The 144,179-nt window shown below is 32.6% G+C and overlaps 13 protein-coding genes and 1 long non-coding RNA gene across 18 annotated transcripts in view; 4 read left to right on the forward strand and 10 right to left on the reverse strand.

Moving 5' to 3' along the window:
• The window catches only part of LOC132739347 (uncharacterized), an 8,765-nt gene extending 2,519 nt beyond the window's left edge, over positions 1 to 6,246 (reverse strand). Inside the window, exons 1-4 of the mRNA XM_060727045.1 lie at positions 5,683 to 6,246; positions 3,626 to 3,835; positions 2,217 to 2,417; positions 1 to 1,270 (exon numbers count right to left, since the gene is read on the reverse strand). The exon at positions 1 to 1,270 is cut by the window's left edge and continues 2,519 nt beyond it. Coding sequence (XP_060583028.1) covers positions 957 to 1,270; positions 2,217 to 2,417; positions 3,626 to 3,835; positions 5,683 to 6,034 — 1,077 coding nt within the window. The 5' untranslated portion in view covers positions 6,035 to 6,246 and the 3' untranslated portion in view covers positions 1 to 956. The remainder of the gene's footprint in view (positions 1,271 to 2,216; positions 2,418 to 3,625; positions 3,836 to 5,682) is intronic.
• A 1,866-nt stretch (positions 6,247 to 8,112) lies between these two features.
• Positions 8,113 to 19,461, reverse strand: LOC132739349 (adenosine 5'-monophosphoramidase HINT1-like). Of its 3 annotated transcripts, none has more exons than XM_060727048.1 (3): positions 19,292 to 19,461; positions 9,483 to 9,587; positions 8,113 to 8,412 (listed from the first exon to the last, which is right to left on the reverse strand). In XM_060727048.1, exons 1-3 carry the CDS (start codon positions 19,376 to 19,378, stop codon positions 8,248 to 8,250), a joined length of 357 nt encoding a protein of 118 aa, XP_060583031.1. In that variant the 5' UTR covers positions 19,379 to 19,461; the 3' UTR covers positions 8,113 to 8,247. The 3 variants fall into 3 exon arrangements, with proteins under 3 accessions (XP_060583031.1, XP_060583030.1, XP_060583029.1); XM_060727047.1 differs by lacking the exon at positions 19,292 to 19,461 and adding an exon at positions 12,167 to 12,327; XM_060727046.1 differs by lacking the exons at positions 8,113 to 8,412; positions 9,483 to 9,587 and adding exons at positions 16,864 to 17,381; positions 18,371 to 18,475 and having other exon boundaries at positions 19,292 to 19,452.
• A 1,964-nt stretch (positions 19,462 to 21,425) lies between these two features.
• On the forward strand, positions 21,426 to 34,682 carry LOC132739350 (alpha-tocopherol transfer protein-like). Its single transcript, XM_060727050.1, has 8 exons — positions 21,426 to 21,577; positions 28,716 to 28,870; positions 29,439 to 29,678; positions 30,366 to 30,442; positions 32,341 to 32,457; positions 32,957 to 33,067; positions 33,632 to 33,733; positions 33,994 to 34,682. Exons 2-8 carry the CDS (start codon positions 28,726 to 28,728, stop codon positions 34,120 to 34,122), a joined length of 921 nt encoding a protein of 306 aa, XP_060583033.1. The 5' UTR covers positions 21,426 to 21,577; positions 28,716 to 28,725; the 3' UTR covers positions 34,123 to 34,682.
• A 1,448-nt stretch (positions 34,683 to 36,130) lies between these two features.
• On the reverse strand, positions 36,131 to 37,975 carry LOC132739351 (uncharacterized). Of its 3 annotated transcripts, none has more exons than XR_009626985.1 (2): positions 37,049 to 37,975; positions 36,131 to 36,933 (listed from the first exon to the last, which is right to left on the reverse strand). It is a non-coding gene; the product is annotated as an uncharacterized LOC132739351 (long non-coding RNA). The 3 variants fall into 3 exon arrangements; XR_009626984.1 differs by having other exon boundaries at positions 37,027 to 37,975; XR_009626983.1 differs by having other exon boundaries at positions 36,131 to 36,956; positions 37,027 to 37,975.
• Positions 37,976 to 38,974: 999 nt separating this feature from the next.
• On the reverse strand, positions 38,975 to 62,976 carry LOC132739352 (alpha-tocopherol transfer protein-like). Its single transcript, XM_060727051.1, has 8 exons — positions 62,942 to 62,976; positions 61,757 to 61,951; positions 60,367 to 60,606; positions 53,176 to 53,252; positions 51,832 to 51,948; positions 41,898 to 42,008; positions 39,674 to 39,775; positions 38,975 to 39,210 (listed from the first exon to the last, which is right to left on the reverse strand). The coding sequence occupies exons 2-8, from the start codon at positions 61,899 to 61,901 to the stop codon at positions 39,079 to 39,081; spliced, it is 924 nt and encodes a 307-aa protein (XP_060583034.1). The 5' UTR covers positions 61,902 to 61,951; positions 62,942 to 62,976; the 3' UTR covers positions 38,975 to 39,078.
• A 2,068-nt stretch (positions 62,977 to 65,044) lies between these two features.
• Positions 65,045 to 69,531, reverse strand: LOC132739354 (uncharacterized). The gene is made up of 2 exons (XM_060727053.1): positions 66,742 to 69,531; positions 65,045 to 65,952 (listed from the first exon to the last, which is right to left on the reverse strand). The coding sequence occupies exon 2, from the start codon at positions 65,948 to 65,950 to the stop codon at positions 65,144 to 65,146; it is 807 nt and encodes a 268-aa protein (XP_060583036.1). The 5' UTR covers positions 65,951 to 65,952; positions 66,742 to 69,531; the 3' UTR covers positions 65,045 to 65,143.
• A 261-nt stretch (positions 69,532 to 69,792) lies between these two features.
• LOC132739353 (uncharacterized) lies at positions 69,793 to 72,639 on the reverse strand. Its single transcript, XM_060727052.1, has 3 exons — positions 72,322 to 72,639; positions 71,073 to 71,191; positions 69,793 to 70,606 (listed from the first exon to the last, which is right to left on the reverse strand). Exons 1-3 carry the CDS (start codon positions 72,570 to 72,572, stop codon positions 70,104 to 70,106), a joined length of 873 nt encoding a protein of 290 aa, XP_060583035.1. The 5' UTR covers positions 72,573 to 72,639; the 3' UTR covers positions 69,793 to 70,103.
• A 4,319-nt stretch (positions 72,640 to 76,958) lies between these two features.
• On the reverse strand, positions 76,959 to 81,833 carry LOC132739355 (uncharacterized). Its single transcript, XM_060727054.1, has 3 exons — positions 81,533 to 81,833; positions 80,320 to 80,438; positions 76,959 to 78,286 (listed from the first exon to the last, which is right to left on the reverse strand). The coding sequence occupies exons 1-3, from the start codon at positions 81,739 to 81,741 to the stop codon at positions 77,781 to 77,783; spliced, it is 834 nt and encodes a 277-aa protein (XP_060583037.1). The 5' UTR covers positions 81,742 to 81,833; the 3' UTR covers positions 76,959 to 77,780.
• Positions 81,834 to 84,650: 2,817 nt separating this feature from the next.
• On the reverse strand, positions 84,651 to 90,108 carry LOC132739356 (uncharacterized). The gene is made up of 3 exons (XM_060727055.1): positions 89,860 to 90,108; positions 86,218 to 86,336; positions 84,651 to 85,458 (listed from the first exon to the last, which is right to left on the reverse strand). Exons 1-3 carry the CDS (start codon positions 90,066 to 90,068, stop codon positions 84,956 to 84,958), a joined length of 831 nt encoding a protein of 276 aa, XP_060583038.1. The 5' UTR covers positions 90,069 to 90,108; the 3' UTR covers positions 84,651 to 84,955.
• A 4,426-nt stretch (positions 90,109 to 94,534) lies between these two features.
• Positions 94,535 to 97,271, forward strand: LOC132739336 (uncharacterized). Its single transcript, XM_060727030.1, has 3 exons — positions 94,535 to 94,814; positions 95,041 to 95,159; positions 96,491 to 97,271. Exons 1-3 carry the CDS (start codon positions 94,603 to 94,605, stop codon positions 96,991 to 96,993), a joined length of 834 nt encoding a protein of 277 aa, XP_060583013.1. The 5' UTR covers positions 94,535 to 94,602; the 3' UTR covers positions 96,994 to 97,271.
• A 3,341-nt stretch (positions 97,272 to 100,612) lies between these two features.
• LOC132739360 (protein UXT-like) lies at positions 100,613 to 101,068 on the forward strand. The gene has a single exon (XM_060727058.1). The coding sequence runs from the start codon at positions 100,613 to 100,615 to the stop codon at positions 101,066 to 101,068; it is 456 nt and encodes a 151-aa protein (XP_060583041.1).
• A 12,127-nt stretch (positions 101,069 to 113,195) lies between these two features.
• Positions 113,196 to 115,619, reverse strand: LOC132739337 (uncharacterized). The gene is made up of 2 exons (XM_060727031.1): positions 115,575 to 115,619; positions 113,196 to 115,466 (listed from the first exon to the last, which is right to left on the reverse strand). Exons 1-2 carry the CDS (start codon positions 115,582 to 115,584, stop codon positions 113,818 to 113,820), a joined length of 1,659 nt encoding a protein of 552 aa, XP_060583014.1. The 5' UTR covers positions 115,585 to 115,619; the 3' UTR covers positions 113,196 to 113,817.
• A 6,511-nt stretch (positions 115,620 to 122,130) lies between these two features.
• Positions 122,131 to 127,754, forward strand: LOC132739358 (uncharacterized). The gene is made up of 3 exons (XM_060727056.1): positions 122,131 to 122,376; positions 123,585 to 123,703; positions 125,285 to 127,754. Exons 1-3 carry the CDS (start codon positions 122,180 to 122,182, stop codon positions 125,788 to 125,790), a joined length of 822 nt encoding a protein of 273 aa, XP_060583039.1. The 5' UTR covers positions 122,131 to 122,179; the 3' UTR covers positions 125,791 to 127,754.
• A 9,034-nt stretch (positions 127,755 to 136,788) lies between these two features.
• Positions 136,789 to 138,059, reverse strand: LOC132739338 (gamma-aminobutyric acid type B receptor subunit 1-like). Its single transcript, XM_060727032.1, has 2 exons — positions 137,987 to 138,059; positions 136,789 to 137,103 (listed from the first exon to the last, which is right to left on the reverse strand). The coding sequence occupies exons 1-2, from the start codon at positions 138,050 to 138,052 to the stop codon at positions 136,801 to 136,803; spliced, it is 369 nt and encodes a 122-aa protein (XP_060583015.1). The 5' UTR covers positions 138,053 to 138,059; the 3' UTR covers positions 136,789 to 136,800.
• Positions 138,060 to 144,179: the final 6,120 nt, after the last annotated feature.

A 144,179-nucleotide genomic window follows, 5' to 3' on the forward strand; every position in this document is an offset into this window, starting at 1 on the left:
ATAAATGTTTCTTATTATCACTCATCATGTGAGTGTTCAATACTCTAGCAAGATTATATCCAGAAGTATGCCCCTTTTCAACTTGGACTTTTTTTGAGAAATTGGTAATTTTTACTCCAACTTCTTCAATCATGATAGGATTTTAAAAATGTTATATTTTGATAACAGTGATGATTAAAAAATAACTTTAGAGTGTCCTTCAGTCCGTCTGTCTGTCTGTACATAAAAACTGTTTCCTGTGATCACTTTTAAAGAACTTTTTCAACAAATTTATTTAAATAGGAACATAAGTGAATGGCCAATGGCCCTTCAGAATGTTGCTTGGGCTCTTACCGGTAGGGGACTTATGGATTGCTTGCAATACTATGATAATTGCTTGTTTATCTCATTTTACTACTGGTCTTTAATATCTTCCTTGCACTTTTATCTCATAAATCTTTCGCACTTTTCTGGTTAATGGTGTGTACGAGATACTTCACTTGATTTAAATTGAAATGAAATACTCCTAAGCTGATGAAATTAGAACTATATAAATAAATTAGATAAAGTCACTTTGTTAAACCGTATTGCTATGTTAATGCTTACAAATCAACAAACTAGTAATCTTCATCAGTGTTATGTACCAACAGAATTAAACTTAACATAATTCGCAGTTTTTTTTAAATCAATCACTTAACATTCAGTTTCACTAACATACACTATATATATTGAACTTATTCTAAATTGTTTGTATGGGATAGGGCATAAAATGGGCGCATGCATCAATGAAATACAAGTAGTATATTACATAGATGGAAAACTAATTCTATTTTTTTTAATCAAAGAAATGCATAACAACATTCAATAATGTTTCTTAGAATGAAAGCTATACCCCTATAATGCTCGTATCAGTATACCTGAGAAAGAAGATAAGTCGTTATCTACTCGATCTAATTCAGAGAATTTCATTCCACCAACTAACACACTTTCACCTTTTCGAACCAAGGCAACTGCACTAAATGATGTACTTTTGTATCTGAAGCTCTCTCTGGCAGCACAAACTCTCCGGAAACAATCGCTTTACTGCCAACCTTTATGTAGTACTCTATCTCTCCTGCATCTTTTTTGCCGCAAATATGTGCATTAAACTGATAAATTCCGTCAGTTGGCGCTGTGAACATTCCAGTATCTTTGTTGTAGGCATCGCCTTCGTTAAATATAACATTTGAGAATTTAACTGGTTCCCTATCCGTGAAGCTTATTGCATCCATGACATTAAATGCAACTGTCTCTGAAATATGTCAACATATATCTTTGAACTAAGATAATTTGCAGCCACAAAGATTTGGCGATTAAAAAGTGACGAGTCATGCATTTCAGAAATATCAAACACCCTACAAAAACTTCAACAAAACAAAAAATAAACTGATGAGTGTGTCAAAAAAATAAATGATTAATAATGCAGGGACCGCAATGGAAATAAGGTTAAATCTTCATTGTATTATTCCTGGCGTAGGTTTGCATGTCATGGTTTTGTGTCCATGTTTGATTTATGTTATGTCTCAAAACATGTGTTTTATTACCATATGTGTTTATGATAATTAAATTTTATTTTTTATAAATCTGATCTTATCTTAATGATTTAGTTAAAACAATATCTTATCATTTACTGTCAAAATACATAACAAATATTGTTACAGATATATGTTCAAAATCAAATATCTCTTGAAAGTATGTAAATGAACAGATAATTGTTTAGAATTAGGGGATAAATCATATAGCCAAATCATGGCCGCACTTTTGATTATTGTACTGATTAACCAGAAGACTTTATGCTTGTACTGTTATGACCATGTTTTGTGTTTGCTTCTTATTGCGACTGGCATCTTAAGAAAAGATAGCAACACAAATCGCAAGAAGTATCTTTAAAAGATACTTCGCCAAGATTAATCTACCAAATCTGCTTTTACATGCAAAATATCAAAAGAAACTTAAGAAGAAAATCAGTTTTCGGAACTCCTTTAGATATTTTAACCTAAAACGCATAAACCATTTCAAAAAGATCCTTTATATAATTTTATTTTTTTAGAATGACCAATGACATACCCATATTTCAGTTTGTAATTTTTAAATGACAAATGTTATTCTATTTGCATTTGTACCTCCCTGTAAATTTTACAGGAAATTAAAATTGATTTTAGACGGCATTTGGCCCAAAAGTTGAAAATTAGACTAACGTGTTTTTTTCTCCGTTGCCTGATCCAACTCTTTTATTTGTTTTTCCAAAGCCGCAAACTTGTTCGACAAGTCTAAAAGACCATCCTTGCAAGTGGCTTTTACCTCACCTGTAACTGTCTTTAAGTCATCTAAACCGGAAGTACTCTTCTCCAGATCTTTTTTGATATTTTCCACATTAAGTGCCATGCTTTTAATGCTCTCTAAAACAAGAAAATAATTTAAGAAAGAAAATAATGCAATGCATGTAATATAACATTCATACTGAGCAAAAATAAATAACTGCAAATTTTTTAAGTATAGGAAACACTTTAACCTGTGTTCTTATATAATCGATGTGCATTAAATGGAAAGCCACTGTGTTCAATATATTTCCGAACATATCATTTCATTTATGAAAAAAGAAACGTTATTTTACAATGATTTTAGTATTTACCTTACATGTATTTTGGGCTGTAAATAGCTCTTAATATTTTGTACACTGGAGAAGAATTATTGTTCGACAAAGATGCCAAACACAAGCTGTCTTATTTATATCTTTGATGTAAAATTGGTTTTCTTTTTAAGAAGCTTATTCTGATATGCATTTATCTGCGCATTGTGATAAATGAAGGAAATGAAGGGCATTTATGATTATTGAAAAATAATAATTTCCCTACATCACACCTACATATACATATTGATTTAACGTCCTAGAACTGCTCACACTGGAATAAGTAACAAGAAAGAGCATAAAACCGTACGCTCTGTGTCAATATAATATGTACAACTTACTAGATGAGTTTCTACACAACACAGGAGAGATTAGCAGATAAGTATTCAGTGAGTGCTAAGTGTAAAATTTTACACAATTATTAAAGTAAGGTTTAATAAAAACTTGCACTGAAATCTATGATCGAAATAAAACAACCTGTTCGTAACATATAAGCTAACATTCTGTAATTTGACCAATTACGAGTATTTAGCAGCAACCACCAAAACCTAGTAGCCATTCTTCCCCGCAACACTTTTCCAAGCTTATCAATTTCGCAAAACTATTTTGATTTACTGGATTTAAACGGTTATAGTAATTTCATTTTTATGATTTTTATGTTGAATTGGTCAATATTTAACATGACTTTGATTGTTATCAATACAATTATTTATGTGAAGGTGGTATTTATAACTTAGGCAAATAAAAAGATTAATTTGATTGAAAATATAGCATTGAATGTACGTTTAGGTGTTTATTTTCCAGCTGACTATTCTTCTTGACGTTTATCAGTTTTACACCAGATTCACAGTAATATTCTTATTTTATGTCACCTTTTAAAGTCTTATTTTTTATTAACTTATCAGCAACCTGTTCTGTCCGCAACCGTTTAACGGGGATTCTAATGATTCTGTACAACTTAAGAAAATATAAACATACTCATATTCTCAGAAACGACGCTTTTGTTTGCCATGGTGACGCTTAGGACACTCATTTGTCTTTCCAAATTTGTATTCATGTCTGAAAGTCCGTCCTCACACTTTTTGTTGATCTCATCTGTAATCACCTTCAAGTTATCTAAACCGGAAGTACTCTCCTCAAGGTCTTTAATGATGTTTCCTACAACTACTGTCATATTTCTCGTGCTCTCTGTGGCAATAAAAAGTGAATCGTAAATACTATGCAAGAATAAAAACAATGAAGATTTATGAATAAATTAGCTTTGATTGAGTGAAAATTAAGGAAACGATTGTTACAAGTTTTTTTTAAACTAGTTCTGAGATGTTGCCTTGACAAATATTTTATTTTCTTTACGAAAATAGGTAAAGTTTAAAGTTTGCCCTTCTATATAGGAATGATTACAAGATAATGAAATATTGGGCCTTTTCATTTGAATTAGCTTTTATTAGTCATTTTGTCAACTAAGGCCCAGTTTGTGCAGTTTGTCAAAGTAAAATTTGTAAATTCTTATTTTCTATACAAAGGGAAAACATTTTTTCAAATAAATGGTTTTTATAAATGATTATCGACAAATGAAATGTATAATATTAAATCATATTTTCAATTCGTAATAATCTCAATAATTCAAATCAGTATAATAATTAAAACATACTATAAACGTATTCACGTATTTTGGCTGCGTGTTATTTTATTATTTTCTCCCATTTAAACTACGCACGCAGTTATACATTAATGGAGGAGAATGCAATCATTAAAAGATAAAATAACGAAACCAAGCGCTGTTGCTGTACATTTTATATGTGTGAGTCAGGGCGCCATGTAATGCAGGTTAAACAGCTTCAATAACAGACCTGGACCCGTCCGTGTTCACCAAGTAAAAACCTGGATCAGGATCAAATGATCCTGGTTATATTTTCGTTGACTTCAATTGATTGTATAAGGCTAATATAACCAGTAAATGGTACATAAGAAATGTAAAAATGCTGACTTGCAAACTTACTACGATATTTTGGGATAAAACTTAGGAGTGTTAATCATGTAGATAGTCGGATCAAATTCTCAGATCAAAATCAATATTTGGATAAACTGTGAAATGTTCATATCTTCATTTATTTTGTAAATTAATATCAAATGTGATCTAAAACATAAATGCTATATCAAGTCCACTTTAATGAAGTCGATATTGAATATTAAATCTATGATTATACTTTTTAAGTTTTAATGGAAAAGGAGCATGGTAATTTCTTTATTTATATGTAACCATAACATGACATCGCACCAGCACGAAAAGATGACGAAATCTATTTGTTTAATAGAAAAAAGAAATTACGAAACGCGAAATACAGAATCAGACGCATGTTGATGCAAGAATAGCGCTAATTCACCCCTTAAATTCATGCATTAACATCTGAAGAAGCTCTAGGACTCGCAGATTCGAGCTTTAAATGCGTCCTCGTGCTTCCTCTGATGCTTAAGTACAAAAAGCGGATTTAACCATTCATTTTGATATAATCTATGTACAATTAAATGCATGGGTATTCTTTCTAGATATGACCATAGAAATATGATATCAACGTGATCATTTTTTATTTAACCCGACAGTCATAGCTTTTTCATACCACACTGCTGTATGTATACATGTATAGTTATTTGTAACTGTTTAGTTCTAGCTAATACTTCAAGGGTTGTTCGCACAGTCAAACTTGGTCCAAAACCATACAAGCCTGAAATTTGTAATTCTTTCAAAGATCAAACAAACAGGCAAACTTTGCAAATTACAATTTGAGTGAAATACATTTAAACGTGTGTTTTTGTGTCATTTTGCATAATTACAAACTGGAATTTATTAGTTTTGACATATATGGTAAGCAGATGTTCTTCAACTTTGCACACAGGTTATCGTTCAGGTCCTATAAATAAAAACTTGCGAAAAAAAAATTGCTTGTCCCATCATTTAAAAAATTTAGATGAGTCCCTTTAAATACATGTTATAATACTTAAACGAAAACTGTTTTCTTCATAAAATGTATACATACGCATGTTTTCAGAAACTATGCTTTTGTTTGCCATGGTTTCACTCAAAACGTCCGTCTGTCTTTCCAAATTGTCTATCTTGTCTTGCTGCTCCGAGAATCTGTCCGATAATTCGCTATTATTTCCCTTAATGCCAATCATTAAATCCATAACATTAGAAACACTCTTTTCTACTTCTTTTTGCATGTTTTCCACAAAAAATTCCATGCGAACCATTTTTTCTAGTAACTGTTCGTCATATGAAAACTTTGAACAAACAGGCTCCACGGGAACTGCTCTAATTAACATAAACTTACATATGAATAACACTGCAAATATGTAACATTTTGAAAACATATTTCCAAAACTTGCCATTTTGATTGCAGTGTAAAGAAAGTACACAACTTATGTTAGCGCTCTGTTAAAAAGATATGGGGTTTGTTATCCGGATGTAACTTTTATAAGAAGGCGGTCTTAGAAATCTATGGCACTCATGTGATTTGAAATTTGAATATCCTTGACATATCCTTACAATATGTTAGGTAATGGTGTTTATTTCATGCGATGGACATGTATACAAAATAAAGTAAAGATTGTGAATGTGGTGGAACAACGTTTAACTAAAAACAAAGACACATTCTGAATCTAGATTGCCAAGTATGTGCAGCATTTTCCCACGGTAACAAGATGTTGGTGATACATTTTCTTGAAATAAAACTTTAACGAAACAACTACAACAAAACTGACAAAACATGCAAAATGAAACAAATTTATGGCACCCCCACTAAAAAAGAAACGAAAGAAAAAAAAAGCAAAAAACAACAACAACATTGCCTTGTGAAATTCATGCTTATTTTCCAAGTGGTTAGAACAAATAATAACATAATCATAATTATTCTAAATGAAGTAACACATGAATATGAAACAACAATAATTTAGGGTAGGTCCTGGAGACCAAACCAATATACATATATGTCAACTATATATAAGATATAGCTGTCGAATACGGACGAAGGACATGCTACCAGTCATGCAAATGAAGGGCTAATGTTGAAGCACAAAAGTGGTGGTAATTTACCTCCATGCAATTATCACTGCCATCAGCTTTAGTCAGAATATATCCCAGCTGAGTCGTAGGTTGCTGTAGAAGCTCAACTCTCCAGCGGCAAAGGGAATAGTTTGGTCTCCAAGACCTACCCTATATGTACAACAACAACGCTTTGGTCTGAACCAGTCAACGTGCCCTCTGTGATGAATCAACCTAGATCCAAATCTTCTGCTATGTCCGAGGCATTCTCTGTGACATGCATGTACCGAGGGGAAGAGATAAGCAACCAATTTCTCCGCAAGTAATCGACTACCGCAAGTAACCGACTACTTACTCTTTCTGAATCAGCGGTGAAAGATAAATGACCAACAGACTCAGACGATTAATTGTCACGGAAATATTTCGGCTCGCCCGAGGATCGAACTAACGACCCCCGGGATTACAAATCCAAGTTCCCTTATTGAGTAAAACGGGCGGACCTAATTTGGTAGGATAGAATACATAAAAGGTCGACCTTGATATGACTGCTATTGATTTAATACTGCTATAATTCCAAAGAACAAAAGGAAACGTACACACCAGCAAACATTTAATTTTACAAGTCATATTTCATATAATCAAATTATTTTACTAACAGTAATTATCATGAATACTCGCTTTTCAAATTCAAATATGACATACTAGTACTCAAAAATTAATATTGTTTTATGTTGTTGTTGTTGTTTTTTTTTTTAGGTTCAGGTTCTGGTGCTACCTGTTTCATTGTTTTGTCTGTTTTTACTGTGATTTTAATACATTTCTAGTGTTTCTCTGGTGATTAAGGCGGTGTAAATTGACATATGATAATAATCTGAACTTACTCAAATATCCGAGAAACATATTTTACTGCGTTAATGGCACACAAATATTATAAAGCCAACAATTTCGCCGATTAATAGAGGGGACTTCAATGAAAGAAAACGAAAGCGAGTATAAGATGTTTAAATTATACTTCTGTATATCCTGTTGAAATTATTACAACCAGATGTTTAACTGAATTACAAGTTCTCGGAAATACTAAACAAGTACGTTCTATATTAATAATAATTCCAGGATTTTTTGAGATGCATAGGCCTACTGTAAATTCTCGTAAATACTCGTTCAAGAAGTCATGAAATATAACGCATGCCTTACATTTCAATTTTTTTTGTCTTGAATGAAGAAGAGGTAAAAAGAAAAAAAAAGCCAATACAATTAGAATGTTCTATGCGACTGTTGTGCAATCTATTAGGTAGTCGGAAGATTATAAATGTAGCATTTCACTTAAACAGCTTATAATTCATCTAACTACAATAGTTTACGTGTGAGCTTTTACATGAAAAAAATATATTGGCACTCAACAAAACACACATAACAAGAACAGATGTTCATGATTTTATTATTTATTGATCACTAAATGACAGGGTAAATAGAAATTTAAACAAAAATATCAGCTCGTTTCCAAGTAGTCTATGATGGTTTGTATTAATGACTATTTGAATAAAAAAGTGTTTGCTATCTATTATCCCGGTGGCCATGACATTTTTCTTCCAGCAAGCACGTGAAAATGAAGATGAAAAACATGTTGTCCACCGTCGCTCCCGTCGTTCACGACAATTCTGTAACCGTTAGTAGCACCTTGGTCCTTTGCAACCTTTGTCGCTACCCACATCATGTGTCCAAGTAACTGTAAATATAGATACTTTATACAGCAATCACATACATCAAACGGCAAATTTTGCTCTGGACATATTGACCTTACTTTTTTCGCTATAATATGGCTAGTGGCGAACTAAATATATTCACATTTCTCGTGTCATATAACACCAATTAAACAATCTTGTCAAGTAACCGCTTTCAAAATTATTACATGTACAAATAAACTATGGAAAGTGGCAAATACCATCCGAATTCAAACACGCTATTGATGTGCTTTAGTTACCTCCACTTCGTTTTCTTTCACAAATGATTAACAAAATAAAAAGCATTCCATAAGAGACGACGCCGCTCACGTGCACCGGCGTCGCCAATAAGTACGGTAGCATAAAGGATGCATGGGAAATTTATTTTATTTACTACGTGGTTGAGCGATAGCTATTACGGTACTTGCGTACACGGTGTGAAATAGGTGGCCACGCGAAAGCTACTGCGTGATCACGCGACATGTATAACGTGCTCTAGCGACAGTATTACGTGGCAACCCGATAGGTATATTGTTATCACGTAAATGTTATACATATCGCGTTGTCGGACTTTCGTCCTGTCGCTAACTATGCGCGCCAAACGGCGCGTTGTCTTGCCTCGTGTTATCGCGATGTCAAATTGTCGCTCGGCTCAAATAGAAGAATTTGCTATTTGTATATATATAAGCCAAGCGACAGGGCGACAACGCGCAGCACAACGCACCGTTTGGTGTGCTTCGCTTGCGACAGGACGACAAGACGACAGTGCGACAACGTGCAATTTGACGCGTTTCGCTAGCGACAAGACGAAAAGACGATAACGATATAGGTTGTGTTGTCGCTATCGACAACGCAACGCGCAAAGTTTTCCAGATTAGCCACCATACAAATCAGCCACCATAGTAATGCAAATAAAGTCCCTTATATTAAAATTATACCAACAGCATTTTTTTCAGTTCTGACAGCTAAAAACGGGCATTTATATCAACTCCTTAACAATGCTTGACAAGATCTTTGAAACATTTTTTCATGGTACATGTATATTACCTAGTTTATAAGTACAATACAAACATACCTCTTTCTGTGTTTCGTTTATGCTATCAATCGTCTTTATTTCTTGCTTGGATATGACGAGGAAATGTATAGGGGCTTGAGGGTGTATATCCTTCAGGGCTATACACTGAAATTATAAAACACATATAGGATCTGACGTGAGTTGTCACCTGAGATACACTGTTATCTTTTTTTTCTTAAGAAAAATGATTAAAGGCGAGCCTCTGGCGAGCTTACAAATATTTTTCCTAGCAAGGTTCATATCAAACAACAACACATATTAGACATGACTAAATGACTACATCTTTAAAAAAAAAACTTCATTTTCATGAAAACATTTTTCTTTTGGACTCGAAATATAAATTGCAATACTAATTTGATATGTATTCTTTTTACCCGCCTAAGAAATGAAAACGAGACTGAACCGGTATATGTAATTGGATCCATGAATGATTTCTATTTGCAAACGCTTGCAATTTATTGGTTACATTAAATTAGGTGTGAAATATTCAAGTCATATTTTGCATTTATTTACTTTGTTGTAAATTACGTATCTACGTCAACCACATATCAATACGCTTAAAATGATGAAATAAAATAAAACTTGGCGATAATTATTAGCTTTTTGGCATAACACGTGACAAGAGCTTGGTATATATAACAGTGACTATTTCAAATAACAAATTAGATAATAATAGTTCTTTGTACATTGGGGGTATACACGCCAATAATATGACATGTTTATTAGTTTATTTAAGTCTCATCCATTACATGTACATATAATACAAATATACATTCAATAAAACTTAAAATACATGTAAATGGTCATTCTTATAAAGAATTAAAAGAGACTATATATATGTTGTTACAAACATGTTACAAGTATCATAATATACAATCCACATTTAAAGGTTAGATCAGATTAAACCTAACACAGAAAGGTATTTTACACAGTCTTATATATAAGCAGTCCAGTAAGATCAAAGAAAATACACATCTAAGTAGTTGTTTGATTGATAATATTACTTAACTATTAGATAAGGACTTTGATTTGTTACAATACTTTAAAACAGCAAAGATGTTTGATTCTTTACACTCTAATATATCTTAAAAAACAGCTTGAATCTTAAATTCTTTTAAAAAAAAGTGATATCACTAAAAGGCCGTTTTTAGAAACAATTTTCATTGATAAAAAAGTGTTAAAACCATATATATATATATATATATATATATATATATATATATATATATATATATATATATATATATATATATATATATATATATATATATATATATATATATATATATATATATATATATATATATATATATATATATATATATATTACAAGCATTTTGCACGTTTTTCTGAAATAAGGTAGCAGGATTTTGCAACTTCTCTAACAATACTACCATTGTAAAGTATAAATTTTGCTTGGTTACATCATTTAAAATAAGAAAGCCATTATTAATATACATTGTTTTGTCGAACAAATTTTGTCTGATATCTACATATTGTGGAAATTTCAAAAGAACATGAATTTCATTTTCTATTTCTGTATTACACAATGGACAAATTCTATCATTGACTGCTAGTCTTTCAAAGCGACCAGTTTCTGGTCTAATTGGAGCGACTCCACATCGAAATTTTGCAAGTGCTGATCTACGCTTATATGGAAGTAGTGCTTTGATATAGTTCTCAGTTTCAAAATCAAATTTGAAATTGCTGTATGTTCTCAATTTATTATTTCCAGACCCAGGCGAACTGTATAACCCATGTAAAGATTCAATCCAATTATCTAGATACTGGTTAAAAAATTTTACTTGCAATAACACTTATAGCGTCTGCTTATATAAATGTACATTTTCTACATCAATATATTCACTACAGTGATATTTCTTGAACAACTCATTTATTGTAAAGTGCCAGTCTTTTACAATGCATACCAGAAAAATGATTACAATTATTGTACATCATTTTTATTCATTCTTCTTTCTAACATTTTTGAAAATCTAAAACACATGTTCGCTACACATTTCAGTTGTCTATAAAAAGTTGGCGTCCAGCCCATGTCAACTGCAACAGCAAGGTTAAGTTCCCATGAAAAAAAGCGCATGGCCCTGTTTTGTATGCATCTATACAACTGATTTGTCTAGTGTCGACATGTCTCAACATATGCAATGACTGGCCAAACAAGGCAGTCGAATAATTTAGTGTAAACATGAAATGGCATACCACCTATTGCCTTGAATTTTGCAATAAGTAATCCAAAGGCCCATCCTGCTGCTTGTGACACAAACTTAGCAGTCACTTTTTAATCTAAAAATTCATTTAGCATCAGACCAAGATAGGTATACTTTTGAGTGTATTGAAGAACCTCATCATTGCATTTAAATACAAACTGAGATTTCTGCATAGACATTGTCATAAAGTGAACAACATTACTTTTGGTCATATTGATCAACATGTGGTTATTTTGACAGCTGTTTAAAAATAGAATAGTTTTCTCCTCTTTCCTTTGCAGTAAGAATATTCTAACATACAATAATAAGCTTATTTGTACATGTTTAATTCTGCGCCTGCTAGAATTACAATGTACTTAACTATTAAGTCATTATGTTGTTTATTACATTAATAAATGAGATATAAAGCTAGCATAGATAAATGCAAACCGCAAACAAAACAACAAAAAACAGCATTACCTTGTCATCTTCATGTAAAAATGAAGGGCCTTTAATATCTCCTCGAATAATTTTACCAAAAATAGTATCACCATCTTCGTCCGCCATTTTGGTAAAATAATACCTGATTTACTTGAACTACCGGGTACGCGTCACCTTTCCCAATATGACTCATCCGGTAGTGAAGTTAACCAATCACTGCAGACGTAATAATTCATACGGGTACTTATCATGTAATACGCTGTATCATTCACCGAACACGTTTAAACACATCATACGGGTTTACAGTGGTATTTTGAAGGTCTTATACATGTATTGCTGTACCAGGGGAAAAACACTTATATAAGCTTATATCAGATTTGAATATAATTGTGTTTTTCTTAAATGTCTTACCTAAATCGATTCCCCAACTCCCAACTAAATCGATTCCCTCCGTATGTTCCAAAGAAAATAATTTAATATTCTAATCTCTAGCAAACCTACCAAAGTTAATGATGAACAATGTCTTTTGTCCTCATATTCAGACATTTATCTATGATGTACAATTCTGGTAAATTCCAATTAACCATTGAAAACTTTATAAGTATATATAGTCATCAGATGTCTACTAGTTCATCGTCATTTGCTGCATTCCTTGCTTGGACGCCCTTTGATGCATTGCATCAATTTTTTTCTTATAATATCATGATATACCATTTGACGCGATACATGCAAAGGACATTTTGAAAAGTAAAGTCCATGAGAGTGTTTGTTTTGGCTCATTTACATATCGATACCTGATTAGTTGTTGATATTTGTAGAAAAATGAGTTGCGTTATAGGTGAAAAACAAATGTACATGCTTTCATATTTTTTATCATCTTATATTACTGACTACAGTAGAGACAATGTTTCACTACTGTCATGTCACATTACACTTACAAGTCTTGTAAGTCTTGTTTACTTTCCTTACCTGCAGGTAGGCATCAGTGAAAGCATATTTTTTTAAATCTTATATATGGCCCCTCTCTCATGGATAGTGCATACGATAAGTATAATTATGCAAAAAAAATGATTAACAAAGCATCCGGAATAATTTACAATAGTACTTAGTGTGAATAGAATAAAAACAGTGCGCAGGAATGATTTGGTAAGGTGTCTTTTATGAGCGCATTTTTTGCGCGGAGCTTCTCAATTGCTGCATTGCAGCAACATTTGTACTTGTATATAGTAATGGAAAGATAAGAAAGTTTGATATTGTATTTATTTATTGATCACATATCGTAGTTAAAGGCCTGTAATAAATAAAGTTGGCGGGAACATGCAGTTTTATCTATTAAAAACTCTTAGGAAAAAGGCACAATATTTTCATCGCCTAACGAACATCTTTATTAGTTTGTTTAACCCGCTGTTTTAAATAGTTTAAAGACAATGTTAGTGACCTAATACTTGAATATCAATGTCTTGGAAATTTAAAACAACTGCAACTGTGTTGTTTCCATGAAATTCTCTATAAATTGTGTTGTAAAATCATTGGAACTTATTTCATTCTCACGACTATTTCATCTCTTGTATTTCAAAGTACAGATGTATATCAAAACAATCTGGTGAAAAAAGAACATATGAGCCGCGCCATGACAAAACCAACATAGTGCATAGTGCATCCATGCAGTTTCTCTACTTGTTATAGACTTTGGTAAGCGAACAGCATGGATCCTGATCAGACTGCGCGGATGTGCAGGCTGGCCTGGATCCATGCTGGTCGCAAACCCACTATGTTGGTTATGTTGTGACGCGGCTCATATATTTATCTTAGGGTAACCCCTTTTCCACGAAATGTAAATGAATGAATGAATGAATGAATGAATGAATGAATGAATGAATTTTTGAACGAACGAACGAACGAACGTACGAACAAACGAACGAATGAATGAATAAAGAGACAATATTTATTATAAAAAAAAAATTATCAAAAGAAAAGGATCAAAATACAAAACAAATGTATGTTTAAAATCAAACAAAATCCACGAGTTTATAAGGTCATAAGATAACAACATAGTTATGCCCTTATGGATTATCAAGTTTGTCAAAATGTATGCTAACCTACAGAAGCGGATGCTGACATACATAAGCAAATGCTGACATACTGTAGCGGATGATGACATACAGAAGCAAATACTGAAATACAGAAGCGAATGCTTACATTAAGAAGTGGATGCTGGCATACAAAAGCGCATGCTGACATACAGAAGCAAGTGCTGACACACATAAGTAAATGCTAACATACAGTAGCAAATGCTTAAATAAGAAGAGAATGCTGACATTAAGTAGCGGATAATTGCATACATACAAATGAGAATGCTGACATGCAGTAGCGAATGCTGACATACAGTAGCAAGTGCTGACAAACAGAAGCAAATGCTGACATACAGTAGCAAGTGCTGACATACAGTAGCGGATGCTGACATACAATAGCAAGTGCTGACATACAGAAGCAAATGCTGGCATACCGTAGCGGATGCTGACATACAGAAGCGGATGCTGACATACAGTAGCGGATGCTGACATACAGAAGCAAATGCTGACATACGAAGCGGATGCAGACATACTGTAGCAGTATTACAGTTTCACTGAATTATATGTTTAATGACGGTCCATTAGCCCGTTAATGTGTCACCGGCATCTCAGTTTATGATAACATTAAGATTAATAACACCCTACGACAAAGGCACAAAAAGCTGTCTTCAATTTTCAATTTCAATTTTAAACTGCATTTTCAATTTATTTATTCTCAGATCATGCAAACATGACAACATGTCGTAATAATACAATTACATGAACATAATAAATGAGGCTTCAGAATCAGACAGTATCCAAATAACATGATAAATTATATAAATTGTTAACATAAATATTGCGGGAGAGTCAGTATTACAACAAATACTTTAATAGTTTATATATTCCCCTCGTTTCATGCATGTCGCAGAGAAGAGACCAGACATCGCAGAAGATTTGGAGCTTGGTTGATTCATTACAAAGGGCACATTGACTGGTTAAGACCAGAGCGTTGTTGTTGTTCATATAGGGTAGGCCCTGGAGACTAAACCACTTAACAAATATGTCAACTATATATAAGATATAGCTGTCGAGTACGGACCCAGGACATGCTACCAGTCATTTGAATGAAGGGCTAATGTTGAAGCACATAGTGCCCAATGTACGGCCGCCAATGAGAATGTACAGTCACCCGAGACAAAATGAAAAGGAGGTAGCTCTAAAATGGGCTTTTAACCTGTCACTCTCTATGCTAGGGGTTCACGCACACTACACACTTTCCCCGTCGTCCCTGCCTCCTTTGTAGGGCCACTTCCATCAGCTTTAGTCAGAATATCGCAACTGAGTCGTAGGTTGCTGTAGAAGCTCGACTCTCCAGCGACGAAGAGGATAGTTTGGTCTCAAGGACCTACTCTATATGTATAACAACAACGCTCTAGTCTGAACCAGTCAACGTGCCCTCTGTGATGAATCAACCTAGGTCCAAATCTTCTGCAATGTCCGAGGCATTCTCTGCGACGTGCATGTATCGAGGGGAAGAGATAAGCAACCAATTTCTCCGCAAGTAACCGACGACTTACTCTTTCTGAATCAGCGGTGAAAGATAATTGACCAACAGACTTCGACGATTAATTGTCACGGGAAAGTTCGGCTCGCCCGAGGATCGAACTAGCGAACCTCGGAATTACGAATCATTGTGCCCTTATTGAGTTAAACGGGCGGACCTAATTTGGTAGGATAGAATACATAAAAGGTCGACCTTGATATGACTGCTATTGATTTAATACTGCGATATTTCCAAAGAACAAAAGTAAACGTACACACTAGCAAACATTTAATTTTACAAATCATATTTCATATTTTGTAGAATCAAACCATTTTACTAACAGTAATTATCATGAATACACGCTTTTCAAATTCAAACATGACATACTAGTACTCAAAAATTAATATTGTTTTATGTTGTTGTTTTTTTAGGTTCTGCTTCTGTTCTGGTGTTACCTGTTTCATTGTTTTGTCTGTTTTAACTCTGATTTTAATACATTTCTAGTGTAACTCTGGTACATGATGATTAAGGGAGTGTAAAATTGACATATTTTTATAATCTAAACTTATCTAAAATCCGAGGAAACATATTTTACTGCGTTAACGACACAAAATTATTATAAAGTCAACACTTTCGCCGGTTAATAGAGGGGATTTCAATGAAAGAGAACGAGAGCGAATATAAGATGTTTAAATTATAGTACTGCATATCCTGTTGAAATTTTCACAATCTTATCTACATACAAGATGTTTAACTGAATTACAAGTTCTCGGAAATACTAAACAATTACGTTCTATTTATAATAATTCCAGGAACTTTTTAGATACATAGGCCTACTGTAAATTCTCGTAAATACTCGTTCAAGGAGTCATGAAATGTCACGTATGCCTTACATGTTTCACATTTATAATTGTCTTGAAAGAAGGAGAGAAAAAAAAAGAAAGAGAAAAATCCCACACAATTAAATTGTTCTTTATGACTGTTGTGCAATCTATTAGGTAGTCGGAAGATTATAAATGTAACTTTTCACTAAAACAGCTAGTAATTCACCCAACTACAATAGTTAGTTAACGCGTGAGCTTTTACATGAAAAAAAAATATATTGGCATTTAACAAAATACATATATCAAGAACAGATGTTCATAATTTCATTATTTATTGATCACATAATGATAGGGTATATAGAAGTTGTACATTTTTACTAGTATTTATTTATTCAGTTTATTATTCTTTTTATAAATTAAGGTATTCGCCAACATTTTTTTTTCCGAGTCAAATACTTCCGAAATACGGAAAGTACCGATATTGACCAAGTTTTCATGCGCTCACTGTGAATTTGATACAATAAATGGAATAAATGCGTTCATTTTTTTATCAAAATTAATAAATTATGAATGAAAAATGAAATTAAACAAAAATATCAGCTCGTATCCAAGTAGTCTATGATGACTTGTATTAATGACTACTTTAACAAAAAATTGTTTGTTATCTATTATCCCGGTGGCCATGACATTTTTCTCCCAGCAAGCACGTGTAAATGAAGATGAAAAACATGTTGTCCACCGTCGCTCCCGTCGTTCACGACAATTCTGTAACCGTTAGTAGCACCTTGGTCCTTAGCAACCTTTGTCGCTACCCACATCATGTGTCCAAGTAACTGCAAATATAGATACTTTATACAAGCAATCACATACATCAAACGGCAAACCTCGTCATTTTCCGTAAAATGCATTTTGCTCTGAACATATTGAACTTACTTTTTCTGCTATAAGATATGGCTAGTGGCGAACTACATATATTCACATTTCTCGTGTCATATAACACCAATAAGACAATCTTGTCAAGTAACCGCTTTCAAAATTATAACATGTACTAATAAACTATGGAAAGTTGAAAATACCACCCGAATTCAAACACGCTATTGATGAATGTTCTAGTTACCTCCCCTTCGTTTTTCTTTCACAAATGATTAATTAGTCTGGTAGCATAAAGGAGGCATGGGCATGGGTAAATCTTTTTTATTTACAACGTGGCTGCGCGATGGCTATTACTTGCGTACACGGTGTGAAATAGGTGGCCACGCGATAGTTACTGCGTGATCACGCGACATGCATTACGTGGCCACCCGATAGGTATATTGTTAGCGCGTAAATGTAATACATATCGCGTCAAACGGCAGCGCGTTGTCGGACTTTCGTCTCGTCGTCCTGTCTCTAACGATGCGCGCCAAACGGCGCGTTGTCTTGCCACGTGTCATGGCGATGTCAAATTGTCGCTCGGCTCAAATGTATGGATTTGCTATTGGTATATATATAAGCTAAGCGACAGGGCGACAACGTGCCGTTTGACGCGTTTCGCTAGCGACAAGACGAAAAGACGATAACGATATAGGTTGTGTTGTCGCTATCGACAACGCGCAAAGTCTTCCAAATTAGCCACCATACAAATCAGCCACCATAGTAATGCAAATAAAGTCCCTTATACTAAAATTACACCAATTAAAGAAAAGCAACAGTTTTTCAGTTTTGACAGCTAAAAACGGACATTTATATCAACTCGATAACAATGCTTCCTTGGCAAGATCTTTGAAACATTTTTTCATGGTACATGCATAACACCTTGTTTAGAAGTACAAAACAAACATACCTCTTTCTGTGTTTCGTTTATGCTATCAATCGTCTTGATTTCTTGCTTGGATATGACGAGGAAATGTATTGGGGCTTGAGGGTGTATATCCTTCAGGGCTATACACTGAAATTATAAAACACATATAGGATCTGACGTGAGTTGTCACCTGAGATACACTGTTATCTTTTTTTTCTTAAGAAAAATGTTTAAAGGCGAGCCTCTGGCGAGTTTACAAATATTTTTTCTAGCAAGGTTCATATCAAATGACAACACATATTAGACATGACTAAATGACTACATCTTTTAAAAAAAACTTCATTTTCATGAAAGCATTATTCTTTTGGACTCGAAAAAATAAATACAATACTGATTTGATATGGATTCTTTTTACCCGCCTAAGAAATGAAAACGAGACTGAACCGGTATAATTTGATCCATGAATGATTTCTATTTGCAAACGCTTGCAACTTATTGGTTACATTCTATTAGGTGTGAAATATTTAAGGTATATTTTGCATTTATTAACTTTGTTGTAAATTCGCTTAAAATGATGAAATACAATAAAACTTGGCGATAATTATTAGCTATTTGGCATAACACGTGACAAGAGTTTGGTATATATAACAGTGACTGTTTCAAATAATATATTAAATAACAATAGTTCTTGGTACATTGGGTAAACAACGCCAATAATATGACATGACAGCTGTTTAATTATGCAAAATGATTAGTATTGTTTTGTTGTCTCTTTTTTGCAGTATGAATACTCGAACATACAACAATAAGCTTATTTGTACATGTTTAGTTCTGCGCCTGCTCTAATTACAACGTACTTAACTATTAAGTCGTTATGTTGTTTATTACATTTATAAATGAGATTTAAAGCTAACATAAATTATAAATGCAAAACGCAAACAAAACAACAATAATCAGAACTACCTTGTCATCTTCATGTAAAAATGGAGGGCCTTTAATATCTCCTCGAATTATTTTACCAAAAATCGTATCACCATCTTCGTCCGCCATTTTGATAAAAAAATACCTGATTTACTTGAACTACCGGGTACGCGTCACCTTTCCCAAAATGACTCATCCGGTAGTGAAGTTAACCAATCACTGCAGACGTAATAATTCATCCGGGTATTTATCATGTAATATGCTGTATCATTCACCGAACACGTTTAAACACAACATACGGGTTTACAGTGGTATTTTGAAGGTCTTATACATGTTTTGTTGTACCAGGAAAACACTTATATAAACCTATATCAGGTTCGAATACAATTATTTTCTCCTTCAATGTTTTACTGAAATCGATTCCCCCGACTTCCAACTGTTCGGGTGCAACCGGTGGCTTGACAATCATTTACAATTGCCCACTTACTCTATCCTACTATAATATTTGTAAACGTCAAGTTGTTGCGACATTACATCGAGATAAAGGCGGGGAGGGGAGGGGTCAAACAAATAATTATTCCATCATTAAAACGACGATCCCAAATTAATCAAATTGATTTGTCACTGTTAATGAGAGACATTTAATAAAAATATGGTACTTAATTCCCTTACTGATACCGAATATTAAAAAAGATTTATACATATAAATTGTATGACTCGGTACACGTGACTGTCAAGGATCGCTTGAATAAAAAAATAGTTGATAAGAGTGGGGAAAAGTCTAGAAGTCTGTTCTCTGATGATGTTTGAGTAATTTATGTCTGACATTTGCACTAAACGAAATATATTTAATACTCTCATAAACAAACTGAAACCGGAACTTGAGAGAAAAAGTACCAAAAAAAAAATAAATAAGCACTCGATGGTTGATAGATTTATATAGTTCCATTTACCTACTTCTTTTACCAGGAAATGTATATTTGTATATACAACATCCCATAGCTGAGATATATGAATAACTCAACTATGGGATACGTGGATGTTTAATGAAATATTCATGTATAGTGTAAAATGTTTCTGTTTTAATTTACGAATCATTCGTGTTTTACCATGTGCAAACAGCTAAATTAAATGAAACTATACAAACGAAAATAAAATAATTGTCACCGTTTCACGAATGGTTTACAACATGACAATCATGTTACAATTTTGATATTTTAGTCTGGATATAACAATCATGCTTTAACGCCCATAAAGCCTGCATTATGCTTCTTTAGCTATGTTCAAAATCTTTTCATTCATTTTATTTGTTTATTCATTTATTTATTATGCTGTTGCGATTTTCAAAATTGATTAATTGACCATATAGCAGAGCCGAGCCATTTTTTTTTGCTTCTTTGCGTTTTATTAATAAGTACAGTTATAGTGATTTATTACTTTTGTATGGAAGTCAAAATACTACTTTGTTGGCATTTTGCTATAAATTATTTCATATTCAGCGCTATTTTCCTCAGATGACTAGCACCTCACATGTTATAAATCCACTATTACAAAAGCAAAACACATGTTTGCCCTACTCACGGGACAGCGTAAGGTAAAGTAGGGGAAAATAGCTGAGTCTGCTGCCACACTGCCGGTTTTATTTTGCGCCAAAATACCGACTTGTAGTGCGGAGACAATTATTCGGTGCTATCTGAATTTCTTCTCAGAAAGGGCCTCCTCCAAATGTTTTGACAACCAAAATAAGTTAATGTACACGCTATTCCCCGTGGATAGGAAAGAGGTTACAATCGAATGATGCCTTATCGTGTCCTAGACAGATCACATTATCCATCAAACAATAAAACTCATAAAGGTTATAATCTTATTTAAAATTATCACTTTATGACACCACATGCAAGGACATTCTAAAACAACTAATGAATAGTTTTCTGAAAACATTCATATACAAGGTGAAACAAAAAGTTAAATAAAGAAAAACATCAAAACCAAAAAAAAAGTCAATTAAAAAAATGACTGTAATAGAGAAGAAAAAAATGTCAACATAACATGGGTCTTTCTATATATCTTTAATACAAATGCTTGGTAATGCATGATAGTCACAATTAGAAATGCTGTCTCATAATGTGAATTTGGTGGTTTTTATTTCAATGTCAACGTCTTTCATCACTGGACTGTTTAAACATGTTTATATAAATCCAGGTAGATACAAAAGTATGTCAAATCAATGTCGCTCACGCGCAATGCATGAACAAGTTTCTCTTCCTGTTTTGGAAAGTACATATACATAATAGATAGGTGATATTGAGTCAGGACTTAAAATACTATGTAAGCATTGCATTTAATTATATTAATCCATCGATATTTCATATTTTAGTCTGAAATTTAATAAAGATATTGCGAAAGCATTTCATAATTATATTGCTCCATGACAATTTCTTTTTTGTCATTTTTTTTTAAATCAAATTTTGCTATTTGATGCATAATTGTTTACATTATTTTTTTCTGTGCCAATTTTTTGCGTCAAAGGGATTCTGTTGATTTGCTATAGATTTGCTATTCTTGCATCTCAGACAGGATTATCTACCGTTTACACCTGTGCTAGAAAACTCTGTCACCCCCATGTAAGACAAGTCGCGTGCTTTAACTGACGTCATTGACGCGCGCCTTTTATGAATGAATCGCGTTCTTAGGATGACGTCATTTTTCCGTTATAAATGAAGTTGTATGTTCATACGCTACTATAAGAAAAAAGTGCGTAATGAGAATATGAGTTTTCATAATTTCTGTTCCGAAAATAATTGACATGTAATATGCAAGAAAAAGAATCAAACACCGGCAGTTGGTACAGGCGGGAATATCTAGCTCTCGGGTAACTGTTTAGCGGAAACTCGGCAGAGCCTCGTTACCGCTGTAAACAGTTACCCTCGAGCTAGATATTCCGGTCTGTACCGGCAGCCGGTGTAAGATTCTTATAACATCACTCGTCAGTGAGGTGTGGTGCATTGGTATATATGTAGTTGTCGGACAACGGATCTGGAGGTCTCTGGTTCGATTCCTTACCAACACCATGTTGTGACTTTTTAATTAACTTGCAAGGATTAATTTGAAATCGTTTTACTACACATGGTTTTAGAAAACCTTTTAATGAAGTGGTTTTCATACATATTTATATTTTAATTCGTTACAGTATCTTTCCACGGTTCTCTTTGCGACATTATGCAATCGTATTATGCATAAGCGCATACACGCTATAAAGGCAGTGTTATTAAATATTACACTGATAGTATACACAACAAAAAGGTTTGCAATAATTTTAAGAAAATAGTAATTTTAGAATTAGAATAAAAAAAGAAAAAAAAACATGCTGACATAGGTTTCGAACCTACCAATTTACGTGTTCCACGTGTACTGTACTGCAAGTGATACCACTTTAGCAACTGCGCTAATATGGATCTTTAATTTACATTATTTTGACATAATTTGTATATTTATATTCATAACGATTTACAAGTAGATCGTAAGTTTACGGAATATACCGACTACAGGGTCAGTTGAAAAATTGCAAGGCCAATGTTGTTGGACAATATCTTTTTTGCTTATTATTTTAATTATTATTTATAATTAATATGAACATTTGATAAACTATAAATTATCCTACCGCGCTTTTTTATGTAACAAGAAATACAAGGTAGCTCACTGCTTTCCGACCGAAATTTGACAACATCTTAGATCTTGATGATTATTAATATGCAAACATGTAGATATGTAACCTTTGCAGCATTATTTTGCAAAGAAAGAGGTTAGTACGACGCCAAAGCGTCACTTTCGGCGACGGGAGAATTTTCATTGTTTAGTAGACGTATGCCTTTTTATTAATGTCTTTCTTACTTTAAATCCCTCCCCCATATTGACGTACAAATCGGTGTAATTTGCTATACTTCTTTAAGCACACAGTGAAATCGTGAAGGACATATTTCTGCAATTAAATATAGGGTTTTAGAAACATTACATTATGGCGACTTTGTCTCCAACTAAGACCGGTTGCACTTGATTTATGTCCAAGTGAATGGGTGGATGGGTGCGATATATCAAATTTTGATAGAATGTCTTTGCCGCCCCTGGATTTAGGTTTCAACTTTGTCAAAGATATAGAAGATATTTATAAACTGGTGATGTCAATATATCAAGTTTTCTACTAATTTATTTAAACCTTCATACGTGATGTTCATTTCACAATACAACATATATTTGAATCAATATTATGCGTTTTAATTTGCATTTATTTGAATGAATTTCAATGCACAAAATATACCTTGTTCAAACACAGTTTGTTGCAAACTTTGTACTTCAAACATTTCTTGATATGTCATTCATATAACCCAACTCTACTTTTTTCATCATTTCATATGAACTTCTGTAAATTAATTATCGTAGCAAGTGACCGCTATTTTGTAGTAGACTACTGAGTGCAACTGATAATCATTATTAAACAAAAATAACTGTTTTGACTTTATTCAAATTTGATTTAGCCACAATCCTTTTTTATAGGTAATGTTGAGGTATATTTTTGCCATAATAACATATTCTACCTATTCTTTATACGATTTCATGATTTATAGACTGTACAAATGATGGATTTCGTGAATTTCGGGAAATGATATGAGATACCTTCGTTCAACATAAAAAATTGAAACCCACGCTGCATTCCATTAAGAAATTGTATCATAGTTTGGCGAAAATGTGTCCGAGTTAAGCAGTATACCCATAAATGCATATAGTATGTTTAACTTGGCTGTAAGTATTAATTATCTGCACTCAATAGTTACCGCACTGTCGGTCGGCGAGAAAATAGAGCGCTGTACTTGTTTTGTAGGGTTTACTTATTGTGACGACATGGTAAAGGATAACGATAGATGCTCGTACATTGAATCGTTTATTCTGGGATTTAATATTTTGTCGACAGGGAAAGTGTTTTAATTTTTGCCTATGATACAAAAGAGAAAGAACATCACACAAATTAGATAGAATTAGCCCCGTGTGTCGATCCTGTCGCGTCGAGTATTCTGCTTATTTTGATTTCATTAATGTTTAGTGTATCATATCGATTCCGTCCTCCCTCCCTTCCTTCCTTCCTCTCTCCCTCCCTCCCTGCCTCCCTTCCTTCCTTCTTTCCTTCAATCCTTCCTTCCTTCTTTCTTCCTTCCTTCCTTCCTTCCTTCTTTCTTTCCTTCCTTCCTTCCTTCTTTCCTTTCTTCTTCTTTCCTTCCTTCCTTTCTTCCTTCCTTCTTTCCTTCAATCCTTCCGTCCTTCCTTCCTTAATAAATAGCTTGACACATAGCTAAATAATGCCACACAACTAAATCATACCATATAGCTAAATCATACTTGAACAAGGTATGTATATACGTTCAGGAAATCGTTATAAAGCTAGCCTCCTAGTTTGAATAAGTTTAAACTCGAGCTTAAGAATTTAAGACATGTCAGGTACACAGCTTCCGAGTTTGTGAAAATGTTATAATATGACCCAAAGAGTTCATGAACATGTTACCCTGTGAGTTTACAAGTTAACTAAATGTCATAGAGTGTGCTTCTGAAGTATCATTATGCAAGCCTCGGAGTTTGAATAATGCAATACACCTGAGTCCTGGAAAATGTTTTAATGGGAGCTTACGATATAAGAAATATACTTTTAAGTAAGCATCCGAGGTCAAGAAAAAATATACATGTAATTCGAGCATTTATGTTGGTTTAAGTCGCCACTTAGGCCCCTAATATCAGAACGAGTAAGCAGCAGAATGAAATTGAAAACAAAAATCGACAAAATACACATTTTTTAAAAGAATGCGTTAATTAGTACCAATTTATGTTGAATTGTTATTTCAAGTTTTATAGCATTTCCCACCTTTCTGTTTTTAAGGTGCTTGAGAACTACCATATGTGAAATTTCAAATACGTTCAGGTCCAGGCAGTATAAATGATGCACCAGATAACCCTGTCACCTGTATTGAACAGTCCGGCCAGGCTCTATAACTTCAATATTTATCCCCCCCACCCCCCCACCCCCCCCCCCGAAAAAAAACTGATAAAGGACAGGTCCAAAAATTGAAAATTTGACAGGTCATTTAAGTCTGATTAGAATTCTACATTCATTATATCTCAATATTTTAGTCATAAATAACCAAAATATACAAAATTCACATAAAATAAACACAGTGTTATTTTGTAATGCAAAAAGAAAGAGAGAGATCAGACGAAGTAAACTTTGCACCACGAAAATGCAGTTTATAATTATGCTTTATCATATCGTACACGGAAGTTTACACTTTAAATTTGCTCGTTTGCTTTCATTTTCATTTAAAAAAAATAAAAAAGAGGTTTTGTTACAGTTATGTATGCGATATTGTCCGCAAACTTTCACCTTGATTTAACTTTTCTTGGTGTTTTCTCTTAATACTTGGACACAACAATCATTGGAACAATACCTTCACATCGACTTGTCTAACCTTGATCTTAATTCATAAATGACCTCGCATTCAAGGTTAAATTTGCATGTTTTTTTTTTTGCTGATTTTGGTTATTATATCTTGTTATTTTTAAATCAACTGTCTTTAAACTTGAACATAAAACACATTTTAGGAAAGACCTTCAAGTTAACAATACAGACAATGACCTTCAGTCATAAATGACCACCTTCTAAAAATGTTGAACTGTCCTTGACCTTGAGCTATAAATGACCTTGACCATCAAGGCTAAAAGATTGAATTTTGGTTAAGTTGTCATAATTTTGTTATTTATGTATACGGATTTAATTCATACTCGGACAAAACAACACTTGTGACCAAACAGACATGTGGAATAATTTAGATATGACCTTATGAATTTTGATTATATTTTCTTAACTGTGTCATTTATTTATGAAAAGGATGCATACGTGGACAAAACAAGTGCGACTTAAAACAGACCTACTAAAGTTAAAAAAAAACTTAATTTTTTTCTTTAATTTTCTTTTCTAGGATATGTTTAAACTGCTTTACTGTTTGATTCAAGAAAAGGGAAAAAAGTCGAGCGTTGTCCCTGCCCTGTGGTGGCTCTTGTTATAGAACAAAATTTTCTTTAAACACAAAAGATATCACCCATTAAACAGAAATTTATCACTTGTTTTGTGCCAGACGAGACATAACAAAAAAGGATAACTAAAAATGTCTAAAGATGAATGTGCAAACTACCGGTAAAACGTGACTTCCAAGGACACCGTGTCATTTTACAGAACATGCTTTGATGTGTTAGTATTTATTTACTAGTGTCTTATTTTAAATCTACATTTACAGTTACACAAACAAAAACACTCATTGTCAGTTTTTATTTGCAATCTATACTCGTATGAGAAAATTATGTCGCTGTTACAATTTTGCACAAAATAATGCATTTTTACATATCAGGTCACAGTGACCTCGTCGGCTATAAATTGATAGTGAAGACGAAAGAATGAAGTCGATGAGAGATACCTGAATATAATCATTTAGCTGAAGAAGAATTAAGCATGGATATAGATATGAAATCAGTATTAAATGGCTGAAATGAATGTGTGACAATGACAAGGTCAGATCTATTCAAAGGACAGAGAAGTTATATGAGAGATAAAGACGTTTTCGGCACGTAGAGCAATTTATAAACAAATACAAAGAAAGGAAATTTAAACTAAAGAAGAGAATTTTCTTAAACTGTCCTTATTTAAGGCATCTATGATTAAAAACAAATTGATTATAACAAATTGGGGTCACTATCATATTTTCTGTGTTACCTGTGTTATACACTTTTAGGTCTCATTTAGGAGTAGATAAAAATCAAAAGCAATCATGTCGATACATTATTTTTATATTTTCAGTTATTATGCAACGTTTAAACACATTATGCTTCAATGAGTAAACATATAAACATACTGATTTTTATTCTTGGGTGTTGCTTGTCGCAGTTTTAAGTTACCTGCTCCTGCAAAATGACAACAACAAAAAAAACAACAACAAAAAAATCCCCCCCCCCAAAAAAAAAAAAAACAACAACAACAACAACAACACACGCACGCACACACACGCACGCACACAGAGCACAAAACACACAAAAAACACGGTAATTTAACGTTTTGTAAACATTTTGCTTTAAATGAAATAAAAATATAAAAAATAACAATATTGCTGAAAGAATTTGCAAACATTGCATTGTAAGAATCTTCAACAAGTAAAATATAATAAATTATTTCTCGAACACTCATAATTATGGCTATTTGTTTCAGTTACACAGGTGTGGGAAGACATCATATGTTCCCCCTGGCTATTTGAGGCACAAACTGGCAAGTGAATAGTAAACTTTCGCCAGCTAGCTGGATAGCTTTCTCATTTGAAGAAGTTCAAATACCCGGGGGTGGGGGATTGTCATCAAGAAAGTATCGGGGCCAGTATGTATACCCACCCGGCCATATACGCTTTATCATAAATTAAACTACAAACTGTAATAAAGTTCTGATAATGGTTATTATGGCAGTTTATAACTATTACAGACCTGCTTTCAAGTGCATAACTGATAACTTTCCTTCACAAATCATGATTTAAAAGCCTTTTTAAAAATGCATACGTCTGCATTTCACACAAAAGGGTATAAATCTAAGGGGATTTTCAAAATTGAATAAATGTATTTGTTGTACTTTCAAATAAATGAACACTTGACATTGAGCAGTTTTTACAATGTTTGATTTTTCCTGATTTATTAGAGATAGCTTGCACTCGAATGTAGCTGTCTATGTACACAAGTAATAAACAGAGATTATATATTGCACTAGAGTTGAATATTACACGCATACACATAACACATGTAAATAGTGTGCGTAAACACCAGTTAAATAGTACTATCAATAATTCACGATAATGCACACAAGTTAGATTTTGCACGCACACACAAGAATATTTTACGAATTAATCACACACACATTGTTGAGGTGCCTCTCGCCACTTATTGTTTCGATTTCCACCAGGAACTTTCAATTCGTTCATGTTCGAAAGTTATCCAGGTACATGTAGCCTACTCAGGCCCTAATGCATGAAATAATGCACGAAAGACCATAACAATGTGTATGACGCAATAAAAAAATGAAATCAACAACAAAAATATTCGACCAAAAACAAATTCAATTAAACATCGCCTCGACCAAATCAATTTCGTTTAAACATCGTGTCTATCCGGATAAACATCATAATCATAGTATTCATACGAATAACAAGGTCTAAGACTCACAGTCAGTAAGATATTTAAGGAAAAGAAATAAAAGCACTTTTAAGCAGCAACAGTACGTCGTTTCTCTCCCAGTCTAAGCTGTTTTATTCATTTTTCCTTTTTAGTCTCTAATCATTAATCATTATAAAGAAAATTAACTAAAAATTCGATTTTTACTCATTGTAAATATTTATTTCAGACCTCTGAAAATGGTTGACAAAGCAAAGAATGCTCCCTACGTGTGTACTTTAAGTGAAGATCTTATAAAAGCAGCTAGAGAAGAGTTGAACGAAATTCCAGAAAGACGAGCTGAAGATATAGACACGCTGAGGAAAAAGATACAAAAACTTCCAAGTATGTTTGTCTTATCCGAAATGAAAGATGAGAAAGATCGATAATTTTCTGTTTAAGGGGCTGCCTTGAGGGTTTTTGTCTTTAATGAACAGATTGTGTACTATTTCATGTTGGTCTTGGTAAAAAAAAACTGCATAATTTAAGATCATTTGCTGAATCCGTTTTTCCAGAATTATCATTCTAATTGTGCAAATTGTCCAAAAATTGAATGCAATCAAACTTGCACAAGAAAAATAAGTTGTTTTTTAGATTTAATTCCGAGTATATTTCTTAATAATCTTTGCATTTTACCCCGTTTTAAGAGCTTTAGATGATCTATGTTAGAATTTTAAATTTTGTATAATAACAATGTACGATCTTGGACCTCATTGGAGCGGATTCAATAATACCGGTGTTTTTCTGACCTCTTTATTTTCACATCGTATAGCTTCAGGCAAGGCTGTACATCTTGATTTCTCTAAAATTGATACTGGACTGAGCTGGATATGTGCATTTAAGGATTTCATCAGGTAAATAGTGTTAAAATCAAACATGAGAACTTCATGCACAATACATTAATAAATTACAGGTCTTAACATTTGCACGGATGATGCGTATTTGCTTAAATTTCTGCGAGCAACGGCATTTGACCAGGACACAGCCTATACTTTGATACTGAAGTACTTTGAAATGAAAGCTGACGCGAAAAACAAGCAAATGTTTACCGATTTAAGGTCGGCAGCAGTGAAACATGTCGTAGAATCTGGTATAATCGGAGTACTTCCGCACAGAGACAAATACGGGAGAAAAGTGGTCGTCATCAGACCAGGTTTGAATAAGTTTTTTTACTTATTTTTTTTTTATTTAAAAATTTACAAAAAAATGTTTAACTCATAAATGTGCTTAATTCTGGCGAACTTAAATATTAAGTCTTCTTTTTTACCACGGCTTTAAGGCGGAATTAAAGCCGTGCTTTACATTAGTGTAAATGTTGCTCAAGGACAGATTTCAATTATGTTTTTTTTCTCAGTTTTTTTATTAATTATTTTGTACAGTATTCTACAAATAGTGTTATCATTAAGGTTGTCTGTGAGCTAGTTCGTTTTGGCTTGGGTCTCCAACGATGTTTAAAAAAATACTTTATGTTAATCAAGTTTGTTGTTATTTTTAGATGAGCGGAGGGAAGGGCGAGGACTGTCTGAAAGCAAACTCACGGTTCAATCAAATCAATATAATGATCGTCTCCCTTATTTATTAAATAATTGTTGAATTTTGCTGAACATCTACTTACAAAAACAACAACAACAAAATCTTTAACATTGTTATCAATTAATTGACAATGATGTGGCTTCAAAAGAATAACGTCAGTTTTACTAATTATTTTTTTCAAAAATTCATATTATAAAATTGTAAAATCATTATCAATAAAACAGGTTTATTCCATTTAAATAAAAATACACATTCCTTGCTTAGTGATCATGTCACAAAAATTGATATATTTGTCTTGCTGTAACAGGTACATGGGACACAAGTACAATTACTTTGGCAGACATCTTTAAAACATCCTTCATGTTGCTGATAAAAATTGCCGAGGTAAACATCTACAATAAAAATAAATGAATGAATTAATAAATAAATAAGATTCTGTATAGTATTTTACAATGATTATGGTATTTTGTTTTGTATATGAAAATCTCTGTAGTGCTAGAATTCTGTTTTGTATACTAAAAATTCTGTAGTATTCTGTTTTGTATACTAATATTTCTGTAGTATTCTGTTTTGTATACTAACATATCTATAGTATTCTCTTTTGTATACTAACATTTCTGTAGTGTTTTGTTTTGTATACTTACATTTCTGTAGTATTCTGTTTTGTATACTAACATTTCTGTAGTGTTCTTTTTTGTATACTTACATTTCTGTAGGGTTCTGTTTTGTATACTAATATTTCTGTAATATTCTTTTTGTATACTTACATTTCTGTAGTGTTCTGTTTTGTATACTAACATTTCTGTAGTATTCTATTTTGTATACTAACATTTCTGTAGCATTCTGTTTTGTATACTTACATTTCTGTAGTATTCTGTTTTGTATACTAACATATCTGCAGTCTTCTCTTTTGTATCCTAACATTTCTATAGTGTTATGTTTCGTATACTTACATTGCTGTAGTGTTCTTTTTTGTATACTAATATTTCTGTAGTGGTCTGTTTTGTATACTAACATTTCTGTAGTGTTTTGTTTTGTATACTAACAATTATGTAGTGTTCTATTTTTTCTACTTACATTTCAGTTGTGTTCTGTTTTTTCTACTTAGATTTCAGTAGTGTTCTGTTTAGTATACTAACATTTATGTAGTGTTCTGATTTTTCTACTTACATTTCTGTAGTGTTGTTTTGTATACTAACATTTCTGTAGTATTCTGTTTTGTATACTTACATTTCTGTAGCATCTTGTTTTGTATACTTACATTTCTGCATTGTGTTCTGTTTTGTATTCTAATATTTCTGTATAGTAGTGTTCTGTTTTGTATACCTACATTTATGTAGTGTTCTGTTTTGTAAACTTACATTTCTGTAAGGTTCTATTTTGTATACAAACATTTCAGTGGTATTCTTTTCTTTGTATACTAACATTTCTGTAGACTTCTGTTTTTATACTTTCATTTTTGTAGGTAGTGTTTTATTTTGTAAACTAACATTTCTGTAAGGTTCTGTTTTGTATACAAAAAAATGTACTGATATTTCTGTTGTGTTTATTTCAAGTACTAATATTTCAATAGTATTTTGTTTTGTATACTAACATTCCTGTAGTGATTTGTTTTGTATACTTACATTTCTGTAGTGTTCTGTTCTGCATACTAACATTTCAGTAGTGTTTTGTTTTCTATACCAACATTTCTGTAGTATTTTGTTTTGTATACTTAAATTTCTGTAGTATTCTGTTTTGTATACTTACATTTCTGTACTATTTTGTTTTGTATACTTACATTTCTTTAGTATTTTATTTTGTATACTAACATTTCTGTAGTGCTTTGTTTTGTATACTTACATTTCTGTAGTGTTTGGTTTTGTATACTAGCATTTCTGTAGTGTTTGGTTTTGTATACTAGCATTTCTGTAGTATTTTGTTTTGTATACTTACATTTCTGTAGTGTTTTATTTTGTATACTAGCATTTCTGTAGTGTTTGGTTTTGTATACTAGCATTTCTGTAGTATTTTGTTTTGTATACTTACATTTCTGTAGTGTTTTATTTTGTATACTAACATTTCTGTAGTGCTTTGTTTTGTATACTAGCATTTCTGTAGTATTCTGCTTTGTGTTATATTCTGCCATGTGCATCTGAACATTTCTGTAGATTTTTTTCTTATTCATGTTTGTTGAAGTACAGGTATTTTGTTTTGTATTTGATAATTTCAGTAGAATTTTGTTTTGTATTTAACCATTTTTGTATTACAAGTTGGTATTCAGTTTTATATTTTCTACACAGGATGAGCAGACACAGATAAAAGGTTGTGTAGTCTTGTACGATATGAACGGCATGGGGTTTGGACATCTGACCCATGTTTCACCATTCTACGCCAAGCGAAGTGCTATGCTATTTCAGGTAACAATTTATATATGTTTAATTTCATTTGTTTTATTAGAAATATAAGAAGCGTTGCAGGAAGTTTGACACTATTTTGACCTTTATATATCGTTTGAATAATTGGTCGTACAAAAACCAATATGCGGAATAAAATGTACCACCATTTTTTAACTTCAAGGAAAAGTTAAAATTCTTTTAAGATCGGACAAAACTAAAATCTTATCAAATATTTAATTAAACAAAATGAGCATGTTATCAAATACTCGTATTAAATAAGATAAATCCAAAATATTTATTCCATGCTTGATAACTTTCATATTTTTAACGCTAAAATGGCACGAAATAAGTACATTTTGAAACTTAATATAAAATCGGTCACGGGTCTATTTCTTTGACTTAGCAATCTATAGATTCTCATGTATGTATAGCTAAAATGCTACTCGTATATTGTTACGTTTAAGTTGAAGCTATTCAGTAATTTCAATATTTTTATTATAACATGTTTATATTTACGTAGGACTGTTTACCAATAAGGTTCAAGTTTATTCATGTTGTAAATGAACCAGCTGTGTTTGACTATCTATTTGCAATGGGGCGACCTTTCATGAGTCAAGAAAGTGTGGAAAAGGTGGGTAGAGGAACGTTTCATTCTAAATTTAACATAATACGAGCCTTTAGCTGGAAAAACAAGTATGTGTATTTCAAACTACAGTAAGCATTTCAGTAATTTTATCTTGGAAAAATGCATCATATCTTCAACAAAGCGTCTCGAGAGCTATTTACAAAGGTTTACGTTTCTAAAAAAAAAGAACATCGGGGGAAACAAATCGTCCGCTTTGCTAATAGAGGAAGAGGTATCGATGGGTTTCTTTTTATCGACAGAAAAGTCTATTTTCCACCTTAATCATCTTTATTTGACAATAACAAGAAACGATGTATCACAAATTCAACAGTAAGAAAAGTTGAAGGCCGCTTTAAAATTGATATCGCCAGCTATTTATTGTATGGGCTTTATATTAATAGTTACATGAATGGATACAAGAATGTTTTGATTTAGAACTGCACCAGCGGTATCTACATTACTTTTAAAATTTTCTGCTAAATGCCATTTTGAGTAGGCTCTATTACGTGTTAAGTAGATTTTCATTTCATGTCAATTCTATGTAAGCTAAATGTTGCTTCTCTATTTCAGGTGTTAATACATGGTCATAAATTTGAAGAATTGGAAGAGTATTTTGATTTAGAGTATTTGCCGATCGAATATGGCGGGAAAGCTCCGCCGTTCTCCTTACAGGTAAATAAAGGGAGACAGCCGTTAAATATTATGATACACCTAATTCCCTCTATTCCGTCTAGAGTTATCCCAAGTGAATGTAGTAAATAATTGTAATTCAAATAAATTACTCTTAGTATTGACTCGTGCTGTACTTATTTTTTTAATTGTAATGTATTTTTCCTTGACTATGTTTGACTTACAAAAGAAACACCCTTCACTCTGTGTATCTACCTATAACTGTCATATTTATTGTAATTACATGTATATCCCTTGAACAGGCAACGAAAGATGCCATATTATACTGCGATCCGGACTTTGATGCTGAAGCAAAGAATGGAATGGTGACGACTAAGGGCGAAAGTTCTGTTCACGGATTGGCCGGATCGTACCGGAAATTGGAAATTTAGACTAATTAGGTGTTTTATGCTCATGACATCACAGTACTTGTTAAAGTTTTAAAACTTGCAGAAGAAACTCACCAATAATTGGAACAGTTATTCACATTTGTATATATATTATATAATACCAGTTATATGGTTGAAATTATGTTCAGTGAGATATCGTTCTATATATTTGGAATAACCAACTTACCATAAAGTACAAAATGCAGTCAGTGAATCATACTCGCACCGATTAAAACATTACTTGTTTAGTGTTTGTCAACTCAGCTTTAACTTTTCTAAATATGTCTCGCGGTTATGCCGTGCCTAAAATCTAATTTCATTTAATAAATGCATATATATAGTGTAAATTTATAAACCATTCGCATTGACAAAGCAACAAAATGTGTGTGTGCGTGCATGCTTGTGTGTGCGTGCGTGCGTGTGTTTGTTTGTTTTACCATCTGGATAATTTATCTTACAATTAGAATAGTTGCCACTTTATAGATTAAATATCAAAAGCACGCATGAAAAAAAAGCATGTTCGACTAATTTTATTTTGTAAATAAAATTAGAACACTAACAAATTTAGCGTTTGATTTGTTTATCATAATAAACAGTCAATGCACAAGGCTGATTTATTGCCTGAGAGCGAATACATGTATGTATTTACCTTTAAGTTTATTGCTCGTACCCTTGGGGTTTTATTTTCAAATGACAGAGCAAAATTAAGGTCTTTCACAGTTGGTGTGCACTTTTATGCTCGTGTCAACTGTCATGTTCTATTTCGTGATTGTTTCGTGATGACCTTTTTTCAAATCTCAAAACGGCAATCACTGAAACATCTATGCTTTGACTGAACAGCATTGCATATCTATAGAAGGCTAACGTGATCGCGATAGTGGTCTATTGAAGTGTTGGTAAATTTAACTAGAACTGCGTGAGTCGGTTGTGTCGCCTTGTCAACAGTACAGCTGTCAGTTAGACATTTTCTTCTTTATATAAATATATGTGATTTATTAACACTTCTCTTGCAGTGTAAATGCACTTTTAACTTTAGTGGAATTTGAAATGATTGTAACAATGTTACGTCAGGATTAATGAAACTGTTATATTATCAAAAGTAAAAATACCATGGAAAAGTTTTACACTAACAGATCAAATTGAGGACTCTGTGATGGAATCTTGTGCACTGCACTTCAGGTTACATATCGAAGTTGGAGTAAATCACACATATAGTGACCAAGTCATGTTCTGGACAAGCCTAATTAGTATGAAAATTAACAAAGGACAATAACTTAAAAGTCATGAGGTGCAAGTTCTTATGCACAGCACTTTTTCTCATCCATCCATGGCATCTTCATGCTTCTGTTCAATGATGGTAAACAAATATGTTAATGTTTAAGAAACGTTTTGTGTGGGAGATTAGCGCCAACAATGAAGCATTAAACATTTGTTTCAATATCAAAGTAATGCTACTCTGCAGTCAACAGTACAGTCTGATCAGATTGCACGAAGACTGCCAACCTCGATTTCCCAGTGTTATGGTATCAAGAAAGATAACTTATTAAATAACACTTCAAACTAGTAATTGTGTTACTTCCCTTTAATTGTTATCCAGTATATTATACATGTGCCTCTCTGATACCAGCATTCTCACTCGAGCCCTGGTCTTAACAACTACTGTTTAAGTATTCACAAAAAAATAAATATAAAACCTAGAATCTTGTTATCATCCATATAACATAACACACACATTACACATACAGGTCAGTAATCTCCAAGCAATAATCTCCCCTACATTCGTTAGCATAAAACTGTGCTGATCAAGGAAAGTAACTGCTGACAGGAGTTAAAATATAAGTGTCACAAATACATGTAATTCAATGGATAAGATAGCACTCTCAGCTAAGCAGTATGGTATCATGCATACGGACACTTCCCTTCCTCTTAGCTATCCAAGCCCTGACAGTGTATGTCAACCGTATTTACATATGCATGTATTTTAAATCTACAAAGAAAAACAAATCAAATATAACAGTTAAAATTTAATACTTCACCAGAATGAATTGCTGTACAATGATCGTATGGTAACATTTGATATTTCATTCCATAATATCACGGATTTATATATAAATCCGTGATATTATCGTCTAATAATTAATATGGTGCTATACAGGAAATAACTGTGAAAATGGATGCAACAGCTTCGTTACTTGCCTATATTATATCTATAAATACCCCTTGTAATTGTAAATAAGGGTGCCCAGCATGAAGCCATGGAGGCATATACATGTATACCTTAAAATAGATCACCTAAATATGTTCATCGATTTCTAAATTTCTAAAACGGGAAATAACGAAGGAAAGATGGATCCCAGTATTGTTTTACTCGCTAACATAATAGACTTTACAGTAGTAAGTATTTGTGTACATAATACATCCAATCATACAGGTAGTTTTGGCTTGCTAAAAAACCTAGTATTGGCTTGCTAAAAAAACCTAGTATTAGCTTGCTAAAAAACCTAGTATTGGCTTGCTAAAAACCAAGTATTGACTTGCTAAAAAATCCAAGTATTGGCTTGCTAAAAAACCTAGTATTGGCTTGCTAAAAAACCTAGTATTGGCTTGTTAAAAACCTAGTATTGGCTTGCTAAAAACCTAGTATTTGCTTGCTAAAACCTAGTATTAGCTTGCTAAATACCTAGTATTGGCTTGCTAAAAACCTAGTATTGGCTTGCTAAAAAAGCTAGTATTGGCTTGCTAAAAACCTAGTATTGGCTTGCTAAAAACCTATTATTGGCTTGCTAAAAAACCTAGTATTGGCTTGCTAAAAACCTATTATTGGCTTGCTAAAAAACCTAGTACTGGCTTGCTAAAAACCAAGTATCGACTTGCTAAAAAAAAACAAGTATTGGCTTGCTAAAAAACCTAGTATTGGCTTGCTTAAAACCTAGTATTGGCTTGCTAAAAACCTAGTATTGACTTGCTAAAAACCCTAGTATTGGCTTGCTAAAAACCTTTCAACAGAAACAAGCAAACAAACAGATGAAAAAAAACAAACAAACAAAAAATAACAAATATACAGATAAGGCCCCAACGGTTGCAAGTTTAAACGGATTCGTTTTGATTTTCATTCGTAAACGTTTACGTTATTTTTTACCGTTTAATCGAAATGACCATATTGTATAACAAGATATCTTAATCATTGCCTGTAATCATGGATTTTACCAATTCTAATTTGTTTATTCCAAAGTAAAACACAGAAAATGAGTGTTTACAAACAAACAGCATTTACGTGCAATAATAGCTCATGACATAATACATTTTTTGTAAAGTAGATTTTCGTTTGATTTTTCAAAAGAGAGAAATGGGGATACAATGCAGAAAATGTGTGCCGACTCAATCGTGATGAGCTCTGAACATTATTTATTTAAACAATGTACATGTATTTGTACATGTATTAACTAGAAATGTGTCCATAGGACACGGGTGCCCCCACCGCGCCACTGTTCTGTCAATCTTTTTACTAAGTCAAGGGAAATAACTCTACAAATACTGGATAAATCCACAAGCGAAACCCCAGGTGCAAATCTAAATATGCTGAGCAACCTGCCCATAAGGTTTAATGACTATGTCAAATCCTTTTGAGTAACTTGCGACACAAGTTGAAAATTGCAAAAATTTTCTAAGTGAAGGGCAATAACTCTAAAAATACTAAATAAATCCAGACAAAAATACCTGGTGCACAACTGCACATGCTGATCAATATTCCTGTAAAGTTACATGACTCTAGGTCAAATACTTTTTGAGTTACATGCGACACATGTTGAAAATTGCAAAATTTTACTAAGTCAAGGGCAATAACTCTTGAAAAACAAAAAATATCCAGACGAAAATACCCACTGCACAAAAAATATCCAGACGAAAAATACCCAGGTGCGCACAAGTTGAAATTGCAAAACTACACATGCTGATCAACATTCCTGAAAAGTTTCATGACTCTAGGTCAAATACTTTTTGAGTTTCATGCGACACAAGTTGAAAATTGCAAAAGTTTACTAAGTCAAGGGCAATAACTCTAAAAATACTAATAATATCCAGACGAAAATACCCAGGTGCACAACAACACATGCTGATCAACATTCCTGTAAAGTTTCATGACTCTAGGTCAAATACTTTTTGAGTTACATGCGACACAAGTTGAAAATTGCAAAATTTTACTAAATCAAGGGCAATAACTCTGAAAATACTAAAAATATCCAGACGAAAATACCCAGGTGCACAACTTCACATGCTGATTAACATTCCTGTAAAGTTTCATGACTCTAGGTCAAATACTTTTTGAGTTACGTGCGACATAAAAGTGAACGGACGGACGGACGGAAGGACGGACGGACCGACAAGGGTAAATCTAAATGCCCGCCACTAACGTGGGGGCACAAAAATAGAAAGTAAGTCATCATTTGGCGACTCAAATACATTGTGTAGTATAGTACATAGAAGTACCAATGTTTAAACGGAAACGTTTCGGTTCCTGACAATCGTGTAAACGTTTACAAAAGATTGTAAACATGGGAGCCTTACATACAGATCAGCTACTATGAACCACAAGGGCATAAAACATATATCAATAATTTCTATAAATATTTGGTGTGTAAGCCAAATTTTACTAAAAAAATGCATTTGAATATCCATATTGAAATTTTATTTTACTTAAATATGCACTTAAATACACATATTTTACTTAGAAATGCATTTGAATACAAATATTTTACTAAAAAAAAAATTTACTTGAATACCCATATTTTACATTCAGAAATGCATTTGAATACAAATATTTGTTAAGAAATGCATTTGAATACCCATATTTTTCTAAAAAAAAAAGCATTTGAATACAAATATTTTACTAAAAAATGCATTTGGATACCAAAATTTAAATACACTGACTAGACTCAAGCTTTGTATATAAAAATAAATATTCTAGAATATCAAAACATTATCTGTGTCTTGTTTGGGTGGACTTTCCTCTTTCATGGAGGTCGATTTCACAACACCATATTTTTCTTCCTCAATGAATTCTTCTTCACATGCCAACAGAGTATTTGTCCAGTCCTACAAAACAGAAGGAGACACACATGATTACTGCTGACAAAGAAACAAACTCTCCCAAAACTCTGAATGATAGTAAACTAGAGTAAACATTTTTTAAAAGATGTTTATATGTAATAGGATGTTGTTAGTACTGTTGACATTTCTATAAAGTACATAAGAGGGAACTTTCTGGGGCAGATAAACAACTGCAGAGGAATTGTCTGTTCTGTAAAATATAACAGAAAGGGGGAATCCCTTCACACTCCTATTCTATAACAACATCAAATTGAAATACATTTCTCAGACAGAAACAATAAAGGGACTGCAAACAAAGTCATATTCACCATTTTATCATAAACTATCAAATTAGTACATTTGAAAAGAAACAAACTTTCAAAGTTTTCCTTACTGGATCAAAAGTACAAAAAGTGTAAAAAAAATGAAGCGTATGAAACAGCTATGCCTTTTTATACAAAGCACCTACCTCATTTGAAAATGGAGGAGCTTTTCCGCCATACTCTTCTGGTAGATTATCTATATCTACAAAGTCTGCAAGTTTACTCATGTTTTTCCCATGCACATGAATCTGGAAGGAAAAAGATCACATACTTTTTACCTTTACCATAGCAAATTTATACTAGGAGCTTATCTTTAAAGGTTAATTGTTTAAGAGATCAAATGAGGTCAGAAAGCCCCCCACAAAAAATTGTACATAGATCAGCTGGTGCATTTGAAATGGAAAACAAGATTGCATTTGTGAAAAAAATCCTATGCCACCACATAAATATAACAGAAGTAGATTTCTTTTTTGTTTCTATACAATTGAACTCTGCCATAATGCAGTAGTGTCTAGTGAATTTGGGGGTCAAGGTCATATTTCAACATGTCAAATGAATGACAATGTGCAGATGAATTGTGTCTAATGTTAAACAAAGGCCATAGTGCAATAATTGTGAATTTTTACATGTATTGTATGAACCCCGGGGCAGGACCACTTTTGATTTCAGGGCTATAATTTGAACAATCTTGGGAGATGAATCCGGGGGCAGGACCAATTTTGATCCCAGGGCTTTAATTTGAACAATCTTTGTAGATGAACCCGGGGCAGGACCAATTTTGATCCCAGGGCTATAATTTGAACAATCTTGGTAGATGAACGACGGGACAGGACCAATTTTGATCCCAGGGCTATAATTTGAACAATCTTGGTAGATGAACCCGGGGGCAGGACCAATTTTGATCCCAGGGCTATAATTTGAACAATCTTGGTAGAGGTCCAATAGACAATAAATAGACAATGCCTTGTGCGAAATATCTAAGCTCAAGGCCTTGTGGGTCTTTAGAAGAAGATCTTCTTATTTTTTTTCTTATAACTTCTCTTGGCTACCATGACAACCAGATTTCTGCATTGAATCAAATTCTTTGCACAAATTCGGAAGCCCTTTACCCAAGAAACATTCCTTCCAAGTTTGGTTGAAATTTGACAAGTGGTTTTTAACAAGACAATTTTTAAGTTCACTATATAATCTTTATAACAGACAAAGACACACACACAGGTGAATCACTATAATTATGCCAGATACTGCAGTGGCATAAAAAGCACATGCAAAACATGATTAAGAAATACAAACAGAATTACATGCACATTGAAAACTGAAATTTTGTCTGATAATTAGCTTAACTTGAATTTTTTTTTTTCTGTACATTAAAATTATTATTCTTAAGAAAACACAAGAACAAAAAACTCCTTAAAAAACACAGAAGAGCTGTTGATAGGACAACATGCTAGACTATTCTCAGTCCTTGATAGAAAAACAACAGCCTAGATAATGTAAGAATTAACAAAGTAGAAGATTTCATTCACAAAAATACTAATAATGTACATGTCTTAGACATCACTAAGCGCCTAAATTTATTCAGAATCCATTGGTCTTGATAATTGACCAAGAATTTTAATTAGAATAGTATGAATCAAATTTCAAGTGAATACAATCAGCAGTTTTCTGAACGATAAATGTTGCAAGCAAAACTTAAACAAAGAATTTTAAAAGTTCAAAAAGTGTCATTATTCAGTTGAAATCAATGTCAGAGTAATGGCCCTTGATTATGATCTGTATATGTATTACGGTTCCATTGAATATCTTCATATAGTTTTAAAGATTGATGTTGCATTCAAACCTTTAACCAAGAATTCTCTAAATTCAAAAATGGCTAAAATTCAGTCAAAATCTATGATAACAGTTATGGACCATGGATAATGATATATGATCCTGAAGTGACACATTAAGTTTAAATTGAATACCTTCAGTAGTTTTGAATGTTGATGTTGCATGCAAAACTGAACATGTTCAAAAAGGGCGATAATTCTGTCAAAATCCATGCTATTATGGGCCTTATATAGTGACCTTTTGAACTCTCTGTGTGAATTTTCAAGCATATATAATAAGTGATGTTGCATACAAATCTTTAACCAAAGTGTTACACCAATGCCTGTGTGAGCAGAATAGCCCTAATATTCTGCGAAAAAGCAAGCTAAATACCATCTGAAATTTTCCACAAAAAAGTTGTTGGCACTAAATAACTGTAGAGGCAGGTAAGACTGCACAGAGTTGTTGACTGGCCTGACTCTACACTCGTGGCACAGAAAAAGTTATTAGCGCTTCAAGTATTCTAAAAAGTCAAAGTTTAAAATGTAAATTTTACCCTACCCTTTCGAGAAATTTCCTCCTCAAAAATTGTTGTACAATTGCAAATATGACATCAAACAGGGCCGGTTCATTTACATAATGCACTCCTTTTAGTCTCATTGGAAAGCAGTCCTGTAAATAAATAAATAATAATGATTTAATTAATTCTCATTGTAAGACACAGGGATGGTTCTAAATTGAATGGAAAAAATAGATATCCAGAAACCCCTACCAAAATATCCAAAACAACAACACTGGCGGTGGTTTCTTCCAAACTATCTATAATACTAGAACTATCACTAAATGTGATTAATACCCCCACAAGTCTGCTTCGGAAATGAGGATGTTACTAGTAACAGAATACCTTGTAAAAGAATTGAAACATAGAGTTATGGTTGTGGGCAATTAAAGATAATTGTGGTTCATGTATGTTGCATTTCCTTTCAATGTGGTTGGCCATTGATGAAGTTTAATTGAATTACTCTGTAATAAGTCCAGAAAGACAAAGAAAAAGAACAAAGGGCAATAACTCTATAAATACTGAAGATAGAGTTATAGTTCTTGTGCACTGCACTCCCTCTTATTGTGCTTGACCATTGTATGAAGTTGTTTTGAATTCCAACCAGTATGTTTTAAGTTATGCTTCGGACAAGGAAAAGTATCAAAGGGCAGTAACTCTGTATTTTGTCAAAATGGAGTTATGGCTCTTGTGCACTGCACTTCCTTTGAATGTCCTTGACAACTGTATGAAGTTGTACTGAATTCCAAACAGTAGTTTTCAAGTTATGCTCTGGACAAGGAAAAGTAACAAAGGGCAATAACTCTGTAATTAGTCAAGATGGAGTTATGGTTCTTTTGCACTGCACTTCCCCTTATTGTGCTTGACCATTGTATGAAGTTGTTTTGAATTCCAACCAGTAGTTTTCAAGTCATGCTCTGGACAAGGAAAAGTAACAAAGGGCAGTAACTCTGTAATTAGTCAAGATGGAGTTATGGTTCTTATGCACTGCACTTCCTCTCAATGTGCTTGACCATTGTATGAAGTTATAATGAATTCCAACAATAAGTCTTCAAGTTATGGTCCGGACAAAAGAAAGCAATGGAAAAGTAACAAAGGGCAATAACTCTGTAATTAGTCAAGATGGAGTTATGGTTCTTGTGCACTGCACTTCCCCTTATTGTGCTTGACCATTGTATGAAGTTGTTTTGAATTCCAACCAGTAGTTTTAAAGTCATGCTCTGGACAAGGAAAAGAAACAAAGGGCAGTAACTCTGTAATAAGTCAAAATGGAGTTATGGTTCTTGTGCACTGCACTTCCTCTCAATGTGCTGGACCATTGTATGAAGTTATAATGAATTCCAACAATTAGTCTTCAAGTTATGGTCCAGACAAAAGAAAGCAATGGAAAAGTAATAAAGGGCAATAACTCTGTAATTACTTTAGATAGAGTTATGGTTCTTATGCACTGCACTTCCTCTCAATGCGCTTGACCATTGTATGTAGTTATATTGAATTCCAACCATTAGTCTTCAAGTTATGCTCCGGACAAAAAAAGAAGGCAATTGAAAAGCAACAAAGGGCAATAACTCTGTAATTAATTTAGATAGAGTTATGGTTCTTGTGCACTGCACTTCCCCTTATTGTGTTTGACAATTGTATGAAGTTGTTTTGAATTCCAACCAGTAGTTTTCAAGTTATGCCACGGACAAGGAAAAGTAACAAAGGGCAATAACTCTGTAATTAGTCAAGATAGAGATATGTTTCTTACGCACTGCACTTCCTCTCAATGTGCTTGACCATTGTATGTAGTTATATTGAATTCCAACCATTAGTCTTCAAGTTATGCTGCGGACAAGGAAAATGCAACGGACAAAAAAAAAAGCAATGGAAAAGCAACAAAGGGCAATAACTCTGTAATTACTTTAGATAAAGTTATGGTTCTTGTGCACTGCACTTCCCCTTATTGTGTTTGACAATTGTATGAAGTTGTTTTGAATTCCGACCAGTAGTTTTCAAGTTATGCCCCGGACAAGGAAAAGTAACAAAGGGCAATAACTCTGTAATAAGTCAAGATAGAGTTATGGTTCTTGTGCACTGCAATTCCTCTCAATGTGCTTGACCATTGTATGTAGTTATATTGAATTCCAACCATTAGTTTTCAAGTTATGCTCCGGACAAGGAAAATGCAACGGACGTCTGGACCGACCGACCGACCGCCCGACCGACCAACCGACCGACCGACCGACCACCGGGTGACTCCTATATACCCCCCCAAACTTCGTTTTTGGGGGTATAATAATCACAAAGTAATAAATCTTCAATCTAGCTTAATATGCTTAATATTTGAGGACAAGAGGTTTAGGGTTATTTATACATGAGTTAACTACATGTCATTGATTTCTTTGATTATATCTGGGACACAGTATAATAAGACAAGAAACTACTGACTAGAAAGACAACGTGGAAGTGTAATTGCAAACTGTTCATCATTTTACATTGTCAGCTTTGTCCTTCTTTCACTTTGGACACATTTAGTGAAAATCAAACAAATGCAAAATTACCTTTAGACAATAAATGTATGTTATTAAGAAGCATAACACATCAATAAACTTATAGCTTTCAGGATAATGCCCAATTGTTTTATACAGCTGTACCTTGCCATTAAGCTTTCTTGCCATGAAAAACTATAAGGAAATATTCCAAATTTTGTGTTTGGGTTACATAAAGTTTTTGTACAAAGTTGTCTACACCAGCAACATTATAGCTGTCCGAAATTCCATGAACATTTTCATACAAGATAATATACACTGTGTTTGTTTGTTTGTTTGTTTTGGGTTTTTATGTCACATCGACACAGTATAGGTCATATCACGACGTTCCAGCTTTACTGGTGGAGGAAGACCCCCAGGTGCCCTTCCGTGCATTATTCCAGGCACGAACGGGCACCTGAGTAGAACCACCGACGTTCCGTAAGCTAGCTGGATAGCTTCCTCACATGAGAGAATCCAAAGTCCCTGTCGGGATTCGAACCCACAGCGGTGAGGGGTAAGTGGTTTGAAGTCAACGACCTTAACCACTCGGCCACGGACGCCCCACATATACACTGTGACTTAAATGCAAATTTCAATGAAAATAACAAAAAAATAAGATCAGACAAGCATAAAAGTTGGCAAAAACTGCATAAGAGGATAGCTATGCGTCAAAAAAAATTGCCGATGTCAAAAAGTGGACTTTTTGCATACAGAAATATTTGTGAAAATATGATTTCTTGAATTTAATACTGTTTTTTAGATTTCATCAATTAAGCAGGTACATGTAAAGAATACACAATGTATGTGGTTATTGTAATTGTTCTATTCAGTTGTTTAATACCTTTATTATTTATATAATTTACAGCATTTTCTACCTAGAAAATCTTTTATTAAATTATAGATTGGAGTAGGATTTTCCTTATCTATTATTAATGTTGTTGACGTCATTTGTATTTACCTGGGTTAACTGTTTTGGTTCATTGACTTTGTGTAATCTTAAGCTCTCTATAAATATTCAACATTGTGCGTAAACTGCACAGGTTTTGTCAGACACGTTTAGTTACATGTCGTTTCATTAGTTGTTCTTCAATTTCTTGACTTAAGTCTGGGTTTAACAGAATGACGTTATTATTTATATAATTGTTTGAAATATACATTGTTAGTTTAATAAAGGACCTGATCACACATTTTTTTTGTCATATTTTGAAACATTCTTTTATTACATTAATAATCTTTTGTGTTATTAACATATCGTTTCATTAAACAAGAGCTGTCAGTAGGACAGCAACGCTCGACTATTCTTAGTGCTTGATAGTAAAAAAAATGCTTGATACAGTTACCTCCTCCTGTTTACAGGTTGGGGTCATGATGTTGAACAAGTGTGCAAAGTTTCAAAGCCATATGTCAATGGACTTTGAAAATATTTGAACTATTACAAAAACTTTAACATAAATTCTAAGTCAAACAAGAGGGCCATGATGGCCCTGAGGTCGCTCACCTGTATATAGGCCCCCCCCAACCCCCACTCCCCCAACATTGCAGAGCAAATTTAACCCAAGGGCTTTTATTTGCACAAACTTGGTAGACACCCATAAGAAGATGTTTCATGCTAAACATTTAAGTTCTAGCTCATTGGGCTTTTTTAAAAGAATATTTTTTTTTAGTTTTTACTATACACATATAGTTAAAAACAATGACACCCTGGGGCCGGGCCAGTTTTGACCCCAGGGCTTTTATTTGAACAAACTTTGTAGACACTTACTAGAAGATGTTTCATGCTTAATATCTAAACTCTAGCTATTTGGGTTTTTTCAAAGAAGATTTAAAGTTTTTGCTAAACACATATAAAGAAAATCAATGACCCCCGGGGCGGGGCCAATTTTCACCCCTGGGCTTGTATTTGAACAAACTTGGTAGACCACCTATTAGAACATGTTTGATGCTCAATATCTTAGCCATAGCTCTTTGAGTTCTTTAAAAGAAGATTTTTTAAGTTTTTACATATATGCATATAGGGAAAATCAATGACCCCCCGGGCGGGGCCAATTTTCACCCCAGGGCTTTTATTTGAACAAACTTGGTAGACACCCATTAGAACATGTTTCATGCTAAATATCTTAGCTCTAGCTCTTTGGGTTCTTTAAAAGAAGATTTTTCAAGTTTTTACTATATGCATATAGGGAAAATCAATGACCCCCCGGGGCGGGGCCAATTTTGACCCCAGGGCTTTTATTTGAACAAACTTGGTAGACACACACTAGAAGATGTTTCATGCCAAATATCTAAGCTCTAGCTGTTTGAGTCCTTTAAAAGAAGATTTTTAAGTTTTTACTACTGTATGTGTAGAAATATTCGCGGGCTTCAAATTTTCGCGATCTTCGCGGTGACATTCGATCCGCTAATTCATGTTCAGCGCGAATATTTCTACACCAATAATTTCTTAATAGTCATATTTTCGCGCATCTATAGAACAATGTATATTAGTGTGTTCACGGCTGCCATAAGTCTGGTATCCGTGGCGCTTTCAAAGAGTGATTTTACTTTTGTATAAACTGTACATGTAACATTGAGCTCCGTATATAAATCAATTTGCTAGTGTAATATTGTTTGACTTCGATTTGATAATCGGATTCTTGTATAAGTAAATACATGTTTGAACAATACTATTGCATCACGCTATTTATTTCATAGTCTAAGTCATAAACGTCTTGACATCTGATCAGATTATATTTTGTATTTCTAAACAAACAATCCAGATAACACAAAAATTAACGATTCCAACAGATGAAAACATGGAAAACAAAACACAGTTACTCAGTCAACATTTTAACACAATTGGTGAAAATATTATGGTCTCATTCAGTGCTGTTTAGAACTGTGAAAAATCTTTTGTTTGCCATAATCTGTCCGATAAACAAATTGAATGTCTTTGTTCTGAACAATAGCGTATTGTTTGACACCAGGTATTGAAAATAACTGTGAAGTCCCACAATGATTACAGTAAAAAGTACGTAAAATAAAAGAAGGCTGCTTGCGAAAACCATAAACCATAACCTTATCGTGTAAGAGTAATTTCCATTATTTTTAACCTGATAGGTGTGCGCGAATTTATGATTTACGGCAGTTACCTCCGCGAATTCAAAATAGCGCGAATATTTGTATATACCCCAAAAATGGACCTTTCCGCGAAAATTTGCTTCCGCAAATTTAAATACACATACAGTATATGCATATAGGGAAAATCAATGACCCCCGGGGCGGGGCCAATTTTCACCCCAAGGCTTTTATTTGAACAAATTTGGTAGACACCCATTAGAACATGTTTCATGCTAAATATCTTAGCTCTAGCTCTTTGGGTTCTTTAAAAGAAGATTTTTTAAGTTTTTACTATATGCATATAGGGAAAATCAATGACCCCCGGGCGGGGCCAATTTTGAACCAAAGGGGCTTTTATTTGAACAAACTTGGTAAAGACACTCACTAAAGGATGTTTCATGCCAAAATATCTAAGCTCTAGCTCTTTGAGTTCTTTAAAAAAGGTTTTTTAAGTTTTTACTATATGCATATAGGGAAAATCAATGACCCCCGGGGCGGGGCCAATTTTGACCCCAGGGCTTTTATTTGAACAAACTTGGTAGACACCAATTAGAACATGTTTCATGCTAAATATCTTAGCTCTAGCTCTTTGTGTTCTTTAAAAGAAGATTTTTTAAGTTTTTACTATATGCATATAGGGAAAATCAATGACCCCCCGGGGCGGGGCCAATTTTGACCCCAGGGCTTTTATTTGAACAAACTTGGTAGACACTCACTAGATGATGTTTCATGCCAAATTTCTGAGCTCTAGCTCTTATGGTTTTTTAAAAGAAGATATTTAAAGTTTTTTCTTTCGGTTGCCATGGCAACCAGAGTTTTGCATGGAATTAAATTCTTTGAACAATTTTTAAAGGTGACCACCAAAGGAACATTCCTGTGAAGTTTGGATGAAATTGGCTTAGTGGTTTATGAGGAGATGTCATTTAAAGTAAAAGTTTACGGACGGACGGACGACGGATGGACGACGGACGGACGCCGGACGAAAAGCGATCACAAAAGCTCACCCTGTCACTTTGTGACAGGTGAGCTAAAAAGGGGCATAATTCTGTCAAAATGCTTGATAGAGTTACCTCCTCCTGTTTACAGGTTGGGGTCATGATGTTGAACAAGTGTGCAAAGTTTCAAAGCCATATGTCAATGGACTTTGAAAATATTTGAACTATTACAAAAACTTTAACATAAATTCTAAGTCGAAAAAGGGGCATAATTCTGTCAAAATGCTTGATAGAGTTACCTCCTCCTGTTTACAGGTTGGGGTTATGATGTTGAACAAGTGTGCAAAGTTTCAAAGCCATATGTCAATGGACTTTGAAAATATTTGAACTATTACAAAAACTTTAACGTAAATTCTAAGTCGAAAAAGGGGCATAATTCTGTCAAAATGCTTGATAGAGTTACCTCCTCCTGTTTACAGGTTGGGGTCATGATGGTGAACAAGTGTGCAAAGTTTCAAAGCCATATGTCTATGGACTTTGAAAATATTTGAACTATTACAAAAACTTTAACATAAATTCTAAGTCGAAAAAGGGGCATATAATTCTGTCAAAATGCTTGATAGAGTTACCTCCTCCTGTTTACAGGTTGGGGTTATGATGTTGAACAAGTGTGCAAAGTTTCAAAAGCCATATGTCAATGGACTTTTTGAAAATATTTGAACTATTACAAAACTTTAACGTAAAATTCTAAGTCGAAAAAGGGGCATAATTCTGTCAAAATGCTTGATAGAGTTACCTCCTCCTGTCTACAGGTTGGGGTCATGATGGTGAACAAGTGTGCAAAGTTTCAAAGCCATATGTCATGGACTTTGAAAATATTTGAACTATTACAAAAACTTTAACGTAAATTCTAAGTCGAAAAAAGGGCATAATTCTGTCAAAATGCTTGATAGAGTTACCTTCTCCTGTCTACAGGTTGGGGTCATGATGGTGAACAAGTGTGCAAAGTTTCAAAGCCATATGTCCATGGACTTTGAAAATATTTGAACTATTACAAAAACTTTAACATAAGTGGTTACGCCGACGCTCGGGTGACTGCAATAGCTCTACTTATTCTTATCGAATAGTCGAGCTAAAAATTTGTAATTTGTTAAAGAACAAACTTCAACAAACAAGCAATGAGAACATTAAATCTCAGTACTCGAACAGTCAAACTTATTCATGTAAGATGCCGTTAAAAACGTGTTTTCAAAGGACAGAAGAAATTAGCCTAAATAGAAAATCTTTTGTGCGATCAAATATTTGCAAATGATTTTAATTTGCAAAAAGTAACAAATATTTCCACATAAAAAAATTAACCACATATACAGTTTCGTTTGTTAACTGAGAAAAAGAACAGTATTGCTTGCATTGCAAACAAGAGCTGTCAGTAGGACAGCAACGCTCGACTATTCTTAGTGCTTGATAGTAAAGAAAATGCTTGATACAGTAACCTCCTCCTGTTTACAGGTTGGGGTCATGATGGTGAACAAGTATGCAAAGTTTCAAAGCCATATGTCAATGGACTTTGAAAATATTTGAACTATTACAATAACTTTAACATAAATTCTAAGTCGAAAAAGGGGGGTAATTCTGTCAAAATGCTTGATAGAGTTACCTCCTCCTGTTTACAGGTTGGGGTCATGATGTTGAACAAGTGTGCAAAGTTTCAAAGCCATATGTCAATGGACTTTGAAAATATTTGAACTATTACAAAAACTTTAACGTAAATTCTAAGTCAAAAAAAGGGGCATAATTCTGTCAAAATGCTTGATAGAGTTACCTCCTCCTGTCTACAGGTTGGGGTCATGATGGTGAACAAGTGTGCAAAGTTTCAAAGCCATATGTCTATGGACTTTGAAAATATTTGAACTATTACAAAAACTTTAATGTAAATTCTAAGTCGAAAAAGGGGCATAATTCTGTCAAAATGCTTGATAGAGTTACCTTCTCCTGTCTACAGGTTGGGGTCATGATGGTGAACAAGTGTGCAAAGTTTCAAAGCCATATGTCAATGGACTTTGAAAATATTTGAACTATTACAAAAACTTTAATGTAAATTCTAAGTCAAAAAAGGGGCATAATTCTGTCAAAATGCTTGATAGAGCTACCTCCTCCTGTCTACAGGTTGGGGTCATGATGGTGAACAAGTGTGCAAAGTTTCAAAGCCATATGTGTATGGACTTTGAAAATATTTGAACTATTACAAAAACTTTAACATAAATTCTAAGTCGAAAAAGGGGCATAATTCTGTCAAAATGCTTGATAGAGTTACCTTCTCCTGTCTACAGGTTGGGGTCATGATGTTGAACAAGTGTGCAAAGTTTCAAAGCCATATGTCAATGGACTTTGAAAATATTTGAACTATTACAAAAACTTTAACATAAATTCTAAGTTGAAAAAGGGGCGTAATTCTGTCAAAATGCTTGATAGAGTTACCTCCTCCTGTTTACAGGTTGGGGTCATGATGTTAAACAAGTGTGCAAAGTTTCAAAGCCATATGTCAATGGACTTTGAAAATATTTGAACTATTACAAAAACTTTAATGTAAATTCTAAGTCAAAAAAGGGGCATAATTCTGTCAAAATGCTTGATAGAGTTACCTCCTCCTGTCTACAGGTTGGGGTCATGATGGTGAACAAGTGTGCAAAGTTTCAAAGCCATATGTCTATGGACTTTGAAAAAATTTGAACTATTACAAAAACTTTAACATAAATTCTAAGTCGAAAAAGGGGCATAATTCTGTCAAAATGCTTGATAGAGTTACCTTCTCCTGTCTACAGGTTGGGGTCATGATGGTGAACAAGTGTGCAAAGTTTCAAAGCCATATGTCAATGGACTTTGAAAATATTTGAACTATTACAAAAACTTTAATGTAAATTCTAAGTCAAAAAAGGGGCATAATTCTGTCAAAATGCTTGATAGAGTTACCTCCTCCTGTCTACAGGTTTGGGTCATGATGGTGAAGAGGTGTGCAAAGTTTCAAAGCCATATGTCTATGGACTTTGAAAATATTTGAACTATTACAAAAACTTTAACGTAAATTCTAAGTCGAAAAAGGGGCATAATTCTGTCAAAATGCTTGATAGAGTTACCTTCTCCTGTCTACAGGTTGGGGTCATGATGGTGAACAAGTGTGCAAAGTTTCAAAGCCATATGTCAATGGACTTTGAAAATATTTTAACTATTACAAAAACTTTAACATAAGTGGTTACGCCGACGCCGACGCTCGGGTGACTGCAATAGCTCTACTTATTCTTATCGAATAGTCGAGCTAAAAAGCACAAATAAAATGTTTGATATCTTTAAGCCAGGAAAATTTATAATTCAAAGGAAAAGGTGGCTTCTTGTACCTGTAAAAGACTTGCTATACGTTTTGCATAGAAGGGTGTCATCTGAGTCACATGTCCTATCCCTATTCCTTTTAAATCTGCAATCACAACAACGCCTGCAACCTGTGTTTCTTCTTCCTAAAATAAGAAACATTTGTTTGATTATTATTTCACTTGGTTCAGGGTAAGTACTATTTCAGGTCTAGGGTAATTATTTGATAGCACTTTATAATAGAGACACACTACAACTCTCCTTATGCCTCACTCCCCTTGAATACAAAATGCAATTATCTGGCTACTAAACGTTAAAATAAGGGAATTGAGGGTTATACTTGCAAAATTTTTAAAAATGGCAAAGTAAATTAGGCTGACCTAGTTTTATGCCGTGCATTGGCATATCATATTCTCAGCAGAGGGAAATAATTATCTCTGTAGAGAGAAATCATTACCTCTGCTGTGGGAAATCATTACCTTTTCTAGAGGGAAATCATTACCTCTGCTGTGGGAAATCATTACCTTTTCTAGAGGGAAATCATTACCTCTGCTGTGGGAAATCATTACCTTTTCTAGAGGGAAATCATTACCTCTGCTGTGGAAAGCATTACCCTTTTTTAGAGGGAAATCATTATCTCTGCAGAGGGAAATCATTACCTTTTTTACAAGGAAACCGTTATCTCAGAAATAATTATCTCAGCAGAGGGAAATCATTATCTCAGCAGAGGAAAATGATTATCTCAGGCGAGGGAAATCATTATCTCAGGCGAGGGAGATCATTATCTCAGCAGAGGGAAATCATTATCTCAGCAGAGGGAAATCAATATCTCAGCAGAGGGAAATCATTATCTCAGGCGAGGGAAATCATTATCTCAGCAGAGGGAAATCATTATCTCAGCAGAGGGAAATCATTATCTCAGCAGAGGGAACTCATTATCCTGGCAGCTGGAAATTATTATCTCTGCTTGCATTCAAAGGTTTGATTACCCATTCTTTAAATTAAAACCTTTATTTACATTATTTTATATTAACATTATTTTAATTTATATAGTTGATATTTGAATTTCCTATACATATCAATTAAGGCACTTAAAAAGATATGTGAAAGATAATTATGAAATACCCTTAGAATAAAACTGAAAATTGCATATTTGTGCAATTTTTAACCAGATTCTAGCTTAAAAAGTTTAAATGCTTTTCATTTTTGGTCACTTTTCACAATGAAAATAATTATTCTTTAAATAATGGAGTGGGTGAATGTTCTGAACTTCTGCACACAAGTTATTAGTCAAGACCTTCATCAGTTAACACAAAAATCTTGGGGGGAAAATTGGAGTCTCTTTAATGAATAGGATATAAATAATAATTTACCTGAATAACCTTTGACAGTGTCATGAAATTTGTTTTGAATATGTCAGGTAGTGGATATTTAGAGGGATTCCATTTTCCTAAAAAATAAGACAGATTAGATAGAGGATATTTGTTTGTTTCAGTGTAAGATCGAAAAATATTTCACCGAGTGAACACCAGATGCAATATTTTCCACGAGTGGCGTAGCCACGAGTGAAAATATAATAGCTGGGGTTCACGAGTGAAATATTATTTGATCTTACATGTAAAACAAACAAATTTTCTGTTTATTTCATGATTTTTTAACGATTTTTACACCATTTTACTGATTTTTGCCACGTAACGTCATGCTCTTATCTTCATGACGTCATCAAATAATGACGTCACAATGTTGAAGCAAAATATAATTCCATGATTATTTTTAGATTTTAGATGTTTTTCAGCACAACGTTCGTAAATATTTACGAACTACAGTTATCACGTACATTTTTTATTATGATTGACTACATTTCCGCTGAAAAAAACATTCATTAATGATAAATATTTTATTTTTACGCCAAATATAGTTCGGCTACTGTGAAATTATATTTGGTAATCATTACTGTGAAATTATCAGAATATAATTAACCGTTATAATTCAGTAATCTACTGCAAAACATGTAATAATTACTAATAATATATTCTTCTAATACACTTCACTCTCTTTCAATATAAAACAGATTAGACAATCAAATGCATTAACATATAACATATGCACTGAACATAGAATGGAAATGTTTACATGCCTATGTACATCTAAAGAGGTGAGATCAATAAAGTAAACACAAAGAATTTCTAGCCACAAGAGTTCAAACCCCTTCAGGAGCAAGCTGTTATTTTGTTGAGCAAGAATTCTTTTTTAATCATTGCATAGTACTGGTCGGCAGCAGGAACATATTTTGACTGTCTCTATAAGGTTATAGCTTCCTTCATGATCCATACATGTAAACTCTTGCACTTTAAGCAGGATACTCCCACTTTCTAAAGCCATATTTTCAAAGATTTTTCTTCAAAAAGGGGTATTTTCACAAATTAAAGAAATCGCCCTATTTTTGATGTCAGAACTTCCTTTTTGTTTATTGCAAATTCTAAAATCTCCCTCTTTTTGAAGAAAAAATCTCCCACTTGATCATCGTCATTGCCGCCCGCATTAGATGAACTAATTGCGTTCTTAGGATGACGTCACTTAACCGTTATAAATGAAAGTTCATACGCTACTATATGAAAAAATGCATAATGAGAATATCAGTTTTCTTAGTTTCTGTTCTGAAAATAATTGATATGTAATATGCAAGAAAAAGAATCAAACACCAGCTGTCAGTACAGACGGGAATATCTAGCTCTCGGTAACTGTTTAAGTGGAAACTCGGCAGAGCCTCGTTACGGCTGTAAACAGTTACCCTCGAGTTAGATATTTCGGTTTGTACCGGCAGCCAGTGTAAGATTCTTATAAGATGACATCCCTAGTAATTATCAATTTCATGTCCATTAGAATGTTAGATTGGAAATAGTCAGATATCATTTTTTCTTATGCTGTATAAAAATAGGTGTCAATTCAACTGTTTGTAATTAATTAATCACTGAGGCCTACCCTCCTTTCTAATTACATTGCTGTGCATCTGAATTCAAACCCAGCATTATCCTACTGTAACACACTCAAAATTTATATGAGCCGTTCTCCAGAAAAACCTGCAATTATGACCAAAATATCGAATTTGAGGTTTTGAGCAATTATTCAAGTATCATCATTTTCCTGTAGAATACAAAAGAAATTTTGAAATTCTCTCAAAAGGTACCCGAGATACAGCCTTTCGCGATTAGGCACTGTCATGTACATAACCATGTAGAAATAAATCTTTCAATATACCTCAATATAAAACTAATAAGCAATTGAAAACAAGTACAACTAGTATACTTTAGTTTGTAGTTTGTAATTATTCATTATATTTTTGTAACAGAAACCATTAAATAATAACATAAAAAATCACAGGAGTTAGATAATGTCTTTTTCTATCCGTTACCATGGTAACATGAGTAATTCTTAATTAAAACTTGTCTAAGGCTCTTCCTGGACATGTTTCATCTTGAAATATATGGTCGCACATAGGGCCCGAACTGTGTTGTAAAGATATCTGCGTCGTGCAGCAGACAATTCCACCTGGTTGCAGTACTTGTGGCAAGTGTCCCCGTTCAAACTGAAAGTCGTTTGATTTTCATGATGGAGAATGTCTCCTCGGCTTTTTCGCAGCTCTCTTTAACAACCACCATTCCAGGATGATCTCGGCTCATACGAAAATATTGATACTTTTCCTGAAAGGGGTAAAAATATACATGTTAATGTCAGTTATGAAAATTTGTATTATAATGATAACTATAGAAGGCACTTTTATGGAAATTAAATTTGTTAAATCAAAGATGATAAAATGTTACACTTAACATGTATAGATACTATCCTCTGAATAGAATCTGAATAGAACCACATGACCCTAAGACCGCATGTTTTGTTTCAAATTTATCACATTCAAAGTATGTGTATTTAAACCTGTAAATAAAGACACCCGTCAATAAAGACCACACAGACCCTACCCGAGTGATCTTTATATATAAGTTTGACCTGTAATGTATGCACTTTATAGTTATGTTCAAGTATATTTTACCAATATGTCTTTACTTAAGCTGAAAAAAACGCAAAAACTGTACTTTTTACTCTTAAATTAATTGATGCCTTGGAGCGGCTTTTGAAGTACGTTTTCAGAAATCCTTTCCAGTCTCGCCATGGTCCTTTAGGGCCGGATACACGGGCTTGTGTTTGTTTGATTTGATTTAAAAAATTCCGTAATTTACCAAAGCACCCTTTGTTTTGTCCTCGGTAAAGTTTTTTTATGGGGGAAAAGCCAGATCAACAGGCAGCGAGCGTGACCGGGTATCCATCAATACTTTTAACTTTTTCCTGCGTCCAGTCAGAACCCCCCACATCGGGATATCCGCTTTAATATATTTTTTATTCTGTCCTGAAAAAAGAAAAAAATACAGAAAAAAAAATTTAAAAAATAGTTGCTGACTATGTTAAATTTTAATTAGTTTTTTTGGAAAAATTAAAACCCCGGGGCCCAAAATTCCCCAAAAAAATCATCAAAAATTTTTTTTAAATTATAAATAATATTCTAAATATGCATGTTGAAAATTACGTTGATAAGGGCTGACTTTTATTATTTTTAAACCCATGCGAATCTCCCCCGGGAAAAATGTTTAACACCCCTTTAAAAAAACATTTTTTTGGAATAGATGATGGGCCCTTTTTCATCAGGTTAAAAAAGACGCTTGCATTTGAAAAGGGCTTTTTTTAAAAATTTTGGAAAGAAAAGGGGAACCCAAACTTAGCGGGACAAACCTTTTTCACAGACAAAAAAATTTTTTTTCATTTTTCAAGATTTTTTTCAGAATTTTTTATCCAAATTTAAATTTTAAAAAAAACAAATTTTGAAATAATACCCGGTTTTGACGTTTAGTTTTTTATAACGGGACTATAACCCAGCATTGATACTTTAAAATTTAAAAAATTATTTTACAATTTCGATTGGGAAAGGGGTGCTATTAAAATTTTTTCATATAAACCCCAAAGTCTTTTTTAATATTGAACTAATTTTTTTGGCAAAAACAGTTTTTTTTTAAAATTTTTAATTTCCCACACGGGGCATGCATGCACTTTAAAACGTTTTAACGCAATGGTATAAAATTTTTAAAAAACGTTATTTTGCTATAAAAAATTTAAGTAAAAATTTTAAATTTAAACTTAAAAGGGCCACTTTAAAACGAACATACCGGGCCCAATTTAAATGGGCATGTAGTAAAAATTTGTTGGCCCCTTCCCAGGGCCCCTTTTCTTTTCACCCAGCCCACCAACTGAAAAACAGCGTTGGGGCCCGTGAGTTGAGTACCTTTAAAGGGCCCAAATTTTAGCTCATTCTCGTCTACAAAAAAGTTTTATTGCGTTGATGTTTCCGTCATTGCGTACACCAAAAAAATTTCCCACTTTGGAAAATTTGCCCTAAAATTTTTTTAAATTTGGGCCCCTTTCTGTTTTGGGAAGGGTTTGGGGGTTAGCGATAAATTTTTGGTTTGAAATCAAAGGTGAAATGGGGAAGTCGCCTGTCCCCTTCTAAAAACAGACCTTTAGCATTACAAGCATTTGTTGTAGACTTCTTTTTCTTTTTGGGGCATTGAAAAATTTTCCCTTCTCAAAAAGTTTTCCCGGTGCCCTGAAATTTTTTTCATCCTGGGTCGGAAATCCATCACAACTTTTTTAATTTTTTTCACAAGTTGACAAACATGGGTCCCCTTGGAATGCAATTTTGATGTTGGTAAACTTTGTTTCCAGATTTTGGGGCAAAAAAGGGTTTTAAATAAACAGCCGCTTTTTTTTTTGGTTTTAAAAATTAAAGGGCACGATGTTTCGTATTTCTTGTGAATATCAAAGTTTTTGTAGTAGCACTTGGGTAAGGGTAACTGGTGGGATGTTGTCCTGATCCACGTGGTGCAGCCAGTTGGTGGTAATACCTATGTCTTCAGCAGTTTGGGAAATATATGTCACCGCATGTTTTAATATCTTCAAACTTTAAAGATTTGACAGGTTTTTTTTTCCTTTGTTGCCGTGAATTCTTTGAACCACACCATGCTGATCGAACATGTGTTAGAATATTATGAATGAGCGCTCCGCTTGATATCATGGAAAGGCTAACATGAACACAGTCCTACACACTGGTTTCCCCACTAATGAAAAAGTCATGGTGACTTTTCTGACGTTTCTTCCCGCACCCTTTTGTCAATTCATTCTGAGGGCTGTTTACTACACTTTGTCATTATATACAGTTCTTTATCTTGCTTTTCCATTTCCCTAATATTCAATATGTGCTCAAAAATGTCAGAAATAGTAAACTGTTTAATGCAGTTTTTCTTGCACCCACAACCATTCTTATGATACAGGGTAATTCTGTTTCACGTCTTCATCATTTTTTGGGCAGATCACAATCAACTTCTGCTTCACCCTCGCTGTCACTAGTATCAGGAGCCCCTGTTGCGTCATCTGGAAAAGCGTGTCTATGTAATCTTGGACCCGCTGATCAACATCTAACTCAGGATCATTTCGTCCGAGTCTAAACACAGGGTAGATACATCAACCTCCTCCTGCGATCCCCAGGGTGTCGAAACGGGCGTCACACCAAAATGCTCCGGAAAGCAAAACTCTCCAAATCCTGTAAGATAAATAAGTCCGGTGGAGTACTGACAATTATGACAAAACATACAGCTTCTGCGCTAATTAATAGGCTAATATAAAATAAAAAACATTATAATTCACTGCAGAATACAAATTTTCCTTTAATATAACAACTGCTTGTCCACAAAAAATCATACACAGACTGCATTTCATTTCAATTAAAGGTTTTTTTTTTAATAAAAACAATTTAATTTTGACACAGAATTCTACATAGCATTTTATAAAATATGATTGTTAAAAAAAAAAAAAGAAAAAAAAAGTCCGCGCGTCAGGATCGAACCAGCAAAACACTGACTCTAAGTTATTGACTCTAACCGCTCGGCCATGACAGACTTTCGTACTAAGACAATATAAATTTAAGTTAAACTTAATCGTTCAGATTTTGATCAATAGCATACCCATTCCGAAAACAAAACCAACTAAATTTTCTGAAATTTTAATAAAAACTTATCGTCGTTGAAATATATTGACATTATTAAAAAAATAATAGAGATCTAGATCTACTGAGTCCTAAATAATTTTTAACGATTGATTCGATGTCATTCTGGTAGTGGTGGGGTACACAGAAATGTCTTCCAAATTTACGCGAATAACATTTAATTTTATCTGAAAAACAATCTTAACGAGTATGTCAAGAAATGTATGAGAGCGAAATCAACTTACTCTTTGCATGTTTATTAATGTGTTGCTCGATATAAGTTCATCCTACCCAGTTACAAACAATCACGCTACATTATTGTTTACGCGCCATATTTTCCTGATTCACTCTTGCGTAAAATACATCAATATAGGAACAATTGAACAATATAATGTGCAACATACCTAGTTTAGAGTTGATAAAATATATGAATACTACATACCTCTATATCGTTATCCATTTTAAATATCCAGAAAATGTCAAAATTTATCATGTAAACACTGATACATGAAGGTCACTGAACTCACATGTGCTTTCAAGTATGACGTCATATTTATCGGGAAATTCCCAACGTCATAATCAATGTCATTTTGGCAGGTTTTCCTGGAGAACTTATTTCCTAAGTCATACCCAACCAGATCAACTTCAATATTAATTATCATTTTGATCATTAGAAGTACAAATTTCCAACTTTTTATGAATGATTATTGTTACAATCATCTAAGCACATGCAATTGGTATTTTTATATCAATCATCTGGGTTGTATGTGACACTGACATTGTAAAGGTCACAGCTTTATAAGTTGGGTAAGATCTCTGATGTGCCTCTGTGTGTTATTTCTGGCATTAGTGGGCACTCAAGACAAACCATCAACCATCCATTAGCTGGTTGGATAGTTTCCTCTCATGAATGAATAAAAAGTCTCTGTCTGGATTTTACCCCACAGTGGTTAGTGGCAAGTGATTCCAATTCTGTGATATTAACAATTAGGCAATGAAGGCCACTGCGAAAAATACAACATCTACACACAAATTCATATTACAAATATAAATACATGAAGAGAATAGCAATTTTTTTATTATCTAATGAAGAATTTGGAACTTCACAAGAAATAAATAAGACCTAAATGAGGTTTTTTTTGCTCTAGTTTTAAGCCCCTGATATAAAACAGCATACAGTTATGATACCTAACAGTTAGTTATGTACATAATAATCATGGATGTTAATAATAAGTTCACATTTGTGTGTGAGAAGGCATGTAGAGATTTGGAAACTTTTCTCTATAAACATATAGAATAACTCCACCAACTAAGTGCCTAGTTTTTTTAATTTTCTTATTCAGTCTGATGGACAGACATCGAAGAATCGTTTCCATGAAATCAATATCACAATCTGGTTTTAATAATGGCATGTCAGCATTTCAGTTTAAACCAGGAGAACAGAGAATACCCAAGAGTCTATATATAAAACAGACAGTACCTGCTCTGAAAATTAGAACCCTTCTTCCAAATTTATCTCTGTGTGGCAAAACACCTGTGACACCATCTTCTAGTACATGTTTTACTGTAGACGGACGCATATTTCTAAAAAGATCCTTATTCTTCACCTCGCACTTCACTTCAAAATGTTTCAATATAAGCTGAAAGGCTCGTTCACAGTCAAACTTCTTAGCACGTAAAAATCGTATGAGATATGCATCATCTGTCCGAACATGTAGTTCTGCAATGAAAAGCAAAAAGAAAATAAAGGGTTTCTTGGACTTAATGGTTTAGTATTTGTTGAGGTATATAGACATAAATTTGTAGCAACTAGATCCTTGATAATACAGACTGTGTTTTTTGATGATTTACTGGAAGAACGCCTTAGCCTCTTGATTTTGGGAAGAATCACTAAAATTGCTAATTTGGGAAGTGAAAAAGCTGGTGTAAGTTCAGATAAAATTTTCAATGGGAAGAGACTTTTTTATAGGCCTCCCGTTATATATGGAGAAAATCACTGTAATATAATAATAATGCTTGTCTGGCATTTTAACTGATTTTTGGTCATATCTTGGCACTAAGTCAACCTAACTGGATTTCCTGGATAGCTAACCTGAGTAATTACCAACGTCTTCAACTTACCTCTAATGGCTTCTAAATTAGCAATAAGAAACAAAGATACAAAACTTTCAATGTCTGAGATTGACCGTCACTGGGAAATTATGCCTTGCTTATGGGTCAAACCATTGACCAATAAAAAAAACTGTGTTAGAAATTAAAATAATAGCATTTTTTGGCTTTCTTGGGCCTCTAAAATTAACACTTTAAAATTTGATAATTAACAATAATTAAACCAAACTAAGTTCTGCATCAAAGAAAAAATAAAAAAGCTGATTCAAATTCATGGTTCTTTACATATAAGATCAGTTGAAATATTCTTTTTATACTGATATTGTAATCGTGACATTACATTTAAACATAACAATAAACATTTGATAAATCTTATCTTTCAATATATCCAAATTTTTCAAGGTACAAAGCTAGCCTAGTCTGTAATGATTTAACATATGAAAAGGAAACAAACTAAAAAACTTTACAACTAAAACATTGGAAAGTTCTTAAAATTGTCTTAAAAATTACCAAAATTATGAAAATTTCAACCAACTAGACTGACTAGGCATAACAGCTTTTTAAGAAAAATTCCATTGGTAGTGAGTCCTGTTATATTTTATGTCCCAAGTTCTTGCAAAAAGAAAACTAATGAAAGAAGTCACCCTTAAATGAGAGTAAATTGCTGATAAAACCCATTTATACATCTATATACAACAGTAAATAATATAAGAGGAATTAACACACAACAATGCCGGAAATATATACAAAGAAGTTCATACCTTGACAATTCTCTATCTTTTCCCTGAGTATCTTGATATTTTTTGTTCTTGATTCATCAGTCTCAAATAACTCTTCCTCAGCCTGTTTGATGAACTTTTCACTTAAAGTGCAAATATACTCATTGTCTTTCTCCTTTGTTGCCATAGATACAGTTTGTTGCTAGGAAGTATTTAATGCCAGTTCATTTGTATTTGCTTTAAAAAGATAAAAATAAAATAAAAACATGTTGGATCTTACATAAGTTGTCATAATATTTAAGCTTCAAGCTGTCATTGATTCAGTGCAAAGCATATCAATGGTATAACAGATGATGTAACATATATATAATATCGACAATAAGTCATAATTACTTGTCTACAATTGGCTTTCATACCTGTTTAAATGATTAATGAAAATGCTGATTCCATGTTCTGTTCATAATATTAAGATGTGTGTTGTCTATAAATGCCTATTGTGATTCTTTGTCATCACTGCTATTAAGTATGTACAATTGTACATTATATAACAACAACATAGTGTCAGATATGGACACCTGCTTCTGTTTTAAATAATATTTTGTGTAGATTGTCATAATTTGAAGATATCTAATTAATTAGTTAAAAATTTTGATTTTTCTATTTTCAAATGCATATCGATTATTGACATGTGCTATTTAAAAAAGAACACAGTTAACATGGTTACGATTCTTTAAAGTATATTGTACTAAAACTGGTTTGCTAAATATAAGTAAACATTGTTTATAATTAAATCATTGACCAGATCAAGCAGCACTATAAAAAGTTACTTGTCAAGATCTTTACATACATATTGTATATACATGTATATACTATAATGACCTTGAGTTAATGATTATAAGATGATTCATAGGAATCACCTCTATTCAACATTTACTCGCAGAAGTTTGTATTAGAAAATTAAAATAAAAATATAGAATAAAATGCACCTGTATTTAATTAGAATAAAGTGGTTTAAACTTAAGCATATCTAGTCCTAGATCCATTTAAAAACATTTAACAAGATCGAGATTCTACTGTGATCTACACAAAAACGCGAGCATTGTTTCACCTGTTGGTCGTCTTAATCTACCGATATTCTATATTCTGTTTTGAAAATCTACAAACAGTAAAATAAATATATTTATTTATCATCTTACATACTAAAAGTCAATATTATTATTTCTTTACCTCACCTCTTCAGCAAATGGTGGCTTCGGTAATAAAGGGAGGCAAGCGTGTACAGAAATGAGTACAATTGGAAATATTTATTACGAGGTTAAAGCTGCATGCTCTAGATGAGCCAAATATTTCAAGAAAAACAAACTTGAGAAAAATGTATAAAGATTTAAACAAAAGTTAAAAAAGATTCAAGATTCAAGTGATAATAACATCTTATGATTTAGTATTAAATTTATTTCCCCTTAGGCTGAGTGGGTGGCTGCGTGACCGTAAGATACGACTACATAAATGTGTTCTAATAACTGGAGTCTATGACTCTCTTAGCTCCAGCAGGTGAGGTCGTTTTGACCCCTGGTGCTGCTTAAAAATTGTAATACCAGAGGTTACAAAAAACCACCTTTCCTGTTTTGTCGCTATATGACTTGATTGTGTTGGGGCGCCGTAAAACAAAACAAAAAAGTCCGTATTTATCACCGTATTTCTACAGCCGCATGCCATAATTCATAACTTTCAATGTGATTTACTATACGGGTTACAGCCGCATGCCATAATTCATAACTTTCAATGTGATTTACTATACGGGCTACTGATAAGATAAATTTTATCTGGATTACTGATTATTACGTATCAGTTATCAGTATATATATATATATATATATATATATATATATATATATATATATATATATATATATATATATATATATATATATATATATATATATATATATATATATATATATATATATATATATATATATATATATATATACTGTAACCCAGATTTTATGCAAAAAAGACAGAGAAAAATCAGCATCAATTATTTATTTTTAGATATATTCGTTTTTTAAACAATTAAAAAATGTCTTTATTCTACCTAATTGTTAGTAGTTTTATCTTTTATAAATCAGTTTAAATTTTAAATACCGTTATTCATTGTTATTTGAACTTCTTATGACAACACATAGTATGTGGATCACTGAACAATAAAAGCCATTAAAACGGATTGATCGTCCAGTTTCATATGTATCAAAATGATCATCGTTCACCACTTCACCTTCTGTTCAACTATCATTAGCCTGGGATTCAGGCGTTGATATTTTTTTTATTTATTCATAACTTACGCGCTATTTCATACTCGATCGTCATAGATAACACAACATCTCTGGTTTTGATAGTATCAATGTCGATTTGCCGAACAGAAGCACATAAAAAATCGACAGACTGTAACCCAGGCTAAACTATCATATGTATCATACTGGAAACCAACATATCTTGTAACGATGGTCCATTTATATATGGTTGGTCCACGTGATTCATCAACAATAAACACGTGTCTTAATTAAATGAAAACACATGTTCGATACAACAGTTTTATTTAATTCCACTTACCATATAGATTTCTCTAAAATATCAAGTTTTATTCTTACACAATGAGTTTGTCAATGTGGTATCAAAAATAACAACAAAAACAACAACAACAACAACAACAACAACAAAATACATGTATATAATTGAAAGACTGGTGTGAATAACATCTATTTAACTATATTTCAAAGAGTACCTTTGAATATCTGTGAGTCGTTATTCAAAATAAGTTGACAAGCATATCTATGAAGAATATTCACGAAACTCTTGTTATTTAAGGTGCGCTAGCTTTAGAAATGCATGTTTATCTTTTTGTATATGAAAGAGAAATAAATAAACAGTTACTTTCGTTTTTACTGAAGTAACAGTGGGCAAAAATGCTTTGAATAGTTTGTTCAACGGAATGTGTCGAACATCTCAATATAATAAAAATGATGAAAGAGAATTGCTTTCTACACATAAAAAGTGGACATTGCTAGACAGATCTGAATTTCCAATTCCTTTCATAATGTTTCATGTACTTTGTGTCTTACAGAAATATGACAAATCGTAGTCAGTTAAAATAATCTTACCCGAAACAATGTACATAGTCTAACACAATGAATATTATCATATTAAATGATAGTGCAAATGCAGTGCTAATTGTGCCTTTTTGGTCTTTTGTTAGTGATTTAAAAAGTGTTTTTTAGTTGTTATTTTTGTCGAGTAAATGTATTGATAATGTTTTATGTATACATGTAATACATATAAGGTAATTATAAATATCTCGATAGTATTTATCATCCGTATATGTTTATGTTGACATATTAATGAAGTTCTTATAATTAATCTGTATGTGGAGTATTACATCCTTTCAAGTACTTGTAAATAGTTATCATTCTTGCTATAACCCTTATGGAAACTTACGAATAAAAATCTGTTTGTTTCACTATAAACAATTGCATATGGAAACTCCAAATCTGTAACAACATTGTCAATTTCATTTTGGTTATTACATTGTTTGATGTGTGAACCAGCAACGAAGAGAAAACCATTTTCTATCACGGCAACACCATGCGGTGACCCGTCAGTCGTGAAACTCTCTAAAACCTCTCCATTCCAGTTCAGTCTTGTAATTTCACTTTGTCCTAGATCAGACACAATTATGTGATTGTTAGTAGCGGTTACATAATAAGGTTCACTGAATATTAGATACTGCATCGAGTTAATCATAACTGTTTTCAGAACCGTTCCATTCAGTTCCAGTATCTGAAGCTTAGAGGGACAGCCATACGTGACTAAAAGTCTTTTTCCATAAAAATATAAACCCCGACAATCACCTTCAACTTGTAATTTCTCATCAGAAAAAGTCAGTGTTTCTTCGGTTACGGATATGAAGTGTATTGTTTGTTCCACTGGGACTGTTACAGCACATTCACCATCATCTAGTGCTGTTACATCTAACGGATAATTATCTAGTTTTAACTGGTCAATTACACTATTCTTTGACAGGTCAACCAATTTAAGTGAAATGTTTTTGCTGTCTGCAAGTATTAATTGGTTGGAATTAAGAGATGTCATCCCTGTGATCCAACATCGTTCGTCATCCTCTTCAGTGCTGACTTGAATGTATGTTTTGTGTACGAACTGATTTGGTCCAGATGCGTCCATACCTAAGTAAGGAAAAACATGAAAAGAAGAGAATTCGTAATGTTTTTTTTTTCTATTTTATATATTTTGTCTCAATTGTTATACAATCAAAATATTACACATCATAGCCTTCATAGGGGGATCTGTAGCCTGGTAGTTAAGATATTTGCATCTCGATGGTTCGAACCATACTGCGATCAGGATACTACAATGTATTCCCTCGGGTATTACAGAACTACCGATTAGTTCAAGGATGGTAAAAATAAGTTAAATCATTATTCACAATCCAGCTTTAATTGATGATTTTAAATATTATGAACACTTTGTTTGCTTGAAAATCTTACATATTTTTGTTAAGATCTTTACTTGACAACAAGTGTTCTCGTCAGGAGACGTATATTGTTTCAGTAACTAATTAATTTAACCCTTAACCTGCTAATTATGTGAAATGAATTTGCTCTGCTTTAAATCTGAAACAGTCCATTAAAGGATTATGGGATTTATAATTCAGTTCAATATAAAAACAACAACAAAATTTAAGCTATCGCACAGTATATAGCATGGTTAGACAAAAAAAACGGGAGTGCACGCTGGGTTGACTCTGGACTGTTAGCAAAGGAAAATCGCTTTCGGTTGTAGCAGACTTATCTTTCATTATATACTGGCTGTAAGAATATAACATTATTAAAATATCGCCAAATGTAAAGTTGTTTAAATGTTAAAATAAAAAAAAAATGTATAACACAATGATATCTTGTTTATACCTCTGATCATTGAAAGCTAAAAATTGTTGTTGTTTTTTGTTTACTTACCATTTCACAGAAGTCCAAAGTCCAACGATTGATAAGTAAACCAATGTATTCATTTGCAAGACGTTACTTATAAAATGTTTAACAGCTAATTGTCTCTTGTTTCAGAACGTTTTATTCAATTTACTTCCGTTTACATAGAGGTTATTCTTTGTTTTCAGGTAATATTTTTGTAGTGGAATGACTTATTTATACTTTGTTAGCGCTTTTTGTTTATGAAAATCAGATAGCATTGTTGCAGGTGTAATCAATATCACATCTTGATGTTTAAAACCGCATTCTTTATTTTGTTAAACAGATAAAGCATGTAGCAAATGGAGATAATTAATTAACTTAACATAACATACAAGGTACAATCTTCCTGGTCGATCAAGATTCATCCTCTCCTCTACATACATACACACACATACTTAATTGATAGTACTTGATATATTAGGATATGTTATAATTTGTTATGGAAGTTATTCTCCCCTCTCCTTGATAATACTTACACTTTTAGTGTTCACTTATGTCACTAGATACAATAAGTTGTTATGCACGGAAACCAATGTCATTTTATTCCCCTCATTCAATGTTGTAGTTGACGGCGTGTTTCGTATTTAGACAAACATTACCAGAATGACACAGGGATATTAAACGATCAATCTTTCAATGTTCAAAATGTAAGCAAAAACTAGATATACAACCTTTGCATAGATAACAGTCGCCTTGATCTTTGTGGGTTTTTTAATGTCAACACATTGACTTTATTCAGTGGGATCTTTCCTTGATAGACTACGATAAGGCACGGGATAATTTACAATAGCTTAATTATGTATTTTAATACTTCAATTATGATAATGGAAATATTAAAGGAACTCCACTGAGGTCTAAAAAGCCCAAAACATAAAGGTTGAATTTCGTTCATAGATCAAATGGGCGACTTATAAACATTTGCAAAGGATAATTACGAAATATACCCAGAAACAAATTGAAACTCGTTTTTCTTCCAGAACTACATCAAATGGAACATTAAACTGGAACAATTGTATCCCGTTTCGTCAAGTTAAAAAAACCTTAGTGGAGTCCCTTTAAAATCTAAGTGAATATAAGTGAAATGATAAAAAATTTAGGAACTCCATTGAGATTCAAAAACGTTAAAAACATAAATATTTAAAACCATAAATAGTTCAACCGAGGCCCTTAAAACAGTAAAATATGAAAAAGATAATCAAAATATAGTAAGTCTCAACTGACCTGGTGTGCAGGTCTATCTCAGCAATTTTCAGTTTGAGCCATGTCTAAACAGGGCAAAGAGATCATTTCACGCAAGCTATATCATTTTGATTAATAAAATCCGTGGTATGTTTATTACGATTAGTGGATACAATAAGAATTTCACCACAACATATTTGTTAAAAAAGAGCACATGTCAATGTTTGTGGTTAAATCTATTGTTATTCAAATGAAAGGTCAGAGTAGGGATCTAATTATCTGATCGAAGTAAACATTCACCAAGGATACTGTAATGACATATAAACATAAGAGATAAACAGGATTGAGAACATATGAATGTACGACAGCGCATTTACATTTCGCTGAAACATAACTAGCCGTGTTCTGTGGCAGCCTATGCGGGAGCCTTTTCCTCGCCTGAGAGCTCCTACTCCTACTGAATACATCAACCTTGCTGCGCATTGTAGAATAATGGCAAAACATTTGATAGTCTTGCTGGTGTCGGTGTCCAGCTTGCCTTGCAGTTAATAGGCATTTAACACGAACATTGACGTTTGTGAACTAACTATTATCACCTAGTGAAATAACTCAGTATGTTTCATACACACAATAAGTGACTATCTATCAAAAATGAAAGTTCTACAGATGTCGTTGTTCTGCATCAAAGTTTATGAAAATATTGTATCATATTCAGTGTTAAATCAAATATTAATGGTGCGATTATATAGCTAATAATTGTATTTATCTAAAACTTTGATACGAAATTAATGAAAATGGTACAGCAAACTCAAAACGAGACGATAATCAATTTGACTGTAATCGGAATTCTTCTTGGATTTCTTTTATACACGAACAAAATAACGTCAAAACGTTGCGTACATGTATCTGGAACATGTAGACCCTTCGATGAATTATTAAACTTCAAAAGACAATATTAAGGTAGGTGAGTTGGTTAAGAAACAGGTCAAGATTATATTTAGGCCAACGAGGATGTAGATCTACTAATTCTGTTGGTGTTACAATAGCAGCAGAATTTGTAAAGTTTAGCAATGACAATACTCAGTAGTTTATAATCCGTTTGAGATATGTTTGACAAGGTCCTAACAAGTCAAACAGGCTTACCATATAAATTGATATAATGACAAATTTAACTGTCGGCGTAACGCAGTAGGTAAAGTTGTCTGGTAAATTTCTAGTGACATATCAATGCAAGACAGCCGGGTTCGGTTACAAATTTATGTATAATTATCAATCGAGTAAAAATATCATTTTTTCCTTGTTAAGATTATTAGTGCTGTGTTATGGTCCTTTAATTTCTTATTTAACTTTTGTTTTTAAATGTTAGTAAGTTGGTGCAACCTTATACGGAATGCATATATGTACATGAATTGTTTCAACTATAGTTAAGTTGTCACGAAAAACTTGTGCACTACTATATATTACACATTTTTCCCGGTATATCTTAATTATTCGATATTATAACAAAACTGCCTTTATATTCCAATTCATTTGCATCTAATGTAAAAAAAAAAAAATAGGGAAAGAAAAAAGAACAAAAAGGTTAGACAACTTGTGAGGCTCGAACTCATAATAAAAATTGACTTTGTTTGGCATTCTATTGACTTTGCCAACTTTGCCATCAAGACTTTGCAAATTACTATTTCTTATCATATTCGCTCCTAAATACTCTGTTTTACCTGTTGTAAACTTTTGTGTACACAAAAAATGCAACGGTACTCAAACATTATCATAGCGGCACAGTATCTCCTACATTCTGAGCTAGCAAACTCTAACTGAGCGCGTCAAAATATTTTGACAAGAACGGAATGGTAGAGTAAATCAAGTTTTTTTGTTGGCTTTATGTGTTGACAACATACAATAAAGTGTTAGGCAAGAAAGGAAATATTATTTCTATATTTATGACTGAACGGCGATTCCAAGCATTTTTGGAAATGCTTATAGATCTAGATCTACTTGTTTTTTCTTGAGCCGACAAAATAACAGTCCCATATGGAACATTTTGCAGGTGCGCGATGACGTAGTATCCTACAATTGGTTATGAGTAACTAAGTTTGTTAGAAGAAATAAAGCAAGAGAAAATATTATTCAGCATTGTCATCCATAGAGATTTGATCGATGAAGCGATATGTTTAGCTTTTTATAAATATTGCCATGTAGTCGGCTCTCCCAAACAGTCCCCTGCTCCAGACGTCCACAGAGTTTATTGCGGAATACAAGAACTGTGGATACTTTGGATGATTGTCCCAAGAGCAACCTTTTGAGGGAGGGATTTCTTCCGAAATTACCATGTGGCCAATATCTACATCACATCCACCATAAGCTTTGTTGATGAAAAAGCGGCGTTCGTAGTTTCCTGCCGCGTATGACCCAGCGATTGAGAAGTAATTATAAACATTCATAGATGTAAGATCAGTGTAACTGGACGATAGAATTCGACTTTTGTCAAACCAGGAGTTTACGTCACTTCCTGTCGCGTTGAATATGACATAAGCAACTTCCTGGTTGTTTTTGTAGAAAGCATACTTGACATACTTTGCCCCAATATTGGCCCAGTTTGTGACAACACTGTTTCTGTAGTGGCTTGAATATGATCGTGCCATTGATGTCGGTTTATCAGGACTTGTATTGACCCCTGCCGAAAAGAAAAGTATTAAATTCATAACTATTTCTTGATCTGTTGAATTGTTTAAACTGACTTTTATTTCTGACATAAGCCTTTTGCAGCAGTCAATTGTTACCCGGCACCTCAAATCACTGAGTACAAGGAGACTTTAACTGTTCGATTTTCAAAATCTTAGTCAAGACGTCACCGCAAGAGATTAAAATCTCTGATAAATGCCTCAGCGCTGCAAGTTTCAAACATAAATCCGCTGCTTTGGGGCCTTCTTGACCCGACAGCACGTGGACATATGGACGGCAAACACTTGACTAATTTCCCACGCCATTCGCCAAAATGCATTGAAGACCGAAATTACTGTTGACTGATCATTATTTAATAATGATGAGCACGTTTATGACCATTCAAATTACTTTTCAAAATATGCATTTTTAAACACATTTCATATCCATTATCGCGTGTATTGTAAATGATTACGCACCTGTTGTCCAAGCTTTAAACACGTTTTGCCCATTACTTGATGTGGCCCTAAAGATCATCTCCCATCCGTATTTTTCTAGGTCTTCGACTAGCAGCGTGTGCTGTCCTGAGTTCTGCAACCTGTAAAGACAATAATGCGGGGCTAACGACACGGCACATTAGTTAAAAGAGTTTTACAAATATAAAATTATTTCAACTGCACCAAACTTTTAAAAATCTCCTAACAGTAGCTATAACCATATTTACCTATATTTCTTATAACGTTTGCTCTGTTTATCTATACTTTGGCAGTATCTAGGAAACCACAGACAACTCGTGTCAGCAAATGCACTGATTTACAAAGCCTTCTTTACAGAACATCTGCGCATACATGACAGTTTGTAAATATATTTGACTCGCTTAAATGTGTTTCGTGTCATAGATTTTGTTTACGAAAAGAATCTTTCTGTATATGTTATAATGACGAAATAAAAACTGTTTTACTTTCCTCGTCTTTTTTATCACTGTTAATGGATTTAACATTTTTAATGAGGTTTTTTTATATTACAAGATTGGAAATGTTTTTGTTAGTGAAATTTTTGTCCATTTGTATACAGGTCTGGACCAATAATTTCTGTACAAAATTTCAGATCATTCTCTAAATCCAATTTTCCCTCAGGCTGAATAAATATTCTAATTGCTAGAAAGAACCAGAAATGCTTTTGACTTGAATCATGCTAAGAATAGCACACAAATACAACTTTCAAAATATTATTCAATATTATTTATTTCTTTATTTTACATTTTTTCCGTTTACATTTAAGTGTTTTAGATTGTTGTATTTTTTTTTATCTATCAGACTTTACTTAATATTGTGTTTTAGAAAAGACAAAATAACATTACACACTATGGCAAGTCAAAAATAAAATGTCAGATAGCCAGCCTGTCTGTACTTTAACCTTTGATCATTACTGACGTTTGGTAAGTTGCCTTATTAATTTTCTTTATTTAAGAGTCAAAATATTATTAATTCATTAATACAGTCACAATTGCTGAAATGTGACCATACGGGAAATATATGAGTTCTTCTGTACCTAACTTTGGACTGTTACAGGTAACCCGTCAAACAAATGCTGGATTAAACTAAAAGGCTTACCTTAATACTTCACTCTATATTACACGTTTTAAATTTCAGCGTGTCCCATCATATCTTTACTATTCAAATGTCGTTAGAATTTTAAAAATGTCAGGACATAAAATAAATTTCCTACCTGGAAATGTCGCCCCTGTGTTGTTCATTGATAGTGTGAATATTGCAATTTTCTTGTTCTTTGGTTTTGTCAATCTTATCTAATCTGTCCAACGCTCTTTGCACGTTCAAATTTATTTCAATTATTTTCTCTAACATTCGTTCTTCCAGATAGTTTGCCACCCACGGTTCCTCTGAATACGCATGCATTATATCTGCTATCAGCAGAATATTGAAGGCTATCAACATAAAAAAGCACATATTTTGTGACATGGTGAAAGAAAACAAGTATACTATACTAAGAGGTTAATCGGAAGTTTGTTCTTAATGTATTAAAATCTCCGAGTGTAAAGGTCGACAACAATTTATATACTTCTATAACAATATGTTTCATTTGTCACGCAAATATAAGTTCATACAATCATAAGCGAGGGAAGAGAGAAAAAACCGGCAACAACAACAATGATAATCTTTACTTTCGGAAATTTTACATCTTAAGTGAAACTTCCTTAGTGTAATATGTAACAAGTGATAAACAAAGGAGATCTATGTAACAATCTGCACAGAATATACTAGAAGCTATTGGCTCGTGAGCGGCGAGCAGTTGTGACAATATTTAAATTTCATATCTCGATATTTTATAACCTTTGAAACATGATACTAAGGTCTGCAGTAAATATTGACATTGCATTTATTTCTTGCATATCATACAGGATAAAAGCTGTCTTGCACCCTTTGTGCAAGACAAGTCGCGCGCTTTCAAAATCGTCACTCCCGCGCTCCTTTAACGAACAAAGTGCGTTCTAAAGGTGACGTCATTTTGCGGTTATGAATGAACTTGTAAATTTATACACAATAAGAAAAACATGCTTATTGAAAGTATAAGATTTCTTAATAGTTATTTCTTTCCGAAATATTATTAATATGTAATATGCAAGAAAAGAAACACTAGCTTGCTATCGTCTTAAAAAAGTAAAATATTTGTTGTTCTATTTGTATTTAATTACTTATTTGAAAAGCATGTGCATTGTGAGGTTAATTTTTATTAATTCAGTTTAACAGCTTATCACTTATTCACTTTGATGGTATTACTAAAATCCGGACTCTGAATTTCGTTGTGGTCTACATTGATGCATTTTTGGAATTCACTGGGGTTTTTTGTTATTAATCTTAAAAAAAATATAATACAATATTTTCTACCTTGTTTTAACTTTCTTGCACCTTTTCACCAAGATATAGGAAGCTTATTTTCAGTCACATGAAATTATTTCATAAGATAATGTTTAATGTGTTCGTGATTGAATGCTATAAGACAATTACTTTGCTCCATAGAACACTTTAGAGTAAACAGGTGCGAGGGTTCTTAAACGAACTGATTTACCATTACTAACATAACAAAATGGCTCAGTTTCTATTCCTCATATTTATATTCCTATTCTTAAGCTGCTTAATATTTTGGGTAAATTTCATTAAAGCAGAACAAGGTCTGCCTACATACACATTGTCTTATATCTCACTTTGCACTGTTCATTGGCCAGCAATAATATTTTTGTCTTTACATTTATTGATGATCTATGATAGATACTTGTACAATGGAAGTGCAAATACAGCGATCAGTTTAAGGTTAAATTCGATTTTGTTGTGTTTTGTTTTCAGTTCAAGATGAAGTAAACACTTACACTAATTAATTTACAATAGTTAATACTTTCCATGTAGAAATATTTGTTTGGTGTCGCCTTTGATGCTTAATGCTTTTCTTATTATTCGTAAAATATAAATAAGCTAAATAAGCGTAAGATATCTAGAACATTAGGTTATTCGCCGTTGTTTTAGATGATTTAGGTGGGGCTGGAAAAGACTCCAGACAACTTGTTAGGTTACATCGTATGTAAAGAGGATATTTGTAAGTGAACTTTAAAAACAATATTCTCACTCGTAGCTACGCCACTCGTGAGAATACTGTTTCCAAAGCTCACTCGATGAAATAAAATTTCATCTTACACAACAAACAAACAAATGTTCTTTTGTTTGATGCTTAAAACCAGTTTAAATAGAATTTCCTCAATATTAACGAATTTCTCATAAATACAAAAAGTATTGAGCTGAAAAATAAGTTCTAAAATCAACGTTAAATGGCGATGGTATTATTTATTTTAAACGAAAAATATAAATGATGTCTTTTTTAATCATTGAAATAACTGTAGACATTTTTTCAGACCCCGCATGGGGTTACCCAATTTATTCGCTCCGTCACATAACCATTTGTTGGTCGAAGCACATCCAACAGTGGTTTAACAAATCATTTCTTTATTCAAGCATGAGAATGGGGTATGCCAGAAATGAAACAAGTATATAAATTATTAAACAGACACACAAACAAACACGCAAAGTGACAAGGACAACACATACATTTAAAGTCCAACTCATACGTATTGCTGTGTTCAAAATGTCTAGTTTCAAAAGCATCATCATTATATGATATCTAGTAATGCTATTTTGGTTTGAATTATTGTTTAATACAAACCAATATTTCAGTGTATAAATTATAGGATTTGCTCAGCTTAAAAGGGGTTACTGTCATTTTTTTAAACAAAGACATTTTCCAAAATGACTCCAAACTTTGGTAGCGCTTTTCTTAAAATTACTGTCTCTTTATTAGTCTCTTTATCAGTCTTGAACTTTTAAAGTTTTAACAAGAATGGGACATTTGTCTCAGCAATGAACTTAGTTTGATTAATTTCCGCGAGATTAAAAGAACTTTATTGAGACGTAATTGAAAATGTGTTATTTTTTTCTATGCGTCTGGAAATGAAATTAAGTTTTATGATTAAGATGGATGCCCATTTGTATTAATTGTTTTTTTTTTTAATGACAAGAAAGAATCAAGCCGAGGGCTTGGTCTGACATCCAAGTGTAAGTGCTAAAAACTGGATACCTTAATGTAGTTAAGTACCTCGCTTGTTTTATAGAATAATTAAGAGAACTTTTGGATTTGAATCGTACTTGGCAAATTTAGATAGTTCATTACTGTACTTTTTTATTAAATTTCGAACAAGAAATCATCGATTTCCAATAGAAACGGGAAATTGGTCCAGTACTCCAATTAACCAAAGATTTTGTCCTAATTGTCAAAATAAAATTGGCGACGAATTTCATTATTTACTTGAATGTTGTCAATTTAACGAAGAAAGAAAACGATTTTTGAAAAAAGTATATTATCAACGACCAAACATTTTTAAACTAGAAAATCTTATGTGTACTAAAAACAAATCTGAATTTCTCAAATTGTGTAAATTTGTTAAATGTATTATTCAAAAGATAAGAACTTAACTATTCACTGAAAATACTTGTGTTATTTATATTACATTAGTTCTAAATTTGTAATTATTGATTAGCATGTTTTGTTTGTCACCTTTTATGAGCCTCGTATGATTATATCATTTATTGTAAATTCCTCATATTTGCATGTATACATGTATTGAGAGAAATAAAGATTATGTTATGTTATGTTATGTTGACCTGTGTAAAGTGGTCTGCCAACAACGAGTTTGTAACGCACATTCAGCTGTTTGAATGTTACGTAACCAACATCCTGGTTGTTTTCAAGTAGACATTTTCGAATAGCGGATCGCCGTTATAGGAAAAATCCCGATTGTTACTTTCGTCATAAGTAATCTAATTTAGACGCTTAAATGCATTTTTTTATTTCTTCCGCGTGCCGTTTTGCCCCTTTGTTCGCTACTCAAATATCGATTAGATAAACTACAATTTTATCTGTCATGGCGTTGATGCTGACTTGTTAAAGGTCAGGGAATCGCATTGTAACATGGCCAGCGATTGGCTGAAAAAAAGTGCAGGGAAAACCGTATGAATCACTTTATATATGAGGTGATTGGATGAGAATGGGGTATTTTTAAGTATAAAAACTAATTTAAAAAGTAACACTACATTGTTTTCTGAAGAAAATGAAATATCTCATGAGTCTTTATGATAATTTTGACTTGGATATTTGCATTTATAAAAAGTGTATGTCAGTCCTGTGATCAGCAGAAAATTTCAAAGAAATGGGGGGTAATCCTCTTTGAAGTCATTTTGCAAAAAATTTGGTTGGCTACCACTATATAACAGGAACATTTTTTATGTGTCAGGCATTTCATTCTGCTGGAAAAATCACCTCTTTAGCTTGAAAACTCAATTTTAAAGTAGGATTAGGGACCATTTCTTATAATGTAAGTCTATGGAAATATCAATGTGAGTGTCTGACCTGAAACATGTACTATACAGTACTTTTAATATTCGTCTTACATAATTAAATTTACTGTAACATTCTTCTCTGCTGGACATTAAAAGCAATGATGAAGAACTGCTATGTGAAAGAACAAAGAACACTTTTGAATGAACTTGGCAGTTTAACGAATAGGTCATAGTAAATATGTTTTGAAATTACATGTAGTTTTTTCATTCGACAGAGAGTTCATAAAAATCAGTCATACATATCGTTAATGTAGTAAAGATTGGTTAAGTTTACTTTGTATCAACACAGTAGAGGACATAATATTACTGCGACTTTAATTTTCAGCTGAAATGAAGGAGCGATACCTCAATTGCTCTTTTGTACATTATAGTGGATGGTGTGCACAAATCTTTTTTTTTTAGTTTTATAAGCATGAGAATAATAAATCATCACATTGGTGGGATGTGTGATACTTAGATCTATATCACTGATTTTCCATTACAAGTGTAATTTTGGAAGTATTACGACCCTCGAGTATATTTTCGTGCAGCATAGTTGCAAAGTACAAGGGGATCCCTGCAGAATGTAGATGATTGCATTTAATGACCATCAGTATAGTGATTATAAGATTACATAAAAACACCTATAAATGTAACTATTGGATATGAAAGTGACAATGTTAGTGACAAGAAGATTAATAGAAAAATAATGAAAACATTAACAATCGGCAAATTGAAAATGTTGCAGACTCCATTTGATCGAAGCTGCTCATGGATGGTAGATGTAAAGGGAAAGCATTAACTTAAGTACAACTAAACATTCAAACCTAAAAATGGTGGTTTCTTTGATTAAGAAACATCTTATTTGTTCATAAAGCGATGATTATGGAACTTTCAATGTGACACACATGTGTCATTCTATGAAAACCGGCATATGAGTCCCATGTAAAAGAATGAGTGTGCCTTAAAGGAAAAATATGTTGGGTGGAACTGAAAGAAGGAACTTTTTTTCTGAATTTAAGTAAATTTATTATCACCTTTTCCTCAAGTTGTTGGGTTTGTGTTTTGAAACATCTTGAAATTGTAAATTACTGTAGTGATTAAATGAGTGTGTGTTTTTAACTTTCAAATGTCCATGTAGCTGAAAAATGAAAAATATAGATCTTTACGATATTGACATGTTTTGCGAGCTTTTGATACTATTTCTTTGATTAAAGCTTCACAAAAAGAATTCATTCGTTAAACGTTCTATTCAGATTTTATAAAAATTGCCATGTAGTCGGCTCTTCCAAACATTTCTCTCCCCCAATAGTCAATAGTGTTAATCTTCGAGTAAAGGAATTGTGGATATTTTGGATGGTTATCCCAGTTGCATAAGTTATTTGGGGGTTCTTCTTCAGAAATTACCATGTGACCTAAGTCTTTAGCACAACCACCATAGTGTGAGTTGATTAAAAAGCGACGTTCACCAGATCCAGGTCTGTAATCTCCAGCGATCGAGAAGCGATTAAAGCTACTGGTTGCAGTTAGATCTGTGTAGCTCGATGCAATAACACGTCGTTTATCAAACCAAGAGTTGATATTACTTCCGGCCCCGTTGAATATGACGTAAGCAACTTCTTGGTTGTTTTCATAGTAGGCATACTTGACATACTTTACCCCAATATTGGCCCAGTTTGAGACAATGTTGTTTCTGTAGTGATTCGAGTACGATCTTGCCATAGATTTGGGTTTGTATGAGGAAACGCCAACCCCTATATCATGAAATATATTAAAGTATTAAAGATAGGTTTACAGTGTCAGGTAAAATCGCATAAGTAGATGTATGTGAAAAACAAAGCTGCTTTTTAAAGTAAGCAATAGATGTGACATTATGCATAAAAATTAATATATTATTTCACGCCAATGTAACATTTATGACCAAAAATGGGATGCATAAGATATTGAGCATCGTAAGAGTAAAGCAGCTGTCTTTTTAATTGATTTACACTAGATTACGGGCATGCACCTTTAGCTTTATCGGAAAATTCAAACATCATTCCTTTATCGTAGGAACTCCAATGAGGTCAAAATGCCTTTAAGCATAAAATTTCAAAATCTAACGAATATCAAGTGTAGCACTTAAAATGGTTAAATCTACAAAGGATAAAAATAAATATGCTCGGAAGTTATTTTTACAAAAATCGTAGACGGTTTTGAGCGAAAAAGCGTTACTACACGCATTTGCGTATTATTTTTGGGTCCTTTTGCACTATGAAAATGATCATTCTGGAAGAAACGAGTTAAAAATGTGCACACAAATAACTGGTCTAGACCTACATCACTTGGTACCATATTTTTGGAAAAATGTATTTCCAGTCCTGTCTTGTTTAAAGACTTCAATAGAGTCCTTTAAATTTAATACAACGACTTTTTATTATTATATTAAAAAAATACCAACACATATTCAACAGTATGTTCAGGCGACTAGTACAGCTTTAATTACAGACAATCTTTCGATATTATGATATGAAGCTTAACTTTGAAAAATACTACTCATTCAAATAATTTGTATATTGATTTTATCAAAAGGTATATGTCGTTGTTTTTTCGGACTTCGCTGAGGTTTTCTTTTGACAAAAAGGGACAAAATATTAATATTTGAGATTTGTATTTTTTTGTTTACACATAACTTGTATGCAAAATTTCAGATCATTTGCTAATTTTTTTTTTCGGAATAAATGTTTTAATTGTGAAAAATAACCTGAACAGCGTTTCAAAGCTATTAACTCAACCAAGATTAAGAATCGCACAGAGATACGATTCTTATTTAATTCTGGATAAAATGATATCCTTCACGTGTATTTCCGTTTTAAGTGCCCCATTGAATTTATGGGACAAATTCAAATGTTATTAATTTTGGCTTTTAGACCAATGTGGAGTTCCTTTTAGATGTGAACAAGTTCATAAATTCATACATTTATTCATTATCAAGTTCATGTATGGTATCAGGAATTTACCTTATAAATGGGTTGATTATAGATTGTTATGCTAATACAAAAGTTTTCGAAGTTTTACAGGTTAAGCTTTTTCAAATCCATTAGTCAATAAGTCCACCATGTAAATTAAAACAAAACTTTATGACGAGCAGTTATTGCATTTATCAACATTCTCAATAAATTAATGTAGGAAAATGTTTTAAAAAATAAACATCTATATATTCATCAATCCTGTCATTTTTTCCGATCATGTTATATATTGAATTGGTATATTTTATATAGCATATTTAACTCCATGGCTTTGGTAATAGTTATCTCTGGGTTACACTTGTATATAGTAGGTGCAATTTCTAAACATGGTCTAGATAACAAAAATACAACAACAATACGTAATTAATATCAACACGTACGCGTTTTTTGTATGTGCCAGTTCGATAGCTCAAATACTGATGGTATAACAATTTTATGTCATAGAAATTGTTTCACAAATGATACTTTGCAGATCATACTAATTTAAATTTTGTCACAATTTACATATCTTAAAAAACATAAAAACATTAAAAATGGCATGTGTAATTACTTAAGCATTGTATACAATGTTAAATCTCGTATAAGCTCATCTTTTGATAAAAGTCATACATTGTATAGCAAATGAAAGCATAGGTAGATATATATGTTATAATAGAAAGTAAAATACATTAAAAATTTGCAGCACTAATTTGAATGGAAACAATTAAATCATAAATTTACACTTTTCTTGTTTCAGTAATGTAAATATTTAAAGTAAAGTAAACATAATTATTGCGCACCCTTCGTCCACGCATCATGAACGTTTTGTCCATTACTTGATGAGGCCCGAAATACCATCTCCCATCCGTCTCTTTCTAATTCCTCGACAAACAACACTTTTTGTCCGGAGATAAACAATCTGAAATTGGAGAAATTTGCCAAACTTGCGAAGTTATTTTTTTAAACAAAAACGATGTAAAGTCTTTACAGCTAAAATAATCACCCACTCCTACCCACTCAAAACAAGTATCATTATTACATTCAGCTTACATAAAATCTAAAAGTACATTGAGTGAATAAGATATCATGTGTTTAAGTTTGTAAACAATCGACATTTAACAAATGTTTTGGTGTCTGATCGAATTTAAAGCGTAATATCCATCAAAACCATCATACGGTTTACAAAAAAGTATTGAACACAGCATATGTTATGAAAATTGTATGTGATATTTGTATCAAAAGCCAAATTCGCTGACCATTTGTGTACTATTAACTCACACATTAAAAGATCAGTTTTTGAGAAGTACTCTACAGTTACTCAGAACCACCGGAAAAAAACATTTACTAAACTTAATGTCCAGTGGAATATGTAGGCAGGGCGGTAAGATGGGGTAAAAGCAATGGACGGGAACAAACCCTTGGGTATGAAAGAATTGCAACACTCCCTGAACAAGAAAAATATTGCTATAGTCAACGCATTGTCAGATCATATAACATAAATACTAAACATTTTTACATATAAAATAACTTTTGGGGGTATGTGTTCTCAATTCCTAGTATCATAGATAAAGAAACAAAAACCCGCTTTTCATTCACCTCTTACAGTGGAATAAAATCTGTAATATTCTTTTTACTTCGTCCGTAAAAAATATCGATTGAGATATGCGTTTCCTGTTAGATGTCAGATGTTTATTTAAAAATGAAAAATGATATTCCAGATATTGAATCAAAATGTCCACAAAAATTTGCCCCCGTACTTCATTTCAAAGTTTTTATATTTTGCAATTCCTGTTGATAATTCGTTCTACTTCTCAAATTGTTTGGGAATTGAATATCGCCTAGGTTCTTGCTAGGGAACGTAACGATATTGCACACTTCGTAATCTCTCATGATCAGGGGGAAAAACGGGTTTACAATGGTTAACTATACATGTTTCCTTTGATTCCTTGCTGTTGAGAGATTTATACTTTCAAGATTGTGTATAGAAAACAAAACACCCCAAAGGTTTCTTACCTTGTAATTTCACCGTTTTGTCGCTCTGCGTCAGCTTCATTCTTATCCAGTCTTTCAAACACTTTCTGTATGTTCAAATTCATTTCGGTCATTTTGTCATACAAAAGTTCTTCAATTGGTCTTGTCGACAAAGGTTCATCCGACAAACCATGTTGAACATTTGTTACAAGCATAAAGAATAGACTGACAAATGAGTGAAAACTGTTCATTTTTTCCAAATAACAAAAAGGTAAAGAATACTATGTTAACCTAATATGTGTCCTTATATACCCTCTAAAGATTGAAATATAATAACGTAAACGTCAACAAATCAAGTACAGGTATTATATCAGGAAATTATCTTATCAATGGGTTTATTATAAATTGTGTTGTTGATACAAATGTTTATAAATTTGTGCAGGTTTATTTAATTCAAATCTATTAGTCAATAAAGTCCAAGAGATAAACACACACAAACAACTTTAGGATGAACAGTTAATACATTCATCAATTTTCTTATTTAAGTAATTTAAGTAAAAGTGTTTTTAAACCGTAAAACTGTATATATTCATCAATTCTGACATATATTCGACCTGTAATATATTAAGTTTATATATTTAATATAGCATATTAAAATGCATGACTGGTGGGCTATGCAGAACAAGGTTGTTGCAAGGGTCGCGAAATTATATGACATTCTTTCCAAAAATGTGATCTTTTCTCCGGTGATCTCATAATTTTGTTATAGTTAATAACCTTTACTCATAATTGTACATTTGTTCTCCGCCGGAGTATTTAGTTATAAATCATGTTTTTTTTCTCTCGTGATATTTGTTTTCGCGGGTATTATTACATTGCTATATAAATCAGAATTTTGTGACACGAGACAGAGCCCCTCAGGATCTCGAGTTCTTATGGATAATATTTAGTTTAAAAAGTCATATTTTATTCTGTAGGTTTCAAATTTATAAAGTGTTACAAAAATAAACATTTGGAAACTATACGTCAATGTTTGTGCTCTCTATTCAAATACTGTCATGTGACTGGAGTAATGCAAAGCGTTATTAATGTATACTCCACCACAAAGATCAACCTTCATATTCTTTTAGTTTTATCTCAGTCTGCACGGTTCCCTAGTCAACAATAATATTTTTATGTATCCATTTATTGATGATAAATGGTTCTATTATTCAAAATCGAAGTGCAAAGCCCTAGTCAGTTACAGCCAACTGTATTAGGTAAAATTTGATTGTGTTGTTTATTCCGTTCAAGATGAAGTGAACACTGACACTAATTAGTGTACGATAGATAAAACTTTTCATCTAGAATTATAATTTGCCGTTGCATCAATGCTTTTCTTGTTATTTGTAAAAAAACATACTAGATTAAGAAAAGCATTAAGTCATTCACTGTTGTTTTATATGATTAAGGTTTGGACTAGATATGAGTATTGGAATAGACTCAAGGCAATTTGTTAGGATGAAGAACGTAAATATATCTTTCGGGATTTTTTAAATAATCTGCTTTAAAGCCGAACATTGCGGCTAAACTGAACGTCAAATATTACACAAAATTTACAATTTTCTTTCCATTTTTCAAACATTTTTCGGCGTAAAACAATTAATTTTATATCAGATTAAAGGAAAAAATAATTTCCGTCGAATGCTGTTGAATTTAAGACATTTTGTCCACCAATGGCGTTGAAATACCCGTAAAAGTTGCCAAGGATACACAACGACGTCATGTTCAAAAACGGGCTTTGATGGTCAATTTTGACGCCGTGTGTACAAAAATTTGCTGAAACTATTGAAATAAAATCAACGGAACCTTATCAGAAATATAGTCAACTGTTTGCTTGCCAATTTTCAAGACGCTACTCGAAAGTTTGCAAAGTGTCGCGTTCTACCTTAAACTACAAGTCTCACGTGATAAACATAAATTACATCTAACATCTTTCTGTTATTGACTGAATTACATTTTAAAAGTGTTGTTTAATCCAAGAAACGATAAAATGATACAATTTTTCTGTGCAATGCTAAAAGGTAAAAGGTTAATGTAAATATATATATAAATATTTTAAGTATATTTATTAAGATTTCATTTATATTATCGAAAGCTAGACGTTGCTCCGCTTTTCTTAATCTTCACAAACTTTTGACATATTGCTAATGGTTTATACCAGAAGTAAAACAAAAACATAATTAAAGGAAAAAATACAACAAAGAAACAACAAAATAGACAAAACACACACACACACAAAGTGACGAAGACAACACATGCATTAAAACTCCCACTCATACAAATTACTGTGTTAAAAATGCCCAGTATCAAAAGCATCAACATTATATGATTTCTAATACATGCAATTTGGTTTGAATTATTTCTGAATATATAAAGTAAAAACCTCACCTCTGTGGGTTCGAATCCCGACAGGGACTTTGGATTATTTCATGTGAGGAAGCTATCCAGCTAGCTTACGGAACGTCGGTGGTTCTACTCAGGTACCCGTTCGTGCCTGAAATAATGCACGGAAGGGCACCTGAGGTCTTCCTCCACCAGTAAAGCTGGAACGTCGCGATATGACATATACTATAAAACATTTCTTTAGTGTAGCAATAGGATTTTCGCAGCTTTAGAAAAGGTTACTGACATTTTTTTTTAAAACAAGGACATATTCTTTTAAAGGACTCCAAACTTTATTAAACTTACTGTCATGCGTTATATATAATTTCTTTCTGTTAGTCTCGAACATTTCACATTTTATCAAGAGATGGACATCTGTCTCAGTAATAAGTTTGGTTTGATTCATTTTCCGCGATAGTAAAACTTTATAGAGGCGTGATGGATTCCTCTGGAAATCGTTTCAAATTTCACGATTAAGATGGATACCCCATTTATATTTAATGTTCAAAGTTTTTTTTATTGACAAGGACGAATCGACCCGAGGCACCCAAGGCTAGTGTCTGTGTTAAAAACTGTATATCTATATGTAATTAAGTACCTCGCTTGAACTGTGTAAAGTTGTCTGTCAACCACGAGTTTGTAAGGCACGTTCAGCTGTGGTGAATGTTACGTAACCAACTTCTTGATTGGTTTTTAAAAGTAGACATTCTCGACACACCATGACAGAAACAACGGGGAATCGCTATTATTTATTTCCCGATTGCATTCTTCATTTCTACCGCTTTCACCTTTGTCCGCTACTCAAATATTGGCTAAGTTTAAGACAATAGCATAGTGGCTTGAATATGATCGTGTCGTCGCTGCTGACTTGTCAGAACATTGTAATATACAGTTACTAGTACTAACTTACGATAAACTGTTTCGAATTGCAATTTCGGTTTCGTAATTTTTGTGTTAATATAATAAAACTTGAAAATAGATATCAAAGAAAATGTTTGTGAACAATTTCACCAAAACAGGTCTCATTCGTTCAACGTTCTATTAAGATTTGATAAAAATTGCCATGTAGTCGGCTCTTCCAAACATTCGTCTGCTCCAATAGTCGATTGTGTTAATCTTCGAGTAAAGGAATTGTGGATATTTTGGATGGTTATCCCAGTTGCATAAGTTATTTGGACGTTCTTCTTCAGATATTACCATGTGACCTTGGTCTACAGCACAACCACCATAGTGTGAGTTGATTATAAAGCGACGTTCACCTGATCTGGGTCTGTAATCTCCAGCAATCGAGAAGAGGTTGAAACTTCTGGTTGCAGTTAGATCTGTATAGCTTGATGAGATAACACGTCGTTTATCAAACCAAGAGTTGATATTACTTCCGGCCCCATTGAATATGACGTAAGCAACTTCTTGATTGTTTTCATAGTAGGCATACTTGACATACTTTACCCCAATATTGGCCCAGTTTGAGACAATTCTGTTTCTGTAGTGATCCGAGTACGATCTTGCCATAGATTTGGGTTTGTATGAGGAAACACCAACCCCTGAATTAAAGATTTATAATAGAACTATACTAATACAATAAATACAATATTAGCAGCATGCATATCATATGGGAACATTTTATTCAAATATTCTTTTCGCTAAACATGTGAAAATGTGAAATTTTACTTACTGTGAAATTATCAGCTTTAATATAGTTTTCATAGATAAATCAGTATATCTCTTAAAAGCATGGATAAAATATAGGTCATCTTACGAAAGCCGTAAATGTAAAAAGCCACCTGTATGCTATTAACCAATACTGAGCCTTTTTGATAACTTCCTGATTTATGATAATTAAGCAGTATGAAGAAACCAAAGACAAATATATTTTCATTTTATATCAGATAAATGTGTTCACAATTGATCTTTTGCAGAGCATACCAGTTTGCATACTTTATCGTCAACTGTAATAATATTACTGTAGCTAGCTATAGGGTAGATGTTTTGTTCAAGCACAGAACGATTATGATTTTTATACTACACTAAAGTTCCTCTGAAAGATTATTATTATAGTCATAGATTGTTTAGAAAATATCAATGTAGACGTATAAAAGTTCTAATTACATAAAAGAATATTTAAAAATTACAGCAATTGTTTGAATGTTGTTGTGTGTTTTTTTTGTTCTTGTTGTTTGATTTGTTATTTTGCTGTTTTTTGTTTTTGTTTTGTTTTTGTTATTGTTGTTTTCTTTGTTGCTGTTACTTTTCACTGTAAGCTTGCTCGCATTTTAAGGTTTAAAAAAATAATTCTTGCACACCTTTGGTCCACGCATTATATACATTTTGCCCATTACTTGATGAGGCCCGAAATACCATCTTCCATCCGTCCTGCTCAAGCTCCGAGACAAGCAGCACCCGTTGTCCAGGAGTATTCAATCTGTAATAAAGTTAATAGTTTGATCAATGGCTCGCTCGTTTGGTCTCGGTCCTGCTGAATTGTCTGAATAATTATAAATTTCAGGCATTAAATTGCTGCTTCAAAATTAAATGGAAATTGCGTCAATGCTCAAGAATATTAAAAATTCACAAAGGGCTATAATTCATTTAAGTTCTATACCAGAGTTAGCCTTTGATAGTGACCTCCAAATATGATCTCAAGACATTTATTACGTTTTATGTGAATATTTTCAGTTTTCTTTCGAAAACTGATGTTAAAGTTTCAAATGAATACCTACCACTACATACATGTCGTTTCAAAACTTTAACCAAGACTTTTCTAACTTCACATTGTGACAATTATTCAGTCTAAATCTAAATTAGGTTCACGGGGTTTAGAGTGTGATCTCCAATTATGATCACGAAAACATAAATTCATATAAACATTTGTATTTGGTTTCAATTGTTCTTAAAAAATGATGTTACAGTGCCAAGCAATAACCAAGAATTTTCCGAGTTCACAAAGAGTCTATTAATCAATCAAAATCTATGTCAGAGTAATGGTCCTTGGAAAGTGACCTCTATTCATGGCCACGAAGACATGCATTAAGATTAAAGTAAATTCAGAAGGTTCGCAAAGGGTCATAATGCAGTAAAATCCAAGATAAGGTACTGATTTTGGATAATTTTTGTCTTGGATATTGACATCTACTTCTCATGCCAAAGACATGATGCCAAAGACATAAATTAAATTTCAATTGAACACTTCATTACATAATTATGATCGTCACTTTTCAATGATATTACATGGAAAACTTTAAGCAGGACTTATTTAACATGCGCATGGAGACATCAATTGCATTACACATATGCCAAAACATCAAAGACCGGATATGGTGACCACGATAGTATCCTATTTCAATAAGTTGTAATGTGATTGTTTTCCGACTGGTTTGCATTTATTATAAAAAAAATATTAAAAACGTGACTGTCCAGAAAACTAAATGATAAATTTCCAACATTGGCAGTAATACAACAATGCGATAAAGCGAAAACACAACAATGCGAAAAAGTCAAAATATAACAATGCGAAAAATCGGAAAAAAACAACAAAAAAAACAACAGATGAAATGCAAATAGACGCCAGATTTTGCGTGTCGTATTGCCGCCCTTCTTCTCACGTAATTTCGACTTTTCGCCTCGAAAATCCGAAAAAGCGAATACACGAAGAGATGACAAAAAACAACAACATTAAAACGTGCAACCACAGCGCGTCGTCACGAGAATCTATCCGTTACTGCATGTTTGTCCTCCTTTAATGTAAACCTGCATGCACGCTCACATGCAAGACATATAAAAAAAATAGCTACAACAGTTAACGTATCTTGTATGGCATAAAATTGTAAATATTATAAGGTTATTCAACATAGTTGAATCGATACTGAATTCTATTAAACGAGTAAGCAGCTGTCAAACCTATATTCAACGAGAAGCGTGCCGTGTCTGATATAAGTCTTTCAACCTTCTTTGAGTTAAATATAATCAGTATTCAACTAAACAAAGATAAATTACTTCATGATTGCACGCTACAATTTTTACATTTAAACTTAACTTTGTCATTCGCGTACAGTAAGGATTGATTTTTATGGGGGTTTTAACGAGGCTAGACGGATGTCATTCAGCCGATCCAAAATTCTATATCAAATCATTATTTTAGTCCATTTAGGCTCCTTTCAATTTTGCAACTCCAGATATTCCGTATCAAACCACTGTTGTACTCCATCTAGCCTGCTCTATTGCGAAACAAGTTCTTGCACCTTATATTATTAACTTTCGAGTCCGCTTCCTGTAACCAACCAGTACTTGTGTCATATGAAGAAACATGGTCGTGACTCGATAAGAGCGCGGACCAATAATCCCTGGGTTGAGAGACAGACACCTTATCACTATTCCACCGCTCCACCTTTCGGATCGGTTAAATGAAAATGAGGCAAAATTGAGATTGGATCCAATAAAAATTTATATGGGGAGATCACAAGGTGCAAACGTTCATTTTTTACATTCTACAAGTTGTGAAATAAATATTCGTGTCCAAAAACTCCATATCAAATCCATATTGTACTCCATCAAACATTGTTTTCTTTTTCTGAGTCAAAAAACAAAGTTTATCTCTCTGTTTAATAAATCCATATTTTACTCAAAGTATAGATCTAGCATATTATTGCTCAGAAAACGAATATTTGTTATTTCAGGTTATTTCAATGGTAGACAGCTTAACCGTAAGCCTTGACAAACGGTATTTAGAATATAATTTCTAATTATTTCCTATTTAGTTATCTCCTTATTTCCTAGTCTTTGAAAATATGTCATTTTTGAAGAAACTTAGTTTAGATAATAGGAAATAAGCAAACAACTCATTACCAATTCTTGAAATTTTGTACAATCATTCGAAAGTAATTAAGTTTTTATATATAGATTTTAAACAAAGGAAAAAAAAAGTAATTTCTAACCTTGACTGTGAATTATCTACCCTTGCAATAAATAAACACTAACTTTATGTTTAAAGCAGCGTGTCAATGTCTCCAGATTCTTACTTATTTTCATGAAAATTTTAGAAATGTATTTTTAAGTAAAGTTTTGTGAAGTGAAGCACATTGCAATCGACACTTACAATCCACGTAAACCAAATAGAGAATAAAATCTGCAAAAACAGCCCAGTCACGCAGAAGAAAAATTATGATAAATATTGCAAAAAATGTCATTAATCGTGCATAACATGTAAAGTTTTACTTGAATCTTGAAACTTTTCACATTTCATAAAATCTTCTTACGTTTTTTCAAGGTTGAATTTCATGAAATATTTCGGCTCATATGGAGGCATGCAGCTTTAAAAGTACACTTTCAAATGAACAATACTGAATTTTACAAAAGTACACAGCTGTAAAATATATCATGGACGAAGCGCTAGTTGTGTACGAGTCCAATATAATCGGTATGGTACTCAACAATAGGCCCTATACGAGTATACGAAGGTCTTCATTTCATTAAAACAATTTTCTTTTTGAAAAGAAAATAATTACTGACACTATATTTCTTTCGAAATAAAGGACTGGTTATCAGTTTCTCTACGTGTTATAGGGTTTGTAAGCGAACAGCATGGATCCTGATCAGACTGCGCGGATGCGCAGGCTGGTCTGGATCCATGCTGGTCGCAAACCCATTATGTTGGTTTTGTCATGACGCGGCTCATATAACTTTGATTTCGCTTTGTGTTATTTCATTGTGATAATTTACATAAATATTCAACATATTTCACCCGTGAAACAATAATCTGAGCTATGAGCTCTTATCGACTGAGTACAATATTTGCCACAAACAAATATAATATCATCTCTATACTTTCCTGTTAAAGTAACAACCCGGTAAAAAAATTCAGTTTAAGTGGTAAAAAAATTGAAAATTGATATTCCAGATAGAAAAACTATAATAAGATTTTAAAAGTGATCGAAGGAGAAAAAACATGCCTTGAATTATCACTTTTTTGTTGTTCTTTTTCACTTTCAAGCTTATCCAATCTTTCCAATACTTTCTTCATGTTCATATTAATTTCCATCATTTTGTCAAACAAAAAGTTTTCAACGGACCGTGTTGACAAAGGCTCACCCGACAAGACAATTCTAACGTCTGCTACAAGCAGACAAAATAAACTGGCAAATAACAGAGACCTACTCATATTTTCCTAACACGAAACAGGATAAATGCTATACTGGCCGGATCACGAGGATGAATGCACTTATAAAACATCCTGAACAAAGAGAATGTCATTACATAATCGTCAACAAATCATTGCATTCTTATTTTTAAGTTAGATTGTACGATTTCTTCATTTTTTACATAGCCAAATAAGGAAAAATTGAAAAAGTAAACAGATTTTTTTCTTAAACTTTGCATGATTTAGGAATATCATTAAGTAAACAAATTAAAAAAAAACCCATCGTGGTCACGGTCCTTCTTTTTTAGTTATCTGCCGTTCAAATCAGCTCAAATTATCATTAATATTGAGTATGTGTACTTGATAATAATAATAATAATAATAATAATAATAATAATAGTTCGTTTAATTGCATTATGGGACATGTAAATAGTACTTTTTGACGAGATGTTTATTAAGCACAGTCAAACGGAATAAGTGTTTCATTATAGAAGAAATTTAAACATTATTACGTACTTTGTATTCACATATAACTAACTGAAGAAATTTACGGTGCTAAATTTTTAGTCAGAGTATGAAAAAAACGTGAGTTTGAATTGGAAATTGGGTAAAAATTAATAAAAGTGTTTATGATATTCTGCAAATAAATTCCAGGTGATTCTTATAAAATCTAATACCTTTTTTCCGAGTCCCTTACAGATGGTATCGTTATTATCTTTTTAATTTATTTATTATTATTATTTTCATTATAATTACAATTATTATTTATTTTTATAGACCGTTTTACACTGTAATATTTCCATAGAAACGAAAGTAGCATTTCGCGCATGTGCATTCTCCGTAGGGCAAAAACGAAAGAATAAATTTTATCAGTTTTATAATTTAATACAATATAAATGATTAAATTGCAGTTCTGAATAGTTTACTAGAATAGTTTACTTGATTAATAACCGAGGCAATAGTGAATCTAAGTAATCAACTTGAACATTTCTGCATTTACTCGTTCATTATATTTGAAAGACACTTTATGATGCTTTCGATTCTGACAAGAGAACCTTTTCATACAAGCATAAGAATTAAGTATCTTTTGCATTTTAAAAGTGTGCTGAAATGCGTCACGTGGATATATCATCCTTTAATTTATATACTCGTTATTTGAAGGTGTCATTATTGTGAGTTTCATCATTGAAAGATATACTATGTTCAAATTTGAAGTTAGAAAATATTGATTATTGCGACACAGTTTCTTTGAAAATATAAAATAAACATGTTTTTACTTCACACAAAGTAGTTATGTTTAAAACTCTACACGTAAAAGATGGTCACAATATAAATATTAAGTGCCCTTTAAAGAACTTGCAGTTTTTTTAACTTGATCTGTAATAGGGAAAACAGCTCCCCATAAATAGTTTTTTTTATTCAAATTAGGCATATTCAGTAAGAATTTCATAAATTTCAGTATAGGGTCTCGACAGCTTCCTTGGCATCTTTAAAAGAAATTGTTAAACTAATTGGATTGTTGAATTAAATTGAAATGAGCCGTGTCATGACAAAACCAACATAATGGGTTTGCAACCAGCATGGATCCAGACCAGCCTGCGCATCCGTGCAGTCTGATCAGGATCCATGCTGTTCGCTTACAAACCCTATTACAAGTAGAGAAACTGATAGCGAACAGCATGGATCCTGATCAGACTGCGTGGATGCGCAGGCTGGTCTGGATCCATGCTGGTCGCAAACCCATTATGTTGGTTTTGTCATGACATGGCTCAAATATATTTAACATTTTAATCTTTTAGGTACTGACGTAGCACTTTATTTGCATTAACAAAATTTAACATGTATTTTACTTTTCTGTGACCTTAACAAGAGCTTGGGTTTACTTTAATTTTTACAAGCTAAATATGACACAAAAGTGATAAAAAGATACACGCGAGCGTAAAATGGTAATTGTAAAGCAATGACAAATAAACAAAGTTGGGTTTGGCTGGTTTATCTCTACATAAGAATGAGTTATGGTTTAAAACAGGCAACATATCGTGCTAAACAAATGAAAAAAAATGTTTTATCTATTTATGAACAACCACAATGCTTTGTTTAAACATTTTTGAAACATTTCTCTTTGTAGACTATCTAAAAGATACCGATACTTGTCTACCTAAACAAACAATGCGCGTATTGAAAAATATAATTTCCTTAAGATGTTTACTTACACACCTTTACCCTTTCGCAGTTGTTTCTTTACGTGTTTGACAAATGATAATTACTCTTTGGTGTAGGAACTTCCTGATTTAACAATTGATGATATACGAAGTAAACAAGTAGTGTACATGATAAAATGTACTCTGCCTATTATTGACAATTTTCAATGTTGTAAGTATCCTATATTTCTCTATAAATCAAATTTGCATGCATGATGTTTTTTTTTCTATAATGAAACGGTTATTCTTATTCCGTCAAATAAAGATCTCGTCTTTTTGCATCTCCCATGATTTCTATTAAGCGAACTATTATCATTATTATTATTATTATTGTTGTTGTTGTTGTTGTTGTCGTCGTCGTCGTCGTCGTCAGCAGCAGCAGCAGCAGCAGCAGTAGTAGTAGTAGTAGTATTAGTATTAGTATTAATAGTATAAGTAATAAGTATTATTATTATTAGTAGTAGTATTATTATTGGCGTTATTTAAGTACACAATTCAGTTATATTCTGAGCCCAACTGTTCAACTTTTTAATGTTTTTTATACCAAATCAACATAAATTTTTGTTTTCTTCTCAATGGATATCGTCCTAGTTCTCCACACAAACCGGTGATATTAGATTATTTTTAACTATAAGCGTCATATGCAAAATTAAAGTGAAACGTCCAAAATATCTATATACGTACATGTATCTATTCATGCAATCGAAATTGTCATTTCGGCGATATATTTAACGAAAATTCAAACATATTGTAACAAATTAGCCGTTTCTTTTTGCATATGGAGAACAACATTATCCACATGTGTAACAAAATAGTTTTAAATTACTAATATTAACATAGCAATAGATAACATTGCTATGAGAAGCTTAAAAATGTCACGTAGGATTCAAAATTAGTGTCAATATAATTCATATAAAATTATTATAACAAATCTAAACTCTTTGTTTAACTAAAATACTAAAAGAGAAGTATTATTAGATTTGTTTACTGATATCTGTCGATTTCAGTAAGAGTTTACCGTTTATAAAATATGGATAAAAGTACTCTTTTCTATCTTTTTAATACATGTATATACTTTTTATACGTATGGACAATAATTATACTCAACATCCCTAATTCCGCGCCATCACTTATTTCACTGTAATAGCATATTTTCATGTGACAAGTGTTAAAATTGGTTAGAATTGACATATTTTAATCACTTAGCTATACAACAAAGTTTTTGTGCAAAATATTTTAAATCTCTAGATTTTTACGTAAAACAGAACAACATTTTACAAATATCTGCAAAAAGCAACAATAGTCCATTAAATATGTGCATATGTCTGAAACAATAATCAGTTTCTAAGTGTTCTTGTTTGTTGAACAAAAAAAGTTTGAGTTAACGATAATTTTAATATTTAAAATCAAGCAAAACAACATGTAGAAATGTTAACTGAAACATGAAAAAAACTGAAATGTAACACCATTACGGCGATTTAAATGATGACATAAGTTTTCAGAATGGCCGACATATGGTTTACGTTTGGCCCTTTAAAATTGACTTTGACTGAATTTATTGTTGTTTCCTTGTGCTATACAGCAGAAAATTCCTACATGTTTTAGCTTATGACAATTTTTGTACCATAAGTTTCATTTGTTGTTTTTTTTTCTGGTTTCAAAGCGTTAAGTATCGTGAACTAAGAGGAGCACAGTATAAATGACATACATCCTCAATTATATTTTTTGTTGCTTGATTCTAATTGTGAATTATAAATAAATGATTTACCGCTAACTATCTAAAACGTCAAATGATCCGCAATAACGATTCCCTCGCATCACAGTTTGTTTGGGTTCTTTTCTGTTGAAAATGTGTCAGAGTGCGTAAATTGGCCAGAGTGTAGGTAGGTATTAGGGATTAAAAAGGACATGCTTGTTGAATGACGCCTTTTTTCCGGGGTATACTTATTTTTACGACAGGGAAAGAGATACAATAGAAAACGGGGAACGTGTTTTATTTTTTATTTTTGTCAATGATACAAAAGAGAAAGAACATCAAAACAGTTGGCAATTAGATTTATACTCGGGGCCTATGCCCTCTTTGTACAAATCAGTTAGTCTCGCGTTCCGTTGCTCTTTCTATAACCTGAATACAATTTTATAATAGTAGTGCATAACTTGTATTTTGTTTGGTATGACATATAATTATTTGCGACATAATGGTACTTGACATTGCAGTGAATAAAATGCTAAAACGTCTTGCACACTGATTGGTTGACAAATCTTTCAATGGCTTTGGGTTACCTGGTCTATACAGAATAAAAAAGAGGGCATGCTTCCTATTAAACTAATAGTGACTATAGCACAACGCAAACATGCATAATTATAAGTTTTTAGACTGTCTACTTGTGCTGCTTATTGTAGATATAAAATATGTGCACTTAGAGGAAATTTCGGAGTCAAAGGGTTTGGGAGACAAGTTTTTAGAAAAAATGATTGAAATTAATTTGAATGTACAAAAAACACTTGAAAGACTGGATAAGAAGATTGATAGTGGGAAAGAACGAAATAGGAGCGTACTCTCAAGGTAAGAACAGTTATTATCTCTCCTAACATTCTGAGATCATATGATAAATCTAAATAAATCTGAATGTATCTATATAGATTTCTATCTCTTCTTGTGTGTGTGTGTGTGTGTGTGTGTGTGTGTTGTGTTGTGTTGTGTTGTGTTGTGTTGTGGTGTGTGTGCGTGCGTGTGTAATTAAAAAGTTAGCTTGTTTTTTATGAAATCTTTTAACAATTACACATTTCAGATTGTTGACCTCGGAACGACGGGAGTTGCTTGTTGAAGATCTCGAAACAGATGGTTGGGAGATGATTTTCCGAGCTACATCATGTAATGGGCAAAACGTGTATAAAGCCTGGACAACAGGTGGGTAGTTTAAAAGCACATTAATCCTAAGAATTGAATATCTTATATCAAACATATGTTTGATACTTGATAAATGATGGATTTATACTTCATAAATGATGGGTTTCAGGCATCTTATATGTTTTTGATTTTAAGAAACTGTGTCGCCTATTCAGAAAATTACACAAAACGGACTAAAAACAGAAAGTTTTTTTAGGTCAGACCGCTGATGTTCGTCTGTAAAAAAAATTTTGAGTCCGTTATATACAACGCAGACACTCTAAGAAACTTCACGCAATTACAATCCACATGCATTACATTTACAGATGTTTCATTGGGGGGTTTGTTTAAATGTCTAGCATCGTTTAGCGATTCAATTTCATGAACACTTTTTGTTAAGATTCTATCTCGTTTTTTCATGTATTGATATCAGTCAGTTTGCATAAAATATTTTACAAATACAAGAACAAAAAACATTATAAAAATAAAACATACAAAATCACAATGATGAACGGCATGCAATATCTCAGACGACAACTTAAATGATGAAATTACATATGGCGAACATAATAAAATATATTTAGCTATCTACAACAAATAAATGCGTTAATTAACAAGGTGAATTAACAGTACAGAAAATGAAATATAATAAATATATGAAAATCAGTGTCAGAGGTAGTGGGTCCATTTTGCGACATTTTCTTCGTAAGCATTGCAGCTTGTGAACACACCAGAGCAATATATTTTGTCGACGACTGCATGAAAATGCAATAGAACTACAAATATTAATAAATTTAGAGGAAAGTCAGGAGGGTAGAATTGCATTTCGGTTTATTTATCTATTTTATGTTTTTTTGTCTTCTAAAAAAGAATTTGTATCTTATAAAAAAATAAAAATGTTGACAACTAAAACTGTGATCAACCTTTTTTTCGCTTTCACATACGGGGGTTAAAGTGCATTCTGGATAAGCGGATATTCACATATATTTTACCGATGCTCAATTTTGAGATCCATATGAGATTTATATACCCCGAGTAGCATTACATTAACAAACAAAAGCTGCTGATTCAAAACGTTATAAGTTTACATAGTATCATAGACTGTAACAGGCTCATCCATTGTTAAAGTTGACTGTAATCACATAATTTCGAATACATAATGTTATATATTATACAAGTTATACTCAGTTTATATATTTATCCTTTTCTCACTCCAGTACTTCCTCATTTAATACACTGTCATTTAAATGTTAACAGATATAGCCTTCTAATTTGAGAATAACAACAAAACAATTAGCCCTGATTATTAACGACGAATGGTATTTTTATCTTAATTCTTTTCTTATCGGCAGGGGCTAGTACATGTTCCGACAAGCCAGCTTCAATGGAGCGATCATATTCGAGTCACTTCAGAAACAATATTGTCTCAAACTGGGTCAATATTGGAGTAAAGTATGTCAAATATGCATTCTACAAAAACAACAAAGAGGTCGCTTATGTCAAATTCAATGCAACCGGAAGTAACATCAACTCCTGGTTCGACAAAAGTCGAGTTCTAGCCTCCAGTTACACGGATTTAACATCAACAAGTGTTTATAATATATTCTCGATTGCTGGATATCACATTCCAGGAAGTTTCGAGCGTCGCTTTCATATCAACAAAGCTTATGGCGGATGTGACGTAGATATTGGTCATATGGTTGTTTCAGAAGAAATCCCTCCCAAAAAAGGATGTTTCTGGGATATTCATCCAACATATCCACAATTCCTGTATTCAAAAATAAATTCTGTGGACGTCTGGAACAGGAGAATGTTCGGACGAGCCGATTACATGGCAATATTTATAAACATCTAGATACAAATATGAGCTTTGAAAAATAAAACTTTTTTCTCTTCTTTTATGACATTGTTAATGGCGTAAACAATTTATCTTTGGTTTATAAACTATGTCAATAAGTAAGGTTTTTCAGTCATTATTTTTTTTTAAATACATATAAGTTACTCTGGCATGATTGTTTTCAGTATTATTGTATAAAAAAAAGCTCCTTAATAATATTACAGTTGAGGGATATGAAACAGTTTGTTGCATACGCTAAAATCAACGGAAATAAAACATTATCTAACACAAAAAGTGTTCTTCTTTTCTAGTGTTCCATCTAGCTCTTGATGAAATATCCTACCTGACCAATAATATATAGGAAATACACATGTATAGTTCATATTGAAGTGACCTTATAAATAATTGTACTTGCAATTCTTTAAGTTGACTTTTAAATCAAAATGTCATTTTAAGATTTTAAAATTATAACATAACTATGATAAAATTTAGTGTGTATGGACAATATGTCACTAAGAAGTAAGAAATTTAAAATACAAAAAAATATTAGATTTAACTTAATCATGCAGTATGTGAAAAGAAATTGACGTTTCTTTCAAAATTTAAAATAGAATACTATACAACGCGGTGATAAAATATAATGCAACACATAATTCAACAGAAAACAGTACAATAAAACACATTACAATAAAATGAAATATATGCATTGTACAATAAATACAATACGATACGATAAAAGTCAATTAAAATGAAGTGCAATGTAAATACACACCGATACAGCACAGCACAGTACAGTACATTTCAGTTCAGCTCAGCTCAGCTCAGTTCAGTTCAGTTCAGTTCAGTCCAGTCCAGTCCAGTCCAGTTCAGTTCAGTTCAGTCCAGTCCAGTCCAATCCAGTTCAGTTCATTCAGTTCAGTTTAGTAGAGCACAGTTCAGTACAGTGCAGTGTTCAAAGTGCAGCGCAGTCCAGTCCAGTACAATACAGAGCAGACTAGCGCAGTACAATACAGTACAACTCAATTAAATACAATACAATACAAAACAATACGATGTCCTTCAACAGATCAATCAATTTCATCCTGCAAAACTATGCTGGCGATAATGAAGAGGTGTCATCTCTGTTATCTAACATCATTCCATATCCTTATCTCCTGTAGCTTTAAAGTATACTTGCTTTATCCTTGCAGTAATAAACATATGATAAATGTTCCGTAAACTTTTTAAGTGCTTGCAGTCTATACATTATGACCGTTAACAATGGTATTATCTTTAGATTCGACATTCCTTAGTTTGCACCTATCCTTTTTGACAGGGTGCTTAATTGACTGAAATACTTATTCAAGAAACAAAAATACAAAAATATATATGTTTTATTGAAATAAACTATGATGTTATGTATACGAAGTCGAACGGCTTGAAAGGAGGCAACTTTGGAGCGAGAGTTTTAATAACCCCGCCAAACCGGCAGCATTCTTTAGTATTCGGATTCATAACATGTGACCTTTAAATAGAGGATATTGAATGAGTGTTGGTTTAATACTGAATTTATTGAACTAGTTAAATAAATTATATCATGCGTGCCTCTGGTGAGCATAATACAATTTTATTCAACGAGTTTAAAAAATTCAGTAATGCACTTACACGAATTTAATATTCTATTTATCACATACATAAAATAAAGACCTTTTGAAGCGGACAAGATACATTTTCCATTGACGCGCCCATAGTATAAGGCTTACATTTAGCGCGTTTTCAAGTATATATGCTCGGCCTTGCAATATCATTTTTACGGAGTCGCAAAAGCGGCACGGGTATGTGATAAAACAGAGAACTGGCCGCTTTTAAAATAGTTACTTTCATTGAGTTATTTGAATAGGTCTAATTCTAATATCAAACATAGGTATGGGCGGTCCGGTCCTGTATGTAATAGAAAGAGCACCGAAACACGAGGCTATCTGATTTGTACGAGGGGGCGTAGCCCCCGAGTATAAATCAGATTGCCGAGTGTTTTGGTGTTCTTTCTCTTTTGTATCATAGTCAAACATGACAGCACGTTCCCTGTTGTCATAATATGAAACCCCAGAAAAAATTAACCAATGAACGAGCATTTGAATATGATAGTTCTGCCCCTTTCCCTGTCTCTGCCGTCACAATATGTAAACCCCGGCAAAAATGAACCAATCCACGGGCATTATCTGGAGTGCGGGTAACTGATACCCGCACTCCAGTTACCGCACTGTGCATGTATATGTATACGATTTAACTCTGACACTTTTTCAACAGAAAGGTACCCAACCTATGATACAATAAATTATTGTCAATTAGAATTTCCGCTTTTCCAATCAAAATTACCAACATACCCAGTTTCGGTTTACATTTTAAAGAGAGCCCCGGTATCAAGCAGTTATATAAATATGCTAGAAATACATGTGTTTATTGTAACGATGGGGTAGTTGTGTCGGACCCGGGTCTTTCAAATTCTATTTGAAAGACCCTGGTCGAGTGTTGTTATAATAATAACATTTAAGTGGTTTTTTTCCCCATCCTTAAGCAATCAAAAATGACGATTTTTTGAGAGTGCATTTTTGCCGACACAAATAGTATATACAGTCATGTACATTCAAAATGAATTTTTACTTTTTATGCCTTTACATATTTTTTTTTGAAATTACATAGATTTATATTGTTGTTTTTTTTTTGTCTTATATATCCCTTTAGTATTGTACTTAATCGTATCGGCATTGTCCATCGTATCCCCCAATGACGTCATCCAAGGGCGACAACTTGAATACGGTCTTAAATGAAAGGGTCTATTACTTTACTTCCTTTTTTAATTCGATTTAAATACTAATATCTTCTGCTGATGTCACTGAATTAAGCTTGCACGGTTTGTCGTCTGCTAGACTCAATATTCTCTTGGCCATGTCGTTTCCGTCATCGTACCACCAACAGAAACTAATAAAATATGTGTCATGTTTAAATTATGGTAGATCTAATTGTTATATGATCAACCGCTTTAGCTTGATAATAAATACATTGGAACGTCATACCTACGTCAGTACCCTTTTTCTTTGCGAAACGTCAAATTTGCTTTGCATCGACACGCAAGACCGCTTATGAACATTAAAAAACAATAACGAAAAATGTAATAAGACTCGAACGTTTTGCCTGTCATAAATTTTGTGATAAACTTACTAAGAGTTATGCTTTAATTAATTTATTTATTTATAGATCTACTGTAACTTTTTGTGAACCGCTGGAGGTTATTCGCGCTCTACTGACTGATACTAAAATCGCTAAGACTGTAGTTACTTCCCTTAGATTAGTTTTCGCCATTTACCCGCATGCAATTATTAAAAACGTACGGGAAGTTTTATAGTGCTTTTTATCAAAACTTGACACGGACATGTTATATATCTGATTGGTACAGAGTGGTTTAATATTTAACAAGTAATAAGAAATGATAAGTACCGTAAAATGCTACGAAACAAGTGAAAATACGAATTATCAAAGTGCATATATAACCGGATAGCAAATTGCCCGTACATGTATATTTTCAAACAATAAATGCTGCTATACTGTGAAAATAATCTGTTTTAATTGACAACCATCTGTTCAACATAAGAGTCTCATCATGACTGAATTTTCCAGCAAGGTCTTTGAATATGAGAAATTTGTGAATGAAAAACTTAAAGAAGATTTGAGGTTGATACTTGAACAAAGAGATAAAACTTATCAGCAAATTGCTGAATACTTACAACTTAAAACTTCCATCGAAAAGATACAAGAAGTCAAGCTTACAGAAGGTCTAAAGACTAAAGTGGATCTTGGTTGTAACTTTTATGTCCAGGCAAATGTGCCAGACTCCTCGAGAATCTTTGTATTTATAGGATTTGGTTTCTTTTTAGAAATGACCCATGATGAAGCCCTTAAATTTATAGGCAAAAGAACAAAGTTACTAAACGTGCATGTAGAAAAATTGACAGACGATGCAGCTAAGGTTAAAGCAAATATTAGGTTAGTCCTCGAAGGTTTAAGAGAGTTGCAACATATCAGCAATGAACAAGAAACACCAAAAAGGGAAATGTAAGTATAATTACATGTATATGTATCAGTTGACCTTTTCGAAAACCTAGCTTAACACCATTTTCCGGTACGTTACGGATTTAGCTGTGGGGAATTACACCAAATGATGTGCATAACACAGTTACATGATATTTCTATTTTTCTATTATTATTTTACGGTTTAAGGTGAAAAAAATTGACGTATTTGAAAATTATCAATATTCCTTTAATATCTATTTCAATTTTTTCAAAAAATAAATTGTTTATAATGAAAATCAATAAAATTAAAACAGACGTAGTAACATCTTCCATAATAAATTAGGTTATTTTCTGCGTAAAAGTGTGTATATACTTTATTTTTTGTATGGAATTACTTATACATGTATGTTCATATAATGATATTTAATTATTTTCTTATAAAGAAATAACTGTTTTATTTCAATTTAATTTAAAAAAGGCCGAAAACATTGAGTTCGCTATTACACTCCATTAGGTGAATTCCTCAGAGCTATGTAAAGAAAGTACCGGAAAATGGCATTTAATAGCTAGGTTTTTGAATTTGTGAATACTCCATTAGTCAAAAGTCAATGATTTTTTAGAAGCAATACAAGAACTGCTAATCATTGGTGGTAGAATGGACATGTCAGATTGTTTAAAGGGGGACTCTAGATCAAGACAGGGGGGGCCTCCGTGGTTAAGGTCGGTGACTTGAGATCACAGGTCCCTCACTGCTGTAGGTTCGATCCTCACTCAGGTCGAAATCTTTCATGTGAGGAAGCCATCGGGGCATCCAGCTGGCTTACAGAAGGTCGGTGGTTCTACCTAGGTGCCCGCTTGTGCCTGAAATAATGCCCGGAGGGGCACCTAGGGACTTCATGATCATCCATCAATGAAGCTCGAAAAAATCTCGGCGGGACGCTCTAGGATGGCCTGACTTGAGTGTACGGTCGCCCATATGGGCTTTCTGGCGGCGACCTTAAATAAACGCATTAAAAAAAAGACAGGGAGATGGATCTTTTAAGGTCAATATCACTATGTTAAAAGTCTTATTATTGAACAAAATTAATTGATTTTGTGTTGAACATATGTAAAATGTGTACATGGCACAAGGTGGACTGTTTTGATTCATTTATGTTTTTTTATATTTCTTATTTTAAAACATTGTTCACACAATTAAAAGTAGACTAAATTAAAATATAGTAACTGAGTAACTTTATTTTACATAACAGCATTATACAGGTTGTTTCCCCCAACCAACAGGCTGTTTCCCTGTATTTTCTTCTAACATGGAGTTATGTTTCCAATTTAGCAGAAAAAAAGTTCTGTAACTGCAGTAAAAAGAGAGTAAAATTACCAATTAAACAGCATGGTCATTTAAGATGCTTTAGATCCTTATTGTTACAAAGTCTATGTTCATTGTGTTAGCTGGTCATAATCAAGCTTTTGTTATGTTATGTTTATTTAGTTATATGTTATGTTTAGTAAGTTAATTTAGTTATGGAAATCTTGTAAAATGTTATTTATATGATTAAACGCCTGAAAAGGCCCATGATTGAAAATAAAATTTCATAAATTTTATTTGGTGTATGATAATATCAAAATAAAAGTATGATAATTGGTTAATGTATGGACCGTGGTGAATGTTAATATCAAAATAAATTATGTTAATTAGATAATGTACATGTATGGTCAGTCATTTCCCAATATATGTCCGTCCTTTGCTGATCTATGTTCTGCCCTGTGCTGATCTGTGTTACGCCTTGAAATGGCCTGCCCTGTTGCACAGTCTGCTCTGTTCCTTAATATTGTATAAGTTATGTTTGTTAAGTCATTTTCAGAAAAAAGTGACGAATGAACATGTTATCTATTAATAGTTATATGACATTTACATTTGTAATACATTATTTAACAGCAGGGCACTCATGATGGTATGAAATAAAATTGTTAAAGCTATGATAAACAGTGTGAAGTGTACGCACTGCATTGTAATATGTGTAATGAAATGATTCCCCACAATCAGTCATTATCAAAACACCACATATTATCACAATCAGTCAACATCAAATCCCCACATACAATGATTTACCACAATCAGTCAATATCAAATCACCACATTCAATGATTTACCACAATCAGTCAATATCAAATCACCACATTCAATGATTTACCACAATCAGTCAATATCAAATCACCACATACAATGATTCACCACAATCAGTCAATATCAAATCCCCACATACAATGATTTACCACAATCAGTCAATATCAAATCACCACATTCAATGATTTACCACAATCAGTCAATATCAAATCACCACATACAATGATTTACCGCAATCAGTCAATATCAAATCACCACATACAATGATTCACCACAATCAGTCAACATCAAATCACCACATTCAATGATTTACCACAATCAGTCAACATCAAATCCCCACATTCAATGATTCGCCACAATCAGTCAATATCAAATCACCACATTCAATGATTTACCACAATCAGTCAATATCAAATCACCACATACAATGATTCACCACAATCAGTCAATATCAAATCACCAAATACAATGATTCACCACAATCAGTCAACATCAAATCAACCATACAATGATTCACCACAATCAGTCAATATCAAATCAACACATACAATGATTCACCGCAATCAGTCAATATCAAATCACCACATACAATGATTCACCGCAATCAGTCAATATCAAATCAACCATACAATGATTCACCACAATCAGTCAATATCAAATCAACCATACAATGATTCACCACAATCAGTCAATATCAAATCACCACATACAATGATTCACCACAATCAGTCAATATCAAATCAACACATACAATGATTCACCACAATCAGTCAATATCAAATCTCCACATTCAATGATTCACCATAATCAGTCAATATCAAATCCCCACATACAATGATTTACCACAATCAGTCAATATCAAATCACCACATTCAATGATTCACCATAATCAGTCAATATCAAAGTCCCACATACAATGATTCACCACAATCAGTCAATATCAAAGTCCCACATACAATGATTCACCGCAATCAGTCAATATCAAATCACCACATACAATGATTCACCATAATCAGTCAATATCAAAGCACCACATACAATGATTCACCACAATCAGTCAATATCAAATCACCACATACAATGATTCACCACAATCAGTCAATATCAAATCACCACATACAATGATTCACCACAATCAGTCAATATCAAATCACCACATACAATGATTCACCACAATCAGTCAATATCAAATCACCACATTCAATGATTTACCACAATCAGTCAATATCAAATCACCACATTCAATGATTTACCATAATCAGTCAATATCAAATCACCACATTCAATGATTTACCACAATCAGTCAATATCAAATCACCACATACAATGATTCACCACAATCAGTCAATATCAAAATATCAAATCACCACATTCAATGATTCACCACAATCAGTCAATATCAAATCACCACATTCAATGATTTACCACAATCAGTCAATATCAAATCACCACATTAAATGATTTACCACAATCAGTCAATATCAAATCACCACATACAATGATTCACCACAATCAGTCAATATCAAATCACCACATTCAATGATTTACCACAATCAGTCAATATCAAATCACCACATTCAATGATTCGCCACAATCAGTCAATATCAAATCACCACATACAATGATTTACCGCAATCAGTCAATATCAAATCATCACACTATTTAGGGGATAAGATGTGTAAGCAGTGGGATAGCTCAGTTGGTAGAGCCTCGGTACGGTATTCTGAGGGTCCTGGGTTCGAGTCTCGGTCAGGCTGCACATTTTTCTCACCCTGTGACATAAATATTTGTTATCCTAATCTTTTACTATTACTTTTATTATTCATGTTCACCCTTGGGTAGCGCCTCAGTTCATATTTGTGTCAGAAAGCTTGTATTCTTCAGTATATCCTGTCAGCAACTTGTATATCACAATTTTAAATTTACCTATTTATAAGGGTTCATTATCCCTAAAATAAAATTTTATGGATTTTTAGGGTTAATTATTTTAATGCATTCCAAAAAGGGAGCATATACATTTGTAATTGCTGTCTTGGCTGTGTTTCCAATTGTCCTTCTGTCCATGCATCCCTCACACTCACTGTGTCCATCTGTCCTTGTGTCCATGCATCCCTCACACTCACTGTGTGTCCTTGTGTCCATGCATCCCTCACACTCACTGTGTGTCCTTGTGTCCATGCATCCCTCACACTCACTGTGTGTCCTTCTGTCCATGCATCCCTCACACTTACTGTGTGTCCATCTGTTCTTCTGTCCATCCATCCCTCACACTCACTGTATGTCCATCTGTCCGTCTGTCCATCCATCCCTCACATTCACTGTGGGTCCATCTGTCTTTGTGTCCATCCATCCCTCACACTGACTGTGTGTCCATCTGTAATGCTGTCCATCCATCCCTCACACTCACTGTGTGTCCATCTATCAATCTGTCCATCCCTCACACTCAAGTCTGAAGAAAACTATTACAAGTATTGAATGAATTGAATCAAACTTCACACAGTGATAGAAAACAATTGACGGGAAGTGCAGAGTTCAAGAATCATTACTTTATCTTCCTTTGATTTTTTACTTAACTCCCTGAAGCTAATGCTCTCGGGGTGTTTAAATTTAAAATTATCAATGATATTTCATTGGAACTTTACACTGTTACATAGACAAGTAAGAGAAAGTTAACCCTTAAAGATCTTCAACTGTACAGTGTTTAGTTTTTTTAAATTTGTGAAATAAAAAAATTCTTTTTACTTTCAGATTTTGAAAAGGCAACAATGAAATAGCAGACAAGAGGTTTATGGACAATGATTAATGATGTGTACACAAGGATTTGATAAAAGACTTGACAGTTTAAAATTTTATTGCTATTCATTAGTTTTAATCCTTAACACTCAATTTTAAATGGACTTGTACATGCTTCAATCTGGACATAACACTTCATCATTTAAAGTTTTAGGGAAAATTACAAAATATGTACTGACCTAATAGTGAAGTTTAGACAGTGCAAACCATGATAAACCAAACTATATTAAGAGATAATCCTGTGGCAAAATACTTCATGTCTTTGTTAAAGTTGTTCAAGTAAGAATTGTACTTTTTAGCTCACCTGTACCTGTCACATAGTGACAAGGTGAGATTTTGTGATTGCAATTGGTCCGGAATCTGGCCGGCCAGTGTCTGTCCATTTATAAACTTATACTTTTAACGACATCTCCTCACAATCTGCCTAATTCAGGTGATCGCCTTCTTGTGATCTTTCAAAAAAGAAAAATTATTGGTGAGCTTTCATTATTTTGAAAGCAATGCTGTTTTTAATTTTAACTCTTTGATAACCAATACTGGGTTGGTCATTTTCATGATTTCGAGAACAAACATAGAGTTGTCCATATAGGCGACAGGTAAATTGTCAAAATAATCTTGTGCTTTAAAAACTGACTATTTTTTCAAGTTAATTTGTTAAAAATTACTTCAAACATATTATATATATAATTTTTTTTTTAACAAAATCAACCATTTGTTTAACTTTCACGTACATGTATAACGGTATTTTGATATTTTTCTTATGCCTATCTGTAAAATCCGGTTTGATTGCATGGCTAAAAAGAGCTTTCTCTGGAAATCAGAAATAAACAGAAGGCAAAACAAATACAGGGGTCATCAGATCTACATGGAAAAAATAAGTAGATTCAAACTTAAGTCAGATTGCATCACCTCATAAACCGCTAAGTCAATTTCATCAAGGAATGTTTCAAAGAATTGAATTCCATGCAGAACTCTTCTTTCAAAAAACCCAAAGAGCTAGACCTTAGATATTTGGCATGAAACATCTGGGTGTCTACCACGTTTGTTCAAATAAAAGCCCTGGGGTCAAAAATGGCTTGGCCCAAGGGGGTAATTGATTTTCCTTATCTATATAATTAAAAACAAAAAATGTTTATTCTATTACACTAAAGAGGTTTTAGTTTAGATATTTGTTGTGAAACATTGTCTGGTGAACCTCTACAAAAATAGTTCAACAAAAGCCCTCCTGGGTCAAAATTGGTCCTTTCAGGGGAACATAGATTTTCCTTATATGTATATAGAAAAACAATTTCTTCTCTCAAACAACAAGAGCTAAAGCTTAGTTTTTGTACATGAAACATTATCTAGAAGACCTCTACTAAGTTTGTTCAAAATTAAGTATTTGGGTGAATAATGTTCCCCCTAAGGGGGTCATGTCTTTTCCTGTTATAGTAAATACTTCAAAAATCTCCTTAAATACTGCAAGGGCTACATCTTACGAAATTCAACATGAAACATAGTCAGGTGAACCACTTTCCATAACAATCACTGTCTTTTCATAGCAACCATTAACTTCCCATAGCAACAAGTGACTTCCATCTGTAGGAATATTTGACTTTCCATGTCAACCATACGCCTCTTTAGCAACCAGTGGCTTTCCATAGCAACCAGTGCCTTTTCATGGCAACCATTAACTTTTCTATGAACACCAATGACTTCCTAAGCAACCATTGGTTTCCATAGCTGCCATAAAGCAACCAGTGATTCCAATATCAACCAGTGACTCACATAGTAACCATTGAGTTTTCATAGATTACCTTACCTCTCAATGACTTGCCATAGCAACCAGTGACTTCCATAGCAACCATTTACTTTCCATGGCAACCAGTGCCTTTCCATGGCAACCATTTAATTCCCACAGCAACAAGTAAACAATATTGCAACCATTGATTTTCCATAACATCTATGACTTTCATAGCAGACACTTTTAATAGCAACCAGGGATATTCTTTAGCAATCATTGATTCTAAAAGCACAGCAACCTTAGACTTTCATGGCAACAAGTGATTTCCTTTTGCAATCACTGACTTCCATAGCAACCATTGACTTTCCATAGCAACCATGTAATTCCATAGCAACTAGTGAATTCCCATAGCAACCATGTACTTCCATAGCAACCAGTGACTTCCCATAACAATCATTGACTCCCATAGCAACCACTGACATTCAATTGCAACCAGAGACTTTATTAGCACCCAGTTACTTTCCATACCATCTAGTGACTTGCCATAGCAACCATTGATTTCCATAGCAACCAGTGACTACTATTGCCACCATTGACTCTCCATAGCAACCATTGCAACATAGCAACCACTGAATTTCCATAGCAACCATATACTTCTATAGCAAACAGTGACTTTCTACTGAAACCATTGACTTTCATAGCAAGCAGTGACTTCAAATAGCAATTAGTGACTCTCATATCAACCATTGACTTTACAAAGCAACCATTGATTTTCCATAAGGTCATTGACTTACCATAAAAACCATTGACCTTTCATAGCAACTGCCTGCTTCCATAACAACCATTGACTTCTATTGCAATCAGTAACTTCATAGCAGCCATTGACTTTTCATAGAAAACTGTAAATTCCCATAGCAACCAGGACTTACATAGCAACCAATGACTTACATAGCAAACATTGACTTTTTACATATCAACCAGTGACTTCCCTAGCAAACATTTAATTTTCTTAGAAACAAGTGAATCTACCTTGAATTTCATAGCATTCAGTGACTTCCAAAGAAACCACTGATTTTGTATAGCAACCAGTGACATCTTTAGTAACTATTGTTTTCCTTTAGCAAAAGCAACCAGTAATGTTTTTACAGGAGTAGGCAGTAGACATTTTATTTTATTTAAAGCCTATGAGGACTAGAAACATGCATACTAACGAACAGTGTAATACATCACCATATATACATAATATCCACACTGAATCATCAAATGTTTGCACTTGCAACATTTCAGATTCAAATATGAACTTTATGATTTCATTTTAAGATTCATGTTTTTATTTCTGCTTTTGCTTATGAATATAGATATACAGTTTTACTTTTTAGAGTATAGATATTCAGGTGAGCATTAGTATTAGGGCCATCACAGTCGTCTTGTTTAGATCAAGGGAGCTAATCGTCTTTCAAAAATTTAAAGCATCATGCCTCCAGATTCATTCAAATTTTCATAAAAACTTCCTCTTTTAAGTAAAGTATTGTGAAGTGAACAAAGAAAGTAATTTACACATTGCCAAAGGCAATTACAGTACATGTAAATTACCAAAAAGGGGTCAAAATATACAAAAATGTCCCTTACAATACGTTACTGGATTAGTAACACAATGGAAATATCCCATAATGGTGTATTGACTTTTATTGTAATTACTTTTTACATGGTTTATATATTCACACCTGTTTTGTATATATCTATTAATGAAAGGAATGTGTCAAAAGATTTGATATTAATACATGTAATAAAATTTATTATCAAAGTTGGTATTGTTCTATCAATAATTCTAGTCGTCTAGATACATACAGTTCTATAAAATATAAATTTGAATTTGAAAGTTATCTTGATTATTATTAAGGACAAAATATTTCGAGTTGCGAATTACAAAATTTCGCACATCATCTCACGACTTGTTTATTGAAAAGGGAAGATATACAAACGTACCTAGACTGGAAAGAATATGCAATAATTGTTCTTCGAGACAAATTGAAAACGAATTTCACTTTTTGTTTACATGCTCACAATATGCTGACCTTCGCAAAATATATCTCAGACGCTACTATTATACATGGCCTACATTGCAGAAATTGACTAATCTATTATTGTCTGAATCTAAAATAATGGTAAGAGATCTTTCTAAATATTTATATTATGCAAATTTGATAAGAAAATAGTTTTACAGAACCTAAAACACGTCACAATTATGAATTCATATGTTTTACACTGTATTTTTATGCTCCTTGAAAAATCCATGTCTTCTGCCTATTATTATGTTGTATGTGCTATAAACATATATTGTATGTTTAACGCAATAAAATTATTTGAGTTGAGTTGAATAAATTGTCTTGCATTTTATTGTGTATTTGTTTCTATTCAGTTGAATAGTTTTCAGATTATAGTATCATACATGTGGTATTTTTGTCGCACAAAAATGCTTAGAAATTGACCATTGTAATCTCATGATACCTGTAATGCTGATAAGTATTCACAATATCTTTAAACAACAGCTTTGTCTGAACCAATTAGCAGATTTTGACCAAAATTCATGGGAATTATATTGAGATGCCCCTGCATAACTAGTTAAGTCTGATGGGTTAGTAGGTTACATGGGTCAAGAGTTTACTAGTATATTTAATATGGATGTGCCCTGCCTAGTGGTACTCTACAAGAGTTATAATATTTAAATGTTGCCCATGGGATCAAAATTGGCCCTACTATAGGGGTGACTTAGCTTGCTTGGACTTATATTGTTCCATCTTGTCTGTTCAAAACGTTATGGCTTAAATTAGTGTCTTATGAATCTATACAAAAGTCACAAAATTAAATGTACTATACATGTACCAGTCATGCCTCTGAGGCAAAACGATGGTATGAAGTATCTCTATGTGGGTCAAAATTAGCCTTGTTACTTGATGACACAAAGGCATACAGAGGAAAGCACATTTGAACCCTGATGTCACTTCTTATTGCATACTAATATATCTTTGCATTTTCGACCTCAGCAAAACCTTTACATGTTTATACCACGCTCTTAAGTGCAAACATCGTCCTGCCTGAGACTCGCTTATGTTTCTTTGACTTGTCTATGAAACTTACTGTAAAAATACCTCCTCAGAAACTTGAGGAAACACTGTAAAAATACCTCCTCAGAAACTTTAGGAAACTTACTGTAAAAATACCTCCTCAGAAACTTAAGGAAACTTACTGTAAAAATACCTCCTCAGAAACTTTAGGAAACTTACTGTAAAAATACCTGCTCAGAAACTTTAGGAAACTTACTGTTAAAATACCTCCTCAGAAACTTTAGGAAACTTACTGTTAAAATACCTCCTCAGAAACTTTAGGAAACACTGTAAAAATACCTCCTCAGAAACTTTAGGAAACTTACTGTAAAAATACCTCCTCAGAAACTTGAGGAAACTTACTGTAAAAATACCTCCTCAGAAACTTTAGGAAACTTACTGTTAAAATACCTCCTCAGAAACTTTAGGAAACTTACTGTAAAAATACCTTATCAGAAACTTTAGGAAACTTACTGTTAAAATACCTCCTCAGACACTTAAGGAAACTTACTGTTAAAATACCTCCTCAGAAACTTTAGGAAACTTACTGTAAAAATACCTTCTCAGAAACTTAAGGAAACTTACTGTTAAAATACCTCCTCAGAAACTTTAGGAAACTTACTGTAAAAATACCTCCTCAGAAACTTTAGGAAACTTACTGTAAAAATACCTCCTTAGAAACTTAAGGACACATACTGTAAAAATACCTCCTCAGAAACTTTAGGAAACTTACTGTAAATATACCTGCTCAGAAACTTTAGGAAACTTACTGTTAAAATACCTCCTCAGAAACTTTAAGAAAACTTACTGTTAAAATAACTTATCAGAAACTTTAGGTTACTTACTGTAAAATACCTCCTCAGAAACATTAGGAAACTTACTGTAAAAATACCTCCTCAGAAACTTTAGGAAACTTACTGTTAAAATACCTCCTCAGAAACTTTAGGAAACTTACTGTTAAAATACCTCCTCAGAAACTTTAGGAAACTTACTGTAAAAATACCTGCTCAGAAACTTTAGGAAACTTACTGTAAAAATACCTCCTCAGAAACTTTAGGAAACTTACTGTAAAAATACCTCCTCAGAAACTTTAGGAAACTTACTGTAAAAATACCTCCTTAGAAACTTAAGGACACATACTGTAAAAATACCTCCTCAGAAACTTTAGGAAACTTACTGTAAATATACCTGCTCAGAAACTTTAGGAAACTTACTGTTAAAATACCTCCTCAGAAACTTTAAGAAAACTTACTGTTAAAATACCTTATCAGAAACTTTAGGTTACTTACTGTAAAATACCTCCTCAGAAACATTAGGAAACTTACTGTAAAAATACCTGCTCAGAAACTTTAGGAAACTTACTGTTAAAATACCTCCTCAGAAACTTTAGGAAACTTACTGTTAAAATACCTCCTCAGAAACTTTAGGAAACTTACTGTAAAAATACCTCCTCAGAAACTTTAGGAAACTTACTGTTAAAAATACCTCCTCAGAAACTTTAGGAAACTTACTGTTAAAATACCTTCTCAGAAACTTTAGGAAACTTACTGTTAAAATACCTCCTCAGAAACTTTAGGAAACTTACTGTTAAAATACCTCCTCAGACACTTAAGGAAACTTACTGTTAAAATACCTCCTCAGACACTTTAGGAAACTTACTGTAAAAATACCTCCTTAGAAACTTAAGAAAACTTACTGTTAAAATACCTCCTCAGACACTTTAGGAAACTTACTGTAAAAATACCTCCTTAGAAACTTAAGGAAACTTACTGTAAAAATACCTTCTTCAGAAACTTTAGGAAACTTACTGTAAAATACCTTCTCAGAAACTTAAGGAACTTACTGTTAAAATACCTCCTCAGAAACTTTAGGAAACTTACTGTAAAAAACCTTCCTTAGAAACTTAGGAAACTTTACTGTAAAAATACCTTCTCAGAAACTTTAGGAAACTTACTGTTAAAATACCTTCTCAGAAACTTTAGGAAACTTACTGTTAAAATACCTCCTCAGAAACTTTTAGGAAACTTACTGTTAAAATACCTCCTCAGACACTTAAGGAAACTTACTGTTAAAATACCTCCTCAGACACTTTAGGAAACTTACTGTAAAAATACCTCCTTAGAAACTTAAGAAAACTTACTGTTAAAATACCTCCTCAGACACTTTAGGAAACTTACTGTAAAAATACCTCCTTAGAAACTTAAGGAAACTTACTGTAAAAATACCTTCTCAGAAACTTTAGGAAACTTACTGTAAAAATACCTTCTCAGAAACTTAAGGAAACTTACTGTTAAAATACCTCCTCAGAAACTTTAGGAAACTTACTGTAAAAATACCTCCTTAGAAACTTAAGGAAACTTACTGTAAAAATACCTTCTCAGAAACTTTAGGAAACTTACTGTTAAAAAGGAATTGACCGGTAGAGGAGCAAGGTATGGTATTATCGACAGTATACATCAAAATTCAACCTAAAATCTTATTGGTTAACTAAAGTGTTCGAGAATATTGCAAATACGATTAACGAGTGTTGGTAGCTGAATGCTTTTATGTTTAAAAGGTGATTATATTATTTTTAATTTATGAGAACCACTCAGGTTTGAAGACACTAAATGGCTGGTGTTACCGACAGTTGTACGGTATTATCGACACAATAAAAAAATGATAAAATATTGTATGTTAAACTTTAGTTTTTAGATTTTTCAGGTAAAATAATATACAAAACGATGTATTACATACCTTTTATACCTGTGCAAGATATTAACCACGCAGTCAGATATAGTGAAGAAGCTTGTAGAAGGCGTCATTGCACGGCTTACCAAGACGAAGTGTGAAAATTGTATACTTTTGTGGATATAAGAATAAAAAGACAAACGGAATATTTTATTATTTTATTTCTTTTCCTTTAAATCATGATTTTACTATGTATTCTCTTAGTTATTTATTTATTATTACTAACAATCATAAATAACTTCAATAAACATTTTATTACAAATACTGTGGCAGGTTTTAACTTTGCTTTCTGCTGGAGGTTTGACATAGGAAGAGGTAAACAACTAGCAGAACTCACAAGTAAAATTGTAACCTGAGATTTCGCTAGCTGTTTTACCAACAAATTCTTCAATATCAGTACACTCGATATGCCACCATCTAGAGCAGCTATCACATCCTATCCATTCCTCTGGCAAACCTTCAGCAGAATGGCAACCAGGACACACTTCTGCCTCATCGTAATCGCTGTCATCCATGTACGAGATTTCCATCTCTTCATTTTCATTCTCACTATCACTACATTTATCAGATTTTTTGCATTTCATTTTTTTCTTAAAAGCTTTCTTAAGTTCTCTCTCCCTTTTCTTTTTCTCTTTCTCCTGCTCTCGCTCAAGTTTTTTTCTCTCTCTCTCTATCTTTCTTGCTTGTTTTTCTTCTTCTTCTTTTTTTTTCTTTTCATCCCTTTCTTTCATCATTTTCAATGCAACTGATCCGGACAGAGCTTTTGGCAGCTTACCCCGCAAAGTATTATTTGTTTTTTTAGCTTTAATTTCTGGTACTCTAAGTTTAAAGAATGCTGGGGAAACATAATCTGGAGAACGGACATTTTGTGAAAGGATTTTAAGTGGCTGTTGAAGTAACGGAGTGGATTGCTGTACAGATATATCGGTTGACGGGTTCGAACTCGGCACAGTAGCTTGGACTGAACCAGAAGATGTACAAGGATCAGAGCTAGAATCAGAAGAAGGGATTTGTAATGTACATGCCATGCTAACCTGGTCTACATTCACACTTTTTGTTAGTTCTGCCTGGTTCGAACTCGGCACAGTAGCTTGGACTGAACCAGAAGATGTACAAGGATCAGAGCTAGAATCAGAAGAAGGGATTTTAAATGTACATGCCATGCTAACATGGTCTACATTCACACTTTTTGTTAGTTCTGGCTGGATGAGTGGGGCAGACAACTTTGAAGGGCCTAACTTTGAAAGATCAATCCCTTTAATAGACAGTGGGTATAAACCTGACCTCTTAAATGCACTTATACTATTGGCTAATGTTGTTACCTTGTCCCAGGCTGTTTTGAAAACGCTTGGGAAATGGTATTTGGTAAATGGTTGCCCAAGATTTTCCATTTGCCAAGCTTTAACAGCCACAGACCATTTCATTTTCATTGGACTAAAAAGTCCAATGTCACAAGCCTGCAACACATGCGTTGCATTAGCGAGTAGACAGTAGAGTATTATGCTGTTATCAGCACAATACTCTGCTGCTACTCGACTGATATGCGTACTATGGCCATCTACAAATAAAATCACTGGTTTATGAATGGATTTATCATCAACAAAAGCATTGAATTCTCTAAGAAAGGATAGGAACAAATCTGAATCCATCCATCCGTTAGCAGAATGACCATAAATGGCCTCAGGAAACCCAGATAAAGCATCATCACGAAACCGCTGCCCAGGATACACTATTAAAGGTGGCATATAATCCCCACTGGCATTCAAGCATGCCATCACAGTTATCTGAGTTTTGTCACTAGACAAAACCTGATATACATGCCTGCTCCCTTGTGGAGCAAGAACCTTTTTTGATGTCACGCTTATTGGAAAGCCCGACTCATCGGCATTGAAGATTCGTTTTGGATCTCCTATCAGCTTCTGAAAGTCGGGTACCTCCTTTTCAAGGTACTCAAATAGACCCTTGTACCAACCTGCAAATAAAGACAAAGGGCTATATGCAAGTATGTATGCGATTAAAAAGATAAGGAATCATCTTTGCAGTTCAGAATAAGAAATAATTATGAACTTGAGGCACTTACCATCGACCATCTCGTAAGAGATTGAAGCTCTCTGGTGCCCTAACCTTGTTGAAATTTCCGGGTTCCTGGTCGTAAAGGCTTTATACCATGCCTTACCAGGTAAATTGTCAGTGAACTTTGTTTTCCTTCCATCAGTATCCAGCACTCGCTTCACTTCGTACAGAAGCTCTTTCCTAGTAAGTGGGTACCCTTAAATAATATATATATATGAAGGCATCTTGAAAAGAAAAAGAACACCTCAATTTTGATTGTTTATTGATCTATGTTAATAAATAAAATCAAAGCGTGGCTTCATTTATAGATAAATTATTTTTATATTTTTTTTTTGACAAGTTACATGGCCTTATATGAACAGTTATTTGTAGTATATTGCAAATAACCGTTTATATATATGTATGTCACATAACATGTTAATAATCTTTATTACAAATTAATAATTGTACAGAAATATCATTTATGTTTTGAAATCTGTATTCATACCTATTTCTGCCATCAATGTAATGTAGTTAACTAGTGTCTTCTCTTCTGCCTGTGTTAACTCGGGTTTGCTGCCAGGCGGGGTGGGGTCCATAGGCACCCTGCCATATAATTTATCCAATAGGGTGGTTCTTGGGACCCCAAATACCTTCGAGGCTTTGGACTTAGACATTAAGCCCTCCTGGATCGCACTGATAGCACTGGACATTTTGCTTGGGCTATATGTAACCCTCTTTTTAACCTTTAGCTGATTTGACATTCTATAAATAGGAAAATGGATATAGTTCACTTTAAATTGATCAAAACATTTCTTTTACATATAATTAAGTATTTTTTAGTAAGTGAAAGACTATAAAAATATTTATTGGTGCAAGTCATAAGTATGTCGATAACACAGACCCTTGCTTATTTTAGGATTGTGTTATCGACACCCACGCATATTATGACTATTCGAGTTTTACAACATTTAGTGGTTTGAAACCATTTCAACATCTACAGATAACACCGTCATTTCAAAAATAATAAGGCGCGCTCGCGTGTTTATCACAGTAATACGAATATAACATAACACCGTCTCTTACCTGATGACGTAAGCGGCTTGGTCGTCTCACTCTTCTCAAAAATTTTGACGATAAATGTTGACAGAAAAATGTCCTGATGTTCAAAACTTCGCGGGTTTGGACTTTTACGTAATATGTGACGTAATTTGATACAATATGACGTAATACATGATTACAATAAATATATGTCGATAATTACAACCTGTCGATAATACCATACCTTGCTCATGTATGTATGGTTATTTAAACCGTATTACAAAGATTTTCTAGACATTGTTTACGTTTTAAAATCATCCGTGAGAATGACGATCTGCCTACCGTTATGAAGGCGACTTGTGTTTCGTTGATATCAATGAATACAAAACAACATTTAAAATTGTATTGTCCTGATATTAGGTATTTATCACATACCCGTGCCGCTTTTGCGACTCCTTAAAAAAACGGTATTGCATGACGTACCGTGCATACATTTTGACATGGCGTCATTTACGTTATACAAACATAGCGTAAAGACGCGCTAAATGTTAACGTTACACTCATAATGAAAATGTTATTCTTTTTCACTGTAAACAATTTTTATTTTGGTATGTGATAAGTAAGATATTACTATAGTCTGTCCCATTAAAAATGGAAATGAACTTTTGCCTGGTGTGAATTAACAAAACGAGGTTGAATGAAAATTTAACTATTTTTGTAAACTAAAAAAAAGTCACCCTCGAGATTTTTCAGGATTTTACTCTAAAATGTCTACTTTTCTTGTGAAAGCAAATTTTGATTTCTCTATGGAAAATCTCTGTTGTTTATTTTCCGTAGCCATTGCCGAAGTACTCCTCATTTGAAGATGAACGGGAGAAAACACGTGTTATGTTTCTAAAATATACATGAGGTTCAGTTCTCGGGGTCGTTTCATGATTATTTTACAAAGCTGGATCTACAAGATGTAACAGTTTAGTTGCAATGCATGATGAAAAACTTTAAAAAAAATGAAAAATAAGCAACAAGAACACCGAGTCAAATGGATAAAATATCTCGAAATTACACTTACTTTTAAGCTGAATAGAATTCCTATGAATTTCGGAATAGATATTTATAAACGTCCCATCTGAAGATTCCTTCATTGCCAGTATCTATCCAGTTCCGTAGATCCGATTTTTTCTACTTCGAAACTCCTAAATGACTAGTTCTGGCTTCCAAAACTTTATAAGCCGCTTTTTAACATTTTTGTTTTTCATCTGATGCGGCATTAAACGTCATGTCATAGTATATAAACGGGTACGCTGAAGACCTTAAGCTACTAAATGACATGACTCCTACACTTGTCACTTATGATGATCCAGATTTTTTAAACTGTTAATCCGTCTCATTATTAAAACATTGTTCAATTTGTGGAGTTATCTGGGTTAGCAAATGAAATATGTAAATGAAACACATCATAATTCATTATGTTCCAAATCCATAATTCAAGAACGGACCATCAATTTTAGTTGTCAACATCACGATGCTTATTTACTCTTGAAAATGGATTCCAGACGAAACTTTATTACGTCAACAACAATTTACGAAATATATGACGTAACAAAAATGCCTCGCGATTCCAGTTGCGGCATTGACAGAGAGCGGCTAGGCATTATGTAACCTCAAACAGATAATTTTAAGCGTTGAGATGAATTTGTCTTGATGGAATTTAAAATAATTTTTGTATACCCAGATTTTGCAACTTAACTGTAAAAATACACCTTCAATTCATATATGAATAATAAAACTTTTGATAACATTTAGATCATCTAGATAATTTTAAACACACTTAATGACATGAATCTACAACAGTACAATACTTCTTCCATTAATTACATATTACATTCGTTTTGATTTTATGTTTTAAACTATTTTACATATTTCTCAGAAATAATTTCCCTACATATAATCTCGTTTTTCATGACTTCTGTAAATCCTACTATTTTAGCTACAAAATATACAATATGCCGTATTTTTCTCCCGCGAAAAATATGCTAGATCTATTGTATTTTCACTGAATATTTTTAAATTTTAGGAAGGCTAAAATTATTGAGAAAGTCACTCGGTGTTTCTCTTTGACTCGATCTCCCCTTCATATTAACATAATAATTATATGTAACACTTTGAGTCTAAAAAAAACACACTTATTGTCGCTTATTGAACACTCCAATTCAATTTATTCAAACTTATTCTTAATAATATCAAATCAGTGAAATCACTGACATTTTGTTGAATTGTGAGACGGGAAGTTAAATTTGTATTTACAAACTTAAAGTGTATAGGCCTACGTTTGATTGCTAAAACTAGAAAGCATGATATTATATTCTTATAATTTAACATTTTCCTCGAACGCAAGTCTGTGTTCTCTCATTAGCCAGGGAGTTAGTTAAAGTAGACACTGTGGTAACAAGCAAAGCAATACTGAACATATAGTGAATCAGTTTTCCTTTCTATATATTTTTTGTCAGATTTACATGATAATGTAGTATTTGTTGGCGATTTTTTGTGAAAGTTGAAACCTACGGAAAGTTTTAGCGCACTCACATCGCACCCGAAATAAGAAGGGCTACTTATTTTTGTATCCCATCGAACCTGGTCAATTTAATTATTTTTGAATAGAAGTGATACATACTAATGACAAGAAATGTGTAAATGAAACATTAATTAGCGAAGAACAATTTTTTATAGTCTTCTAGCTGGGTCATGTGGGGGTTACGTTCATTGAACGCCGCCTTTCCTTGTTGATATTGTTTATCATATTCTAGCTAGTGTTCCCGCTCCCTACGACATGCTGCGGTAAGATACGCACTTTATTGGAAAGCTATCTAATCAAATCACTTCATTGTTCGTTTTTATCTTAAAAAATACGACAGTTTATCATGGTTATTAATTGATGTGTGTAAGAATTTATAAAGCGGTTAGCGATATTTTAGCTTTAAATGATTTTGATTATTTTAATAATAGTTTGCTAGTAAAATTGCCTTTTTGACACCAACTTTGTTCTCATTTTTCATTTTAATGATAACATTTAGCTATTGATCAGTAAGTAAATAAATATAATCAAATTTTTATAATTAACGAGTACATTTCACCGTAATTGTGAGACGAACCCTAAATGACGTCTATATGGGCGCCGCCATTTTGAAATGGACGTCACGTCAGGTTACAACGTAAGTCAACGGGGAAAAATATAATTTTAACATTTTGACCATATTACTGACTTTATGGAAAAAATGAAAAACATGCCTAGAGATATTGACGTCAGGGTTAGGATGACATTAATTTAAATGATTTTACTATTATATTAAATAAAAAATGGAATGTTCAAATTTGATGGGACAGACTATAGCATATTCGTGTAGCTTCATTACTAAATTTATTGGACTTGTTGAATAGTATAATATAATTAACAATCGGAGGGCTGCACAATATAATTTCATTGAACTATTTCAATAAATTTTGTATTGAGCCTACACACATTCAATATCATCTATATCTTAGACATTTGTGAAACTACTATGGGCTGCTAAATACTTTAACACAAAGTAGATTTTCATGATAATCAAAAGGAGTAATGTAATGTTTTTGTGTTTCTTAAAAATGATCCAAGTTTACTGAACAAGATGAAAAGTAGAAAATTATACCGAAATTCGGCCTTTCCGCTGCTTTGAAAGTATATATTTTCTCAATATTTCTGAAAAAATAACTCCAAACAATATTTGTAGGTCCATTTTATCACAATAGTGAGACACAGTAGTACATGAAATAATTGTATTATTTCACAATATGACAAAAATTAACTGTTTTATCAGCTTCTAACTTTCCCCATTTTTCTCCTCCGCGACACAATTTTCCCCTCTCCATGCCACCATTCAACTTAAACTGAAAAAAGAAGAAGAAAAAAATACATGTAGCATGTTATAAAGTGTACTTATTAATCTTTACTTGACTGCCTGTATAATCGGTAGAATAGTTTATGCCAAAGGAATGACGGTAGCGTTAGAGCAGCGAAATCAACACCAAACTTTAAAATTAAAAAAGAATCTGATGGTATCTTTGTTGGGACACGTTATTTTCAGTTTAACATTATAAATAAAACTTACGCCAAAAATAGTTCACCCATATTGTTGGATGATATACCGTGGGTGATGTGGATTTTTTTTATCTCACAGGCATATTTTTTGTTGGGATTTACTTCGCACCAACACAGTATAATTATGTCATATGGCGACTTTCTAGCTTTACTGGTGGAGGAAGACCTGTTTATATTCTTTGAGGCGTAAATGGGCACCTCGGTAGATTCGCCGACGTCCCGTAAGCTAGCTAGATAGCTTTCTCACTTGAAAGATGTAAAATACATTTAGAATCTCACTGTTAAGCATAAAGAAAAATATCACAATTGATCACGCAGTTTTTATATATAGTATATTAAAGTACAGGGAAAAATCGGAAAATATCAGTTACGTTACTTAACACTACGAGCAATTATGGTTCATTCCGTATTTATCCTTTGAACTGTAGAAATCAATTATTGTTTTCTGAAAAGCGTTTTACTAATTCATGTTCCGAAAAAATAGTAACAGTAAACATTATAGCTACAATATCACGATGCAGTAATATATGACCGAATGAACCGTGTACCGAATTTTTTGCTGCTCTGAATCGGTATCACCAAATTACGCAACTGAGGTCTTTTTTGGCTCAAATGGCACACAGTTTTCTCAAGTTTGAATTTCTTGAAATTTTGTGGTTGGAGCCATAAGCTTTATATACTGTTTATTCCAATCATTGAAATGATATGAACAATTTTATGTATATCTTGGACTTAAAATGTTTGTTTAACTTACTTTCTGCCCGTACAGGAAAATCTTTGTTGCAGAGGAAATGTTTTCATATACTTACCAAAACATTAATCGAAAATTGATTATTGAATTTTACAAGAAATTTTTATTTTGATACGACTGTTAATATATATCATTTATTTCAAATTTAGTTTGATAAAATAACATAAATTGTTCCCTTTGTAGAAAAATATCCCTTATGCGCCAGAAAAATGTCCATTTCTTCGGCATATGATCTTTCAAAACATTAATAAATAAGTGTAATACAACTTTAATTATAATACTATATACGATATATATAATAAATTCTATTTTGTAAACTAAATGTAATTTATAAACATTCATTGTGCCTTTTATGCAAAAATATCTCGAATATTTTCGAATTAAACAAATCTTCAACAGCTGTAAAGGACCTCTCGCATGCTTCTTTTTAAAAAAGCAAACTTGCATACATTGTAGTGTCGGTGCGCTTAAACACAACCTCCTACGCAATGAAAAAGACGTTTAGGCGTTTTATTGCGATGTAATTGTTTTAGAGGGTATTATTACGGATATTTTTATTTATATCAGCAATATCTATTCAAACAACGTATAAGTGTTATGATTGGCTGCCAATGATGTAGTGACATGTTCCGCATATAAGAGTATGTATTTAAGAGGCGCGCATCCGGGTTGCATCGTATTTTAACAATATCGTTTCACATTGTAAAATATGTTGAAAGCCTGGCTGTTAATTCTCTTTTTGGGAGATATTAAATTTGTGCTTTCGGATGAGCCTTTGTCGCCAAGTTATTTTCAAGAGCTATTGTTGGAGAAAATGACCAAGATAGATTTGAATGTTCAGAAAGTAATGGAAAGATATGATAAGATTGATAAAGAAAAGGAACAAGAAAATAACGACATTTCTAGGTAAGAACGGTTTCTCTCCCTTGTTGCAATCAATATCGCGTCAAACTTGTTTAAGTAATTAGTGTGCAGCGCTCGATATCGTGTCTAAGTTGCTGAAACATTTTTGTAGTACTCAGTGACGTGTCAAATGCTCAGAAAGATTTTTTTATAAAGCTCAAGTTTCTACTAAGGGGCATTTCAAGCTTTCAGTAAGTACGGCATGCAAAAAAACTCCTTGAATGGCTTTTCGGTACAGAACTTTTCAGGTAGACATGTTTGCTACATTATGTTCGGTGGTATTTTGGATAGCGCGTGTGAAAATGTGTTTGTTTTCACTTCGGTGTCTGATTTAAACCATATTCACGAAAATCAAGGACATTTTCTTTTAATTTATGACTACTAACATAATGACATCAATTTTTGCCTGTCTTTATTGAAGGAGATGACGTCAGACGTTCAACAAATACGCGAACGCTGCGCAAGCAACAGTAAAAGTATTTAAGTGAAGAAGTGTATTTAAATTGATAATCATGATATTTGGAACAAAACGCAACAAATAACTTTAATGTTAAGCTACAAATTTACGATATCATTAAAAACATACGCCAAAAATAGTTCGGTAGAGCTTTATCACACGCACTTTGGATGATATGGACTTTATTATACAATATAATATGAGGTTAGTATACATTGTTAAGAACAATACTTAAATCTTTTAGTTTACAAAACAATATTGAATGTGGCAATACCCGAGTCTAATAAAGTTTTCTAGCTGTGTACTAGTCCAACAGAATCAAGTGTTTAATGAAATCTTTAGTTTATTCCACCATTTGTTTGACATTGTGACAGAACTTTGTTGATTCAAGTACAACAAGGATTTGATACCTGATTTTTTATTGCTTTTACTTTCAAAAAGGAAAACGAAGCTAGATTGAATATAATATGCATTTCATTTACATAATGTAGATATTTTAAACTCTGACAATGAAATCGAGGTTATATTGAGATGATATGCACTTAAACTGAACGGTTTGGACTTACAAAATAAAAACAAGCCTATATTGGATACGACATGCACTTGGTATGCACTCTTGCGACTCTGGAAATGAAAACGAGACTGAATTGATAATATTTGATCCGATAATGATTTCACCTGGAACGTCACCTGATACTTAATTTAAATCATTAATTCTTTTTAATACCCTTACATGATATAATTCGTATTTCAGGTTTTCGACCACTGGACAAAAGGTTCTGCTAGTGAAAGATCTTGAAAAAGATGGATGGAACATGGTATTTCGTGCAACATCAAGTAATGGGCAAAACGTTTTTGACGCATGGACAAAAGGTGCTTATTATACTAAAATAATCGAATTTATATTATATTAATATAGATTTTAATGTAATTGTATTACAACATTATGGACAGAAAATAAATGCGACATAATGTTGCATCTAAAGATATACACTGTATCGACGAAGGGAGTCACGTGATCTGTAGTAGGTAAACATACCCACGGCCCAGCGTTTATGTATTTTTAATACATTTAATTTTGCTACAATTTCTTAGCAGTCAACAAATTTAAGTTTTTTTACTGACAAATAATAGAACAGACACTAAAAACTCACACATCATCTGAAGGAGGAGATGGGGTGCATGCCAGGACTTAAGTGGACTGCAGGAGCTCTCATTCTGTTTAACAGAAACATTTCTTTAACCCAAGACTTATGCTAAAATAGTTTTACATTCGGTTTTCAAATAATTTTTGTTTTTTTTCTTTTCATCAGTTTTTGAACTACTTGTAAATATCAATTTCTTTCTTTTTTCTTTTTTATTGGAGAAAAAAATACACTTATGAAATTTAAACTTGAATTAAGTATTCAATAAATATTTGCTCTTTATCTGTAAAAGTCCTCTGTGAACCCCTACCTACAAAAATGTTTAAATATGGACCAAAATCATTTTTCTCAAACTTATGAGAAAATTTCCTCACAAGATGTTTTCTTCAAAAATATGACTAATGAATTTAAAAAGCAATATTTGGAAGGTATGTTGATAATTAAAATGTTCATATACCCTGTCAGAAAGTTTCAGACTAATTTGTTATATACCATCAGATACAACATCTAATTATGGTGGCTGATTTGGTACACTTTTGTGCGTCGTGTTTTCGCTAGCGACAGCACGATAAAGTGCCAAACGGAGCTAGTGGCGACGACAAGTCGACAGTGCGACAACGCGCAAAATATATATAAAAAAAATGACAACCCTTTACCTTTGATGACACCTGATTTTAGCGACAAGCACTAGCTCGGAAGTAGCGATAGAGTAATTTTTCGTATACCTCCGAAAGAGGTAGCTTTATCAATGCGCATTTACCAGGCGTGTAATAAATACCACAGAAAGGCTTTATCATTAAAGCTGTTTTGTACATACTACTATATGTCTTGCCTATCTTGTCATATTTTTATGTAATATACAAGATCTACCATGTCAATGTGATATTACATTGAAATTCAATGATGACAGATCTTTTGTGTGCGTGTGCTGTTGTTGGTGTTGTTGTTTTCCTTTGGCTACGAACACAACAGTAGTTTAAAATGCATTTACAATATTCATTAACGCAATGGAAATTATTAATGGATACATACAACATGGAAATAGCCTTGTAAGTTTATCATCAGTTATTTTTTGTGGTCAAGATGTGTGTTTTCTTTCATTTTCTATTGTAAATTGTAATATTTACAACTTGTTTACTAACTTAAGTTACATGACTGGCGGGTCGATCGTAGGAAGAATATAAGATTATAACTTTCTAAGTCACCATGCACATACTGACGTTATTGCGATTGTAGTTTATTAATAGTTTATTAATAGTGTTTTTAATAATTTAGTAATTTATATAACTAATTATATCTCGTTATTCAGGGATTGGCATTTGCTCTGACAAACCAAAATCTATGGTACGATCGTATTCAAGTCACTACAGAAACAATGTTGTCTCAAACTGGGCCAATATTGGAGTAAAGTATGTCAAATATGCGTACTACGAAAACAACCAGGAAGTAGCCTACGTCATATTCAACGGATCCGGAAGTGATATCAACTCTTGGTTTGACAAACACCGTATTATTGCATCAAGCTACACAGACCTTACAACAACCCAGAAGTACAACTTTTTCTCGGTCGTTGGAAATTACGTTCCAAAAAGCCGGGAACGTCGCTTTTTCATCAATACATTATATAACACATGTGCCGGAGACTCTGGTTATCTGGTCGTTTCGGAAGATGAACCTCCCAATAATCTTTGCAGTTGGGATAAACATGCGAGTTATCCACAATTTTTATACTCGAAGATTAACTCCGTCGACCTCTGGGGCAGTCAATTGTTTGGAAGAGCCGACTATATGGCGATTTTCGTCAAAACTGAATAGACAGAAACTGAGTATTCAGTATTTTAATGCGGTGTTTGAATCAAGCGAGTTTTAATTTATACGTAAGCTTAACTTAGCCCATTGAATTAAGACTAAAATTTCGTTCTTACGAAAATTGATCGTCAGATTCACTGCATCATAATAATTTAAAGATATATTAGTTAAATTAAAACAAATGATTATATACATGTATAGTTACGTGTACTACAAACTAGAAATACTTGTATTTACTTTCTTGATGAAAATTATGTTAAAATAACAATTAAGCGTAGCAAATACTTTTCAAAGATTCTCAATATTTATTGTTAGACATTTTAAACAGTTATTTATTTATGTACTGAATATTTGTTTATCATATTCTAGTATTTGATAAAGTTCTTATCAGAATTAGTGAGGTTCCGGTAAGTTTTAAGTGGCTAATTACTTCCTTCCTTACCTACGATACTGTTCAGTTTCCAATAATTGTTCCCCTTTACATTGTACCTACATGCGATAAACTCAAAACACGTTGTTTAAGAATCGTACTAATATTTTTCTTTCCATGAAAAAAGATACGAAAACAACTCATTAATGAATAAATTGTTAAATAAAATGACATTTTTGATAATGACATAATATTTTCAATTATCCTTTAATCTTAAGCATCTCCCCACCAAATGCATGTGCATTTTTCTGAAATCTGTAAAATTGTTTGCATGACTGAACATTTTTTACAAATTATATCATTTACCCTTTCATGTGAGGGAGCGTCAGTGGTTCTACCCAGGTGCCAGTTCGTGCCTGAAATAATTCCAAGTAAAGTTGGAAAGTCTCCATATGATTTTTGTAGTGTCGGTGCGCAGCAAAAATAACACATGTTAGTTAGTTAGTTTTGTAATGTTGACTAAAATATTTATACAAAGGTAACATTTCTTTGTTACAGTATAAAACCTGGTCACGTGACCTTATTTATTTTCTCGATTCAGCCCCTTATTTTTTGAAGTTCATCAGGAAGGGGCATCACCAGGATGACTATGGCACCGAAAAATGTAGTTCTTTCCTCTTTTCGCGTCTTAAAAGTCTTTTGGTTGAAAGATCAAAAACTGAACATTTGTTTTCATCGGAATTTATTTCATCGGAATAATTATGTGCAAAATGAAACAAGCAGACAATTAAAGCTTTAACAAAGGATTATTTAAGAAAATTAATGAGTGAAACATGACAGGTGTGGTAGACGGATGTAGGATATTATTGTAGATGAACTTTGTCAAAAAACCATGTGAATAATACTCTGGATAGGACCAGGTTTCACAGATCATAACCGTATAAATGTATTTGTGTTTTTATTGAGGTTTTGTTTCTAAATTAACCACAGCTTATTGTATTTTTTTGACTGATTTATATCATCCTTTGCTTAAAGAATAAAATAATAACTTTTCAAATCTACTTACAACTTGCAAGGTAAGTGAATTATTGCTACTTTTGGTATGATTTTGATCATTACAGTCAGTATTTGTTCGGGGCAATAAATTAAATTATTGTTGTTTTTAGTTTTCGGAAAACATAAATTTACACTAAATGATGTGTTTTTGTTGTGGTTGAAAATCGACTAGTTTGCAATTAAAATTTCCATTATCTCAATTTTATGAATGCTATTTTAGGACTTTTACAATGAACTATATGTTTTGTTAATGATGTTTATTAAAATCGGTTGACAATGGCATTATATATATGACTATAAGATATTTCCCATTTCGACCGGTAAGTCAGTACTGGCATAATTTTTGCTCAGTCTTAACATAATATCATGATAGTTCTACATGTTCGTAATGTTTTAAATGGCGTATTATTGTAATGTGTTGTGTGTACGGCATTGGTCACTTGAATTGTTTGGATCAGATGGCTGTGACCTGCTCGGTACTGTCATGTTTTCATCGACTTTAGTCCGGATAGCATGAATCTGAAATAAAACATATTAATTAATACTAGTTCTTGATTTAAATATGAAGAAAGTCCCGACTAATTGGATTGAACCCTGATCAAGAGAAGATTTTAAAGGGTGTAAATCTATACATTATGAAATATTTAAATAGAATTTATCAACAGTAAAATCATATTATGTTCCATTATTATATAGGTGATTCCCGAAAAGTAAACATGGAATGTGTCTCTTATTTAATAAACAAGACTAATTTACGTAAACAGAATAGATGTTTCGAAACAAAATATCATTTTGCCATTTTATGTAGGGTTTTTATCCGTGTGCATGCACCATTCGCTCTTAAGGCAATTAATAACCATATTTATTTCATACAAGCATTTTGGAAGTATACTTTTTTTAAATTTCAACCAATAACTTTTGCATCAGATATTTAGCTTTATACACTTTAATAAATATATTCTCTCATTTGTTTGTAAAGAAAATAAAAGCAAAACGTAAAGAATATTAATTTCTTAAATGTGAAGCTTACATTGAAGATTCAGAAAATACAGAAACACAGCAAAATAGCATTTCTTAATTACAGTTCTTTTTAAATGATGATTCATCCAAATTCTGAGAAGTATGGTTTTTACCTTTGGTAAAAAAATGACAATTTCAATGAGAGTCGTTCCAATTAATAGACAAGCTGTCGTCACCCCGTATACCAGATCTTCATTGCCCTCCAGTAGAAGTGAAATAGTTAAACCAACCGCACTGAGAATTACAACGTTATAAATACACAAACCAATCTCATGCGAATCATTCAATGCTTCGATTTTAACCTGTGTAATGTAAGATGAAATATACAATTTAAAAAGAATGATGATAAAAAATTATTTTCATTTCAAACTATTTATATTATACCGTACATATATAGAGTGTTTAAGCCAAATAGAATACAATTGCAAAACGTCTAGGAGTTAAATAATTATAAAAGGCTACAGATGTTTTTTTTATATTCTATTGGCAAAGTATATTTAAAATTTTGATCTCAAAATAATTTAAAATACATTCTTTCTGTATCATTTAAATAAATTATGAAATTCTCTATGAAATTTGTTTTTTACTTTTCTTGTTTCCCATGCTAGGAACGATCCAAAGGTTAGCAATATACCATGGGTGATGTACAAAGCCCATTCAAAATATTTGGAATATTTCGACTCGCACATCCTGACATATGGTCTTACTTCAACGCCATTATTAAGGGTGTATACCTTCAACGAAAACGATAGGAAATATTTATTGCAGAAGCTTCTCCAGCATATTTCTTTCGATTCGATTCATCATTTAACAAAGTGTACGAAATATCAAGTATATGTAATTCTACCTTGGCTTATTCTGAATTTAAATTTGTTTTCACTTTTCTATCAATTAATATAGTATCAATATGTTTCAAATTGTGAATTGTGATTGCTAATTTAGAATCATTCGCAGACAATAGAAATATAAGATCGTTGGTAATGCTTTTGTAAAGTATCTGCTTCTCGTAGTATCCTTTCGATGCGAATTTTATAAAGTAACAATGACACATTAACTAGCATATTGATAAACAATATAAATATAGGTTGGGCCCCGAAATTGTTGTTTATAAATTTTGGCCAAACCCTTTTCAGTTACATTAATGTATTTATGTATAATATGTAAATATATATAATAAAATATGTTAAAACTTAACTATTTAACACAATTCAAAATCAATAAAAAGCGTTCATACCTCATTCGGTAGGAACATTTTGGTAGTTTTGTGAGGGCTTAATGTTTCCCATAGTATCAGAACGACAAGTTGCACCGCCACCAAACCCACTAAAACAATCAGCAGCTGGTAGTCCTTGATTGCCTGTCATACAATAATGTTTCAATGAATAATGATAAACACGGTTTATATCGGAGGCCTATGATCGCTTGTCGGAAACGTGCGAGGTATGTGGTAGTTTTAATTATTGTCAAGATGATAATTGAGGCTAACTTTATTTTATAATATGTAAAGTATGTTTAAATATATGTATACAATATATAAAAACTATAACTGGCATAAAAAAATAATAAAAAAATACATTGTATCTGTAGTACTAGAAAGAAAGAAAACAGATAAAATTCAAATGTTGGATTGAAAATGGTATAGGCTCCGTTGTAATGTATGCAAATAATCACACACGCTCAACTTCCTACATACGCCGACTTACGAGGGGAAAAATATTCATAAAACAAACAAACAAAAAACATGTTTTATATACCAAGAACAATGGACAAATAAGTATATCTCATGAACCTCTGATAAAACAAAGTATTTTGATCATGATACATGATGTATAGTAAAACAGTAACATTTTACCCGTTTAAGAAGTCTCTTATTGGTAAATATCCTATAAACTCTCCAAGTTTTTGAGAACAAGGCGCCAAATGTAATCGTGAATCCAAGACTAAAACTAAAAATTCGGGCCTGAAAATTAATAGAAAAATTTTGAGTTAGACGCAGTAGTTCAAAGGAACGTATTATCATATTTGGAAAAGTCTATGTTGAAATATCGTTCATTTTTCATTTTATATTTTCGGTTTGAAGGTTTCATTTGTTATTTCTTGTACCGCTTCCGTTTTCATTTGGAACATCTTAATCCGAAAAGTTTCGACTATTATCATATAGTTGCTTCTATCTCTGGTTACATTGAAAATGGCACTGTACAGCTAGATATAACACTGAACAGGTCAGTGATGGGAACAGAAATCTATATATATTTAATTGTTTTTATTTGATTTCCTTTTAGATATACACCTGTAGTCTATAGCCGGGCGAGCAAAAGCAAAAAAATTTTCCTCGTGTAATTTGTTTGCTTAAATGCTTTGATAAATTGATTAAATACTTATAGAACAATTTTCATTTTGGTATACTTATAAAACACTTCTCCAGCAATAAATGTAAAAAGGATTTCCAAAGGTTTCATTTGTAGATATCGCTCTTTCTTTACCTATATTTTTCTTGCTGAGCGGTTGCTTGCCTTCGTATAAGCGTGTACAATTGTAGTATACACTTAGTAACAATATGGCGAATATATGTCTTTTAAATCTTATATCTTCTTTCAAAGTAATATCTATCACGCATTTACATTTTGCATTTTCTCTTCCTCTCGTATCAGTCCTTTTGTGATAGGTACTGTTCGAAAAATTATTGTTTACATATCATCATTGTTTCTAATTTTGGTTTTGTTATGAATAGGATATATTTATTTCCAAAGGATATTACTTTTGTAAACGGATTCCATTCTCGTTGAAAGAAATGTGTATTCAGCATGCAATAATTTCATGATTTTCCCTGTATTTATGACGCAAATAAACCCAGCATCATTTACTTAATCGCTAATTAGAATATGAAAAAAAGGTTTTTTCGGTAATTTATGACATAATCTGCAGAATATTGGCTTATAATTCCAACATAACCTAAAACGTTATATGTTATCATTCTAGCTATATTATTCTGCATATCCAATCAGCAACCTATAAAATATATATGTGATGTGTGGAGAGAAAACACTGATGAAACAACTCACAATTATTATAAATGAGCATTGTTATGACAAACCAACATAATGGGTTTGCGACCAGCATGGATCCAGACCAGCCTGCGTATCCGCATAGTCTGATCAGGATCCATGCAGTTCGCTTACAAACCCTATTACAAGTAGAGAAACTGACAGCGAAGAGCATGGATCCTGATCAGACTGCGCGGATGCGCAGGCTGGTCTGGATCCATGCTGGTCGCAAACACATTATGTTGGTTTTGTTATGGCACGACCCAAATTAAATTTCATACATACCTTACAGACTGCGGCTTGGTAAGCTTCTTTGGTTTTAAAGAAGACTGTGCAGTAGCACAAGATACATCCGAACAATAAAATATTGTTGATGTTTGGAGATGACATCTTTATGAACCTGTGGTATAAATTAATTAATTCTAACATCAGTGGTTTCCATACAACTTTCAAATACAAAATGAACATATTTGTATCAACATATTATTACGACTAAACAAATTATATACAATCTTCAACTCATTTATCTGAAAATATTATTAATAAATGAAATTTATTTAATTTGAAACTAAATCAATGATAAAAATAAACATATTGTTTTGAGATAGAAAATGGTAATTTGGTTAAGAAGACTGCAAGCCAATAATTCTAAACAGGGACAAAATTTATTATATTTTACCTATCGAAACAATTAAATTTTATAAAGAACGTTTTATGAAATGTATTGTTTTTATCAAGTTTTAACATTGATTTTCTGCCAAAGTGTAAAGCTTGCAAAGAAAAATATTGCCATAATCGTATCACTGTTGATGCCCCTAGGGATAAGACTATATTTTAAAAAGCTTTATGTTACTCAAAAGTTGATTAACATTGCGGCAATTTACCTTTATGAAATAACGAATTCAACATAGTTTCGTTTCCAAATGCTATCATAGGAATTATAATGGGTTTCTGACCGAACCCACAAATTCATTATTGCTCTTATACTTAAGGGAAACAACACCATGTTGTAACTATACTGAAAGAGTGAGATTTTACAAAGGCCATCGATAGAGAACACGAATGACATTACATTAAGCTTTCACGATTTTAATGATAAAAATCTTGCTTACTTGTTGTTTCTGTAAAATACGTTGAAACTAAAGAATACGAGAGTAAGACAGACGCCGAATCCTGCCAGTGACGTCATCACTACCACAATGTATATTGGTATATATTGTTCTTCTTCTATAACGAGCGTCGAGTCTCTAGGTACGATTCCATCTTAAATATATAAAGTTTTAATTTAAAATGTTTGCACATTGACTTCAACTATCAACTCTAAAAGTGCAAACATTGGGGTGACTGAAAACATTTCTGAAGAAACTGGTCGTGTCAATGGTGTGTTAACAGCAATTCAGCTCACGCAATTTTGTTTGGATATACTCGAGCAACAAGGGTCAATGTATTGGACAGTAATGGTTGTCTAAGCACCCAACAGTTAGTTTAAACAATTTTATTTCACTTTGTACATTATTAATATATACAGTAAGCATATACAATCACACTGATAGATTTCGTGGATTGGAAAACAAGTCAAATGTGACTTATGAAAATTCCTTTCCACAAAATGGAGATTAGCGACCTAGTTATGAAAACCAAATCCGTCAAGGCCTTGCAGCATGTACTAACATTTAATTCAAAATGTTTTAGAGCTGGCTGATATTTAATTATACCTAGGTGAAATATTGCAAGTGATAATTTTCATTGAATGCGGAAATTCTTGCAAAAAGGGCCAGAACACCGCTAGAAATAATCATTCCAAAGACTGGAGACCCAAAAGATTTTGGAATAAGTAAATTTGAAAAATCTTCATATACATGTGTTGTTGCAATTATGAACTCCTGTTAGGGAGTTCGGTGACATAGAAAATACAAACAATAGACAATGACCCTAAGAGCTGGATACTTGAAACGTAGCAAATATAAAGCTTTTGCAATATTTTAAATTTCCTACTTTACACGGCAAGTTGTCTTAAATGATACTCAAGTATTTACTATGTAGAACGAATGTTTGATGTATACGTGAATCGATGCAATTTTATAGTAGATTATTACAATTTACTATAACTTGACGATTATGAGCAGTGAATCGCGTACTGTTTTCATTTGAATTTTTGTTAAGTATTATGTGATTTATATGTTCGTTGACCAGGCTAATTTCTTTATATTTAGTTATATATTGTCATTATTGCATATATTGGGCACATGTCAGGTTAATAAAATATAACTTACTTACTTGACTGGTAGTTTACATCATTGAGCATAACTTTGAAGCAGATGAAAAACAGTAATACATATATCCAAAGATTACTATCTTTTTGTAGCGAGGAAAATTGTATAGATTTGTATAGATAGTGTTACCGTTATTGTTAAGAAAGCTTACCAGAAATCCTTTCGAGCATGTTAAAAGAATATTGTTCTTTTTAAGGACATTTGATAAAACTTTGCCTTGTCTTGAATAAACTTTTCGATAAGGTGCAAAAAAAGTGCATTGAAAGGCTGGCGTTAAAACTGCGCTCAAGTTTGGACTAATAGAATTGGACAAACGTAACAATAATTAAGTTTAGTCTTGTACAGATAGGTCGTTAAAACGTCTTAAAGCAGACGAATATATCCAATAAGAGTAAGTAAAAAGACCCCTGATCAGAATCAGGAAAATCTCTTGTCTAGATTGAGATAAGTCACGCTTAAAATGTTAACACATTTCTGAACTAATCGTTCGTTTATGTTATATAAATGCATCTTGAAACTACTTCTATTGCCTACATAATTAAACAATTTCAAATTAATGTATCGAAAAACATTTAAAGATATAAGGTAGCAGTTTTAAAATGTCTATTTGAATATTGAACAATTATTTATATTTTACTGTATAGTTTTAAAACACGTATGTTTTGTGGTACTTTCATTATAATTTACCTTTCCATACAAGCGCTCCATCAAACCAGTCAAAATAAGGTGGATTCCTATCTTGTCTGTACATAGCTACTACCTTCCGCTCTCCACCTTCAAAATTTACATTAGCAGATATCACACCACTTAGATCAAAAAAGTAACAGACCATACCCTGTATTGAATTTGTATTTGTCACATTTTCTGGTTTTGAAATAGAGATAACAACTACACAAATAAATGTTTTTTTTCTGTTGATACAAACACAGGAGTTATTTCATTCTATTTATATCCTTAATCTATTGTTGCATATGAAGATCTAGCATATTGCTCAAGATTTTGCATTGAAAAATCCAGATACGTACCTCAATCTTCTGAAATTGCACAATTTTGTGAAACTTCCCCTAAGTGTGGGACGTTTGTAACTCTATTACAAATTACTGTTTTAAATAATTTTGATATGGGAAATAAGAATGAAAACGCCAAAAATATTTCAACGTAGATAAATGAAGGATCTCATTACCTTGAATTCGTTCAAGTTTGATAACTCTGTCAGGATCAACATCAGACGAAAGAACTATCCTTCCCGATAGGCCTGTCATGTTAGTTTTTGACATACAGTCTTTGATAAAGGCATTGATATCAGAATCATTGTATGTGAACATATCTAGAGATTTAGGATGTTCTGAAAACCAAATGGTTAAATATTGGATACACAAAACACACAAAAAATGTAAAAGACAAATAATGTTTTGTCATATCTGAAATGTATATATTTTTATAGACTGGTATAATATAAAAAGAATAACTTCTTTATTTTATTTGAAAACGATAGCGTTAAAGATTGTTAGGTTTAACTGTATTTCGATAAAAAATAATGGAAAAAAAAAAGAATCGGATTGTTGATTTTTTTTATCTAGGATTAGTTTAAATTAAAGGATTCAGTCCATATTTTCACTTACGAGCAAGAGAAATCACTTTGCATTAAAACATTTGAACTTCCCACATAGTTTGTTTGAGTAAAATTTGCTATTTTCATGTTTTGTTTTGTATAAAGTCGAATGAATGTTTGAATGTTGAATTGGGTATCTGTAATGAAATGAATATAAAGAGTTTTTACAGATCGCTTCGTTAAAAGAAAACAACATCATATGGTATTGAGATGACGTAATTCTTTAACAAAATAAGAATTGTGAGCGTACTTTGTTTCGCTAAAGCAAAGCAGTAGATTTTTTCATAAGAAGAAATAGTTGTTAATAATATTATGCAAATAAACATTTAAGAGTGTACCTATGTTTGTCAAGATGGTATCTGTACAGTTTAACGCCAAGGCGGCAATCCAAACATGGTCATAGCATTGTGGTGCAGCAAAGTCCGTGCCTTTGTACTTTTTGTTGTAGCTTCGGTGATTATAGAAACGTGTTTCGAATTCACTGACTGAGATGCAAATGTATAGCATAGTATTATTACAAAATTTTAAGTAAATCGCCATATTTCAAAAAGAATAATATAAAATAACTAGGACTTGTTGCATTTTTTGATCAGTAGTCTTTATAATTCAGTATTTTTCATATTACGTGCAAGAAAAGTTTTCATTAAAATTTTAATTGCAATTTGCCGTTCTAATAGTCATTTCTTGAAAAAATTCTAACTAATTTACAGTGTTTTGTTTTGTATTTAAATCGAAGGCATTTGAATTATGAACTTGGTTTATAATGAAATAACAAAAGAGTTGTTCAAAAATCACTTTTAAAAAAAATACATATTATGAGATGAGCTAAATAAACAAAATAAGAATGGAATATTATGCTTTCCTAAAGATACTGATTTTTCAAAAAAAATGTATTTTAATAATTGTAACAAATAAACATGTAAGATTGTTATCTAAATTTTTAAATAATGTTTTTTTTACAAAATAAAGATTAATTCTAGTAGAATCTTTTTATCACAACTATTCATTAATATGTCAAGTTTAAAAATATTGGGATGAATGTTAAACCTGGGAAGAAGAGATTTACGTCTTATGTCATTAAAGTACGAACATTCAAATAAGTAGTGAAATTCATCATCAATAGCTTGATACGGACAAAAGGAACAGACCCTATTATTATGATCAATTGCCAAATGTCTGCATTTTTTCAATTGGTAATAGGTGATTCATTGTTCTGAATTTAAATAAATGTTTGCCTATGTCAAAAGGAAGTACATCAAGATATTTTTCAAAACAATGAGTATTTTTATATGTACGATACACTAAACACTTAGAGGATGTATCAATAGCACTATGTCAATTTTGCAAAAATTGATCTTGTAGTCTTAGCTTCACAATATTTTTAAAATGATTAATATTATCTAACTTCTGTAAAGGAAAATATTCTGACATGCCAAGATAACTAAGTGTTTCTTTCACAAAATTTATCCATTTAGAATTACAGCAAAAAATGAGAATAATGTCATGAAAGCAGGTGATAGAAAGAAGCTTGCAGGCTCAATCAAACATAGTCTGTAATATGTTTTTATCCATTTTGTGCTTTTTTGTGCGACCGGTTTTTTGTTTTAAATACTTTTATCCCATCTTTGTAACAATCATTTACTAATTAAGATATAGTGTATCGGTTTTGAAAACATTCAGGAAAACGTAATTTATATTACCATACACAATAAGTATAATTACAGTTAGCGCAACTTTAGCACAAATACCTGTCAAGTCAGCTACACCTCTCTCTTCAAATGGATTTTTAAATATAGGCCCAGTCAGAAACGCGCCTTCTGCTGCCTCCTCCATTTCTTCTACTGTACATTCTACGTCATCAAGTTTCACTCTCCAGAAAGTGGTGGAAAACCAGCCAGCAAACACCCAAACAATTTTGGGACCGTAAAGACCAATTCTATAGGCCTAACCACATAATCTTTTTACTTTTTAACATATCATTTGGAAGCACAGCGCATTACTTTCAAATCATAATCGGATATTTATAATCTTAAGAAAAAATCAATTGGTGTTTCTGGGGATAGAAATGAACGTTTACTGAGCAACAAACATTTACAGATCCTGTAACTCAATCTTTTTTATGGTTTTATATCATAAATATGATGCTCAAATGAAGATTTATCAATATTACCGAATTTACATTTCATGCTTATAAAGGGGCCCCTTTATAATAAATAAATTGGAAATTTATTTTCTGTAAAGTCTGAGTAAAATTTTCCAATAAGAAATGTATATATATATTTTAATAATTACATAATGTGGAGAAATATTTGCAGTACATATTTTACATATTCTTCGATGTTTGAAAATTATTTTAGAAGCATAATTATAGACATACATGTATATAAAATTTCACTTAACTGTGGTTACAACCAGAATTACAACATACAGGATCTTTAAACTTATTGTATGAAGTACAATTTTAGTCCGACAATTTTGTACAACAAAATAATTTATTGCGTAAAACTAAAACTTTTAAAAAATGTAACCGTGATAAAATGCGTTACTTGACTCAGCTAATAAAATGTTCTAATTATTCTATTAAGCTTAATGGTTTGTTTCGTATTTAAGCGGAGAAAATCAAATTTGACATTCTCTTTTGTCAAATTTGCTCTGAGCAATCAAAATATCATTTATTGTTCACAAGAAATAACTTTTATGTCAAGGATTATGTGTCAGCAGTATAATTCATCATCATAAATACATGTTACAGTAAAATTGTGTTACAGTAAAATTGTGTTACAGTAAAATTGTATTTGTTAAAAGATAATATATTAATATGACTCACTGCACACAGAATCGCCCTTGCTTCGTCTTCATGCAGACTGGTCATTATTACTCTGGCGTCATGCATCTTGTTGAATCATAAAAAATAAAATATTTGCAGTATCATTTAACATTGTTCAGAAGATAAGGTAAAGATTATATATATGAAAAAGAACTGATAAACATTTATGAATATATCAAATTTAAATATTTTATTTTAAATTTGTCATCTTAAATAATTGTCATCTTAAATAACCAAGGCATTCCGTATGATTATTTAGTCAATATATTTAAGTCTTTTAAGTATTTAAATGGGCTCTGTTCCACTATTTCTATCTTGATCAAGTAAAAAAAAAATATGAACTTCGGTGATCCAATCGATTTAGTCGCTGCATAGATAATTATATTGCGATCTTGAAATTTCTGATAACATAAGTTTTAAATAACCGGGTTTTTGTAATTAAATTATGATCTCTGAATTCTTATTTAAGTAACATAAAATACTCATAGAATCAGTAAAACTCAGTATAAGAATCAAAATAAAATTGGAAATACTTAACCTTCAGGTTGTTAATACGGTTAAGAGGATCGTTAACAAATATTTCCTGTGACAATATTGAGATGTCTGTCTCTTGTATTCGTTGCACAAAATCGTCTATAACCTGAACGATAATAATTATATTCCACAAAATAAAACAAATGTTTAACAAACAATAAAACCCTAGAACTAAAACGTAACATGTATTAAGACTATGGTTGAATATTTCTGCCACCAGATAACCATTTAACTAACTAGTTAATTAAGAGGTTAACTAGTTACGTAACTAGTTAACCTCTTCATTAACTAGTTAGTTATCAGGTTATCTTGTGGCAGAAATATGCCACCATATAAGACAACATATTTTTTTTGTAATTTTATGTTAAAATTTCTTTATAATTTGTAGGATCATTTCTTTATAAAATTACCAAATGTGAAAAAAACGAAAGCTTATTGTAAATGCTTAAATCTCATACCGTTTTCAATATTTTTTCATACAAAAATTCGAACTTTTACCTGATAAAGGAAAAATTAAAACTTTTTAAAATAAAATTAATTCGTGTTTTAAGGTAATATTTAAGACCCTTAACTCTACTTTCTTATTTACCACAGAGAAGAACTCTAATGCTTGATGTATAGTTGCCACTTTTTTCCACTTGAATTCGTTCAGGAGGGCAATTCTGGCCTGATTCATCTTCTGATCAGGTTCGACAATCCGGTAAAAATTGGGAAATCGTTTTCTGTCCGAAAGGATTGGGGAGGAAGAGCCATAAGAAAACTGAAATATAGAATATTTTATCTTTTTAGTAACTTCCTTTCAAGCGTCAAAATTAAACATGACACTGAGGAAACTTATCAAATTTGACTGTTAAGTAACTTCCCTTTCAGTACAACATTACCATTGTTCTCTTTCCGCGTCAAAATTACGCACAAGACGACTTTGAGAACCTCAAACTATCTTGTCGAACAGTGTCTAAATTGACTGTGTCTGGATCCATGCTTGTCGCAAACGCACTATGTTGTTTTTGTCGTGCTGCTCAAATGAGAAGAGACTTTTTTGACAACACAGATTGTTTGTTATATACCTGGGTAAGGTTCCAAAGATGAGAAACTTGGGCTGTTGCTTCAGATCCCACTGAGCAACCGTCTCCCAACAGCATTACATAAGGTGGGTCTTTATAGAAGGCTTCAAACATCCGGAACACCGGTATTCCAAATGTGCACTAGAAAAAAAATAATGTAATCAATAAAAAATAATATCTTTGTCCAAAAGATGTGTGTGTGTGTGTGAAATTTTATGCAAAAGGTAAGTTTGTTACTCAATTTGTTCAGATATGTCATGAGATTTACGATAACAAATTGTTTGTCTTGAGTATTGAGTTAATGATATTTATGATAAGATGAAGTTTCAAGTACATGTATTTTTAAACGTTTTAAAATATGTAAAATCAATAAAATTTCAAAAGTGATTTTTTTTTCTTTTCTTTTTTTTCTTTGGTTACAGTAAAAGATTCAAATGTTATTTTCCCCAAATTCACCATTTTTGAAAGTGTCATATGTATAGATTTGAAAGAATAGTGAAAAGGTGTCACTGTTGAAGAAAGCAAAGCTTCTAGTAAATCTAAAAACCACATACCTGACTGTCAATCCACTTGTAAGTTAGATTGTACTCTGTTAGTATGTCCATTCTGGAGTTGATATCCTCAAGTGCCATCTGTATTGCTGGCAAACACGATCCTCCGCCTGCCCAACCATTGCCAGTCATAGGTAACATACCTAGCAGACGCAGATCCCGTAATTCTTTCGAAACAGAATATGAAAACGTTGTAGTCATAAATAATAAAACATTCAGTTTCTGTGCCATTCTAAACGTGTAACGGTTGCAAGAAGACGTATTCATCCGTATTTAGTAAACCTCTAAGCTATAATTTGCTTTTTTAAGACTCTGGGCCTTTCGTTCGTAACAAGACGTAAATTTTACATCGAAATATCTTCCGGTTTGTTCCAGAATTTAGATACAAGTATCTCTTCCCTAGTTGGAAACAAAACCCAATTAACAACTTATAACGCAGCAATTTCATTATAAATATATGTCTATATAAGTGGTATCAAGAAAAGATCAAACGTTTCCTAAACTAGGTAATTAGCCAGGTTAGATATGTACCCTTTCATTTTGTCATCAGTCATCCTCGTGATATTTGCAATCAGTCATCATTTGTCACCATCATGTCAACTATTTTACATACAACAAATTAGATTTAATAGGATTGGAACCAGATAAACTACCAACAAGTATATGAAATGAATGTCTTAAAGTGGTTTCAAAGCTTATGGAATATTTTACATTAAATTGGAATCAGATTTACACTGAATTGTTTCTATTTTTATTTAATTATTGATATAGTTCGTGGTTTGAATTAACGTTACTTGTGTAACAAATTCATAAAAAAAAGCTGAACAAGCGTTTTCGAAATACAAACAATTTATCAATTCACTGTCTTATTGATGGTTTATTTACTTATTAATGTAAAGTATTAAATTTTCTAGTTTCTGCGATTTTGCGTATCACATTAGTGCCGGTGCTTTGTTGTTTATGTGAGGTCAATACGTTTGTCTATGCTTCAGGTAACAAAAGCTTTTGAAACGCAGACATCTAGTTACAAAAATGTATCATATTCTTTCTCTATCGAAGTTAGCGTTATATACCCCAGGTAAACTAGTATATTCCCACTCTAAAAATTTAGTGAACTATAACATTAACAATGAACGCACTTGAACAGCAAGATATTTTGGGGTCACAATATTTTTGTTATATTAAATATGTAATGCTACAGTATAGAGATATTTTTTGAGTCACTAGATTATAAATCATCTAAAATGAAACTTTGAAATCAATACAGGGTCAGAACTTTGGAATTTGCAGGAAGTTACTTATGACTTTAAATGATATAATATTTTTTTCTACTCTACGTCATCAAATTATGTAACACTTTACATAAAAGATTTCGAACCTGACAATAACCAACAGATCAATATTAATATAATAGAAGGATTGCAGATCTATATCAACCTACACTTTTTAAATTTATAACTTTATTTCAAAAGATAATTTAGTTTACTGCTTTTTAAGAAAGAAAATGAGTTTTTCAACTTCATCGACTATTAGCTTAGGTAATGTCAATCAATGAACACGTCACACGTGTTATTGTGCAATTATTCTGCTGACGGTGTTGATCAGATTAATTGCAATACTGTACCAAAATAACACAGTTTTCATTTTTTTGAAGTGATGTACAAATGAGTACAAATGAGTAAAAACAAATGTTGCCATGGTAACTTACAAATGTAATAACTAACTTATCAATGCGCATGATCTGAAAGTTGAAAGGTCCTCAACGTAAATGGGCAATCTATCGGCTTTATTTTAATGAGGTTAGTTTTTTAGTAGTGTAACTTAGTTTATGGATAGCTTTTGTAAAATACGCCAATAATTAGACTTATTTAGTATCATCAGATCCTATAGTAATAGACAATGACAAATGAAAAATACCATATCGACAAATTTTCCAACATAAAGACAGTTACATTGGTATCTTTCTTAATTAGTCTTTGACTGATAACTTTGGAGTAAAACACAATGATAAGTGTGATTTGATCCTAATTAAATATAATTAATTTTGCCAACATCTATGTTAGGAAACTTGAACAAAATACAGAGCAAAATTATTTTTACACTTATTTTTATTTCTAGACGGGAGCTGACATTTTACTAAAGATAGAAAAATGTAAGGCAAGAAAGCCATCCTTAGAAATAAATATATCTACTTTATATTTCTGAAGAGTCAGTGTAATAATACAGTTGTCCATATATACAACACAGTGACCTTGCAAAGCCTTTGAATGTAAACTTTTAGAATAAAAGTTGTGACATGATAAACCATTAAAACATATAGATTGGAGGATTCCTTTAGACCAAAGAAAACAGACCATATATATTATATCATAATCACTTTGACCTGAGTATTTTAGCTGTAAATATTTGTAGGTCTTACAAAAGGAGTCAATTACACCATGTGACCTTTAAGTTAACACCCCCCCCCCCCCCCAAAAAAAAAAAATAAAGGAGAAAAAAAATTTATAACAATGTATATTGATCTAATATATTCATCTACCTTGTCTAAGGCCCGTAGTCAGAAACAATACTTAAACTTAATCTCGACTAAAACTCACGAAAAGTCACCTCAAGTAACGCTGGAGTAGACTTACAGTAACTCACCATGCGCAATGGAAAAAGTTGTTAAAAGAATTAATTATTACAAATCTTGATGTAAAAGAAAACAAAACGAAAATAATTTTAATCTATGTTCTATAAGTAAAAATAAAAGCGTGATGGAAAATCTAAAAATAATTAAATAGTTTGCAAGTAGTAAATGCCAGGATAGCAAAATTATGTTGGAAAACCTCAAAGACAGGACGAAAAAAGGAAGGTAAAGAAGGTAATGGAAGGGTTTCCGACAGGAATTTAGAACAAAAAAAAATTACAGTTCAATAGTGTAAACCTTATTTTGAAATTAGCACCCAATTTTTATGTCAATGAAAAAATTTCAATACACAATAATGTTTTCTTTTCTTAATCATCTTATGAACATTTTAAAGGCCCAATATTCCTCAGAAATTCTAACATTTTTATTTCTTAATTTATTTCAATTCTTGGTATCTTGTAGCATTTTTGAACTATCCTCTTTGCAAAGGGTCTAATCACAGATAAATGTTATAGAATCAAAAATCCAGGACATTGAAAATAGCCGAGCCTTTGACAGCAGTTTAATGGACAGTATAAACAAAAGGCAGAATCAGCACGACAAGATGATACAGTCTATGACAAGGAATGCACATATACAAAAGAGCTCAGAAGATGACATGAAGGCTGAAATTATAGACTATAATATAGAAGTACGAGGGATCATTTGATATTCTATAAAACATTGAGGACTTAGAAGATAAGCTGGAAATTGAGAACACAAAATCAAACATTAAACTACATAGAGCTCATAGAATAGGATAATATATCCAACAGAGACTAAGACAAATAGTTGCAAAGTTTGCGCATTATCCAGATAGGCTGAGGATAAGAAAATCATTTAAAACAGTTAAACGACACACCGAAAAAAAATACCAATACACAATTATCATGTTTTCTCTTTTTAATCATCTTATGAGATTTTTAAAGCCCATTATGCCTCAGATATCATTTTCATTTCTCAGATTTTTCAATTCTTGGTGTCTTGTTACAGTTCTGAAGTTCTATACTATCTTTTTTTGCAATGTGTATAATCATAGTGCATTATCATTTTGTATGGAAGTCAAAATACTTAAGTGTTTACATTTTTCTACCTTCTTTTTTAAAAATTAAAAAAGAATGCGATTATACAAATCTTACACCGGCTTCCGGTACGACCGGAATATCTAGCTCGAGGGTAACTGTTTACAGCGGTAACGAAGCTCTGCCGAGTTTCCGCTAAACAGTTACCCGAGACAGCCGGTGTTTGATTATTTTTCTTGCATATTATATGTCAATTATTTTCGGAACAGAAATTATGAAAACTGATATTCCCATTACGCACTTTTTTCTTATAGTAGCGTATGAACATACAACTTCATTCATAACGGAAAAATG

Source organism: Ruditapes philippinarum, unplaced genomic scaffold (assembly GCF_026571515.1).
Source record: "Ruditapes philippinarum isolate M1 unplaced genomic scaffold, ASM2657151v2 ctg607_1_1_1_1, whole genome shotgun sequence".
Lineage (NCBI taxonomy): Eukaryota > Metazoa > Mollusca > Bivalvia > Venerida > Veneridae > Ruditapes > Ruditapes philippinarum.

What these genes read in the sequence shown, in the direction of transcription:
- LOC132739349 (XM_060727048.1), bottom strand. Translation starts at nt 19,378, where the DNA reads ATGGCGGACGAAGATGGTGATACGATTTTTGGTAAAATAATTCGAGGA. An exon ending in TTTTACATGAAGATGACAAG is followed by an intron (nt 9,588 to 19,291) that starts GTAGTTCTGATT and finishes TTATAATTTCAG; the next exon opens with TGTATAGCCCTGAAGGATAT. An exon ending in TAAACGAAACACAGAAAGAG is followed by an intron (nt 8,413 to 9,482) that starts GTATGTTTGTAT and finishes CTATATTTACAG; the next exon opens with TTACTTGGACACATGATGTG.
- LOC132739350 (XM_060727050.1), top strand. Translation starts at nt 28,726, where the DNA reads ATGGTTGACAAAGCAAAGAATGCTCCCTACGTGTGTACTTTAAGTGAA. An exon ending in AAAGATACAAAAACTTCCAA is followed by an intron (nt 28,871 to 29,438) that starts GTATGTTTGTCT and finishes AATAAATTACAG; the next exon opens with GTCTTAACATTTGCACGGAT. An exon ending in CTCCGCCGTTCTCCTTACAG is followed by an intron (nt 33,734 to 33,993) that starts GTAAATAAAGGG and finishes TCCCTTGAACAG; the next exon opens with GCAACGAAAGATGCCATATT.
- LOC132739352 (XM_060727051.1), bottom strand. Translation starts at nt 61,901, where the DNA reads ATGGCAACAAAGGAGAAAGACAATGAGTATATTTGCACTTTAAGTGAA. An exon ending in AAAGATAGAGAATTGTCAAG is followed by an intron (nt 60,607 to 61,756) that starts GTATGAACTTCT and finishes TTTTCATTGCAG; the next exon opens with AACTACATGTTCGGACAGAT. An exon ending in GTATAGCAAGTCTTTTACAG is followed by an intron (nt 42,009 to 51,831) that starts GTACAAGAAGCC and finishes ATTTATTTACAG; the next exon opens with GACTGCTTTCCAATGAGACT.
- LOC132739354 (XM_060727053.1), bottom strand. Translation starts at nt 65,950, where the DNA reads ATGGACGCATCTGGACCAAATCAGTTCGTACACAAAACATACATTCAA.
- LOC132739353 (XM_060727052.1), bottom strand. Translation starts at nt 72,572, where the DNA reads ATGTCACAAAATATGTGCTTTTTTATGTTGATAGCCTTCAATATTCTG. An exon ending in CACAGGGGCGACATTTCCAG is followed by an intron (nt 71,192 to 72,321) that starts GTAGGAAATTTA and finishes TTGTCTTTACAG; the next exon opens with GTTGCAGAACTCAGGACAGC. An exon ending in GTTTAAAGCTTGGACAACAG is followed by an intron (nt 70,607 to 71,072) that starts GTGCGTAATCAT and finishes TCTTTTCGGCAG; the next exon opens with GGGTCAATACAAGTCCTGAT.
- LOC132739355 (XM_060727054.1), bottom strand. Translation starts at nt 81,741, where the DNA reads ATGAACAGTTTTCACTCATTTGTCAGTCTATTCTTTATGCTTGTAACA. An exon ending in CAAAACGGTGAAATTACAAG is followed by an intron (nt 80,439 to 81,532) that starts GTAAGAAACCTT and finishes CTCCAATTTCAG; the next exon opens with ATTGTTTATCTCCGGACAAA. An exon ending in TCATGATGCGTGGACGAAGG is followed by an intron (nt 78,287 to 80,319) that starts GTGCGCAATAAT and finishes TTCATGATATAG; the next exon opens with GGGTTGGCGTTTCCTCATAC.
- LOC132739356 (XM_060727055.1), bottom strand. Translation starts at nt 90,068, where the DNA reads ATGAGTAGGTCTCTGTTATTTGCCAGTTTATTTTGTCTGCTTGTAGCA. An exon ending in CAAAAAAGTGATAATTCAAG is followed by an intron (nt 86,337 to 89,859) that starts GCATGTTTTTTC and finishes ACTTTATTACAG; the next exon opens with ATTGAATACTCCTGGACAAC. An exon ending in ATATAATGCGTGGACCAAAG is followed by an intron (nt 85,459 to 86,217) that starts GTGTGCAAGAAT and finishes TCTTTAATTCAG; the next exon opens with GGGTTGGTGTTTCCTCATAC.
- LOC132739336 (XM_060727030.1), top strand. Translation starts at nt 94,603, where the DNA reads ATGCATAATTATAAGTTTTTAGACTGTCTACTTGTGCTGCTTATTGTA. An exon ending in AATAGGAGCGTACTCTCAAG is followed by an intron (nt 94,815 to 95,040) that starts GTAAGAACAGTT and finishes TACACATTTCAG; the next exon opens with ATTGTTGACCTCGGAACGAC. An exon ending in GTATAAAGCCTGGACAACAG is followed by an intron (nt 95,160 to 96,490) that starts GTGGGTAGTTTA and finishes TCTTATCGGCAG; the next exon opens with GGGCTAGTACATGTTCCGAC.
- LOC132739360 (XM_060727058.1), top strand. Translation starts at nt 100,613, where the DNA reads ATGACTGAATTTTCCAGCAAGGTCTTTGAATATGAGAAATTTGTGAAT.
- LOC132739358 (XM_060727056.1), top strand. Translation starts at nt 122,180, where the DNA reads ATGTTGAAAGCCTGGCTGTTAATTCTCTTTTTGGGAGATATTAAATTT. An exon ending in GAAAATAACGACATTTCTAG is followed by an intron (nt 122,377 to 123,584) that starts GTAAGAACGGTT and finishes TTCGTATTTCAG; the next exon opens with GTTTTCGACCACTGGACAAA. An exon ending in TTTTGACGCATGGACAAAAG is followed by an intron (nt 123,704 to 125,284) that starts GTGCTTATTATA and finishes CTCGTTATTCAG; the next exon opens with GGATTGGCATTTGCTCTGAC.
- LOC132739338 (XM_060727032.1), bottom strand. Translation starts at nt 138,052, where the DNA reads ATGCATGACGCCAGAGTAATAATGACCAGTCTGCATGAAGACGAAGCA. An exon ending in CAAGGGCGATTCTGTGTGCA is followed by an intron (nt 137,104 to 137,986) that starts GTGAGTCATATT and finishes TTATGTGGTTAG; the next exon opens with GCCTATAGAATTGGTCTTTA.